General features: G+C 32.7%; 6 protein-coding genes across 8 annotated transcripts in view; 3 read left to right on the top strand and 3 right to left on the bottom strand.

The window, feature by feature from the left end:
- Positions 1-5,128: 5,128 nt before the first annotated feature.
- On the bottom strand, positions 5,129-16,615 carry LOC133181392 (cyclic AMP receptor-like protein A). Of its 2 annotated transcripts, none has more exons than XM_061315906.1 (13): positions 16,538-16,615; positions 15,329-15,381; positions 15,015-15,069; positions 13,451-13,507; positions 13,173-13,233; positions 12,823-12,910; positions 12,584-12,673; positions 10,448-10,483; positions 10,001-10,079; positions 9,758-9,888; positions 9,216-9,292; positions 8,566-8,636; positions 5,129-5,827 (listed from the first exon to the last, which is right to left on the bottom strand). In XM_061315906.1, the coding sequence occupies exons 1-13, from the start codon at positions 16,592-16,594 to the stop codon at positions 5,732-5,734; spliced, it is 951 nt and encodes a 316-aa protein (XP_061171890.1). In that variant the 5' UTR covers positions 16,595-16,615; the 3' UTR covers positions 5,129-5,731. The 2 variants fall into 2 exon arrangements, with proteins under 2 accessions (XP_061171890.1, XP_061171889.1); XM_061315905.1 differs by lacking the exon at positions 5,129-5,827 and adding an exon at positions 7,580-7,744.
- A 703-nt stretch (positions 16,616-17,318) lies between these two features.
- LOC133181389 (uncharacterized) lies at positions 17,319-19,152 on the top strand. The gene is made up of 3 exons (XM_061315904.1): positions 17,319-17,443; positions 17,916-17,992; positions 18,849-19,152. Exons 1-3 carry the CDS (start codon positions 17,325-17,327, stop codon positions 19,133-19,135), a joined length of 483 nt encoding a protein of 160 aa, XP_061171888.1. The 5' UTR covers positions 17,319-17,324; the 3' UTR covers positions 19,136-19,152.
- Positions 19,153-24,405: 5,253 nt separating this feature from the next.
- LOC133181388 (GPN-loop GTPase 1-like) lies at positions 24,406-29,148 on the bottom strand. Its single transcript, XM_061315903.1, has 12 exons — positions 28,978-29,148; positions 28,615-28,708; positions 28,311-28,350; positions 28,107-28,173; positions 27,783-27,820; positions 27,559-27,637; positions 27,167-27,307; positions 26,700-26,846; positions 26,324-26,406; positions 26,105-26,229; positions 25,477-25,563; positions 24,406-24,838 (listed from the first exon to the last, which is right to left on the bottom strand). Exons 1-12 carry the CDS (start codon positions 29,125-29,127, stop codon positions 24,735-24,737), a joined length of 1,155 nt encoding a protein of 384 aa, XP_061171887.1. The 5' UTR covers positions 29,128-29,148; the 3' UTR covers positions 24,406-24,734.
- A 236-nt stretch (positions 29,149-29,384) lies between these two features.
- LOC133181045 (serine/threonine-protein kinase 36-like) lies at positions 29,385-77,169 on the top strand. Of its 2 annotated transcripts, XM_061315573.1 has the most exons (32): positions 29,385-29,481; positions 39,528-39,615; positions 39,738-39,878; positions 40,342-40,599; positions 40,784-40,851; positions 40,936-41,162; positions 41,586-41,746; positions 41,895-42,059; positions 42,723-42,743; positions 43,276-43,431; positions 43,615-43,835; positions 44,028-44,127; positions 44,441-44,538; positions 46,383-46,488; positions 46,816-46,966; positions 47,351-47,481; positions 47,926-48,033; positions 48,433-48,531; positions 48,691-48,785; positions 48,900-48,963; positions 49,103-49,213; positions 50,376-50,450; positions 50,588-50,919; positions 51,112-51,225; positions 52,670-52,829; positions 53,020-53,161; positions 53,451-53,574; positions 56,746-56,806; positions 62,928-63,057; positions 74,522-74,594; positions 75,739-75,835; positions 76,133-77,169. In XM_061315573.1, exons 2-32 carry the CDS (start codon positions 39,532-39,534, stop codon positions 76,328-76,330), a joined length of 4,071 nt encoding a protein of 1,356 aa, XP_061171557.1. In that variant the 5' UTR covers positions 29,385-29,481; positions 39,528-39,531; the 3' UTR covers positions 76,331-77,169. The 2 variants fall into 2 exon arrangements, with proteins under 2 accessions (XP_061171557.1, XP_061171556.1); XM_061315572.1 differs by lacking the exons at positions 42,723-42,743; positions 56,746-56,806; positions 62,928-63,057; ... (1 more) ...; positions 75,739-75,835; positions 76,133-77,169 and having other exon boundaries at positions 53,451-53,603.
- Positions 31,815-34,763, top strand: LOC133181311 (V(D)J recombination-activating protein 1-like). Its single transcript, XM_061315835.1, has one exon. The coding sequence runs from the start codon at positions 31,815-31,817 to the stop codon at positions 34,761-34,763; it is 2,949 nt and encodes a 982-aa protein (XP_061171819.1).
- A 44,228-nt stretch (positions 77,170-121,397) lies between the features above and the next one.
- LOC133181387 (homeobox protein HMX3-B-like) overlaps positions 121,398-121,896 on the bottom strand; it is a 6,227-nt gene continuing 5,728 nt past the window's right edge. Inside the window, exon 2 of the mRNA XM_061315902.1 lies at positions 121,398-121,896. This exon is cut by the window's right edge and continues 142 nt beyond it. Within this exon, the coding sequence (XP_061171886.1) occupies positions 121,398-121,896 (499 nt within the window).

Genomic DNA, 121,896 nt, shown 5'->3' with positions numbered 1-121,896 from the left:
AAATCAAATTAAATTTACATGCACACAAATATGCCAACATTCAAAAGACTTTCATGTATGCGTTTTAACATGAATTCTACCTTTCAAAAATTATAATTTAAAAAAGTTAAATGTATATTATGTGAAATAATGAGAAATGAAAAAAATTCTTACGCAGTATCCAGGATTATTTGGAAACAAAGGGCATTCTGCTGATTCGTTATAAACCATCCTTGTTCAACTTGTTACACATGGAGTAAAGTCGTCTGGTCTGTTGACATTTTGCAAAAGGCGGATGTTCGCTCAATAAAACCATATCTTATATTAAGGACAGTTGACACAAACAAAAAAAAGGATACCTAGATCGGTATATATTTTTGGACCTATTTTGTTTGAAAATGATGCAAATAATTAATTTCTAAAATATTAGGAAATTGTAAAGTTTCTATGATGTGTTCAAAATTCTTCCTTTCTGCAAACATCCTTATTAATCTATAAATATTTTTGTCAATTTAAATCCCATTATTGTGAAACTTTGAATGAAAAATTAAACACTATGCTGTTTAACTTATTTATTTTACTTGTATAAATATGAGTTAAGTTGTTATTTTCAAATTTTTTAAAATAAAAATTTGTTTTTATCATCTGTCCTTCAAAAGAGATAATTTTAAAGTTTGTCTACCTCTTATCGGCATAAAATGCCGTACATTCTCGATCTCTCATTTTCTGGTAGTTGGTTATTTTGTTGTTTTTTTGTTTTTTGTTTTTACATATGTTTCCTCATATCATTATATTTTAGAAAATAAAACTATAAAATAACAGAAATGTTAATTGCTTTTACCTGGACACATAACACTTTTTTTTAACATACTAGAATTTTGTTGACAACATGTCAATGGGATGACACAAGAATTTGAATACTAGTAGCCATACAACCTTTATAAGCATTTTGCTAATACGCATAAAAAAGTTGCTTTTAATTAATCCATTTTACTTGGGTAGCGAAGAAGCCACAAAAGTAATTCTATAATTTACATAAAATACGTATTATTGTATGTATATCAAAGTAGACACAAGTGAGCATAGGCCTCTTATGTTAATATTTCAAATAATAAGTTCATTGCAGGTTTGAAGTTAATGATTATAACGAAGTAAATTCTGATTTAAAAGAGATGATTTCAGAGGCTACTGCATAAAATGTATGAGGAGTTCTTGGAACCAGGTTTCTGTAAAAAAAAAAAAAAAAAAAAAAAAAAAAAAAAAAAAAGTCATTTTTGACCCCCACTTCACCCTATTGCACATCTGCAGGACACCACTAATCATCTTGCAAAAGATGAAATGTCTACTATATTAGAAATTCTAGCTGGGAATCAGGGTTTTGTAAAATAAAAATGTCGTAGTGAAAACGACATTTCCAAAACCTTATTGCAAATCTGCAGAACACCCCCATTCACCTTTCAAAAGATGAAATCGCTATTGCAAAAAATGTAAGAGTAGTTTTGGAAACCAGGTTTTTGTAAAATGAAAACGTCGTTTTTCGATCCCCATTTGGCCCCTAGTGAAAATGAAAATTCCAAAATCTTATTGCATATCTGCAGGACACCCCCAGCCATCTTGCAAAGAATGAAATTGTTTTTGCAAAAATGTAAGAGGAGTTTTGGGAACCAGATTTTTATTAAATGAAAAAGTCGTTTTTCGACCCCCATTTGGCCCCTAAGGTGAAACTGAAAAATCCACATCTACAGGACACCAGCACTTACCTTCCAAAAAAGGATTTGGCTTCTATTTAAAATGTATGAGGGTTTCTTGGAACCAGGTTTCTGGTCTTTTTCGACCCCCCCCCCCCTCCGAGACTTTATTGCACATCTTCAGGAAACCACCAATAACCTTCAAAAAGATTAATAGACTTCCGCGTAAATTGTAATAGGAGTTCTGGGAACCAGGTTTTTGTAGGGAAAAAGTTATTTTATTACCCGTTTTGACCCCAGCGTAAAAACGAAAATTCCGAAACCGAATTTCACATCTACAGGACATCAGCAATCACTTTCCAAAAGATGATTTAGCTATTGTGTAAAATAAAAGAGCAGTTTATGGAACCAGGTATTTTGTAAAAAAAAAAAAAAAAATTATTTTTCACCCCTCCCCCACCCTTTGACCCCCAAAGTGATAATATAAATTCCAAAACCTTATTGCACAACAACAGAACACCCCAAATCATCTTGCAAAAGATTAGATGGTTACTGTTAAAGTGTATGAGAGTTCTGCTTAGATGTGCAATACGGTTTTGGAATTTCTATTTTCATCCTGGTGGGCAAATTGGGGTGGAAAAATGACGTTTTAAAGTTCCAATTTGCGCCTATTTTCGTTTTTTTTTTTAAAGAAAAACATTTTTCTGAAATTCTCTCCTTCAAATAAGAATTTCCTTCATCAAAATCTTTAATTTCAGACCGGTAATGAATTTATTATTTGAAATACTAACATAAGAGGCTCATGGCTATATGCTCACATGTGCATTTTATGCTCACTTTGATACATGTTAACATATTTTACGTAAATTAAACGAAACGCTCTGCTCTTATCACTTCACCATGCGGGCAACGCATGTATAAAAGACAATAAAATGAATACATCTTTCTTTTTTGACAGGCTTGCGCAAAATAACACAATTTTTTTTATAGAGAGACTTCGACATCCATTGTGTACATCAAAATAATTTATAAACTAAGAACAGATTCTTGAATTTTCTCAGAATAGGATTTAAAAATCCGGTGGAAAAACTAGCTTGGGATATTTTTCCACAAAGTAAAAGAAAATGATATTGACCTCTCTTGAAAATCTTTCATTGGGAGAAGACGCCTTAAAACATTACACCATCTTACATGAAAAATGTAAAGATAACGAAACAGTGATCAGGCTAAAAATTAATAGAGAATTAAGAGTGAGGCAAACAGGGCCCCTTGAAAACACCAGATGTGAACAGGTTAAAAAAGATTAGAATGAAAACAATAGCCTTACAGCTTATAAGAAAAACTTTGGTCAGCATTTGACCCTGTGGCAGATTATATTTGCAAACATATGTCATTGTAATTACCAGAGAATTTGCAAAATGTATTATTTTTACGAGTCTGTTGATTCCCCCTGCAACATCAACTTATTTATTTTTAGCATGTTTAGAAATTGACCTTACACACATACATGTAAAAAGCTGCATGAATAGGGGAAAAAGAGGATGAAAGTTGCAAACATCTCGTTTATCAGAAGATTAAGTTGTAAGTTTGCCATCAATGTTTACATGTATATCTCGTAAATTAAAAAAAAAAATTTCAAAATTAAATTAAAAAAAAAGAAGTAAGTTTTTGACAAACAAGTTGATGAAACAAGAATATCAGCAGTCTCATTTAAATCATCACTTCGTAAATCCTATGGTCAATACAATGACCTTGTCGGCAAATACAGTCTATCATTAAGTCCAATGCTGACTGATGTTTTTCATACTAATTGTTAGACCATTATTTACACACTGAATTGTCGACAGATTTTTCCGTTATTTCCCGATCATGACAAGGAACACACGGAGGGTGTGACCGGTCGGCAGGGGATGCTCACTCCTCTATGGCACCTGATCCCACCTCTGAAATTTTAGAGGTCCGTGTTTGCTCTGCTCCTGATTTGTATTGTTTAATGGACATTTGAACTTGAATACTGTTCGTTACCTCCATACATTTCGTAAAACATCCAAATATGAAAGAGTTGAGTCAAACTCTGCGGTGTCTTTTATTTCGAGTTCAGTGGGATATATCGAATCAACTATGAATGAATATTAATTGATAAAAAGTCACCAATATATCTGTCAAATAAAGGCCATAGCAAGAAATTCAGAGATTCCTCTGATCAGCCAATGACTTGATTTTATTTTATTTTACTGAGGTAACTAGACCCTTATGTCAACTACTTGTAGACTTGATATAAGTAATTTATGCCATTCACTCTAATTCATTATAAAGAGCATATTATGAATTGACATCTAAAATAACATAAATATATTTTCATAAAAAAATTCAAAATCTGTAATTTTACAAAGGAAATCAAAAATGCATCATATACATTGCACCGTAATTGTCTTTTTAAATGAAAAATAACATGCAGACATAAATAGCTTATGACCTGATAAAAATAAATACTTATATACAGAACAACATACATTAAATTTTGTATTCCTGCAAAATAAATGATAGAAAATATTGAGACAAGACTCAATTTGGTGGTCATCAAAGCACTACTTGCAGATATAAAGACATTTATTCTATTCATCCGATTCATAAAAAAATTTATTCATGAACAGATGAAGAAATGTGCAAATATTTTTATGAGACATATACCATCATAAATTATAATAATTTAAACATGATTTTGCATGCACATAAACATATCAGTAATTGTACATATGCATATCAGAGAAGTAACTGATTTTTCATTGGTTTTTGCAAAAACATATAGTTCTTTAAAATTGATTTTATATCAAATATATTTGGTCACAAACAGTGTTGTTTAAAATAAAGAAAGACAAAAGTAAGAAAATGATATTATGATGTCTTAATTCTGGTTTTAAATATAAATGGTTGTTCTAACAGCTTGCAATGTGTGTTATTTAGATAATAGCTGTGTGAAAGATGAACACATTCATGGTAAATGTATAAAAATCATAAGTATCACAATGTTGTCTCTTGAAAATTCATTTAAAGTAAGTGAACTATAATTGTACCTCTCAATTAAAAGAGGAATTATATTAGCTATACAATTTATAGAGTTACTTCTAAAAATGCACTCAGTAAATAATGTTGTCAAAAAACATTCACATAAAACCTAAAAGTACAGTCTTAACATTTGTTCTCACTGTGCCTATAGTTTTGAGGTATGGTGGGTTTTGCTCATTATTCAGAAAGATTTTTGAAATAAACAAAATGTATTGAGCCAAAATTTTATTCATCTCTAGGCATGGTTTTGAAATGGATCTTACATAAAACTTTGACCTTTTTAAACATTTAAATTTTCTGTCTCATGTAACCCAAATTTTATAGTTATAATGCTATGGGTTTGCACATACATGTATATTATAAAAGACTAGCAAAAAAATATTATGTTGGGCTCAAAAAATTGATCTATTAAATTAAACATTTTATTTATTGAAATTAGTCAAAAGGATATGGTATAGCTTATAAATGGCTTAAATTCACAAAGCAGCATTTTAAATTTTATTCATTTATTTAATATTTTATTTTATTTACTTATTTATTTATTTCTTTTTTTAAGGAAGGGGGGGGGGGTCAACATTGAAATAAATAAGTGGCAGATTTAGATAAACATGTAAAATAAACAACATACACTTCTAACACAAATATTTGTTCACAGTCTAACAGAGCAACATCAACAAATACTCTATACCAGTATATAATTATTTGTTCATGAATCAGGTTGAGAATTTTCATAGTAAAATTAAATTTTCAATACCAGACTCTGGTAATTAAATAATCATACATTAATGTTTGCCATAACCATTAAACATGTCTATAAATTAAGACTGAAACAGTTACTATAGCATAGTAATGATTTTTTTTCTCTTAAAATTATGCTGCTTATCACTTGTTATCCTTTCTAAGTTCTCAAGCGAATATCTTCCATTTTCAGATTTTTCTTCTACTGGTACACACATAGCAATCTCCAGTAAAAGGAAATAATCAGATTTACAGTTGAATCACTCCACCTGCCTTATTTCTTCACTTGATACACTGGGTGCGGGATCGAATTCCTGTATTTCAGCTTTTTTGGTTACTCTGGCCATAAAAGCCACCTAAAAAGGAAAATATACATGTATTTAATATTGAATTTTTCAGCTCATTACTTGAGTATGCTTAAACTTCAGTATGTTTAATATGTTGAGCCATTTTTACCATCACTCTGACTGAGTCAGGAAAAAAAATGATTATCCATTTGGACCTTATGCTTACTTTTAAAATTTATTTACAGCACCTTCTGTTTGGAAAAAAAAGTGTCTTGATCTTTTTTTGGAAAACAATAGTCTGTAATTTAGTATAAATGTATACTACAGGTATTGATAGAAGTTAAAATTAAATGGTCAAGCTCAGGGGCCATAAAACTTAGATGAGCTCACTTTTGATCTCAGTCCCACTTTTACAAAAGGTATAGTGAAAAAGTGAGACTGAGATCAAAAGTGAGCTTCTGTAAGTTTTATGGCCCCAAAGCCTGGTATTTGTTTAAAGGCTTTCTCAAGAAAACTCTCATTATTCAGCACCTACATTTACAATGAGATAACACACATTACACATCTATGTTGGTAAACCAAAATTTCATAACCAAATGATAATGGGACATCCCTACTACAAATATTTAAAACTTGCTGACTAAACAAACTTCTTTGATGCTTGAAACCTGCTTTTCATTCTTTTGAAATCAATATCAATTTCTGCATGCACAGGAATTGTTTTGACTTCTTATGAAGCAATAGCTATCCATATCATATCAAACTGCATTTCAATATTTTTTTCCTTTTCTCATGAAATTCTACATTTTAAATTTTTCAACTTTGGCTGGGAAGTAAAAATAGTTTTAAAAACATTCATGAAATAGAAATATGCAGTTACTGTGAGCACACCATGTTACTTTTAAAAGATTTGTCACCCTGATGAAATGTAATTAGCCTCAGGTTAGCTGATGACAATTATTTATACAATCCTATCATTGTGTGTATTAGTATCACTTTTTATGACATTTAATTGCAAAATAAAAGTGTAAAACAAAATAAAAGTGAATATAAACAAACAACGATTCACCAAGGTAAAGACACAAAATCTAATAAATATTTCTATATAAAATATAGAGTGCTGTATCAAGGAAATTTTTGCTCTGTGATACATTTGCCCTTGTTGCCAGTAGGTAATTTCAAAAGGAGGGCAGGAGGGGAGAGACAGAGGGAGTAATGTCTCTTTTTACACAATTGTGTCTAGCTGAATTTACTGGAGGAGAAATTCTTTGAAAAGCGTGATAGGGCAAAAATAACATAGAGTTGAAAATAACCCTGTATACAGCAATTATAGTGAAGATTTCAGACTGCATGTTCCTAAAGAATGTTTTATTTATTTAATTTTTTAAAAGTGATAATCAGGGTTCAACACATTGTTACAGTCATACAATATCATAAACATTCAATTTTCAAGGAGAAAAAGAATATTAGTAAGACTAAAGCACTAATCATTCTTTATCTGAGGCAGAAATAGAATATAAGTTGGAATCATGCACACATACCAACAACAAAAAAAACAACAACAACAAAAACATACAACAAGAGGCCTATTGGTCACAATGCTCACTTGAGATGAAAATTTGAAAAATTAAAGATGACAAATGCACAAAATACTATGTGTACAACATACTAACATATACATGTACATACAAGCACTGAACAAATTGTGATCAGAAAAGTTCATGTAAGCCTCTTGCTTAGTTGAGCTAAAAAGCATTAAAAAACATAACCAAACAAAACAAAATGTCAGGATGCTAAGGCACACTATTGGATACCTGATATAACAACAACTCAATGACTCCTGGAATGAGACATGCTTGAAAACTTGTTACGAGTGGAATCCTCCATTAGAGGGGAGGAGGGGCTTTCCTCAGGACAAGTAAAATAAGACGCTACTGGATACTCCCTCACTTTTCCAGGATTTACTCTGTGGCTCAAAAACGCCATCTGTTGTCAAAAAAGAGCAGTTTCAGCAGCAGATGACATTTTTGAAACACTTCTCTAAAAATTCTTCATAGAATAACATGCAGACTCATTGATTTAATTAGATTCACATTTTGTTGATGTTACAGTTAATGTTATGGTTATGTTGAATTCATTCGAGCAGCTTACTATAGTTAATGAAGATTCATTCAAACAGTGTTAGAAACATGTTTAAAATCAGAGTAACTTTATATACAAAGCAGCATATCTTTCCAACAGCTGATAATGATGGCTTAAGCTGAGCTAGAGGGACCACTGACATGTTTTACACTGTAATATGTGGCATGGTAACATTAGCAAGTAGGGTATTACACAAAGCACCATATTCTCTACCATTCAAACAGGAAAATGACAAGTAAATCATCCATTTACAAACAATTGTGTAATGACTTCATGAATTAACAATCTCTATATTTAGCTGTAAAAACTGTCTAGAAACACCATTTTCATTCATTAACATTTTGATTTTTGTTTGAACTACTATAGAAGTAAAACTTAGTTAAAGTAAACATGCTAATAATGAACTAATGCTTACAGTGATTTTTACTCCCTGTAGTTAACATCATATAATCATCTTAATAGATGTGACAAGTTACATTTATAAAGAGTCAAAGTTTGTTGTCCTTGACATTTCATTATAAGCATGGTTTACTGTAGTCAACTTTAAAATAGGGTTATTTTTGTGCAATATATTCCTCCAGTGGTGAATTTCAGGAAGAGTAGGTGCAGTGTAGAAGGTAACTCTGAGGGTTATACCGTTATAAAAACAGTGCTATGAATTTTACCTTGATCTGTGTAGGAGTGAGCTTCCTTAATGTTTCTCTATCCATTCCAAAAACTATGGCATTCATCGCACCTTTAAAACCAAGTATACATATATAAAGCAAGTGTTGTAACAAAAGTAAGAATGAAGGTCTGTGGTCAAGGAAATTTCATGATCCTAACATTTATTTAGTTAAAATGATAATGCAACATGCAGTACCTCTGAAAAATAACCAAAAAACCAAATTCTCACTGAATTTAAAGAATCATAAACATTTTAGTGCTTGACAACTGTAACAATATATTACCTTAAAAATTACATATACTTTTGAAACCCTCTGAGGGTTGGATGAGATCATAGTTCAATAAATTGTACATAACATGCCTAAAGATGCTCTTTGCTTCTTTACTACTCAATACTATGCATCCCTGCCCCCCTCTACTCTCTCATAAACAAAATTCTACAGTATTCTCATCATTTAATACACACCAACTTATACAAATTGGCAAATTTGTATTGAATGGGTATTTTCCCCTATCAATTTTAGTTTTTTAAGTTAATTGCTGTATATTGTTAAGTTCACAAAAGAAGTTAGGATTAACATACACTGCATTTTCTAGTTTCATAAAGTAAAAAAAAAAAAAAGACACATGAAGATAGTGAGATGGTTACCATGCAAGGGAGCTGTGAGTGCGGCCAATATGACTAGAGCAAAAACAGGGTCATCTGGAGAGGCGGCATTCTGTATTCTGCAATATGTTAAATATGCTGGGTAGAAAAATTCAAAAGATGGATCAACACAGAATGTATTTCTTATATAGCTAGTTACCGCAGATTCGGATACAGTAACCGTTGAAAAGAATTATATTCTTGAATCAAAAGATATAAGTTTTAATTTGATGCAATGAATAGAACGTTTCATTAATTAAGTAATTAATTTTTTTGTCACATGTTGAAGTTTTATTTCTAAGATTTTTTTTTGTCTTTTAAATTTGCATGTTTTTAGTATTAAAGTGACTGAAATATTTTTGACTTCACTTGAATTATTTTCAATTTAACATGCTTAAAATGTTATAAAACAACCTTTGTCTCCAAAACAGAATATAAAGAAAATATATTATCAGTAAAAAAGATAATATACAGTCATGCACTTCTCACTGCTTTTAAAGGCTCTCTAGAGCTCTCTAGTAAATTATATGAATAATCATACAGACCTATTAATTAGAGGGAATATGGAGGCAGCTAAATAAATAAATGGATAGGCCCTCAGAGATTTGATGTCATCTTTTAGCATGGTTGTCTGTCTTTCTGTGTCAGGGTCATATGTACCTTTCCAAGTGGACAACTAAATAAAACAATAATCAATGCTTGCTCAGCTGAATTTTATGAAAATTTATGAATGTGTAAATAAAGAAGGGTGTAGATAGTGTATTAAATGTTTTATTTGATTCACTTACTCTTCTGTTCAGTGTGACTATAATGTAAATATAGGTCACAACCAAAACTGTAATAGCTATGAATAACGGTCCATACCATCTGCAAAATAATGCACCAGAATGTATTCTATAAACTCTATTTTTTCCTTAAAATTTTATACATCAGTCCATCTTTAAAATAATGTTTGTTTGCCCTCTCCTGACTCAGGGTAAAAAAATTGAGTCTGTAGGTAGGTGGGAAAATTTTTCCCTAGAAAATTTCAACATTCATATTGACAGGATGAGAAAATTCAGGAATAAAAGGAAAAAAAATTGTTTCCTTGAGGTTAAAATATATATATACCTTTTAAAACCATATCAATAATTAATAAATGGAGTTAAAAAGATTGTGGAATAGAATACAATTAACAGCATGTTTTATTGAATTCCCAAATAACAAAGCATGCATGGAATTTTAGATGTACTCACATTCCAAATCTCCAACCAAGGTCATTTACAATCCAGCTGTAACAAACAAAAAAACCATTGTTTAAAATAACACTAGAGAGTGTGGTGTAGTGGGTGTTTTAAATATGGTTCTCTAGTCTATGGCTACTGATTAAGAGCCATTCTTTGTAATGACTTGAACTTTTATATGGGAGCTGTGGCACGCATAGTCTCAGAATTTCTCCAAACTCTCTATGATAAAAGTCTTTGATACCGTAAACTCAAATCAGGCAAAAATTGGTTGCTTTGTGTCATGGTTACCATAGCAACATGTCCTAAAGTTTGAAAAATGGCATTTTTCAACATCTTCAGAGTCCCACAGTTAACGTTTGCAGCAAAGCAAACAAGTGGCAATGACTGTTTCTGAAAGTTGAAGGCCTGGTGTCTTGAATGCATGATAAACATGTTTGGTAAATCATCTATAACATACGTTACTATGGAAACAAAGTATTCAAAAGTAATAATTTTGTTCATTTAATTTTATAAAGTCATACACTTAAGAATAATAACAGTTATAGGTTGAAATGCAATCAAATAATAGAGAGGAGATCATTGTAACATATACCAACTGGCAAGGACAAAATATGATATTTCTTATAGGTTGACAATGGTTGCCATGGTTTTAATACCATGAAGGGATTTTAAATTTACTCTCTTAGTGTATTAATCTTATCCTATCTTTTTAAAAAGCATATTTCTATATAACTGATGATCAATTTTTAAAGGCCTTGGTGTGACCCTAATTTTCACATTTCAAAAAATTCAATTTCAATTCTTTAAATAGTGCGTTGCTATGGAAATAAGGCGAAAAAACATGCATAAAAATCTGAGAAATACTCTGTTTCCTTGGATACGTACTGTTGTAAGTAGATTCCCAAAACTTTAATGATTGATATATGTGACCAACTAACCTGACTTTCAATTTTGACTATCACCCAATCTCTAACTGGATGCAAAAAGCTGGCACATAGGGTCTAATATTGACAAAAAATTAACAAAATCGGACATTTTCTCTTCTTGATAACCATAGCAACAGTGTTGTATTTTTCAACAACCTTTATCAATATATGATATTCAACTTAAGTTCTACGAGATATGTATTATTCAAGGTGATTCAAATAATATTTTTCTTGATTAAAAGGTTAGTAAATTCCTAAAGCAGCAAAAAAATATCACTTTAAACAACTAATACGTTGTTTCCATGGTTACACTGCAAAGTAACAATTAATCTCAATTTTTCTTATGTTGTCGGTGTTGCAAGTTCCTAAATATGCATATGTGCCAGTCGTGAATTTTATTGTTTTTCCTCATGATAGTAGCATTAACCCAATCATAGCAACAGATTTTGCATGGTGACACTGTGTTACCATGGCAACCATGAAAGTTATTTTTAGAATAATATTGCCAATACCTAATTACATGAGGTAAAATATTTTTCATTGTTTTTCTTACGTTGTTGATTGAGTTTGATCATGTAGCATCTATCATTTGTGACTATAGAGCGTTTTTCAGCATTTTTCAGCATCTAAAATGTTTTCCAAATGTACCCATGGTTACCACTTACTTAGAGATAAATTCTAAATAGTTTCTTTATAGCATAAGTGGCAACAAGGTGTCATGTTTTTGGGAGAATGGTTTGTTTGTTTTTCTTAGTCTTTATTCAGGCTTAATAAAGATTTAAAGTAGCTGAAAATCTCAATTTTTTCAACTTTTCTGGCTGTTACCATGGCAACTAAGACACATAGCAACGAAATTTTATTTGATATATGTTTCTGGTGTCAAGTTGTAATAATGGGCAAAGTTTCATCAAAATCGGTGACCATGCGTGGCAAAGAAGTTTAAGTGGTTACAGAGAATCGCTATTAAATCTCAGTGAAACATGTATGTGTATCAACTGTATGTGGTTTTGATCAAAAAAGATCTGCAAACACTGTGGTAGATGTTTGTATGAACAGTACTACTTGTGTTGCAATATTATACAACATATGGCAATGACTCATGTTATGGAACTATTTCCAAGAAATAAGGCAATGCAAGAATTCAATGAGCCTAAATGACAGATTGGCATTAATTAAAACCTTTTCATTGGTACTAATCCGCAGCTTAACACATACATACCACCAAGCACCAGCTGGTCCATAATGGTTTCCAGCAAAGGGTAGGAACGAAATAATGGCAGGAACGACCCAACCTAGGACATGGAAGAGTCTAAAAGACAAAATTATCATAGTTCTTGAAATTGAGAGGGATTAATCATAATCCAATATACCACTGTTCAATGGCATATGCTTTGTTTTATGAAAAAAAATGTATATATGAATTACAAAACATTGCTCACTTAAATAATAAGTACTCACATTTCAAACTTCTCTATATTTCTTGTTTTCACTACATTCATAAATAAATTGAATGTAATTATACACACCCATACCAACACACACCAGTCTGAAAATAGATTTTAATCCATGCATTGGTAGATATTTGAAATTTTTAACATGACCAACAACCCAAAAGCTGTATGTGTTATAGAATTACTTTTTCCTTTATTGGCTTTAAAATTTGACTTTTTAAAAAAAAATCAAAATTAATAACAATGATTAATATGCAATTTAACAATAAAACATATGCACTATATATTGCTTTTGTTATTCATATCTGAGTATAAAATACAAATATGCCTTAATATGAAATATCAAATTGGACATACCAAAATAACTTAGCCACCAGGCTTGAAAATCACACATCGGTCCATCAGGGCGTATATCTCCCTATAAAAATATTAGTAAAATGTGAAAGACTCTGCAGGGGCTAATCCCCATTCCCTTAGGATCCATCAATGAAAATGTTGAATCCATTTATCCAAAGACTGTGATTATAAATTTTGATTTCACAATTAAGTTTCATGCTTACTTTATTTTATACACTATAACTAAATTTGTACTACATGTACATACATATATACAGTGTATAGTACATTGTACTCACCATTAAATAAGCTATACTGTCAAAGAAAGCTGCTATACTCAAATACAGGATCAGTCTCTACAAAAAAAATTGATTAATACTAGGGATGGCTATCAGAACAATCTTTGTAAGAATTTAAGTCATAGTCGTAAAATTTTCAGACCAAGTAACTGATTAATTGAAAAGATAAGACTTGTTTGTAATTTTATTATGAATTAGTCAAGTAATACTTGTCAAAAATGCACAAATGTTCCAGGAATCACAAGGTACTTTCCTAATAAAATTGAAAGTTATGGGAATTTTGTGCTTATCACATCACCAACACTGCTACATACAAATTGTTCTTAAACTCTGTGAAGAGTAAAGACTGTTTGGTCTTATATTTTTATACATGTACTCTAAGTCTTGGTTGTAAAATCATGGCCGTAGAAACCGGGGGGGGGGGGGGGGGGGGGGGGGGGGTTTATAGCTACTATATGCTCGTGCCCCCTCAATTAAAAGTAGTTGATAGTGCTCCCAACTGAAAATATATGGCTGTGCCCCCCCAAATTGAAATTGCTTCCTACGGGCCTGAAAATTTTGCAATCCCGGTAACTCTATAAAATATCACCAAGCTCTCGATGATAGCGGTGGTAGTTTTTTGTAGAATAAAATGCTAAGTTTTGCAGTGATTTATAAACAAGAACAATTACCCAGTAAAACTGTGCCAAGTAGAAAATTAGTTTTATACTGGGGTACTTAAACTTTAAATTACCAGTAATATTCAGGCCGTATTATAATGACATTAAAGTCATATATGGTATATTTTTGATAAGTTCAGACTAACTAAAATTAAAAAGATCTTTCTATTTGTTTTATTACTTTATATAAAAATAGGACCTTCCTGTAAATAACACAATTTAAATCAATTGCATTTCATAGATATCAAAGATTTAAAACAATAACCGATTTATTTACCAACTCCGCATTTAAATATCAGACACAGTTACTGTTTAAAGTCAATTTAACTATGGAAACATGGGGTTATTCAAGTTCAAAATCGGTGAAAATTTTAATTTGAATGTAAATAACAAATATCATGTTGATCTACACTTCATCTCGTATTTTTATTTTTTAGCTCATATATACATGTAGCTTAAAAATTACAGGGACTTGTTTTGACAACATCAATGTCTTGACAATTATTTAATTGGTTGTTTGCAACAACACAGTTTTAAATACGCTATCAACAAGTTTTTAAAAAGAAAATAATATTAATTTTTAAGTACATATACTGCCAAAAATAATGACTAACCAGTTATGAAAATTGTAACCAGGGATACATTCTTTCCACTTGGTTAGTCATTTAACCAGCTAACCCTTAGCATCCCTAATAAATAGACACTCTATTGAGAAGAATATGATGACAGAAATTAAACAGTCTTTTCTTGTCATTTACACCCTGCTGTATGCAGTGATGTAAAATTTTGAATGATTAACCATATTAATTATGATTAACCATATTAATTATAGTTTATTTAACTTCTACTTTATAATGTGTATATACTTTGTAAAAGTAAATGTACATGTATCTGCAAATAATTACCTGTGAAAATGCAGCATGCTTTTTGAAGAGCCATATCACAACTATCATAAATAAACTAAAAACAAAAAAATATATTATATATTCAGTCATTAGACTCACAAAATAATTCTTTCTCTAAATTTCAAAGCTTCAATGAGTTGAAAATATGGTACAAATTTTATTATTATAATTCAAAACATAATTTACTAAACATTTGAAAGAAATTAAGTTTTATCAATTATACAACTAGTCAAATCTGAATCAATGATTATACATGTATCTCTCTTTAAAACTAAAATTCTTTTTTTTCAAAACAGTAAAATAAAAATTCTTACCATCCTATTAGAGATATGGAAGCAATGCCTCGCCTAACGTGAATCAGAGCATCCTGTTACCAAATAATAATAAAGATATATAGACCTATATTAGAATAATTCTATAATGCTAATTCAAATAAGGTATATCCCCTTATTTTATATTAGTGATAAATTTAATACTTACAACATTTACAGATGTGTGTATATAGTTGCAAAACATTACAATAAATGGACTTTTATTGACAATTAATATAAAACTTTTGTTTTTCAAATCTTCTTAGCAAGGATGGGGGGACACAATAAGCATGATAAGTCATTTTCTTATGGAGACATTATCATGATGAGAGCACTCAAATTTGTTCAAAACATAGGCCCTTGAGCTGGGAAAGGGGGGGGGGGTCAATTTTTACATAAAAATAAATAACTTTTGCAAGATCGGCAATGTTTTTCAACTTGGAAACATATTGTATAGATTTTACATATTGTAAATAAAGATAGTCAAAATCTTGGATTTAAAGTTTAAGGCTGAGATAAGGGGTTTAATTATATTCATTTATATATATTAAATTATTACTCAGTTTACTGAGGTTAGCATTAGAGCCCATAGGTCTCTTGCTTGATAATATAACATTCAATCCTGCACAATCTTGACTTAATTCTTAACCCACAATATATCAGACACTGGCACACTGCAATTTACTTTATTAACACATTAGTTAGTGCATGTCTGCATAATGATATTACATGACTACATACAACATAAACATGTTCAGTGTAATCTAATTTCCTAATCTTCAGCTGATTTAAATGATACAATAATGAGCCACAAGGAAGGATCACCCAGGTCTTCATTTTGGTCATAGTTTTCCTGTTGATTTCATGTGAACTAAACACCTAACTAAAGATAGTTCCTTATTTACATCATGTCTATTCATCAACATGACGCATGGATTAATGCATGAATAATTTTTTCATGGATTAAATCATGTAAACATTTGAAAAGAACTTTCAATAATAAGCTATAAAAAAATATTTCCCACATCAAACATAGCTGATAAATCAAACTAAATTTATAACATGCACTTAAAATATAACAAAACTTTAAAACGACTTGTATGTTTCCAGGGACCTATATACTAATATAGTATATAGGTCCCTGGTGTTTCTAACATTTGTCTGCCAAAAAAAAATGAAAATACAGTATAAATCAAGTGAACAGATTCTTACGCAGTGTCCAGGGTTATCTGGAAATAAAGGACATTCTGCTGACTCGTTGTAAACCATCCTTATCAGCTTATGGGGCCAACTTGTCACACATTAAACTTAAACTAGCGTCTGGTTTGTTGACATTTTGCAATAAGTGGATTTTTTTACTCAAAATCATACCTCTATTACGAAAGAGTTCCAAAAGTTTACGTCGATCCCGAACAATATTGCTCTGTGTAGTAATACTTTTGCAGCTGTGAGTCGCATACACTGATACACATAAAAATTACATAGTTTTAAATAAATACGCTCAAAAATGATAAAAACTTCTTAGAAAACTCCATTTCATATTTCGCAGAGAAATAAAAGTAGAGAACTTTCTGCGTGTTCATGTTCTTTAATATCCCTTGTAAAGTGGTCCGTGCAAGTGGCCACATACAAAATCAATGTATCGTGAAAACACGGTGCATAGTCATATTCTTCTACATATTATACACTTTAAAGTAAAGAATATGGAAAACATTTATTTTCTTCTGACCATATTTATTTTGACAATATGTATAAATACTTCGATAGGTAAGACATATAATGTACGTTAGATAAAATTTTATCTGTATGTACATGTTATATAAAATTTATTTGTATATTTTGTTCAGTGTAAAAAGTAATGTTTGGGAACATACAGGGTGAGGAAGTAATTGTACTGTTCTATTGCTGTGATTGATTCTTGTATATAATTATTATTTTGCGGGTTGCTCAATGTGCGTATTTTAATTTTCACTAACTTTCAGGAGTTGGGGAAGTGTGCATGAAGGAAGGAAAAGAACTTTACTGTGATGCTGGTTACACCTGCTGTAATCAAGGAAACGGAAAATGTTGCGGACCAGACTTTGTTTGTGGCATTGACGGAGCCTGCATTGCTTTGGCGTAAGATTGTCCATCTTCTATACTCCATTCAAAAACATATAGTTTTCAAATGTTTCCTTTCTCACAGGCACGTTGTATTGGAAGGGAGGGGGACTGCCCCCTTTTTTCCAAACATAACCTTTTACTAATCGAATATGTCCATTGAAAGGCATGCCCCCCCCCCCCACACACACACACTTTTTGTTGTAGCATAGTTAAATCATTTAAATTAGTTAATGTTAATTGAATTTGGTTGTGAAAGGAAGTTGTAATATAAACCCCCACCGACAACCCCCCCCCCCCCGAAATTTTGGTTTGTCAAAGTTTTTCTGGTGAGTTGAATTTTTTTTTTGGCTCCCCCTTTCAAAAACGATAATACGTGCTTGGCTTGTTATCTCCTTCAATAACCGTGTATTTACTTAACATCTTTTTGTTAATGATTTATTTGAGCTTTATAGAAATTTGGTCTTAAATTTTGATATTTTTATTTTAGGTACTTGATTTTTCCTCCGATCATTACTGTCTTTGTACTCCTCATCATACTCTGCTTCTGTTGTTACTGTTGCCGCAGTAAGTACAAGAATCAAGATATTTTATTGACCAGTCAAGGGACCCGAAAGGCATTTTCCCAAATTAAAAACATTATTTTAGAACAGAAATAATTTTTTCATAAATAATAATGTACAGTTATTCAAGCTTCATCGAGAGAGGAAACATTATACATGTACCTAAGATTACATGTAAAAGTGACATATATTGCTTACGATTTAGACGACACAAATCGGTTCCATTAAAGTGAACTTGTGCTGAGCTTTTTTTTTCATTTGTCATAACGGGCCTCCATACCAGTAACTATGCAGGCAAAAATCATCTTTTCTTCTGTAAATTCGACAAACGTATTTCAACGTGGGTTCAAAGTTATTTCAAGCACTAATTTGTGCACATGTGTAAGAGATATTAAGAGTCAGTCTTTGTTCAATGCTACCGCAATCACTGGTTGCTATGTTAAAAATGTAACTTCCGCTTTAAAAAGTGTGTTCGTATTATTAAACGCATCGGCAGAAAATTAAATAAAATTCATAACATGCAAGGATTCAAATTATTGTCCATTTTTATACCAATCATAACTTGCGCTTTAATCAGCAAATATGTTATTTGATGAAATCGAGAGTAACTACGGCTGAAAATATAGCGGAATCTCACTATAATAGTGATATACCACTATTATAGCGGAATTTACGTTTCCCCCCAACCTGTTAAATGCAGCTGAAGTGGTTAAAGCTTAAAAATAAAGAAATTTATATTTAAAAAAAATTAAAGGGGGGGGGGATCGTAGAAGCATGTACCTGTGGTGCTATATTCTCATAGTATAACCATCTATGATGTAAACAATTTAATGATCATTTATAACAATTTCTTTTTTCAGAGGATAAAGATAAGAAACAAGCCTTAGACAACGAGTACCCTTTCGCCATGAACGCCTATCCACCTTCCCACAATGTGCCTCCCACCGGGGTACCCCTCAGTATGATCTCGAAACTGAACAAGAAAACCCCCGTTACCCCCAAACCAACAAAACCGGTCAACAAAGCTGAGCAGTTCCTAGGACCCTCTCCAAAGTACCGAGACGATAGCGATCTTCCCAATTCACCAGCACCACCGTACTTACAGCCTCAAGGGAAAAGCAAAGGGCGCCACAAGGACATTTATTGAAATGTGTTGCATAATGAAATTACAAGTAAATGATGACTGATGAAAAAAAATCGTTGTTATTCTTTAATATTCATGAAATTATTGTGCAAAAGAGATTCAGTTGTAGGCGAGAATGACATCCTCCCCCTCCCCCCCCCCCCCCCCAAAGGGAATACGTGCATCTTCGCATCGTAAGCCTAGGACCTTTCCACACTCTGTGGAAATGAACTCAAAAATGCATGATTCAGGGTCAAAATGGGGGGGGGGGGTCAGAATATGCAAATTAAAGTACCTTACATACTAGCTAGCCGTGTCATAGAGTATATACATTCTACTCAATGCGCCCCAAAACCAGAAAGCCCCAAAGTTGAAAAGGCTCAACGATTTATCAAAATTCTTTTTCAAATTTGTTTTCTTACAACACATGTAAAATCCGATTTTATTATTAAGAAGAAAATGCGTAGATCCTTTAAAATCAATATATATATATATATATATATATATATATATATATATATATATATATATATATATATATATATATATATATATATATATATATATATATATATAAGAATACATGCTTAAAAATGGATGCAAAGACTGGTATATATATTTCTGGACTTACTTTGGTTTAGTTCGAATAATCTGTGTCTTAGGACAAGCCCTCACCACAAACCGGGTCCGTAGGACAATATCATTTCAACGATAGAACGTTCTATCTATCTTTGGTTGTAAATATTGCATATAATTAAATCTCTTTAAAAAAAATTGTAGGTTTTCAATGATCGATGTTCATTTTCTTTTTCTTTTCTGTCGTTAATACGATCTGTAGCTCGCTGGTCAGAAAAAATGGGATGGTCGTCTGTAGCTCATTCATCGTCCATACCATTTTTTTCAGACAAGCGAGCTACAGATCTGCAGCTATTCTGTCATTATTCTCACTGATAAATTAATACAAATTTTTATCAATTTATTAATGAAAAACTTTAAATGAAAAATGAATTAATTTTACTTGTGATATTCAGGATTTAAAAAAAAACCTATATTTGTATCATATCTGTTCTTAGTCGATTCAATAATATTTTTCATTTATAACAGTTTTACTGGGGTCTAATCGGAGATTTTTAAAGCGTTGACATAATTCATTGTCTAAACAGGGTAGATATGTATAAACAACTCTCTATCTCTTTTATCTCTATTTTTTTTCACAAGTGACGATCGAACTTCTCTGGAGACAACATGACGAAGCAGACCAATGCACATATACATATATACACTCTATATGACTTAAGATTAAAATGATTATTATATCGTTCATCTCGCTTTAATTTTAGGGAGTTGGGAGATCTAACTCTTATTACACAAAATGTCAAAGAATACAGGTATTGTCATCTTGGGAAAGCAATACGCACTGAGGACTTCGCTGATCATGAGCTCCTCCACCGTCAGTTCTGGATTAACACAGAACCACGTGTTTCACCCACTTCGTTTTATCTTGACATTGAGTTAAAATAGAGCTAAGGAGTCTTCCTTAGCCGATTTTTCCAAAGTACTAATGGCCTATCCCTAGGCCATGGATTCGAACCCGGTCGACACATAGAGTAAGTGAAAATCGCGAGAGTATCTATTATTTTATTAAGAAATATTAGTTAATTATTACTTTTAATAAAATTAATTTCTTTAAAAATTTGAATATAATATTTATATGAAAAACAGAAGTAGAACATTATATAATAATGTATCTTGCATTAAATAAAAACACTTCCTCAAAGTGATTTACTAATTACTTGAAAATTTAATTACTATAACAGTTTTTGCAAGGGAGCTAACCCCCTTTTTTTACGAGTCGTAGGAGCAAGTTATATATTACAATCAATGGATTTAAATGTTTGCTATAACAAGCGTGAAGACTATAATAGTATACACAAATGCAGTTAAAGTATATTAGAGTGTAATTGGCATTTTCAGCTTGTAAAATTTAATATCAAAATACGAAATTTATTTCAACAATTTATTTTTTTTTTTATTTTATTACACAAGTTGCTTTTTAGAATGATTGAATGATTTAAACAATAAGTCCTTGAGTCACAGCACATGTGCTACAGGGTTTATACTTTTTTGTCTACTTCTGAGCCAATCCTAAGTTTTTTCTCTCATTGTTAAAACCAGACTCCTAAAACATCCAAGTCAAAACGCGTTCTAGTTTTAGGACTTTTATCCAGAATTGACGTAATATAACTTTTACATAGGTTGAGGGTCTACTAGCGCCGAAGGTCCGATTCCAAAAGACTATAATTTTCAACAACAAAATATACATAAGATAGAACAAAGTAAAAGGACTAACAAGAAAGAAGAACGAAATCAATTATCAAACAACTGTTGTGACCGATGACACTTTGGCGTCATCGAATTGTACATTAACGACTTAATTTAGATAAAAGATAAAAAAGTGTCAATGAATATCAGCAGAGGTCACCTTAAGGATCTAGCCGTCCATCTCTGACTGTGCCATAGGTGGGGTTATGGCTGTGCGCGGAATTTCTCACATTAAAAGAAACATAGGATTTTTTTTGTAACAAATACATGAAGTCCGAAATTTAATATACACAATATATGTAAGTCCGAAATATACGTGCTGTTTCACACTGAACTGACACAAATGTAAAACTGCGCACAAAAACCGGACCCAATCTTTAAACAGACTCGAATCTGAATTAATTCGGAATGTTTGCATCTTAATCTGACAAATTTTGACCCTGCTTTCTAATTTGAAAAAAATGATTTTAAAAGATTTCTCCCATTTATTTACATGAAGAACTCTTTCCCCTTTTGAAAAGAAATATGTATTTACACAACTTGAAGATTTCCAATTAAGTAGACCTGGTTAATCTGACTGATTACGGCCCTGCCATTTAATATACACTATATGTATAATGTCTAATAATTGCACTGGGTTTTTTTTTTCATCAGATGATTTTGTTTTAAATTTTCCTATAGACCTATCCTATATATAGGGTTCATAATTTGGACAATCTTGAATACAACATGACACGTAAAGTCGTTTATTAGTATAATCATAATACAAAGTAACCGATTCCAAATTACATGGCGTAACCCCCCCCCCCCCCCCCGCCCGAAAATTCCAGTCATTTGCATTTTCAGACAAAAGGCAGTGGAAAGTGTCTACTTTCCTTTTTGAAACAGTCTATTGAAGAATTGTGTCTCTAGTTGACTAATGACATGAATAAATTTATAAAACCACACCAAAATTTAATGCTGCTTTAAATTTCATTTTTTGATATCATAAATGTTCATTTTCTTCTTCAATAATTTATCTACAAAATCAAAAATAATGCCTTGCCTATCTTTTTTTCTGCATAAACTGCATCAAAACATTGCTCGACATCTAGAAATCATTTCATGCGCCTTCCTTGCAAGGTTGAATGCCTGCATATCAATATCTGCCGTTATGCAGAATAATTTTTCCTATACATAGAATGTACAGTACTCCCATTAATAAATAGAGGATATTTGATGTTTTGTAGATGAATATGGAATTTATTTCACGAGTGGGACAGGATTTTTTGATATTTTCACGAGTGCGAAGCACGAGTGAAAATATCAAAAAATCCTGTCTCACGAGTGAAATAAATTCCATATTCATCTACAAAACATTGAATTTTCTGTTTATTACATTTTTTCTTTGATTTTCCCTTTGCCTCTGTCTTTTCTTAACACAGTGTCATAGGCTTGACGTCATAGCTTAGCAGTTGTGTGATTGAAAACATTACATAGCATGGATTTTAGCAACATATTTGGGAAGAAATTTGCAGTTTTAGCTCTATCAAGATGCTTAGTTACTATCCCTATCTTATGACAGGCCAGAAATTAATTTTTACTTACTCTGATATCCTTTCACACTGTGAGAGAATATCATTTTGGTATCCTTTCACACTGTGAGAGAATATCACTTTTATTCAATAAATAAATCACAGTATTTCACTGTTGAAAATGTATATGTACATGTATTTTGCTACCACACTTAAATAGCCAGTCCGAAATATCTGACGTTTTCCATGCGTTTTTCACAATTTGGTATTTTATGTACCAGGAATTTTCCTAGCACGTCAAATATCAAAATCGTGAAAAACGCCAGGAATTTCCTGGCAAATAAAATATCAAAATCGTGAAAAACGCCTAGAAAACGTCAGATATTTCGGACTAAATTTTACCTGGCTGCCAAAAGTGAACTTAATATACAAACATGTACATGTAACAATAATTAAAGGAGCTAGAAAATCATGGCCCAGGAATTGCACGAAGGACCCCTGTATGCCTGGTGAAGTGTTCTACTCATTGACCTATCTAGGCCATTATCCACAATCCATATAGCTCAAACTACTACATTCCTGACCCCTTCAATTGACACACAACCCAAATTCTTTAACCCCTGGCAGGGATTTTACCTGTAAGTCCAGGCCGGGGTGCTAAATGACCCCAAATGTAACAGGAAAGAAGGAAATTTGGCAGGACTAGGAACCCCAGATCCAAGGTTCTAACCACTGAGCTTATAATTCAGACTGATATTCTTGGTCTATATGGCCTAAACCAATAAACGCTGATGCAGTCCTACTACATGTATTGAAAATAAACAAATATGAGAATAAATCTCACAATTGTATTGATTACAATAGTGAAAGAAAAGTTTGTTTTTTTTAATTAACATGAATTCAGCTATAAAGTGAGTTATAGTCAAATTTAGATCTATGTATTTGTGACCTTTTTCACTACCAACAAAAATACTTTGGATGGTAATGGGTATTAGCCCTTTCATGATAACTGTGGTTCTGCTCTTTTGCAGTGCAAATTAATAACTTTCGGCAAGGTTTTTGCTAGCAGATAATTAAACAATTGCTGTTACATCATAACTCACCAAATATCAATTTGCCCTGCACAAGAGCATTACTGCATTATCGTACGTGAAACAGTCTATTGAAGAATTGTGTCTCTAGTTGACTAATAAGACATGAATAAATTTATAAAACCACACCAAAATTTAATGCTGCTTTAAATTTCAAAATTTCATTTTTTAATATCATAAATGTACATATACACACAAAAACTTTCCATCTACAGAAATCATGTAGTTTGCGGTATCTAATTAAAGTGTGTCAGCCTACATTGAGAGAGTGTTGAATAAAAGGGTCTGTGTTAATAAGAAACATCATGAAATCTCTTGCCATGCTTATTTCACCTTTCCAGTTCATGATAATGTGTAATTTATAAACCAAAGTAAATGATTTTTTATTCTGTATCAAAATCTTAAATATGTATATGAATGAGAAATTCATTCCAATATGCTTTTCCCTCACTGTTGATATGGATTACAAAAGCACATAATGATTGTAATTTGGAAAAATAAAAGTATTCCACATTTGTAAGTGACTACATTATGTCTTTTGAAAACAGTCTTCATACATTGCAGCATTAAAGCATTTTTCACTGCTTCCTTCTTAGTGACTTCACAAACATGTTGAACTGGTTTACAATTAGAGCAACAATACAATTAAACAAAGGAAGAGATAACAGTATAACAATGAAGTATCCCTGACAATTTTCACGTCTTGTCCCCTTGACTGGCCTCATACTTTTGTTGTTGTCTGTCTTTCTGTTGTTTGAGGAAGTTTTTAAACGATTCGTATTCTCTTTGCTCCTCCTCATCTGTAATAAAAAATATGTCTTTAATAAAAAAAAAAATAGTTTTGTATGATGGAAATATTGCTATTTCTATTATTGCACTGGTAATATATTTTTTTGTAAACAAACAAATTTCTTTGTACTTATATTATTAGTTTCAAAATAGACTTTGCACTACATTAACATGTTCTGCTTCAGCATATCAATGCAATATGATCTTATGAGTTGTCTGTAAAGATACACCCTCTTCCCTTGGAGAATGTTTACATTTCCAATGCATTTAAAATATTGGTATTTATATACATACTGCATACACATTCTATCACATCCTCAGTCACTATTACAGAAATAAACTATACCCATGAATTTTGTTTGCAGGTTGCAAAACAAACACAATATTTCCATGGCAACCCAAAATACCTAGTCTATCTACCATATATTCCTGAATCACTTTAAAAATCAACTACAGTTTTTTTATTCTGAAGAGCTTTACTTTATTACTTTATTTTTATGTAATCCTGATAATTTGATTTGTAACTTCTGAATTCCTAGTTCATTGCATGGCTAGGACAAACACATATATATAGTACTATTTTACACTGAGCATCAAGTTGCCCTTTGACCTTGCCATCAGCATAAACCTTAACCTGATATCTACTTACCCTCCTCTGGTGCATTCCTGAATTCTTCATCACTATCGCTTTCCTCCTGACCAGGAGTGATGACCATTCCTCTTAGTCTCTTATCCACTAGAGAAAAAGACATTGATGGATTGTTTAATAAATAACATGGAATGCAGTTTTTTGTGTGTGTGTGTGTTCATATTTTTCGAAATTTTGCAATCTTAGAAAATTTCAAAGAACCAGTAACAAGTAATATTCTTTGCAAAAAAAAAGAACTTATAAAATTTATTGTGAACTTAAAATTGTAAATAATAATTATAATCAAACATCTATAAATATCTACCCAGGTATTTACTTTTCTAAAGAAAATGCATGTCTATATTTTCATACATACATAATGGTCCAGTTTGAATCATTTTTTTTTAAAGTATGTATAACTAAAGTACATGTACATGTATTTCATATGAAGCAAAATGTTTTGTTTTATATCTTCTGCATTTCACAAAGAAACTGAACAACTCCGTCTTATAAGGAGCATGTACATATTATATTAAGGTATGAATTCATGTACATGTAATCCATAGAATAACAATAATTTAAAAATACTTCACATACTAACTAAAAACATGAATTCTGATAGAAAATATTTAGAAATCTTCATTCATACCTTCCATGTCACCTTGACCTTCACTGTTCATGTCATTCTGTAACCTTGACATTTGGTCTGTCTGTCTGTCCTTTTCCTTTAGTTCTTTCTCTGCTTTTAGTTTTTCATACTCTGCACGATAGTCTCTGTAATTGGTAAAATGGCTCTCATTATGTGAAGAGAGAATTCAGGAATATGTACAGAGAAGAAAAACTTAATGACAAAGTTCAGACTGCTTACTTTTCATACTCTACTACACCATCTTGAACAAGTTTGAAGAATTCTGGGATACCTTCTCCTGTCATGGCAGACACACCCACATTCTGTACATAGTGAAACAAAAAGAATGCAGTTAAGACTGTTAGGTAGTCTTCAATAAATTTCTGTTAAATATCTACATGTATTTTTTATTCATACTTATTTATCTTTTATTTTGAAAATAATATCAGAAATCTAGGCTTTTCACTATGTAACGGTACTAGTGTGTACAGGTGGTAATGAGCATCTGACAACCCCCCCCCCCCAACAGAAATGGAGAGGAGGGTTCAACATTTTTCTCAAATTTACTTAAGGAAAAACCAGCATTTACTAGTGCTTCCAACAAAGTTTTAGGTACCTTAAGTCCTGCATAGAATTCATCGAGAACAAGACTCATAGACCTGGTTAGGTTTGAAACATAGGAGGTCTCATGTTCTAACGCTTCCTGGAAAATTTCAAAGTCTGTCATCCACTCAACAGCAAACTGGTTACTTACAATGTCAATCTGAAAATACATATGGACACCAAATAAATTCTGTCAAAGTGCAGTAAAAACAAAGAATCTGTGACAATAAATACAAGAAAGCAATGCAACTTCAAACAGTGTAAATACTCATAAATTAGAATCTCTTTAGTATACATACAATGAATTAATAACAAAAACATAATTTTTATAACTGACTTACATGTAAATCATTAATTAGAATCCATTGACAGAAATGTGTAAAACTTTGGATGTTAACATCATTATGCACAAAAAAACTGTACTTTAGGAAATTTTTACAGATTATCTACATGTATTGAAGAATAAGTAAAAACTTTTACCTTGTTCATAGCTACAATGAAAGGTAGCTTGGCTTTGTACATGATACTGCAGGCATATAACATATTAGACATAAAAGTTACTGGGTTGATACTGCGAGATGTGTCCATAACATACACCACAATGGTCGGAAAAGTTGATGCCTGAAATATTTTATGAAAATAAAAATAGCAAAAGTTAGAGGAATTAAATAATCATGCAGTAACCAAAATAAGTTATCTTTGCTTTCAATCTAATTTAAATTAGAAGTTCTAAATCCGCTACTGCTTTGCAAACTGTGAGAAGCAGTAGCAGATTCGTAACATTTAATTTTAATTAGATTTAATTGTTTTGCTTTGATTTCATTGGACAATAAATCAATGTAATAACACAGCAATGAGGTAGATAGACTAACTAATGTCTCTGTGATTATGGTTCCAGAAGCTGACCAGGTGAACACTTCTATTTGTCCTGGTGTGTCCAGAATTACATATCTACAAAATAAGAGCACTTTATTTTTCAAAAGCTTGTTCATCCGATTGTAGATGGTAAAAATACATTTATTAAACATGAAATACATTAAAATATGTAAAATCATTCAGATGTATTTAATCAAATATTAATTTATATTCTATTTACTCTGTCTCTCCTGTTTTCTGTTCTATAAACTGCATGACCTGAAATGAATTAAAAGAATTCGCTATTCTGATGTTTGGCACATGAAATCATCTAAATACCTTTTTTTTCATATTGCTTATACATGTATATTCTGATCAGAAATCAAATAATAAAATTTTGCATGGCAAGACAGAGAGAGAGAGAGAAGAGAGGGAGAGTAAGTATTCAAAAGTATTATGATCGAGAATTATTTATTCAGAAATAATAATAAATAAAATAAAGAATAAACACAAAATTTCCTTTATCTTTGAATTCACCTTAGAAACCTTTAATTAAAAAGAATACCTGATCAAATCTGGTGGCAAATAGATTGAGAGAAGTGACAATTCCACCATTAGGACCCAATGAATATCTTTTTTACTGATTAAGATTCATAATGATTTTATTTTCAAATAAAATACATACAATTTGTAGTACAAAAAGATATACTTCATTACAAATCTAAGTGCACACTTTGTCGTCTATAGTCTTATACTTCTAAAAGGATACTGTTTCATAACCTCTTTGTAATTAACTGTGTCTCTAATATCTGAAATAAGATCAATAAACTATACAATATCAGCCATGGGTAAACCTCATGTACACTTTTTCCAAATATTATCTTTATATCTTTGTGTAAATTTATTAAATTGGTTGAAGAGCTAAATTAGCTCATTTTTATTAGTTAATTTGTACATTAATTTATTTGTAGATATATGCCGATTATAAATAAAATTTACTTGACTTGACAAGAAGCGTATTATAATGAGAATTTGATACTGTCATGAATAATAACTCAGGGTATGACATTTACCAATATTTGCTGGATAAGGTACTTCATGTACAGCTGGATCTAAGTTGATAACATATGGAGGAGTTTTTCTAGCATGAAGATGTGCTGTGATTCTCTGAAGAAATAAAAGTACAATTAAATGCCAAAATGAAAGTCAATAACACAGTTTTTTTAATCAAAGGTTATTGAAGCAATAATCATACTTGAACAATGGGAATTAAGAAAACAAAACACGTCTTTTTCCCTAACATTTTGAAAAAAATCTTTTGAAATCAAAAAGGTACATTGCAGTTACATGTACTTAAAAAAATATTCATGTACTATATAGTACATTTCATGTTTACTTGTTCCATGTTCATGATTCACATATATATGTTACTTTACCTGAACAAAAGTTGTTTTGCCCGAACCCGCCATTCCCAATACTAAAATGCATGTTGGTTTCTTTGCTTGTTCGGGCTTCAGATCAGTGCTAGATGGTGATAAATCTGTTGGTTCAGCACGTGTTGGAAATGCCTCAGCCATTGTTGACATGAATTGAATTTCAAGTACATCAATCCCGATAATTTAAAGTATACAAATCGTTATCTTTTATTAGTTCAGATGTGTTCGTTTTTCAAAATCTTCCTATAAGAAATCTACTATAAAAAAATAACAGATATCGATAATGACACATCAAGATCCAAAATATCTCACATTTGAAATGATCCTCGGGAGCAAGGTTCTGAAAATGCTTTTCTCAGAATTTGAGGCATGCGCACTACTGCTTAATGGCGGCGACTATAAAAATTGGTAACATACGTAAACAAAGCAAAATTTTTACGATGCTGTTGTGTAGCAAAAGTATTTATATCTTTAATTGAAGAGGAATTGCATTTGATAAAATTGGTAAATGATATTTGTATAAAATAATTTTTGATTTGTCACGATTTTTATTTTTTCCATACCCGTTTCACTATCAAACTTCCCGTCTCTTGCTCAGTCAGCCATATTTAAAAACAATGCACTACAACTGTGACGTCACGGGTGCTCCCCACACTCCGCTTCAGATTGATAACCACTAGATATGCTAGATGCGCAAGGGGTACCGAATGGTACTCTATTTTCGTATCATTGCGCATGAACGATAAACAGAAAGTACACACAATAACGAACCCGATGGTATGATTTGAGTTTGGATCGTCCGAAAGAAAAGTTTGAAACGGTAATTTAAAAATGATATTGTTGACTTCCGGTGCTTTTTTTGTAATAACAATATGCTACTCTAAATAAATTTTTAAATATTTTATACTGCTTTATGAAATTTTTCTGTGAAAAGAGATAATTTTACCAAGGTCATATAGGACACGTAGATTCATGAAAATTTTTGTTCATTTGGATACACAACCGATAAACATGGTTACACATTCATTGAAACTCAAAAGTCTTGGTACAAAAATAGTGAAAATGGTTGCTGATAGCAAGTGAATAAGCAAACTGAGTCTTAAAAAGTAGAAATATTAATAGCCCTATTGCAGGATTGAAGAAGGGGAATGTTTTTATATCATATAAAGTGTTCTGATGGCGTTTGTGATAAAAATTCATTAAAAAGTATAGTTCAAACACTGAATAATATACAGTGGAGTGTTGACTCAATGTATTTCAAATACTGAGATAGTATTTCATCTACTTTATTTGCTGACCTGCATTATCTCATTTAAAATCCTTAGGACCACCTCAATATTATTTTATATTATCTATGCATAAATTACATGGGCTTTTCACCAAATATTTTTCTTCTTTATAAAGTCACCTACCAAAAAAATATTATACAGGAACTTGTGCTTTATAATATATATATATATATATATATATATATATATATATATATATATATATATATATATATATATATATATATATATAATACTTTCATATATATAATACTTTCATGTAAATTAGTTGAATCTGATTCAGCGAGAAACATTTGTTAAAAAACACTATTACCCACTGAATGATGAAGCCACGCCCGAAAGCGTTGCAACAGTCAACATTGCTTAATGATGGGTGATATTCCAAAAAAAAGTGACTGTGCAGAATTTATGCGCACAAGGTTCACTGTTATATGTTTTTGTATAAAACATTCAGTATATTGCATGCAGTGCAGTTGAGTATAACATTGAAAATTTTCACCCCTCGAAAACCATTGTCAAACCAGTGGCAGATCCAGGAATCTTGAAAATCTTGGGGTTGAGGTAGGGGTCCACAGCCACACCAAATAAAAATAAAAATTTATTAAATCTTATATTTTGGACACAAAAAGGGGGGGGGGGGGGCTCTAAATCTGCCAGTGCAAACAATGTGCCGTTGACAATAGTTTTCTTGGGGTGAAAATTTTCATTGTTACACTCAACTACATGCAATATTTATATAACACACACACATATATATAAATATATATATAAAGCAGTAAAAGGTGATGCATGCAATTGCATACTTTCTGAAGTTGTATATAATTTGAAGTCATACTGAGCATTATGATTTAGATATGCATTGAGCATATTTCCAAATTATCATATGGATTAATATGTCGATATCTAGCTTACTGCCCATAGTAAATTTTAAAGAAGTATTGAAGTATTTGAATACTGTTAATCTTTCACCACATATCTTGATGACTGGATTTTCAGATCATATAAAATTCTTATGTCAAGGAAAAAAAGGTTTACATCAAGTTATTTGGTAAAAGATACAAGTTTTCTGTACTTCTCTGAGCACATATACATGTCCAAAATGGACACATAAAATGTTGTAAATCAGTTTGTTCATATGCAACAGTTAAAAATTTATAATTGATTAGGAGGCAACCACTTGATTCTGGGGGCTGGCAAAATTTTTCCGGTCAGATTATTTTTCTTCATCACTGGAAAAAAATTTGACAAGCAAAAAAAAAAAAAAAAAAAAAAAAAAAAAAAAGAAGAAAAGTCTAATTATTTATTTTTCTTGCCAACTACAGTTGGATTATTAATTTTCAACATTTTCAAGACTAGTTAATTAATTTCAAAAATCTGTAGGTCTTTCCCCTCAGAATAAAATGATTGTTCCCTTTTAATGGAAAATACAGTGTATCAGAGAGTTGCATATATACATACTAATTTGCTACATTGTGTAATATACAGGAGAAAGATGATTTAAAAAATGATAAAATTTATATAAAATTTTATTTCAATTCTTCTACAGAAATGGAGCATGAATTAAAGTTGAAGTGTATGTGTAGACTCTGTGGTGTGAAAATCCCCATCAATTCTAAGTCTCATCCCAAAGAAAACTTCAAGTCTGCAATTACCTCCCTTTACAACATTGACATTGACAGTGACTCTGAGAACATTCATCCTTCTAAAATTTGCACCGCGTGTAGACTTAGACTGACAAGACACAGCCAAGCTGAAGATGACATTGTAGTTAATTTACCTGTTTTATATGAATTTTTGCCTCATTCAGACAACTGTGACATTTGTTATGTAAAACCTGGCAGACCAAAGAAAATCTTAAAGAGAAAGTTAAGCATCCCATCCCAGTCCAAAAAGAACAGTTTCATCCGACAAGAACATTCCTATCACAGCGCGGACAAAGACAAGTCAAGACCTTCGACAGAGACAACAGACATCACGTCCTCTGACTGCCCTTCATCTTCATCCTCCTTTTGTTCCCATGTAGATAATTCCCCTGTAGATCATCCATCGGGTTCAACATCATGCTCCATTTGTCCCCCTGTAGATAGCTCACTTTTTCCCCCTGTAGATAAATTGTCAATTGTTGATTCATGTACAGTCACTACTTCTGAGTCTGCATCTGAAATGTTTAAAAATGTTGTTATTAGGAGCATTCCTACTGAGCGATTCTGCAATGCAGAAGTTGCACAATCTTTTATGTGTACAATTTGTCGAGGTGTCCCATGTGATCCCTATATTTCAAAATGTAATCACATTTTTTGTAAAGAATGCATTTTTGGTTGGTTTTCTTTGTCGAGCGCATGTCCAGTATGTAGATCATTGCTTGATGAGAGTGAGGTGTCCCCCCTCCATGGTCATCTTCTTCAAATTTATGATACCTTGTTAGTGCATTGTATTCATGAAAACTGTTCAAAGTCACTTTTGATTAGAAATATTGATGAACATGAAAATACCTGTTCAATGAGAGGTACAAAATTTTTGTTTGATGTAACAACAAAACCTAAGGTCTTTAAATTACCCCTTCATTCTGTCTCTGCAAAACACACACGCCATAAACGTCTGAAACCTATTATATCTCAAGTGAATGAATTTTGTAAAATGCAAGATGAGAACAAGTCTGACGTTTTGTTTTTTATGTTGAAAGATCATTTAAAGGATATTAATGATCCCCGTTGGAAACAAATTGAGAATTTGTGGTTAGGAAACGATAGTACTCTTTCTCCAGAACAGTGTTTAGCAATTAGAGTTGACCTTTTGCAAAGTAAGGGACAATATAGATCCCAGTATGATTTTCTTTCTCAAAACAATGTTCATATTTTTCAAGCCCCCAGCAAAATGGAAAGTTGTGAGAATTTGTTTATGCCATCTGCGGCTGTTTTTCAAGTTATTGATAATGAGGGCAATGTATTGTTCGAAAACTCTAAAAATCCTCACACAGAGCCTTTAAATGTAAATGAATGTTTTATGCCAGATTTTGTTGAGATGGCAACTCCAAACTGTATGGGAGTTAGGTTTTCTTATTTTGAAGCACTTTCCATTACCCTGCAAGAACTCGAGTCTGATATTGTAAATGGTTTAGGAAAACATGGGTTGAATATTGAAAATGTCCTTTTTCATACAATTGTTAAAGACGGGTGTGATGGAATGGGTGAAGTCTCTGTATACAAAGAAAAAGATTACAAAATGTTACCGGATAAAGCTTTTAGATTTTCTTTTTGTATAGTCCAAATTCAAGCTGAATATCAAGGCAAAATGTATGATGTTTTTACTGAGCCATTGCCAAACAGTGTTCGAACAAACAGACCACTTTTAGAATCAATTTCTGATGAAAACAATCATGTATCTAATGTTGTCTGCATTTTACCTATTGAAAATGAAAGAGAAATTTTGATGCAAAATCGCATGCATGTGAAAACAAAACAGGGTTGGATGTTTCATAAATTTTCATTTTTTAATTCTATGGTTGACGAAAAAAGAGACAGGGGAGACTCTGGTCTTCAGGGTAGTGGGTCAAAATATTTGTGTACTTTATGTGATGCAGATAAACAATCTGCAAAAGAATTTCTGGGATCTTTTTCAATTAACAGGTCAGTGTCTGAATGTTCAAATATAGCTGAAATTTTACGTGTCAATCCAAATTCTTTGTCAGAAAATGAATTGAAAAAAATTTCAAAAGGTGTAAAATCTGCTCCCCTTACAAAAATTGAACCAATTCAGAAAGGTATAGATGCCACACATGCAGATATTAATTTAGGACAGTTTTTTAAGAAAGTTATTGTTCGTGAAATTGCTGGTGTTACAAAATGGGAACTTACACAAGATGTAAAACCTTTAGTTCAAAATGCAGAGTCTTTGTTTGATCAACATATGAAATGTAATTGTGGAATTAATCCCCAGCTTATGATGCCTGGTAATTATGCCAGAACCCTTTTTGAAACTCCTCATTCTGTTTTGTTGGAACTTGTTTCAGATTCTGTCAGAAAAGAAAATCTGTCTTCTGTTTTGAATGTATTTTTACAACTTAGGAAAGTTTATAGATGTAAAGATCCTCAGAAAGAATGTCCATTAGATGTAAAAAATTATAAAAAAAATGCTGTTAAAATGGGGAGTCTTTTACTGGAACATTTTGATTATGTAGAGTGGCCCAATTATTTACATAAAATTATTGAACATGTTCAGCAACTTATAGAGGACCCAAATGGGCCTGGGTCAATTGGGGCTTTTAGTAGTGAGGGCAATGAGGCAGGCAACAAACTTTTTAGACATTTTAGAAAAAATCTCTCCCGACGTGGAAATACCTATGGCAGTTTGTGTGATGTTTTAAAACTTCATTGGCTTTATAGTAGCAAGGCTCTTTTTAAGCTTGCCGAGGTTGAGCACAAGAAAACTCGCTGTTCTTTATGTTTTACTTGCGGTCATAATAAGAGAACTTGTCCACTTCTTAATGCTAGTTTGTAAATCTTCTTATGAATATTTCACTAGAATATGATCATGCAGTGCATTTTATTTCATTTAATATCTTTGTTCATGATCATAATAGATTTCTTTTGAAATTTTTCAAAGTTATAGTATTACATGTACATGTTACATGTATTTGAACAAAAATATGTAAAATTTTATGTGCCAGTACAGGAGGTATTTACATGCACATAACAAGCTTATATAACTGTATATATGTAAATAGATCAATGTATATAGATCAATCTGACACATTACTCAGAAATTTACCTTCTTATATGCATTTAGTTCAATGTGCCTGTCACAAAGTATACATTCACTATGACCATACAAATATAAATATATGCACATTGAAACACTATTATGATCTTATTTCTTTGTTCAAATAGTATACAATATACACCACGTACAACAGGAAGTGCTAACTCACAGTTAAAACAATTGTTTCATAACTGAGTTGAATACACAAAAAGTATGGATCAGAAATACAAATGTCTAGCATATGGGCAAAATGTTCAGTAACAATGATCATGTGTATCAATTTGAGTTTACCCCAAAATATAAAGTCAGTTATATACTTGCTAGAACATAATTTTATGTTTAAGAAAATGTGAACAAATGGAACTACCAAAAAAATTTGCTTGAGCACCTAGAAAAAAACCCATACATTATATTTAAAAGCCCTCTATACACTGCACACTAGAGAGTTCTGATTTTGTGGTATTTTTATGCAGATAGTGATCTGCCCTTTGATCAAGAATAATATAAATTGAAATGTACAGTTCATTACTTAATTTGTGATCAAATCAAGAATTCATAACACTTTAATAGGCCAAGATGAATAGATAGAACACTTAATTCGCAGGTATTTTGCCCACTTAAGTGAACAATAGTGATTTATGTTCATCAGTACTTCATTGTCTTAGAATATTTCTCCTGGGGGTAAATGCAAGGCACCCTATGTCGAAAATGTGATAGATAAGCTCAATACTTACACCTTTACACACTATAATTTTCTCAATGTCCAAAAAATATTTTCCTCTAGTGTATAGAGCGTCCTTAATTAATATTATTGAATACTCACAAATGAGGTGATTCACATAATATATGATGAAATAATAAATTTAGTACATGACAAAATAATTCACAAAATCAGATCAATTCTGTACAGGAAATTTTCTCTTCTTACCTCTGGGTGCTTTAGAACAAGTGCTACAGATAAATTTTTTTCGACTCATGTCACTATCTAACACTCCGACACAAAATTGATGTAGCCATCTTTTACATGTACCTTCACACTGAATCCAAGATATTGGAGATGTTTCGGTAGACTCAATAATTCTACAATCATTTTCAAAATCACATGGACATGGTACCATTTGCTTACTGGTAAAAACAAAATATTGCAAATGCATACCACCACATATCATCAAACAATCATCAGACAGTTTACAAACTGAATGACCAGCTGACCTAAAAGACTGGTCAAACTGAATATGTTCACATGAAAATGTTTCTATATTTAATACTGAAACAGAATATCTGCCTTGAAGATTATTTTCATCCACCCCTCCAACAACAAATATGTATGGGCCAATCACTCCTGTTGAATGATATGAAAAACCAACAGCAGGGGAATTGGCAAATACTAGAATTTCTGTATGAAAATGCCTATTAGAATCCATCCTCAAAAGAAGTACATTTGATAATGGTATTCTTCGAAGAACACTTTCAGTTTTTGTAACACCACCAATATATACAATAGACTTCATACCTCTGATATACATAACAGTGGCAGTGTGATATGCTCTTGGCTCAGATCCTGATACAGAGAGTTTTGTCCAAATGAGACTTTCAAAATCAAACATATAAAAACTGTCATCATTGGTAACATTTGTAAACAAAGATGAACCAACACATGCATATCTGTGTGGAAAACAAACTCCACCATGTAAAATGACACTAGAATCAAAAAAGTGAGTAAGTGTATGTCCACACCTACCTGAGGGAATTTCACCTCCTAATTTTCTTAAAGAAATGCCACCTGGTGGCTGTACAATTTCAACCACACCTTTCTTGTCATTTAATTTGACAATATATAATTCATTTGACATAGAAAAACATGACAAATTGAGACCACCCCAAACAAATAGACAACTCTGAGGTGAAATATAAAAACCAGCACTTGACTGCAAGTGTGGAAACTGAGCACCTGAAAGCTTAATTTCATATATATAATCAATATTGACATCATTTTCATCAACAACAAAGGATACTTTGTACAATTTGTTAGACATGCTCCAAGTGCTCTCTTGTCCTCGTCTGGAACCACCAAAATATAAATAAGTATAACTATTAATAGGTAACGAAACATGTCCTTCTGGTGGGAAATAATCTATGTCATCAGATGCTGCACTTTTCCTTGTAATTTTTCTCAACGGATTTGCAGAATGGGATTTAAAAGGCAAAGCACGGAATTGTTTGTAAATACTCATCATGCACAGTTAATGTATAAAATATAAAAGATGAACAAAAGCTCTCCAGAACAGAATAAATAAACAGGAAAAAGAACAGATTTAGCTACCTAGGGGCCCATCACCAAGAATATACATGCATAAATACTGTAATAAGAGAATATGTACTTATACATATATTTGAAATTGAATTGTGTTTTATTAATTTACTGAGGATTAATTTAAATAAAAATGTAAATAAAGACTTTATAATGAGAAATGCAACTTACCTACATGTAGGTTGATTTCATATAATTTTATACAGCTGTTTATAATTATAAAGAAGAAATGGCACTGCACTATTTTCTACAAGAAAATATAGTAAAATCCAATGATATGTATCAGTAAAAATTCATCAACATTTAATCTACATCGATGCATTTTTATTTTTTAATATTAATCTGTCATGTTTTTTTTAATTCATTTATTATTCTTATTCATTATTCCATGCATAATATATGACACTGCACTGGATATTGATATGCGCTTCATGTAAATTGTGCGCATAGAAAACCATCGCGGCGGCAATGATCCACATTCAAGTGCCTTTCTTACTAATTATCATACAATCTTCTTTAAAAATATACTTTCATGGACACTTTTTAAAAAAATAATCGACAAAATATAACCTACCTTGTACACAGGAACGTGCAAAAATAAAAAGCGCGTCTATCAAGACGATAAATTGAGGCTTCCTTTGTAAACCGGAAATGTGAGAATTATCGTTCTTGTAACCGGAAATATTGTAACGGTTATTGCCCTTAGACAGGAGTTATCGTTCTTAGCAGGAGACACCTTATATAGCGGAAGTTTGATAGTGCGTTTTTGATACTTGTTGAAACACATTATATGCTAGTATGTTGTCCCTGATTCTATAGGGGGTTACTCTCTGTGTGTAAAAATATTTATTAAAAAATAAGATAATTTAAGAAACAAGACAAAATATTCTAGACCACAAAAATATATTGATGTTATGTCAGTAGAATTATGATTCTTGAAAGATAAATTGTACACCCCTTCCTCATCAGCCTTGGCATTAACTGTGAATACTCTAATCTAGGATGACTTTTCCAAAACAACAAATTTTCAACAACAACAACACCAAAAATAAATAAATAAATAAATAAAAATAAAAAAAATAAAAAAAAATGATGATAATAATTCAAATATTGACTATATGACCATTGAGGCAAGCAATGTTGTATTCATTGAAGTAGATATTTATTAAATAATTTAATACAGTAAAACATGCTAATAGCTAAGTGCCAGGGACAATTCATTTTGATTTATTATAAATGTAATTCTTATATATATCCATGCAGTATTAAAAACTGAGGTACATAACATGTTTTAAGTTAAATCACTGTAAGTGTGAATTCATTATAAATATGTTTGCTCCAACCATGTTTTACTTTGTGGCGATCCGCCAGGGTCAATCACTGGTGGCCAGATAGCTCAGTTCGTAGAGTACATGACTAGTGATTCTGGGGGCTCGGGTTCAAATCCTGGTTTGGTCTGTCACATTTTCTCCCTTCCTGTTACAACTATAAACACAACTAATTATATATTCCATTATAATGTACATTACATTGAGAGGTTAAAGATTGAATGCACATACCACCATTATAATGCACATTACATTTGAAGGTTAAAGATTGAATTCACCCAGTCTACTTTGTGACATAACATCATGTCATTGTCAACCCAAAGTAATAACTGCGGAATTAATTTGAAAGTATTTGCTAAAAGGGCATGTGGGCATAAAAGTTAAATTATATGTCTTTATCTTCAAACAGTTCAAATCTTTTTTGCATATAATAAAGAGAGTCCCATACAACAGATAAAATAAGTTTTAAAATTGAATATTCGGAGGTTTACATACAAAGAAAGTAAAATTATAGGTATGCCATGCTGAAATTGAAATTTCTTACTAACCATATTGTAGTGACTTGATGACTACAGATACATGTATTGAATAGATTGACGATGATGTTACAAAGTCAAAAAAACCTTTGAATACTTGATGTAATTTCTGAAATTGTGGCTCAGTGATTATATTGATTTTTTTCTTCTTTCTTTTATTTTTTTCAAAGTATTTTGTTTATTAATTTTTTTTTATTGTTTTTTTATTGAATTGTTTTTTAAATTATTTGTTTTAAAGTAATGGTTGAACAGGTTAGAATATCATTCATGAAAAAAATTTGGTTGTTTTTCTTTAACATTTATGTGTTAATTTAAAATTTCATTGCAGAATTATGGAGAATTATCATGTATTGGAAATCATTGGTGAAGGGTCCTTTGGAAAGGTGTACAGGGGGCGGAAAAAGTATTCCTCACAGGTAAGTTCGATTAATCAATGCAAATGATTTTATTCCGTGGCAAGCAGACTGGAATGGCATATTGCATATAAAATTTCTTGTAACTTACCGGGTAGTTTTTAGTAGTTAATTTATTTCTACAGGTTGTTGCATTGAAGTTTATTCCAAAAGTTGGAAAACCAGAAAAAGAACTAAGAAATCTCAGAAGGGAAATAGACATTATGAGGAATTTGCACCATGACAACATTATTGAAATGTTGGATAGTTTTGAAACTGGGAAAGAGGTAAATATGAAGAACATAAGGCTCTGTTGAGAAAGAAACTAAAACTGATAAAATCACTTAAAGTGTTTTCTATATGAAATGTTCATCTTTACTAATGACTTATCTTAAAATTTCCCCTTATAAAGGTACATCTAATTTACTTAAACTTCATTTTTGTAAAGGATTTGTTATATCCCTCCTTTTAATATTTTAGTGGTTTGATCTCCCTATGCATATTTATGATATTGTAATTTTATTAAAAGTACAAATTGTTTTTAAAAGCACATTATGAATTCAAATCTGCTGAACTTACATTTTGGCATAATTACTGTGTAAAAATATGTTTATTTTATGCACAATTTTGTTGATTTGACAAAAGAAGTCACTTTGAAATTCAAACACTTAATTTACTTATGAATAACATGTAATTATATAAAGAAACATAACTCTATTTATTAAAATCATATTTTTTGGCCCATATTAGGTTGTTGTGGTGACTGATTACGCAGAGGGTGAATTATTCCAAATTCTGGAGGATGACGGTAGTCTTCCAGAAGAACAGGTCCAGCTGATCGCGTGTCAGCTGGTATCTGCTCTGTACTACTTACACTCTCACAGAATCCTACACAGAGACATGAAACCACAGAACATTCTCCTCGGGAAGTCTGGCATTGTCAAACTCTGTGATTTCGGGTTTGCCAGAGCTATGAGTTTTAACACTCTCGTACTTACCTCCATCAAGGTACACACTTTCAATATTTTAAGTTCATAATTCATAATTCTGAAAATGTAAAAAAGACTTTTTCATGGCAAACATGTAATTACACGTAAATGATATCTTTATTGAAATTTCTTGTAAAGTTTTTTGTTATTGCAATCATCACCATGTTAAACAGCTATTACAATGTAAAATGGTTGTCTTACAGGGTACACCTTTATACATGTCTCCAGAATTAGTTGAAGAAAAACCATATGATCACACTGCAGATTTATGGTAAAAGAAAAAAAAAGTAAATACATTCAGCCCTGTTTTTTCACTTAATAACAGAAAGATTCATACAGTTATTGTGTTGTTTAGGGCCCTTGGCTGTATACTGTATGAGCTTTTCACTGGAACCCCTCCCTTCTACACCAACAGTATTTTCCAACTGGTCAGCCTGATCATCAAGGATCCGGTCAAGTGGCCTAAGAATATGAGTTCTGTGTTCAAAGACTTTCTCCAGGGTCTTCTGACAAAGAATCCACGATCTCGACTGGCCTGGCCTGATCTTCTACATCATCCATTTGTAGTAGATGGTGTCAATGGTAGGAACAAGTGTTCAATGAACCCTGAAAAAAAAAAAACGGTGTAAAAGAATTTGGCATACTGTGTTGAGTAAAGCACACTTACAGCAAAGTGCCAGGAATGAACAATTTTGATTTTTTCATAAATTTAATTGTTTTATCTGATAAGCTCATACATACACATTGTTTTAAAACTACAGGGTATGAAAATTACTTCACTATTAGTCTGAATTCATTATAAGCATGTTCACTGTACCCATGTTTTACTGTACTATTATTCTGTACTATTATTCCATGGCAATGCAGCCAAATAATTTGATTGTGCATACATATTGTATGAAACAGAGCAAATCTTTTTAGGTGTATAAGTATATGAGAATAATACCATGACCTCTTAAGAAAAACAAATCAGGTTTTACTCTCATTCTCGATTATACATTGCAGTGAGAGAAGAGGACACTAACTTACAGAGCCCCTTTACACAACCTTTGACTGCCTCCATGGTGATTCTTAAAGAAAAGCAATCCAAAGAAAAAGCCCATCCTCCAGGTACCTCTAAAATCCTGGCAAAGGCTCGCAAGAAAGCCATGGAAGAGGAGAAAGGGGTTCGTAATCCTTAGTTTATTTTATCAAATTAATGAATAATATCCCTCCGCTGTTTATTTTAAAGCAGATCTTTTTATAATTCTTAATTCTAAGAGTATATTGATAGAGATGAAGTTTCAAGAACATTTTATTTTTTGGGGTTTTCAGAAAGACAAAGAGGATGCACCAAGTGCAGAAAAAGGAACCACAAGCAAAGAAGCTTGGGGTCCCAGCAAAAAGAATGAGGTCAAATTGGACATCAAACAGCAACAGAAAGAGGTGGAGGCTAATCAGCAGGGCGGTGAGCCCTGGGATGATACAGGGCTTAGCAAGGTACCCTCTCTGACACCAGGATCAGTGTTTTATATGTTTATTTTGTCCATTTGTTTTGTACTTTAGTTTGATATTTTTTTTTGTTATTTTGTTAAATAGAGTGATGTATAAGATTTTAAGTTAATGCTGAATGTGTTTAGTATTTAGATTATATATATAGATTATTTTTGCATTATACTTGATTTTTCAACTAACATTAATAGCCACTACTATTATCATACCGATTTTCTGGAATGGATTTTGTTCAAATGGAAATTTTTGCTCCAATTTTTTTTTTTTTTGCTAAAGTCACCCTTGTCATTATTTAAATGTGGGCTAATAAAAGCCAGACAATGGTTAAAAAAAAACTCCACAGGATTATGGCAAATTTGAAACAGGAGGTAACCAATTGTTTATATGTTTGGATGAAAATGACACAAGGCAAAAATTTCCCAGTCAGAAGTAACCATGTCTTTTCTCAGGTATAAAAATTGAAACATTTATAAAATTATATAATACATGTATGTATTATAAGTCATGTATTCTAAACTTGAGTGGTCCAAACCAGTGCTGTAGAGAAAGGGGAGTGTCTCCAGAGAATTGGTCTGTTTTTGTTGTGATTTTTACCAATTTTAACATTGTGTGACCTTTAACCTTGTGTTTTTGTTTTATTCCTAATTTCAGATGACAGAAATGAGAGAGGAGGTGAGTTTTTTTTTTTTTTTAAATCAAGATTTAGTTTTTTCACCAATTTTAAACCCTGGATCCCTTTCATCTTCAGTCATTTTTTAAAACACTATTTTCAAAAGAGATATACAACATGTATATGTATCATCACATCTTTAATTTTCATATTCTTTACATTTGATAAAAATTAATTGGTAATAGCTTTATACCAAATACTAATTTTGAAAAATATTCAATGTATTATGGTACTATTTTCATTCAAGGTTATTTAATCATAATTTTTTTGAAGGATTATCAGATTTTCTAATCTTAATATGAAGTTGCTTTACAAGATCAATAAATTTAAAATTCCACTGTGATATTTCATAATTTAACAAGGGCAATTTAAACTTTGAGTCAAGATAAAATTGTGCCAAGGAGTGAACTAAATACACTGTATTTTTTTAAAAAAATTTTTTGCACATCAATATGAATTTGGCAGATTGTTTTTATACAGATTTCTCTATTTAGATAAGATAGTTTTGATAAAATATCTTTTCTTTCTCCACAGAATGTAAGCCCCACACCTCGACCTGACAGAATAAGTAAGGATTATGAGAAGGAGTACCCTAGCATTGAGATCGAGGGGCGGCGGACAGTTAGGAAGAGTTCTAGTAAAGAGAAGAGAAATAAATCTCATGTTGATAATGTCAAGCTAGAAACAGAAGTAAGAAATTTCAGCTTAAGTACTGAAGTATTTAAATGAGATACTCAATTGTGAACAACTTAAAATTGTTAAATGAAAATGCTAAATGAAAAATGTTCTTGAGTGGTTCAAGTACAATTTAAGGGAGACAACTTGTATTAGATTTGGTTTGAATTACATATTGAGAACAATGAATATTTACAGGAAGTGGACAGTGATGATGAATGGCAGGGACTGATTGAACAGACAGACCAGGAGGGGGATCCAGATGTGGCCCTAAAACTTCTACAGGATGTCAAGTTCCAAAACAAACTTAAAACCAGGATCCAGACCAGCTCTGCTCAGGTGTTGGATGGAATGCTGGAGGGGGCAGCAAGGTTAAAAACTGTTCTCCGGGTCATCACTAACCTTGTCACATTAAAATGGTAAGAAGGACACTTAAATTGTAACCATTATATCATTCATTAATATAGATCACATAGTCTAGAGTATAGGCTATCTTCTAAGAATTGAATTTCTCTATTGTATGAAAACTAAAAATACCCTTTAAAAGGAAATAAAACTTATAGATAATGGATAAAGAAGCATAATTTGTATAATTGTGTTCTTATGTTTAGTGAAATAAAATGGATTCTGGACTTTGTGAAAGCACTCTCTTTACCCAAGCATCCACTAAATATGATAGCTGAGATTCTAGACAAGAATAAAGTGAAGCAGGTATGCATTTCATAAAAACATGATGGTTGAAAAAATTAGCTTGGCTTCATTGAATTTCATTGGAAGATTTTTAAATATTATCAAAATAGTAATATTAATGACTTTTCTATGTGAAAAAGATAAAAATTGTGCAAGTTTTGGGGACGGCTTTAAATAAATGTTTAAGATGTAAACATGTCCACTTGATGTAATTTTTTTTTGTAAAAGAAGAAAATTGGACGTCCATTGATTATTGATGAGAAACTGTAATATTGAAATGAAGGTGTGGAAAATTTTGATGATTATTATCTAGCTATTGTTGGATTGATTTCAGCAACCCTGGTGTCAGCAGATTCTGATTGATCTTGTCATTACTCTCAATGCTTACTTTGCCAGTGAAATCAGCTGGAATGATGACATAGATAAAGATATGTAAGTACATTAAAAAAACTCCTTATATCAAAACATTTATAAGTCCAAGACATGCTATCTCTTGAAAGCATGCAAATGTTGTAAATTTCAAAAGATTTAAAGAAGGAGAAGTGTTTCTCTGATTTTTTTATGCCCCGCCATGAATATGGCCGGGGCATATGGTATTTGTCCCGTCCATCTTCTGTCCTTCCATTTGTCCTTCGTCACACTTTGCGTTTAGCTCTGTTCAAAGCTTAGTTTCAAAGAAACTATCCAAGATATTTTTATCAAACTTCATATGCTGATAGATATTGATGAGAGCTATTCAACTGCATCAACGTTTATTGACCTTGACCTTTCTTTTGACCTTGACCTCACTTTTCTTAAATAAGTGTTTAGCTCAGTTTTAAAGATACCATTCAAGATAGTGTTATCAAACTTCATATGCTGATACATACTGATGAGAGCTATTCAACTGCATCAACATTTTTTGACCTTGACCTTTCTTGACCTCACTTTTCTTAAATTAGTGTCAAACTTCATATGCTGATACATACTAATGAGAGCTATTCAACTGCATCAGTATTTTTTGACCTTGACTTTTCCTTTGACCTTGACCTCACTTTTCTTAGATTAGTGTTTAGCTCAGTTTTAAAGAAACAATTCATGATATTTTTAACAAACTTCATATGCTAATACATACTGAAGTAACCTTTTCAACTGCATCAACAATTTTTGACCATGACTTTCCTTTGACCTTGACCTCACTTTTCTTAAATTAGTGTCAAACTAAATATGCTGATACATACTGATGTAAGCTTTTCAACTGCATCAATATTTTTTGATCTTGACCTTTCCTTTGACCTTAACCTCACTTTTCTCAATTTGTGTTTAACTCAATTTTAAAGAAACCATTCATAATATTTTTATCAAATTTCATATGCTAATACATACTGATGTAACCCAGGGTTTTTTTAAGGGGTCGTAGGGGACCTGTAATAGGCCCCATTCCCAATGGTAAAAAGTGTGTGTTTTTCCCAATTTCATTGAAGAAAATTCCCAAAAGACAATTCGAAACATGACATTAATGTTATTCTAAATATAATAGAAAAAAAATTAAACTTAAATTAAATAAAACTTCAGAACAGCAAACAATTAAGTGAAGCTGATTTTCAGTAAAGATTTATTGAATGTAAATTAGTCAATAAATGCTTTGCAAATCAAAAAATGGCTCCTATTTGAATTTATCTCGAAAAATGTGAATTATGATATTTTTCCCAATTTTAACTTAATGACGCTATTTTTTCCCAAATGGAAAGGCCCAGATCCTTGATTTTAAGACCTAAAAAAAACCCTGTATCCTTTTCAACTGCATCAACATTTTATGACCTTGACCCATCCTTTGACCTTAACTTCATTTATTTTAAATTAGTGTTTAGCTCAGTTTTAGATAAACCATTCAAAATATTTTTATCAAACTTAATATGCTGGTAAGTATTTATGAGAATAATATGCTGATAAGTATTTATGAGAACTATTCAACTGCATCAAAAATGTTTGACCTTGAACTTTTCTGGGATCTTGACCTCACTTTTCTTAAATTTGCATTTTGCTTAATTTTAAAGAAACCATTTAAGATATATTTATGTGAGCTTATGCACTTATACATAATTTGGTGAGAATTTATCATCTATATCCAACTTTTTAGATTTCAATTTCAATTTTAAAGAAACTATTCAAGATATTCTCATCAAATTTCATACACTAATACACATTTTCATGTTGCATTACTAATATACCCTTGGCGGGCCATTCATGTCCTATGGACATATTTCTAGTTCTTGATTTATGTACATTATTTGTAGTGTGAAGGAGTATTATGATGCTATGGTGCAGTTTATGTCCTTGGTGCCACAGCTGTTGTTTCAACCAAAGGATGAAGATCTAAGATTACGAGAACAAGCTGTACTGGTATGTTTATTGCTATCAGTGGATCAGTGCTTCCTGATCTGCAGAAATTCAACAAATTTGTAATGTATTCAGATTTTTTTCAGTATTTCACAAACTCATTTCCTTAAAAACAAAATTTCTTGTGATCACATTTAAAATTAATTAGAATATATGAATTTTAAATAGAAATTACTTTTCCTGTTACATATACTCTGTAATGATGCATGCTTATTATCAGATTATGTTGACTCTACATGTACCCTTCTCTGCATACTTGGTGTACATGTTGTTTGATATCAATTTATGGAATATGAAGGTTATCCACATGTATAATTTTCCATTTTTCAGTGTGCAATGTACACGTGTGAAGCCATGGAGAGAAACAAGCTCCAGCTAGCTAACCAATACTTCACTCACCTGGCCACCAAACAGACAAACACACTGGATTGTATCCTCAACTGTACCATGGGAGATCCTAATGTCCTCAAAACACTCACTGGTACCTGAACTTTTTAATTAGGAAAATGCAATCATTGAACAAGTACTTGAATATGTACATTTACATGAAATTTGATAGTTGGGAAAATATCACCATTATGAGTGCACTACATACTGTCCCCCCCCCCCCCCTTTTCATGCTTGTACATGAACATTCTGGCACTGTTCTTCTAGCTGTTGATCTGCTGCATAAAATTGATTAGTAATATAGATATTGTATTTTCTCATAGTAGTATACTCTTGCCCAACAGTTTAGTATTCTTTCTTTTGACTTGACAGGATTTATTTTGTGTTTCCAGAGCTAACCTAGGGTAATTGAAAGGTTGTAGCAGCACTATTAATTTTACATACATTGTAAATGGATTTTTCTGTACCTGTTTTGTAGATCTAGCTGAGGGTAATGGGGAGGTAGCAGCAGACAGAATGGAGGCTTTGATACAGTTAGCTGTTACTACAATTGCGGCCATGGTCAATCTGCCTCTGTCTGTGGATGAGGCCGCTGATGGCAGGAGAAAGGTATTAACTGTGGAATAGATGTATTGCACTAGAAATATAGAATTAGTTGTACTAAATTATATCCCAGAATATATATGTATGTGAGTAGAATTTTAAAATAAAAAAAAACCTCAAAAGCTTTAATTTTGTTAAAAAGTACAAACATTGTTTTCCAGTTTTTCTTTAAAGTTTATTAAGATTAATGCCTTTAAGAACATGTGAGGTCACATTCTGAATTCAATTTCAAATGGATGAAAATTATCTCAGATTTCTCAAGGCTGTACTATGAAAGGTAGCTCAAGGCTGTACTATGAAAGGTAGCTCAAGCCTGTACTATGAAAGGTAGTGAGACCTCATATAACAAAGTAAAAGCAACTGCCACTCTAGGTGAATGTTGTTGTTCAGTGGCCTCTTCTTTCTTAAATTAGATTGACAGAGTTTAAATGAGTTTACTATATTTTACAGATTGCCCTGTATGTTGGAGACAAACTGGCTCATCATGGCTCGGAACAACTTGCAGATGAGTTCATCATATTACTGAGACATCCAGCTCACTGCTCAAATGTTCTTAAGGTAAACAAATTTTAAATGTGAGGGTTGTTTGAAAAGTTCATGGACAATTTTTTTTACCCGTTGTCCTTTATTTTTCAACAACAAACGACATAGACAAGTAGTAAACATTTTCCTTGTAAGTGAGTCATATTACTTCTTTATTAAATAACATACAGTTGATATTGTTTCCAAAGAAATCAAACTTTTGGGACATGGGTTCAATTCCAATATGTAGATTACATCCATAAAGTTGACAAATGAATATATATCATAAAATTTACAAACCTCATAATCAACGAGACACATGTAGTAACTGATAATGTTTGGGCAAATGCATCATTTTGATCTACTGTGTAAACTCAAGTCTTTATTGTTATACAGAGGGTCATTCACAGGACGCTAACTCTCTCTTTACTCCAGGTTGTATATGCATGCTGCCAGGTGTCCCAGACTTTCAGTGCATATATCTCCAACTCTACTAAACATATGGAGTCCTTGCTCGGCATACTCATGGGAAAGGTAACACAAGTCTGCCATATTACATCAAAACAAAGAATTCCTTCAGCATAACATTCAATCTATTCAAGCAGATATTGATTAAAGTTTTTTCATGTTAATATACTAATCTTTTGTGTGTTATATCATGAACAAAATGTCTTTTTTACATTATTTCTGTAGGTGGAGATACAAGACATGGAGATTAATTCCGTGATAGAGACTGTGATTCATGTGTTCAGTACCATCATAATACAGCTACAGACCTTGTCACCAGCGTGAGTCTTATTTAAACTATCAGTGTAGAGATGTAAGAATATTACTGTAAGAATTGGGACTTTAAAATGATTCTATATTTTCTGTATTTACATGTGAAATACACTGTTTTGTAGACTCTCTGATGCAGCTGGACTAATGATTTCTATTTTTCTGGAGTCTACCATTGCCAGTCACACAGTATGTATCTGTGTTTGAACAATTTGTCTTCATTTAGCTACTTGAGGATAAATAATTACGTCAGGACAGTATGTGGTAGGAACAGTTTTTTAAATTCATTATACAAATTTGTACATCAGTTTTTATCACTTACTGACAGGCAGCGGCAGCCTTGTTGTTCAGTCAGATGATCTATTGTGGAATGACTGTGGAGGTTCAACCAGAGGAGATGTTACAGGCCTGTCTGGCTGTGTTCACTGATCTACAACAGGTGAGAGATCTACAACAGGTCTGTCTGGTTGTGTTCACTGATCTACAACAGGTGAGAGATCATTACAGGTCTGTCTGGTTGTGTCCACTGATCTACAACAGGTGAGAGATCAATACAGACCTGTCTGGCTGTGTTCACTGATCTACAACAGGTGAGAGATCATTACAGGCCTGTCTGGCTGTGTTCACTGATATACAACAGGTGAGAGATCATTACAGGTCTGTCTGGCTGTGTTCACTGATCTACAACAGGTGAGAGATCATTAAAGGCTTGTCTGGCTGTGTTCACTGATGTACAACAGGTGAGAAATCATTACAGGCCTGTCTGGCTGTGTTCACTGATCTACAACAAGTGAGAGATCATTACAGGCTTGTCTGGCTGTGTTCACTGATCTACAACAGGTGAGAGATCATTACAGGTCTGTCTGGCTGTGTTCACTGATCTACAACAGGTGAGAGATCATTACAGGCCTGTCTGGCTGTGTTCACTTTCAACAACAGGTGAGAGATCATTAAAGGCTTGTCTGGCTGTGTTCACTGATCTACAACAGGTGAGAGATCGTTACAGGCCTGTCTGGCTGTGTTCACTGATCTACAACAGGTGAGAGATCATTACTGGTCTGTCTGGCTGTGTTCACTATCTACAACAGGTGAGAGATCATTACAGGCCTGTCTTGCTGTGTTCACTGATCTACAACAGGTGAGAGATCATTACAAAGCAATGATTTGGATCAGTAATTGGTACATGCTGACAAATATGCATTGGTAAGGTAACTTGTAAATTGTACTGTGGACTAGTACAGTGCAAGTGCAATTTCTTGATAAAATACAGTTTTCATAGAACTTTAATTATAATTATTTATGTAATTAACTTTTTGTTGTCACATACTACAAACACCTGTAATTTTGAAAGATTATCAGTATTTATCAACAGTCATAAATATGGAACGTACAAGTAAATTATTGCATGTTTATTTGTGTCATATGTACCATACATTGAACAATATTAAGTATTATTGATGCCATATTCCAGTTCTAAAGAAAACATTAATAAATTTAAAAAAAAAACAAACATTGAATTGATATTTTCTTCAGTTTACATGTCTCCTTCTGTAATATGAATATTCCTACTGTTATTGAAGGGAAACAACTCTTATTTTCAGATCTGTGTAAGATGTCCATTTGATTATGGGGTGTTGGATGGACTCTTGTTGCTTCTTTGTGAAATGTTGGCCCAGGTAATCAGTCATCTTGCTTATTTTGTAAAATTATGAATTTCAATTGATTCTTATATTTAATCTTTAAACATAAGACAAAATGTCATGACAGAGTACAGGATAAGTTGATTTCAAAAATTAGAATATATTCTTTTTAGTCGGAAGGCCCAGTTGCCCAGCTCTACATAGAAACAGGAATCTGGGGAACCCTGTGGCACAGGGTGGCCCAGGCTCTACAGGTCACAAACCCTGACACAGATGCCCCTATACATGATATTGAGATGGAGTGTGAGGAACAACAGGGATTCCATGCCCCTGATTGGACCCTCGTTTCCCCTCAGGGCCTCATGGCTGTTTTACAGTTAGCAGTAACTGTTTTCACCAAGGAAACTAACCAGTGTATTCCTAACTTGGCTGTACCTGACAGTATCATACTTCTGACTATTGTACATCTTATGCATAAAGAATTCCTGAGTTGTATGTACAAGGGGTAAGTTGCAAAATCAAACGTGAAGAAAGTCTAAATATGAAATAATAAGGAAAATAAGAGACTCTGACTATATTGGAGTTCTATAGTACATTTGTATGCTATTATGAGGAAAAATATCTTCACTAATTTTGATAGACTGACAATTTTTGAGATTTTTTTGTATACTTTACCATTATGTTTCCTTGCTTACAGGTTCAGTAGTGACGGTCCCCAGTTAACTGTAGATATGATCCTAGAGGTCACTCAGCTTTGTTGTTTTCCTTTTGCTGTTGACATTGCTGAAGATCTACTACTTGAAGTTCAACAGTAAGAATGGAGACAGGCTAATGTCTCAGCATTTTATCATAATAATTATTAAATTTTGAATTTTGCCGTACATATCAGATCAGCATCAAATTTATTAAGGGATTTGTATTACATGTAAATCATTTCGTAGGAGGTTGTGTTTTTAGGTCACCTGAGTCACTCAGGTGACCTATTGCTATCTGTTTTCGTCTGTCATCGTGCGGGTGTGCATTGTGCGTAAACTTTTCACATTTTCAACTTCTTCTCAAGAACCACTGGGCCAATTTCAACCAAACTTGCCACAAAGTATCCTTGGGTAATGGTGATTCAAGTTTGTTCAAATGAAGGGCCAAGCCTTTTTCCATGGGGAGATAATTAAGAATTAGTGAAAAATTAATGGCATCTTTTAAAAATTTTCTTCTCAAGAACCACTGGGCCAAGAAAGATAAAACTTGTATTGAAAAATCATTGGATAGTGTAGATTCAATTTTGTTCAAATCATGACCCCTGGGGTTAGGGTGGGGCCACAATGGACGATCAAAGTTTTAAATAGGAATACATAGGAAAAATATTTAAAAATCTTCTTCTCCAGAACCACTGGGCCAAGAAAGATGAAACTTGTGTGCAAACATCCTCAGGTAGTTTAGATTCAAATTTGTTCAAATCATGACCCCTGGGATAGGGCGGGGCCATAATGAATGATCAAAATTTACAAGGGAATACATTGGAAAAATCTCCTCCTCCAGAAGTACTGGGCCAAGAAAGATGAAACTTAAGTGGAAACATCTTCAGGTAGTGTAGATTCAAGTTTGTTTAAACATGATCCCCGGGGGTAGGGTGGGGCCACAATGGACAATGAAAATTTTGCATTGGAATACGCAGGAAAAATCTTTAAAAAATTCTTTTCTCAAAAACAGCAAAGCCATGATTGGTTATATTTACAAGGAAGCATCCTCAGATATAGTATAGATTCAAGTTTGTTCAAATGATGACTCTGGGGATAGAGTGGGGCCACAATGGAAGATCAAAGATTTACACATGAATACATATGAAAAATCTTTAACATTCTTCTTCTCAAGAATAGCAAAGTCATGATTTGTCTTATTTATATGGAAGCATCTTTGGGTAATGTTAATTCAGATTTGTTCAAATCTTGACCCCCTGTGGTAGGGAGGGGCACAACAGGTGACCAAAGTTTTAGTTAGGAATATATAGGAAAGATCATTTAAAAATCTTCTCAAAAACAACAAATCCATGATAAGTCATTTTAATATAATTTAATTTTGGTTGTAATGTGTCATTTGATTGGATAAAAAATTAATTTATATATTATAACCTGGGTTTTTGCAGCTTTCAATTTATACTCTATGGATCCTCTATGGATTGTTGTTTTATACTCAGGTGACCGGTAAGGCCCTTGGGCCTTTTGTTAATCACTTTTAATCTCTTAATTTCTCCATTCCAGATGTCTATATGAGACTTCTGTACTGCCTCGTATTTTCTATGCCTGCACTAAGTACCTTCAGCTTGATCAGCTGGAGACTCCCATAGGCCTGCTGGCTAGGCTGGTACTAGGGAACCAGATGTTTGTAGAACAGTTTGCTCACGCTGTGCAAGATTTTAAGGTTTGTTCATAAGCATGACAGTTATTTTATCCATAATCCTGATTTCAGAACCCAAAATTGAAATCCTTGTCTCATAAAGAAATTTCCTATGAATGTTTTTAGGCACATTTCAATTGATATACCTCTACATTTATCCTTTTCATTCCAGAATTTATTTTTTAATCACTGAAACATGAACCATACTTTCCAGGCTATACAATTTCTGTCTAACTGTGTCCAGTTGAGCAGTCCTCTGTCAGTTATATGTGATGTTATTTCCATGTGTGGACATCTTATCCGACTAGAACCAGAAAACCTCACCATAGTTAAAAGTGTGTTCCTGGGAATGAAAGGTAATACTTCAGGTGGACTAAATCTATCAGTACTTGTCTAAGCATTATATTCAATTATCATTTAAATACCATTTTCACACTTGTTTCTTCTAAAGATGACCTTTACAGTTTTTGATCTTCCAAATTAACTTATTTTTTGAAAGAAATAAATGCACCAGAGCTGTAATATATGAAATGGAATGATCTTTCTTAATATACACGTATTTAGAATTCTCCACATTATACACGTATATGGTAAAGTAATTCCTTGAGAGAATTTTTTATAATACTGACATATTACTAATTATAGGAGACTTTGAGCCCTTACACATCATGCTTACCCATCATTCTGCTGCTGTGAGGTCCAGGATCTGTAGCCTGATAGGGAACCTCCTCAAACACAACAACTATTTCTACTCAACCCTCAAACAAAAGTAAGTCTATATCACTATATCTACACATTATGATTACCCATCATTCTGCTGCTGTGAGGTCCAGGATCTGTAGCCTGATAGGGAACCTCCTCAAACACAACAACTATTTCTACTCAACCCTCAAACAAAAGTAAGTCTATATCACTATATCTACACATTATGATGACCCATCTTTTTAATACCTACTAGCCCAGTGGGACAGTGAAAGTTATCGATTGACCAGTAAAATTTTAAGTTGATAGCCCAAGTGACCAGTGAAAAAAAAAATTATTTCTAGCCCTGAATGGCCTCTTAAATATCTGCAAATAATATTTTAATTATAAAATACATTTTTTGTTCTAAAAATATTATGTGATCCGCCTCTCGCTGCATACAAACTGCGTCAAGTTTTACGAAATGACATCACATCAACATGTGCATTGTGATAAGTGATTCTTTTGTTTATTCCTTGCTATGTGGGATTTAACTAACTACAAGACAGTATGTTATTGTAAGTTTTAATGTAGTTTAATTCTCTTGTACAGTTATAAATTGCAAATCATTTCATTTTGTTGCATTTTAAAGAATTGTTAGATTTGTTGATGCCATAGTTAACATTTCCTGTATAAATTAAGCCCCGCCTCCTCTTTGTATCCTTAAATGTGCTGCATTCTAAAGTAAACTTGATTCACTTTATTATACATGTTTAAGGAACAAAAGTTATCCCCCCTCCCTTTGACTCCCTCTCCTAAAAAATGAATGATAATGAAAAAAATACTTGAATGATAATGAAAAAAATACTAACTAGATTATGAATCATTCAATTTAAAATCCTTTTTGTCTATAATTAGAGGACTAGAAAATTTGATCCATTAGGCTCCTTATGTAGCATAAATTGAAGTTTGTTTAGATAATAGTCTCCAGTGTTTGGGAGCACAGTAGGGAAGTTTCCCATTCATCTAATTATGAATTTAATATTGATAGTATGAAATTTGTTGGTAGTTAATATATGACGTATAAAATAAAAACAGATATAAGTATCTTGATAAACATGATAAATTCTACTTCTTATTTTTATTCCCGTATACGCTGATAAAATGCAGGTAGATCCCAGTAAACCCTTGACTGAATGTAGACTATAATTGCTATCAAAACATATTTCAAACTTATTATTCTTATATACCTAATTATTAAACGTGTTTCACTTATCCAACACTGCTTTTCTGCGAAAAATCCATCTTTTCCGTGACTTATCATACTACTATTCCACAATTTAATTTTTTGCTTTTCCCCGACTTATTTTAACATGTACCTTTTCCGTTATTCAGGTATAACCCATCGCCCCTGCTTACCACAACAGTTCCTTTTATATCGATTGTAATTGTGGCTTTACATATTTTAGCTATGCTGCATCAGTAAGACACATTGCGTTCCTTAAAACATTGACCTTTCTATAGGTAAATCCATCATACATTTGTTACCACAATTTGTTTTTGTGTGAACAATTTCAAAAATGTCCAGAACCTGTCTACGACCTGAATAAAAAGTGAAATTCATTCAATTTTTATCCCACTGTGAGTTACATGTAGTACTCACTATGAAATAGAATTCTATTTGGGAAATAAATAGGTACCCTGTGGTAAAAATAAGTAGGGATGCCATGTTTGTTAAATTAAGATCAAGATCTAGTAAATGAAAGATTTCTGAAATTTGATTTTGAGAAAAAAATTTCTGTAATTGTCCTTTATAACTATAGCTTGGTAATTTAAGGTGTATTAATGGGGCATAATTTTAAGGTAAACTCAACGAAAAACATATTTAAAACTGCAATTTTCAATAAAAATGCAGAAAATCAAGTAAAAATATTGGATTTTTTCCCCCCATATACTGTGGAATCATTTTAGTTTGTTGGGGTCAATATTTGTGGGCTAGCAAATTATTATTAGTTCATGGGGATGTTATTTTGTGGGTAACTCGTATATACAGAAGATTCAATGAATAAATACCTGGTATGTTGACAAAATAATTGTTTGTGGGGATGTAAATTTGTGGATAAGGGTGGCCCACAAATTCCACCAACATTGGTTCTCCACGACTATTGATGATTCCACAGTATCAGACAGAGAAAGTGGATTCAGATTGCCTATGTCTTTCAGAAAATGGACTTCTTCTTTAAAATGAGGTTAAATTTAACACAGGAATAAGGGTTACTTTTGGCATGAATTCAAATTGAATTCCATGAAAATGCTTAATTTTCTACTTAATTATATTATAGCTGTAAAGTACAGGAAATGTTATTTTACGTCAATTACAATGTCATAATTAATCTAGCTAGCACAAAAAAGTCTTAACTCATTTACTACTATATATTTTGACCTTAATTCAAGGTTTTTTGGGTTTTAGATGGGTGTTCATAATTTACACAGTTTCATACATTTAGAAATTCTTCATTTACCTACAGTTAATATTAGTTATTAAATACTTGTATTCAAGTACATGTATCTCTAATGTTGATTCAAAGAGCTAGAGCTAGGAATAGCCAAAATTCATGACCCAAGAGCTTGGTTGGACACATGCATACATGTGTATTAGGATCAAGAGTTTGTTTCCATGTTATTATGTAGAAGAAATGTCTTGAAAAATCTCTCACAAATTTTCATTAAAAATATGGACTTGTCTTTTTACTCTCAGAAGTTTGTTCATTATTGTATTAAAATGTACTTCAGTCTAAAGAAAATTTTAAAAACATTAATGTATTTTTTAACCACTCATGTATTTGTTACATAGAAGTGTTATTTACTTGGGTGGACTGACATGTACTCTTGAGCTAACTTGTGACAAAATGATTAACAGCTTACGGTTGTTTTCTTAGTCCGAAATATCGAACGTTTTCTAAGTGTTTTTCATGATTTTGATATTTTACGTGCCAGGAAAACGTCAGAACCAGTGCCATATTATGAAAAGTGGAAATTCCGGTGTAAATACTTTTTTTAGAAACAATTTAAAAAAACTTTTTCAGAAAATATTTTACTGGACAGCCCAATCAAAGCAGAATTTAAGAAATGGTAGACAGTCTTGCTCACACAGACATTAAAAAAGTTTGAGTCATATTGTGACTGAGGTCCATGGGCCTTTGGTTAAGACTTAAGAGTGAAAAATAGATTCATAGTAAACTGTATGATTTTTTTATAGGGAAAAAATATTTAATGCATTGACCAAGTGTTTAAAAGATGAAGATCCCAATGTGAGAAAGGTAAGAAAATTCAAACCCTAAACCCGTCAGAGTCAGTTATTATTAGCTTTACTGGACAAAAAAGTAAAAGAACTTATGACTTATGTGTGGTAAAGGATCTGTTGTCTAACCTTTCAATCTACAGTCAAAAATGTGTTATCCCACACCTGTGCAATCTGTTTCACTTTTATTTTTATTCCTAGTTAAGTAATTTCTATGATCTTTACACTGTATAATCTGACACCCTGTCTATTATAGTTACTTGATTAAAATGTTACATGTATGGACATCAAGATAATTTATTTGGTGTATTAGATTCTAATTGTATTAATGACCATTAATAGTGCTTCTACATTGGTATATAATTAAAAAAATCTCTTAATTCAAAATATTACTTGGTCTAAAATATGTGTCATCTGAGAAAAAAAAATACCTATTGAAGTTGTAGAATACAATTAGAAATGTCACTTTCTATTGAAGTCTTACTATATAGGCAAAAGAAAAAAATATATACCTGGTAATCTTCAATTTCTTGCATAAGGTCAAACTTCACACATTGATCAATTTTATTTTTATATTGAATATTTTTCAAGTAGAAAAAGAAAATTGAGTTATTCCCCTTTTCACAAATAACTAATGAAATCCATGAAGTGTCTATTATGTATACAGTATATTTCTTGTTACAACATTTTATCAATAAACATTTTAATATAAAAGTTTTGAGTAATATTATTTGAAGTATATTAAGTATGAAATGATGAGACAAGGATTTTCCACTGCACCATGTAGAGCGAATTTCGACCCCATTCCCAATTGCAAAAACCCTCCCTTTTCCCCCCAAAAATGAAGTTTTATGGTCAGAGCTGAAAATCAATGGAATAACAAAAGTTAAGGAAAGCCTTGTTCTGTTGATGACTGAGAACATGTTTATTTATCTTTTTTCTGACTGAAAGTTCTGAATAATTGAATAAGAGCTCAAATTTATTCAACATCAATGTTTATTTCTTGAAAATTGTCTTGGTATATAATTTCCCAAATAGTGATAAAATGTTGTTAAATTTCCAATTCCAAGGGTCCAGGCCCCATTCCCAAAATGTAGTGGAAAATCCGTGTGAGACCTAGCTGTCTGCCACATTTAATTTTGAAAGGAGATGTGTGAACAAGGCGTGCAGAATGCCCATAGCTTCGGATATAAAAAAAAATCATACTCAGTTTGTGAATTAAGTATTTATAATCCTCATTATTAAAATTTATGAAATTATGATAAAAAAATCTTTTTTAAGAAAATTTTCTCTGCAAAAATTATTCTGTTATTAAAAAATATGTGGTATTAGTGGGGTTCGAACCCTGGCAATAAAAACCCTGAGTATCGATCATTTTCTTTTGAGACAAACATGCTAACCACTATGCTACACAACTCTTGATGAATATTGGCATTTAAATCATGTTTGTGATATGATCCTTGACTAAATGTACTTCGAGTATTTCTCAGAAAGATGTGAATATTGTGTCATAAAAGTGAACTTTAAAGGTATAGTGAGTCTTTGCTCCATGTTTCTATTAACCAAATATGTAATACATATTTTTATGCAGACTTTGAGGATAAACTTTCAAAAAATTGGAGCGAAGACCCACTAATTTCGAAAAATTGTGTTATAGTATGAGAAAATGATCCTTTTTGCCCTCTTCAGTGTGTGTATGCTATTTCATAGACAAATGATTTCAATTTTTATAAGATTTTTGCAAATTGTGGAGATTTTATATAAAGGATACCGGTACTTTACACAGGTAAAATTGCAATGTATGTTAAACATGTGTTGAACATAAGTTTTACATGTTTTGAAACATACGTTAAACATGAAAAACGAACAACATATACTTAACATACGTTTGAAAACATATTTAAAATGTATGTTTAACATACGTTGCAATTCTACCTGTGTAATATTAGATCAAAAAAAAAAAAAATGTTGTTATAATTAAGGTTTCATTTTTCACCTTCATGTTTGTTGCACTGTAGGCATTTCACTGGCATTGTTTGCCCATCTTCTTTTTGCCTGAGAAACATACTTGTTTGTCCAATATTTGTCTGTTGTATATCCTTTCAATGAATTGTACAGCTTAAAAATTCATTTATTCCTCCATATATTTAAGCTGCCATCTCAAAATATTAGGGTGTCATGATATACCAGTTTGTGATGATAGGCTTTGCTTAAAGTCAGTTACCTGTACAGCAATCTGGAATACAGTTCTTTTTTATACAGTTTAAAAATAAGAATTCACACCATTTTAACTGTTTTACAAAATGTTTTATTTTTTGAGAAATAGAATTTTGAGTAATTTATATTAATTTTCATGCAGATTGTGATTGTATATTGAAATTTACATTTATTTCCAACAAAATTACAATGATAACTTTTGAGAAATTATTTTTTATAACTTTTTTTAATAAAACAATTGAAAATGATATGTACATCAATATGTTCAATACATAAAATGATACACAGAGAGTCAAAATATTGTCTCATGTATAATGATATGGGTTTTTTTTTTATACTCATCTCTACAAAATATTACTAACCATGTGTTCCTAACACATATTTAGCTCACCTCAGTGAAGCTTATGTAATATACTACCAGCTTCCATGTCAGTGTTAGAGTCCCAGGTTAAAGTTTCTGGAGCAGATTTCTTTTCAAGTACTTCTATGCCCTATATTAATCAGAGATTCATGAATGATACTTCTTGTATGTTTCATTATACAATTTAAGGTTTCAGATAATGCAATTTTCAGCTAAAGAATGACTAAGTTTTTTAAGCAGGTTTGTTCTAAAGTAACAATTAGTCCTATATTCACCAAACTTGCATGGATGATACATCTAAAGATGCATGGTACTGGACTTGCTTGGGATGCTGGATCTGGTCTACATTTTCTGGATGAGTGACCAGGCTAAAGTTTTTGGGAGAAAGTTCATTCTAACCTGGCTACAAGCCCTATGCTAACCAACTATGCTTTGAGGATAAATTTATTGATGCACACTACCAGAGTTGCTTTGGATGCAGGATTTGACCTGCATTTTCCAGATGAGTGACCAGGTTAAAGTTTTTAGAGCAGGTCTTTTACCAAGAATCTATAAAGCCTATCTGAACTAGACTTGCATGGATGGTGTATCAAGGGATGCACACTACCAGAGTTGTTTCGGATGCAGGATTTGACCTACTTTTTCTGAATGAGTGACCAGGTTAAAGTTTTTTAGCAGACTCATTCCTGTAATTTCAAGCTCTATTTAGACCAAACTTGCATGGATGATGCATCAAGGGATGAACACTCTCAGCTTTAGATGCTGGAATTGACTTAGCTCTTTCAGACCATAATTGCATGATTGTTGCATCTAGGGATGCACACTGCAAGATTATTAGTCCCCTACTGGTGAAACCGGAGGGAACTATAGGTTTCCTCTGAGTCTGTCCGTCCGTCTGTCTAGCTGTCCGTCCATCCGTCTGTCCTCTGTCAGTCTGTCCCACTTGGTTTTCCGCACTTTTTTTCTAAATGCTTGTAGATATTGAGCTGATTTTTAATATGTGAGTGTATCTCGATGAGTTACAGATCAAGTTTGCATTTTGTTCTGCTTTAATGATTTTTGACGGAATTACAACTTTTTCAATTTCTAAGGGTTTTCCGCAATTTTTTTCTAAACGCTTGCAGCTATTGAACTGATTTTTGGTACGTGACTTTATCTTGATGAGTTATAGATCAAATTTGCATTTCCTTCCACTTCACCATTTTTGGTGGAATTATGGCATTTTGAATTTTTAACCAGAACCAGATTACACTTGCTGATAGGGGACTAGTATTGCTAAGGCAATACTCTCAGAATGCTTGTTAGTTAAGTGTGGCACTTTGCATTTTATTTTATGATAACATACTTTAAGGTGAGCTCAGTAATCTTTGATTACCTATGTTTTTACAATATACTACTTTCACAACAAAGTTATTCTTGAAGTTTGGTGGACTGAGTTGTTCTTCCCAAAATGGCAGTATAAATAGGCAAATTTTTTGATGGTCTCAATTTCAGGCCCAGGAAGGCTATTAACAATGGTTTGGGGAAGGTTTCATTGTTGAATGCAGTCTCTAAAAATCTTCTTTATTTCTGAACATTAAGCAGTTAAACTGTTGGCATGATTGTAATAAGCACTGACATTAAGCAGTTAAACTGTTGGCATGATTGTAATAAGCACTGATTCCTTTACCAAAATTGTGAAATGCATGGCCCCAGGGTCAAGGATTCTAGAGTTAGGAAGGGCTCTATTGATGATATAGTGAAAATGCATAATTTTTTTAAAAAAGCTTCTTCTCTTTCCCTGTATATTTAGCAGACAAATTAAGTGCATGATTATGATGAGCATGGGTGCCTCTTTCAAAATTATGAAATTTAAGGCCCCTAGGTCAGGGGTTCAGGTGTAAGGGTTGGGCTCTATTGCTCGTATAGTGAAAATGCATTAATTTTTTGAAAATCTTCTCTACTCCTGAGTATTTAGCAAACATACAAACATACTAAGTGCATGGTTATGATAAGCAAGGTTATTTCTTTTAAAATTTTGACACTCTTGGCCCTAAGGTCAGAGGTTCTGGTGTTAGAGTTGGGCTCTATTGATTGTATAGTAAAAATGCATTAATTCTTTAAAAATTTTCTCTGTCTAAGGGTATTCAGCAGAAATATTAATTGCATGGTTATGATGAGCAAGGGTGCCTCTCCCAGAATTGTGAAATTCCTTGCCCCTGTGTCAGGGTCTCTAGTGTGAGACTAGGAGTTTATTGATTACCACGGGAAAATGCATCAATTCTTTGAAAATCTTCCCTGCACAGGGTTGTATTATATTCAGGTGACCGTTTAAGGCCGTTGGACCTATTGTTTAATATTTTCACACATGTTTCGCAAAAAATCCTGTCTCATGAGTGAAATAAATACCATATTCAACTACAAAAACATTAAATTTTCTGTATTACATTTTTCATTTGCTTCTGTCTTTTCAAATGCAGTGTCATGGGTTATAAAGTCAGAGTGAGAGGTTTTGAGACATCATAGCTAAACAAATATTGTAATAAAATATGAATTGTAACAACAATTTGGAGAAACTTCAGCAGTTTAATATAGTCTTTTTTTTAGGATGGTTTCTTATAACAGGCTAGGGAGTATTTTTAAAACACTTTCATAAAGGGAAGGAAAAACTCGAGTTTTGCCACACTTAATTTTTTTCATAGCAGACCTCTATGTGACCTCTAAAATTAAGGTGCCAACTGGCTCCTTATCAAAAAAATTTAGTCGCCAATGCAAATTTTTAGTCGCCAGGCAAATTTTTCTTAGGTGCCAATTTAAAAACTGATATTAGTCAATATATAGAGACATGTCGATTGCTAACTTTTTAACTTCTTTTCTGCTCTTTATAAAAAAATATTTGAAAATGTTTATAGTTCAATAATTTGATGATCACCAAGTCAATTTAAAATGGTTGCCAACTTGGCGACTTATACAAAAATTTTAGTAATTTTTAGGCACCATGGCGACTAAATTAGTTACCAATTAGAGCCCTGCAGTGTGTGAACACTTATGATTTTAATATTTTTTCACAGTGTGAATTCTTTCAAAACTCTACTCCCCCTACAGTTTTAGTCCAATTTCAATACTCGTAACTGGATACACAGAGTAGACTACAATGAGTTTCATAATTCTGATCACTGATTTTTGATTTTGATGAATGGTGTTGCTATGGTTACTATAGAAATTTATATGAAATTCTTTCAATAGGGTACTTCTACAGATTTAGTCATATTTGCAATAAAAATTGACAAAAAGAAAAAGCCGAGGCTCATTATTCTGTTTATTGCTGTTGTTATACTTCAAGTGCTAATCTTTCTCCTCCCTTAGGTTATAGTACAGTAGAGCTACAGTCTAGTCAGAGACTTCTGGTTCTAGATCAGATCTGATTTTAAAAAGTATGCTTAGTCAATATGTATGTACTTAGTCTAATTTTTTAAATATAGATAGGAAATTAATTTTTTTCGTTTGCCCTTAAAGAATTGCTCTTTGGGAATGATCATGATTTTTGTGATAGACAAATTTTGACTAGTATGATTATTTCTAGGGAGCCACTTATGCTATTGGAAATGCTGCATTCCACTCTTCAGAACTGTACATGAAATTGAAGCCAGTGGTTCCAACACTGGTGGAGTTGCTGCGGGATCCAATGGCTAAAACTCGGGCAAATGCAGCTAGTAAGTACTGAAAACTAGGTCAATAGAGAACAGTCCGATTTATTGCAACTGCAGGAGATACAGCTATTAAATTTTAAAATATAGCATTGGAAATTATTGTTAAACATAACTGGTTAATAATTATTTAGAAATCCAGAGAAGAGCTCTAACACAAAAGTACAATTTGATGTTAGTCATTTTGTTTTCCAAGTTGAAGTGGGAAAAACCTGAAGATCAAGTTGGTACAAAAATAGATTGATTTTCAAATAATTTTTTTCATGTTAATATAATTCACTTAATTGACAATTACCAGTCATAAACAGTCATAAACATTAATAACATAACTAGGGTGTTCCAAGGAACACATGAGTCGCCTGCTTTGTAGCTTCATTAAAGGTGTAAATAAATCTAATAGTCGTCAGCTTTTTATTTATTATTAGCAAGAGAGTTCATGCATTTGCCTGCAAAAAAAGGCATCCATGGATAGTATAAGACTGCAGTAGAATCTGACAATCAAAGAAAAAATGGTTCCCTAACCCTCAAATGAATAATTAAATTGAAATTATTAGAAATAACTATTAATCATTTTATTAATACGTGTGTCCAACAATCCTCCAAAAGAGATTCAGTCTGTCTTTACTGCAATTGTCAGTCTACATGATCCATTGTGGAATACCAATCCCAATATATTTTCATGGTACACTGTATTTAAATATAAGTTTGTGTGGTAACTGAATATTATACAGTTTCAAAGTACTTTTTCTCGAGCTAAACATGTTTCCAGTAATCCTCCAAAAGAGATTTCAGTCTGTCTTTACTGCAATTGTCAGTCTACAGGATCCATTGTGGAATACCAATCCCGATGTATTTTCATGGTTTACATGTACAAATCATCCTTGGATAAAGGGAATTCAGGTTTATTCTCATAAGGGCCTCTTTCAAGGGGAGATAATTAAGAATTGATGAAAATTTGGTGTCATCTTTTAAAGAACCATCAGGCAAGAAAAGTTGAAACTTAAGTGAAACCTTCATAACATAGTGTAGACTCAAATTTGTTCAAATCATGATCCACGGAGGTAGGGTGGGGCCACCATTGGAGATCAAAGTTTTACATGCAAATATATATGAAAAATCTTTAAAAATCTTCTCCTCTAGAACAACAAAGCTATGATTAGTGATGTTTATATGAAAGCATCCTCAGGTAATGTACATTCAAGTTTGTTCAAATCATGATCCCTGAGGGAAGGGTCTGGCCACAATAGGGGATCAAAGTTTTACATAGAAATATATGAAAAATCTTTTTTTAAAAATCTTCTTTTCAAGAACAACAAAGCCACAATAAGTCATATTGATATGGAATCATCCACAGTAATGTAGATACCAGTTTGTTCAAATCATGACCCCTTGGGATAGGGTGGGGCCACAATGGGAAATCAAAGTTTTACATGCAAATATATATGAAAAATCTTTAAAAATCTCAAAAACAACAAAACCACAAATAGTCATATTGATATGGAAGCATCCTCAGGTAGTATAGATTCCAGTTGTTCAAATGATGACCCCAGGGGATAGGGTGGAGGCACAAAAGGGGATCAAAGTTTTACATTGAAATATAAAGGAAAAGCTTTTAAAATCTTCTTCTCAAGAACAATAAAGCCACAATTAGTCATATTGATAGGGAAGCATTCTCAGGTAGTGTAGTTTCAAGTTTGTTCAAATCATGCCCCCTCCCCCATGAATATGGAAGCATCCTCAGATAGTTTGGATTCAATTCCGTTCAGAACATGGCACCTGGGGATAAGGTATGGCTTAAGAACATGCGATCAAAGCTTTACATATAAATATATAGGAGAAGAAATCTGCTGATGAAGAACAACAGGGCCATATTGATTCAGGTTAGTGTTGTGACCCAGGGGCCTCTTGTTGTAGTAATGAAGACAGTTTCTTTGCCTATTCATAACATAAATAGTACAAAGGAAAACATAGTAATTCAAATAAAACATCAAGATTTGATGCCTTTCTACATGTTCTATGTACCCCTAATATGTCTTTAAATATTAGGTGGTGTGTTTTTTCAAAAGGAAATCGGTCTGAAGACATTAAATCACATTTGAAGTCAGTTATCCATATGTTTATAGTAATATCATTGACATATAATTTTAACATAATTTCAGTTGAAAATTAATATTGGCAGGAAAATTTGATTTAATAGCTTAATATGCTTTCCTAGCATGTCATGATAGGTGTTTAGCTGCAAATTTCATTTTTCCATCAGATCTGAACACAACACTTAAAAATATATATACATTAGGCCATCATTTAAATTTTTATACCCCCCGCAAACGAAGTTTGGGGGGGTATATAGGAATCACCTTGTCCGTCTGTCTGTCTGTGCAAACGTGTCCGGTCCATATCTTTCTTACGGAGGAACATTAGAATCTACTACTACAAACAAAGATTGTTCATGACCTGAGGGTGTGTCATGACCTTGCCCCAAGGTCATTTGGGCAAGTTCAAGGTCACTGAGAGAAAAGGTTCATAACTCATGTCCAGTCCATATCTTTCTTATGGATAAACTTTCTGAGTTCCCATTTTACACAAAGATTGCTTATGACCTGAGGGTGTGTCATGACCTTGACCCAAGGTCATTTGTGCAAGTTCAAGGTCACTGACAGAAAAAGTTCATAATTCATGTCCGGCTGTATCTTTCTTAGGCCAAATAAAAAAATATGTGTGGTTCCGGTCCCTATTTTATACCCCCGACCCTAAACTTTTTTCCGGCAATTTTCATATTTTTTCCGGAATTTTCCCCGCTTTCCGTCATTGGCTCTGGTATTAGTTTTAGTTTCAGCAATGGCAGCCTCCAAGCAAAACATCGTTTCAACACTTAGTGCAAGTGTTCAATTAATAGTGTTAAATCTAAAGCAAGCTAGCATAGCGCGGAAGCATTCCTTTTTTCCAGCACCATGTTTTTTGTTTTGTTTTGTTTTTGCTTGCCAAAATTAAATAAATAGACAGACAGCTGGCCAGGTAATATGCCTTTGGGAGTTAGGGAGAAGATAACATGAGAAAACATCATTTGATTGCATTGATTATGCAAGAAATAGCCCAATGTGTAAGATAGATTAACTTGTAAATTATTAAATAATTTAACAATGTTTAAATCAAGATCGTTTCTTTTAAACCGAAAGTAGAAAAAAAAAACAGTTGATGAGGAAAAGTGAAAAACAAGACAGCTGAATTTACCTGAATAAAGTTAACTTACATAGTACCAATACATATGAGAAATGAGCTTGGAAGTATAAAGTCTTCAATGAGGCAAAAAGTTTTCATTGTAAGAATTTAAAATTTTAACAATATGAAATATATTTCCTCTGACAGCTCTTAGCAGTACTCTATGTCCGTTTTCTAGTTTATCGTTCAATATTTATTATTAAATAAAATAAGAATTACTCTGGATAAAAGTCATTAATTTCTTTTATAAACATGGATTTAAAAACAGGATGTTCACCTCGACTTTTTTTTTTTTTACAAAAAGAAATTAATAAGATTTTTAGTGGGTTTATTATTTTTGATTTAAAAATATTTGTTTCATATTCATAACTAGGGTGTCCCTACCAATGTTGACTTGTATATTATCACGCCACATCTAAATGCCACTTGCAAAGCAGTGATAGGTATTATTTAGAAAAATTTAGAAAATCATTTTGTAAAATTAAAAAAAAAAAAAATCCCTACTTACCTACCCTAATGTTTTTGGAGGTGTAACCAGAACCACACATATTTTTTGTTTGGCCTTATGGAGAATAATGTTGGGATGTTGGGAGTTTCCACTTAACACAAAGATTGCTTATGACCTGAGGGTGTGTCATGATCTTGACCTATAGTCACTGTAGAAAAAATGGATAAATAATACATCCATACTTTCCAACAGAAAAATACTTGAAAAATTGTTATTTATTTTTTCATTGTAATAAAAAAAATGTTATTATAAGTATTGATGTTGTATCAGGCTGCGCCTTAGTTTCATTCATTAAAAAAATATAATGAGCAATTACCAGTTTTCCCTCTAAATGTTTAAACAAATTGTGAACACCTCTTAGATCCATCAAATACTAGTATTAGTGACTTGGCACCTTCTCTGATAAAACCCTGCGGGGGGTATTTGTCCATTTTGGACAGTTCTTGTTTTTGATTGATGTACTACGACCCACATTTTTCAAGGTGGGTAGGTAGGTAGATAGACCTTTTTTTCCAATATTTTCTAACATTTTAACAATTGTTTATAAACCACAGACCTAGAAATTTTCATTATAAACACCTGACAGATAAAAAAATTAAATAAATTATCTTTTTCTGTATAATCTTTAATCTTGAAAAGTATCTTAGAAAATTGATAGACCTTAACTTTGAAAACAATACAGATAATCTATTTGAAAAAGAAAGGAATTTGAAGTACTGAAAAAAATTATTGGGTAGGGGCAATTTTAATGGATCTGTAGGAATACATCAAACAAATCATTTTTTATTGTTGGCCTTAGTTAATCATTTGGTGATTGAAATAAGATCTAAATGATGTTACATCAACTGATTTTCTTGAAAAAATCATAACATCTGTTTTTTAGCTCACCTCAACAAAGTTGGGGGAGCTTATGTTAAATACCCTCTGCGTCGGCATCCCAGCTTAAAGTTTTTGGTGCAGTTTTCTTTTCAAGTACTTCTGTGCCTTATATTAATCAGGGATGCATGGAGGATGCTTCTAGTATGTTTCAAGTCAAGGTCAAGGTTTCAGATGCTGTAATTTCAGCTGAAGAATGACCAGGTTAATGTTTTTGGAGCAGGTTAAAGTTCTTAGAGCAGGTTAAAGTTTTTGGAGCAGGTCTCATTTCCAAGTAACGATAAGCCCTGTATTGACCAAACTTGCATGGATGATACATCTAAGGATGCACACTACCACACTTGCTTCGGATGCTGGATCTGACCTACATTTTCCGGATGAGTGACCAGGTTAAAGTTTTTAGAGCAGGTCTCATTACCAAGTAACTATAAGCCCTATATTGACCAAACTTGCATGGATGATACATCTAAGGATGCACACTACTGGACTTGCTTTGGATGCTGGATCTGACCTACATTTTCCAGATGAGTGACCGGGTTAAAGTTTTTTAGAGCAGGTCTCATTACCAAGTAACTAAAAGCCCTAACAAGTAATATACATGTGTTATGTGAAAGCCCTATATTTCTCTTTCAAAAGTTATGACCAACTTAAAGTAATGTTAAAATTTTTTAAAAGAAGGTCAAACTTTGAGGTCAAGGTCATGGGGTCAAACATAATAGCATATTTGGAAAGGTCTTGTCACAGGTAATTTACATGTGAAATATGAAAGCCCTATCTCTTCTCATTCAAAAGTTATGACCAAGGTTAAAGTTTTTGTGACAGACAGACCGGCTGACAGACGAATGAGATATAATGTCCCCTTGCTTTTGCGGAAGCGGGGGACAATAAAAACAAAAGTACTGGTTGCTAAAGAATCTTCTTCTCAAGAACCCCTGGGCAGATTATCACCAAACTTACACATAAGGATGGAGATATGTTCTAGATTAAAAATTGTTCAAGGCATCACATTTGGGCAAAGGGTGTGGTCTCAAGGTCACTTCAAAGTTGACCTAAAATTATGTTTTGTTAGTTTTGGAATCTGAATATTTCAAATTGTCAGAGACTTGTATCATCAAATTTTATTAGTTGATGCATCTTGGGTCCTCAAAATGTTTCAACCAAAAAGTAGGTCACATTGACCTTCTTTTTTGAATTTCAAGGTTTTATCTAAATATTTAGGATATTAAGAGGCTTAGATAAGAAGCAATAGGGTTGTACATTATTCATTAAAAGAGTGATTAAAGGCCTTTGGGCCTCTTTTTATTCAGTTTGTATAAAAGTGCAGATCTCCACACAGTATGAAATGCTTTTGAAATATCTACAAAGCACACATATAAATTCTTTTCTTTGTATAAAAATGTTTGTTTACAAATTTTTTTTAGTACAAATATATTATCGGTGGTCCTATGACCTTTTCTAAATCCAGATTGATATTGGTTTAATAGGTTTTTTGCATCTAAGCATTTCTGTAAAAGGTCTGTAAAAAGTTTTCCTAAATAATTTGTAACACTGAGACCTCTGTAATTGTTTGTATTAATGGGGTCTTCATTTTTATATAACGATGTAATAATCAAGGGAAAGGTTCCATTCTTTGGACATTTTTCCATTTTTAAGTAAAATATTATTAAACAGTTTTGTAAGAACTGGTAAAAAGGTAGTATTGTTTATTTTGATAAACTCATTTAAAATTAAGTCAGGCCCAGCACTTTTTACCATTTCTCAGCTTCAAAATGCTTTGTTCTATTTCATCTTGAGTAAACAAAAAGTCTAATGGATTTAGTTCCAGTATACCTATATTTTGAGCTCTCTTCATTAGTATATTGAATGTTCAGTAAAGATTTGTAGTGATCAACGAATTCTGAATAATTCCAATTGCTTCTGCATTAGTTTTCTTTTCTTTGGGGCCCATATATTACATATAGATGTATGGTTTAGTAGACGTTCAATACAACCAATTACAAGTACTCTAAATGAAAAAAAATCACAATGGAACTCCACTTAATTTCTAAAGTTGTTTTGCTTTTATTGAATGCTGAAAAGTCCAACAGTCACCTAGGAATTTAATTTCATTTGGCCAGTTGATTTACATCTTCGATCTGTACGTGCATGGGATAATGTCTTGTTTTTTAATAAGAAAATAGTGGGAAGGATGGGATTTGTTGTTCCACAGAAATCCTGACTGAACAATTAACACCAAGTGATTGCAGTACTACCAGGATGCATACATATTTTGCTATATCTGGAAATTACCGTAATTACCAGATTAAATTAAATTACTTAAAATGCTAGAATTTTTCATAGCAAATATAATTTATCTATTAATCTTTAAAAAGAATGAACATGTGTCCTTGCATGTTTTTTTTTGTTTCGATTTATAGACACTTTACCCCTGGAATTTGCAGAGTTATCAAAAGTATATACTGAAGCAAATAAAAAAAGACATTTGGGGATTTTTGGGATACATTAGATATAGGAGTGAAGGTTTTTTTTACTTATTTATTTTGGTTGTCAGGAAATTTCTGGATTGGAATTTTTTTTACTGGGGTGACCTCCACCCCCCCCCTCCCCCCTTTCCCTGGAAAAAATTCCTGGATCTGTGCCTGTAAAATGTCCCAAAACTTTCTGCTATTTAAAATATCTATTTTTTCACAAAAAAGTCCTGTGAAGACAGCTAAAATTCCAGTGCCTATCTTACTCAGGTGCTCAACTTGCATACATACAGCTCAGTCAGGTGAACACAGAGATAATCATCCTTGTCCTGAGCTTGCATTCATATTCCATTTTAGCTCACCTCAACAAGTTGGGGGAGTTTAAGTAATACCATCGGCGTTGGCGTCCCAGGTTAAAGTTTTTGGAGCAGATTTTTTTTCAGGTACTTTTATGCCCTAAATTAAGGCAGTTCAAAGTTAATTCTACGTTTAATGTCACCTCTAAAATTCAAAACCTACGACGGAGGGAGGAAAAAAAATTATAAACAAACGAAAATTTTAAACATTTGTGAATTCAGTACGTTAAAAAACACTATTGAGTAATAAAAGTATTGGATATGACATCCAAGTCTAATTTCCTAAGCAGAGTTTTTCCTTAGTATGTATATAGAGTTGAATCCTTTTGTGAGCAAACAATGTAGACTGAATGTACAGGAGAGTGGCTTTTTGTCCTTTGGATTTATATTGCCATACGTCCATGGTATCCTGTAGGAAAATGCTTCTTCTTATGGGAATAGTTGATCGATATCTACAATTAAAATTATGTTGAAAGTATGTAGTACATTATAAAATTGAAAATATCTCGAAATTGAATTCTGCTGTTTTTCTACTCATAGTACTAGAGCTACCGGTACTAGCATTTAGTTTTGAAAGTGTAAATACTATATTTGGACCATAGGTGTTAGATTATTTTACCTTGAATTCCACACATGACAGGATTCTTCACTTCTTGGAATACCCTAATTACTTTCCTTACTCCCCTTCACTTGAAAGGCTCTATCTTCTGTAAGCTTCTCCCTGCTCAAATGGCAATGACTAGTATGAACTTTCCCTAAAAATGTAGCCATTTGTAGGTACATGAATGCTACATTTATGAAGATATCAATAATCTTAATGTTACTTTAAATTTTTACAGAAATATTTTAAGATGAAACTATCAAATAAAATTTAGATGAAGCATTTCACTGTATATTATAAAATCTTTGTTTTTGACACACTTTGCAATCAGTTAGACATTAAAAAGTTTTGCAATTCTCTCTAAATACAATGAATAGTTCAGCCAACATAATTACTAACTGAGAGTCTGTGATACAAAAACTGATAAAAACTCAACAAACTTGACCTTGTCATTAACTTCAGTCATAAAATCATCTATTTTTTACTTAGTACCGTATTTGGCCGAATATAATATGCATTGGTGTAAAATACGCACCCCCCTTTTTGAGCCTGAAACTGGGGAAAATAACGCAGTTCGGTTGTATTATACGCAACAGAAAATTTTACCAAGCGGTGTTCTGAACTTTTGAAAATCGCGGTAATTTGCTATGAAAATCGGCGCGGAGATAAAGTGCCGAAAATTTACAGAACACGATATTTTATTCAAATGCGTTTTTATTTTTAATCTTGACTTTCCATATCGCGGCAATCTGGAGGAAATTATTTATTTTAACAAAGCACGAGATAATGTTGCATTAAAGTATTAACAGAGTTTATTATTAATTTTTTTTGGCAAACGGTGGTACTGAAATTATACGTCGCCATATTCTAACTATTCTTTGTGGAAATAATTTTATTTCAACAAAGCACGAGATATTGTTGCAAGTTTAACAGTTGTCATATTTATTTTTAGTTTAAGGTAATCATATTGAAAATTATGTAAATTTAACAGGGCAAGCGATATTGCAACATCAAAGTATTCATAGACTACGATTTTCCTCTTTTGAACTTGAAATTAATTAAATAAATAGCTGATGTTATAAAAATAAAATCAAAATTTAACAAGTGTATAAAGTAAAGTTATCAACACACCTCCAAAGCTGTGAAAAATGATGTACAAAGGTGGGATATATGTCTTCATGCATCGAGGTAATCTTCGTGGATATCTTATTTTCTACAGAGCACGAGTAAATGATAACACTTAAGTTTCAACATACTTCATATTTCATTTTTTAACTCTCAACCATTTTAACATGAGGCCGATATAAGATAAAGTAAAATTACATTTAACAAGCGTTTAACTGTTTAATGTGTCGTAATCAACACACGCTTATACATACAAAAGATCATAAACCAACCCCCGATTTTTAACAAAGAAAATAAAGCCATTAATAAGGGCAGTAAATAATCAGTGCTCTATCTGTAAAAACAATGCTTTGGAGTCGGTAAACAATTGAAATGCCTGGAGGGGTGTTGAGGGGTACAGTGACAAGCGCACGTGTTCACAACATTGGCTTCCATTCATTGGGACGTATAGAGGGGTGTTTATGTTGAAATGAATTTTCACTGAGTTATTTAAAACCTAAAATAAAATTTTATTATATTGTATTTCATTAATTAAAAAATGACATTACTTTTTTGACCGAGTGTCTGACTGATTAGGTACATGTGTACTATGTTTACGGAAGCACGTGGCAAAGGAATGTGTGAACATCTATAAATAACATAGTTAATGGCGGCCTACACGGAGACGATGAACATGCAGCTAAAATTAATTTTAACTTGCTTTTAAATTTAATTTAACTATCAAAAGGTTATAAATATAACATTTTTAACAAGTCTACATTCCAACAATAACTTTCGAAGTTTTAAATACGGCGATAAACAGCAGGAAATTGCACAAGTCTCTAGGTATGTGCATATGATAGGCGTGTTTCATATGAAAGAAAAACCTATCAAAATCCCATTGTGGTGTAAAATATGCACCCCTTTCTCACAGAAAATTATTTTGGGAAAAAAGTGCGTATCATATTCAGCCAAATACGGTACATTTATGATCCCATACTGTTTAATTCACTAGTTTTCTTTTAGTAAGACACCAACTTCGGTATCAAAGCACATTTTCTGTCACTAAGGGATGCAGAATTAAGTCGTTAAATGTAGAACCAAACCGGAACAGATATATGAAATTCCGAACTGTTTGTTTTTTTCAAAGACAGATTTCTCCTGAACCTACGTGCGCGGGTTACGTTAAACATAGAATTAATTTTAAACAGCCTAATCAGAGATGCATGGAAGATGCTTCTAGTGTGTTTCATTGTACTAGTCAAGGTTTCAGATGCTGCAATTTCAGTTAAAGAATGACCAGGTTAATGTTTTTGGTGCAGGTTAAAGTTTTTGGAGCCAGTCTCATTTTCAAGTAACTATAAGTCCTATGTTGACCAAACTTGTATGGATGATACATCTAAGGATGTACACTATCAGGCTTGCTTTGGATGCTAAACCTGACCTACATTTTCCGGATGAGTGACCAGGTTAAAGATTTTGGAGCAGAACTCATTTCCAAGTAACATACAAGTCCTTTGTTGATCAAACTTGCACGCATGATACATCTAAGGATGCACACTACTGGACTTGCTTCAGATGCTGGATCTGACCTATCTATATTTTCTGGAAGAGTGACCAGGTTAAAGTTTTTGGAGCAGATCTCATTTCCAGGTAACTATAAGTCCTATGTTGACCAAACTTGCATGGATGATACATCTAAGGATGCACACTACTAGACTTGCTTTGGATGCTGGATCTGACCTACATTTTCTGGATGAGTGAGGAGGTTAAAGTTTTTGGAGCAGGTCCATTCCCAAAAAACTAAAAGGTCTATCTGAACCAAACTTGCGTGGATGCTGCATTAAAGGATGAATATCCTTAAACTTGCTTCAGATGCTAGATTTGACTTACATTTTCTGGATGAGTAACTTGTTTAAAGTTTTTAGATAAGTCCATTCCAAAGTAACTGCAAGCCCTATCAGACCAAAATTGCATAAATGTTGCATCTAGGGTTGCACACTACTAGATCATTAGTTTAGTGTGGGACTTTGCCTTACTTAAAGACAACATTCGTTGAGGTGAGCTCTGTAATCTCTGATTACCTTTGTTTCCTTTTTCACAGAGTATTCAAAACTTTAAAAAAATGTTTTATACTGATGCATTCCATTTCTAGAACTGATGTCCTCTGTACATACTTTAATTCTTAGTTTGATGCATTAGCCCTCATTGCAAACATTTTTTTACTTGTAGATTAGTATGTTTTGGAGTAAATGTGTTAAACTTAATTACATGAATGCATCCTGTTATTTTTAAGAATAAATACTATACATTGTAACCATTGATTCTTGTTACACAGGTGCTTGTGGCAATTTTGGAATTCATTCCAATGTACTGGTGTCTGATTTAAAGAAATCCAAAGTTATTGTCAGGTAAAATAATTTCCAGATTAAAAACATTTTTGTACACTTCATATATATGACTAGTATCTAACTAATATGTAAAGGTCATATAGGGGTCATAATGATTGTTGTAAAGCATGCTCAGTTATAATGATGCACTTATTTCATGGTATTTGCTATATGTTATAACCAGTACCTTAGAGATAGAAGTTTGGGCCAGAGCAATATTACTAGCTAATCGTGTCAACAATCTCTGGCTTTGAACAACAAGCTTTAGATTTAAAACATGCAATGTTTTTCCTATGGAAGTGAAGAGTTAAAAATTACACACTGTTTATTAGTAGGAACATGTCATTAAAAATTATAAACTTTCCCTTCCCTTTCCCTTTACTCTCATCAAACATATATTTAAAGCAATATGAGCTGCAACTTTGATGTCAGAAATTTTTGTTGCAAAATTGTAATTAACAATTTCAATGACAGGAAAGAAGAATGTTTATAAACTTCTGTTGTTCATATTTGCGATGGAAGAACTATTTTTAAGCTTTAGTTGAAGCAGAATTACATTATTGTCGTCCTGTACAATATTAATTCCTTATATAGTACTATATGTTCGATGTACAGAAGTCTTTTTTCTGAAACAATTTAATACTTAATTTAAGTCAAATTTATCAAAAAGGATAAAATTACATAAAACTTCATCAAAATACCACATTTTATTAGCAAAATTAAATTCTCAAAAATACAGCTCATATTGCTTTAAAAGAATTTATTCAGACATCAAGTATGTAATCACATGGGTCTTAATGTTATGCAATACATAAACCCTCCTGTGAAATATCATAAGCCTAAAAGTTAACAGGTAAAAAAAAAAAAGACTCGCAAGGCTGACACTTGTTTGAAAGAACAAGAATCCAGGAAAAACACTAAGATACATGTATGTTGAGATATCAGAATATTTCACACCAAATTTGATAGCCCACATCACAGTCAGACTTGTGTAAGCTGACCCTGAATAAAGCACTCAAGTTAACCAAAACTGATTTTTATTGTGAATTATTCGTTCAATTCATTTATTACAGATTGCTTAAATATGTCGTATATGATCTTTACTAATATGTATTCTTAAAAGTTTGTGTGAAGCTTGGTAAATATTTGAATTATTGGATTATAGGTTATTAGATTTGGCCTGTCATGAACAACAACAGAGTGTTCAAATTAGTGCAATACTGGCTCTGAGAAGTCTGACAAAGTTAGAGGAGCTGAGAAAGGTGAGAATGGCTGTACAAACCAAATATAATAAAGTAATAAAGTGGATTATCAATAGATTGTTTTATAAACAAATAATACCTTATTAAATACTCGAATAATGCAGCTTTTTATGGAATTTGAAGATATGCAAAAATGAATTTATGAAAAAATTTAGTTGAAATTTCAGTTCTAGAGATTCTGAAGTCCCAATCACTATGTATTTTAACCCCAGTATTGTGAATCCTCAGTTTCTTGACCTCCTTGAGTTTGAGATAACAAGGTTTTACTGTATCTTTTTTGTCTGTGTGTATTTGTAGGAGATGATTTCCCACAATGCAATAGACAAACTGAACAACGTCACTGTTGCCAACACCCCACGCCCGTCATCCTCCATCATGTCCCATTCCCACCTGGTACAGGTTAATCGAAGTGTTCATAGCAGTCATGGTCAGGGTAATGCCACCGTACACACACACTGTAGCAAGCTTGTCAAAGTTTTACAAGGCAAAACATAACGTTAAAAACTTGGAGTAGAAGGAAGCTTGCTGATCGAGCTGTGAGACAAAAATTTGTGTGTTTAATCTGCAACATTAATTTATTGTACCACATTTGTGAACCACCCGTCTACAGAATAGAACTGTAGCAAACCAAGATTCAAGTATTACGTGAATGTTTACTTAATTGTGGTATATTACTTATGCATTTCAAAACATTGTAAGTGTGAAAGAATGACGTGCCAGTAATATGTTCTGCTCCAAGGAACAAGTGAAAACCAGTTCTGCATAGCTTGCCTATGTTGTAATTCAAACTACAGGTTGTTAATCTTATACAAGCAAGTTTTGAGTGTTTTAGCAGTTAGTTGGGCTCTAAACATTAAAGTACTGAACATCAAAAACAGTTCTAGATGTTTACATAGTGATAAAATTATGTAATGAATAAAAATTTCTAGTGCTGATGCAACATGTGCCAACAATTATAGACTGATCATATTCAAAAAGATCATATTTTCATAAAGATCAAGAAGCACTTTAAACAGGTCATCATCACAGTCATGGTAACATTTGGCCACCCTCGGCATTAATCTCACCTCCACAATCGGCTCTATTAAACATTGGACTGAGACTGAATACATTCATCACAACATCGTCCTTGTCTTAGAAGCTGTTGAACAAGCTCATATTTCTTTGTGTCTTTATATAGATATATTATATATCAACATTGTTCTAATTTGTCATTCCAGTCTGAGTGAATTTATTTGTGTATAATTTGTTAAGATTATTTTATTGTCAGTGTGTGTATTTAACACATGTAATTGAGTAATTTTATAATAGTATACCGTCCAAATCTCTGTCTGAAATAAATCAATACATATATATAAATTTTACTTCATTGATTTTTTTCGCTAAATATTACTCCTGTCATGACAAGGTGATACAAAATTATGAATTGTTACCAATTTCACTTCAGGCACAATTTACATTTGTTTTAAGAGTACTCATGCTAGAGGTACAAAGCTTTTAGAATATATTTCAGATGACTATTGCATATGGTGTTCTACAACGAAGATTTCCCCTTGCAGAAATTCACCCGAAACATTAAAGCTTTCTCTTGTTTAAGTTGGTTCAAATACATAAATCTGTATTTTTTCAGTACTCACTGAATAGTTTCCCATATATCCCGTGCAAAATATTTAATTTTCATTGATCTTGTTAGAGATAATTGATTATTTTTGTATTGTATTATTATTGCATTTGTTCATAGCTAGATTAACTAAATATCGTAAGATATTGAAATGTTTTGGATGATTCTAAATGTGCTATATTGTAGGTCATGTCGTAAAGGTTTCATGATCCTACAAATACATGTAGGTCTTTCTGAGTACAGAGGAGTAGTTTTCAACAATCTACATGTACCCTGTATATACATGTATATATATGTACAGTGACCTTGAATTTGCTGTTAATGTACATCTACAATGACCCTGTTTTGTGCCTTTTGCTTAGGGGAGATGTAATATATTCACAGCAAAGTTCCTTGCTGTAAGGTTGGCCAGAATCGGATTGTGGTTGTTGAAAGGGAGATTATTTTGAAATTAAAAACGGTGTTCTTTTTCCATTTTTCAAATTTTCTCATAAACTGTATGATTAAAATTCACATCCATAACTTTAGAACAATCAAAAAGCCTTGGGCCAATTTTCTCATACACTGTATGTTTAAAATTTTAGAACAATCAAAAAGCCTTGGACCTAGGAATATTTTGAGATAAAAAATTTGAGTTAAAAATACCCACAATCTACAACGGTTATCATACCACACAAAGGACTTTGTGTATAAGCTCGCTTGAGTCTTGAACATTGATGAACTAAAACTCGTGGATCAGTGTGTGCACGTACATACATGTATATGATTGCTGCATCCCTTAAATTTTTTTATGCAAAGACACAGAAGCAAACACTGAAAAAGCTGAAATTGAACAAAAAATGTTTTGAATTTACAAATGCATAGTAATCTTTTTATGAGCACTTAAAAATGTACCGCATGACAATAAGAAAATAAATTTTAAAAGAAAAATTGATAAATATCTGAAATGCGTGGATTCTGCTGTATTTAAGTCTTTAGTACATCTTTTAATTACACCATCCTTGGATTATATTGATTCTGCTAACATTTAATTACTACAGAAACGTATATCTCCGAAAAGGAATTCCATCCGCTTTCCTAACAATGCCTGAAGATTAATCGTAGATTTACTGCCAAAAGAAGTGAAATTAGAACCAATTACCGAAAAACGATTATTTGTCCAATTTTTAAGAAGCGCGGTTTCTTCCTGTAGCAAACAATTAACACTTCCTGCGAGCAGACGACTAACCAACCCGTTAGGAAAGACCTGGTACAACGACTCGCAGACGACTGATGAGCGCGCGAAACAACGCAGAGAAGACTGCCGCAGAAAAAGGTCTAGAGTCTAAGTTTTCTTCTAAAAAGAGCTATTAATCATAGTCAGGATGTAATTAACGTTCAACATAAAGGAAAATTACAATAAAAACATCTTTATCAGCTCGGGATCGAGTGATGATAACAACCTAACGATATCTGCCGGGTCATGTTCAATTTTCCGCTGTCCAAAGTTTATTACTCGCAATTTAACGTAAATCACAAGCAGTTGTCGCATATTAGACCATTTATTGGAGACAGTGGAGGGGATTTAATGATACATTGAATCTTTAATAATGAAAAACGTAAAATTTGTAACAAGAGATAGACCCCTTTTAGATGTTATTGCAAAACCATTGAAGCAATGGCTTATTTGACAACGGAAGACTTCCGATATCTTTTCACTAATCATTTTTATTACTCAGGTAAACGAAGATAGAAATTAATTACTTTCTAAATGATTTTTATTCGAGGATAAGAAGAATGTTTAGTCTATTATGAACAGCAGTTATTAAATTCAGACCCTGGGGACCACTGTGCGTAGATGTTTTACATTGTACATAGACGATTCTGATTGTCACAAACGCTACACAATTCACTTTCGTGAAACCCGAAAACGCCGACCCCACTTGAAAACACAATAAGGTAAATGTAAGGTTAAAGAGAAATGGTAAGTTCAAAACACTATCAACAAAAACATTCGCCATGTTTGAACAGTTGAAAAATCGAGGATAATTCCTGTATTCCTGTCGATTTCGGCTATGTATAGCACAGCTTTTTGCTCATTCTAAACATTTCGCGGTTTATAAAGGTTAAAACTAACCCAACCTAGTTTATACTGTATAAATTGGGTAGCTATTAAATTCATTCCTTAAATGAAAAGTTTCTCTTAAAACCGTATTGAAAAATATAGATTTACTTACACCAGTTAAGATGGACAGTGCTGTTTAATCAACTATTTTTCACTTCAATCAGTGGGGTTTTTTTGCTTGCTGAGTAAAACGTCATCCCTGAGGTAAATGTAAACGTTCAGTGGATTTATATTTTGAAAAAGAAAATACGTAGATGTAGAAAGCTCAAATGATAAAGAGCAAGGTTTACTTAGGGCCTTTTTGACCCTGCGAATTCTGAAAAAGAAAAACTACTCAGTTTTAGTTGACAATGCAATTAAAAAATCACTTGGACTCTTGGTGACTGCATTTCTATTGAAAATAATTTTTCTCTAGTCCATGTATTATGACGTCATGAATTGCTCAACTTCTGGTCCAAAATGTGCAATTATATAATGAATGATTATAAAATGTGTTTTAGTTTTTGGATCGAGATATGGACTCGTATTTTAATTCTTTGCCAAATGTACTCAAAATCACCCGTTTTCTGCAAAATTCAAAAATATTGCAATTTCACAAATCTTGTTTTAAATACCTGGATCTTAGAGGAAACCTTGTTATAGAAAATGAAAGCACTACTAGTAATTCTCTACTACATATTGGTGATTTAAATGGGACATAGGGTCTTGACAAATTAAATGATATATGGACAGGGCCATTTTATGCATAAATCGAACCTAGCTTTTCTTCCATTATTTAATTTAAATAAATAATAATTGATACCATGGGTAGATAAGAATTAATGTACATATGTTACTACTGGAATCTCTCCTCGAACTGTACAAAACTCTTAAAATCCAGATGCATTCCTAAAACAAGATGTGTTTGTGAAACACTGATATGGCAGCTCATGGCGAAGGTTTCTCAAATGCAAGTAAAACTCCAAGTTCAAGGTCAAGAGGTCTAACTTGTTGGTACCAAACGAAAGGTCTTGTTACAAGGAATACACCTGTGAAATATCAGAGCCCTTAGGTCAACCAAGGTTAATTTTTATCTCACCTAAACGAAGTTGGGGGGAGCTTATGTGATACCCTCGGTGTCGGCTTCCCAGGTTAAAGTTTTTGGAGCAGTATTTTTTAAGTAAATTTATTCACTATATTAATCAGAGATGCATGGGAGATGCTTCTAGTGTGTTTAATTGTACCAGTGAAGCTTTCAGATGCTGCAATTTCAACTAAGGAACGGCCAGGTTAATGTTTTTAGAGCAGGTTAAGGTTTTTTGAGCAGGTCTCATTTCCAATTAACTATAAGCCCTATTTTGACCAAACTTGCATGGATGATACATCTAAGGATGCACACTACCAGGCTTGTGGATGATATACTACGGATGCACACTACCAGGCTTGCCACGGATGCTGGATTAGACCTACATTTTCCGGATGAGTGACCAGGTTAAAGTTCTTGGAGCAGGTTCATTCTAAAGTAACTATAAGCTCTTTGTTGACCAAACTTGCAAGGATGATACATCTAAGGATGCACACTACCAGTCTTGCTTTGGATGCTGGATCTGACCTACATTTTCCGGATGAGTGACCAGGTTAAAGTTTTTGAAGCAGCTTCATTCTTAAGTAACTATACGACCTCTCGTGACCAAACTTTCATAGATGGTACATTTAAGGGTACACACTTCTGGACTTCTTCGGATGATGAATCCAACCTACATTTTCCAGATGAGGGACCGGGTTAAGTTTTTGGATCAAGTTCATTCTTAAGTAACCATTTACTGTACCTTGACCAAACTTGCATGGATGATTCATCAAAGGATGCACACTACTTCACTTGCTTCGGATGCTGGATTTGGCCTTAATTTTCCAGATGAGTGACCAGATTAAAGTTTTTGGTGCTGGTCCATTACCAAGAAACTATAAGGCCTATCTGACCCAAACTTGCATGGATGATGCATCAAGGGATGAACACTCTTAAACTTGCTTCAGATACTGGATTTGAATTACATTTTCTAGATGAGTTACAAGTTTAAAGTTTTTGGATAAGCCCATTCCAAGTAACTGCAAGTCCTATCAGGTGAAACTGCAAGGTCATGGTCTCAAGTCGGAATTGTTGGTACCCAAAGAAAGTTCTTATCAAAACGAATACACCTGTGAAGTATGAAAGCCCTTGCACCAACTGTTCAAAAGTAATGGCCAAGGATAAAGTTTGATAAAATTTTGCAAAAATGGGTCAACCTCTAAGGTTAACAGGTCAAATACGTTGGTACTCAAAGAATATTTGTCACAAAGAATATAGATTTAATGTATGAAAGCCCTAGCATAAAAGTTGTGGACAAGGTTAAAGTTTTGCAGACTGAGATACACATATGAACTAGAGATACATTATAAAGTGCGGGATTACTTTCGGTAGTTAAGTCTTTTGTGGGGTGCATATGTCCAACAGATTTTCTGAACTTTCTTTAGTACTGCAGTCTTATGTTCATATTTTTATTACCGAGTGGAATGAATTTCAGTATAGAGTTCCTCATGTCAATACCTACTATAGACAAGTCCATAACATATCTGAAATCCTTATGGGGTTAAGTCTATATTTAGTTTTTTTTTAACCTCGCACAGTCATATGAAGTATAAAGAAACCCTGTTATTGAGGGTTAACCCTACAATACAAAAAATAACCCCAGAATACAGGAAAATACGCACAATTAACCTCACAGTGTATCTCTGGTAAGAATAAACAGACAGGCAGACGGACGGACAGACAGAGCAAAAAGTATATGCCCCCGAATATTCGAGTACGGGGGCATAAAAATAAGTTTATGTCTAGAATTTTCATAAGCGGGCATATGTTCTAAAGAGATTCTGTAGATCTTTCCTTGCGTTACATAACATAACATTGTACATTTATTGTCTGCGTTTTATGCATTTTGCCTGGGAACACAATAATTGTTTTGTTAAACCTTTCACTTTTTATTTTGACATATCTTGCGCTGGCTTCCATGTGAACTTGCGATATTTGATAAGATATTATATAATTGATCCCGCCTACATTGTGATGTAAAAAATGTTATAGCTGTCCAGTATCTCACTGGCAGGTCCAATACCTCGCTCAGCGGTCCAACATCGATTTTTTATTTGACCGCTCAAGAAAAAAATGAAATTATTAGACTTTTTAAAGTACATGTATAGATTTATATAGGAAACAGTTTTCAAAGGTTTAACAATAATTTTTGTTTAATATCTATATAAATTTATATTGATCCCACCTCTGATGTTTTTGGAGGTCCGTGTTTGCTCTGCTCCCGATTTGTGTCGTTTTAATTGACTTTTAGATTGAATACTGTTCGTTATCTCCATATTTCGTTTAAACCACCGAACATGTATCTCTGCTGGTGGACAGTCTGCCCCCGAGGATACTAGTACTTGTCGGTCGAAACTTATTCATTCATGAAAAGTACACAGCATAACGAAAGAATACTGGCAGACACATCGACCAGTTATAAAAAAGGCGTCACTCTTTTGAGTCTATAAGGGACACAGGCTCTAAGAGTTCAATCGGTGTTCCTCGGATTATCCTTAGGGATATTAAACACATGTCATTTGTGCAATCTTCAGATTCTCAGTTTTAGTATAGAACCAACAGTTCTTACAAAAATTTGAAGGAATGTAAAGTTTCTATTTGAGACATATTTGACGATTCCTTTTCCGATCCCATGTGTTCTATTTCCAAATGTTCTTTCAAAAACTGTAAAAACATGGAATAGCAAGTAGCGTCCATCATTAAAACGTGTAATTGTCATCTCTGCAACATTGGAAGAATCAGGGGTTTCATCTCAACAGATGCTTGAAAGACACTTGTGAACTCTTTAGTAACTTTACGACTCGATTATGGGAATAGTTTACTTTTTGGCATAAACAAAGGTTCAATGGATAGATTACAGAAAATCCAAAATACTGCAGCTCGACTTATTACAAAGAAAAGAAAAAGTGATCACATCACCCCTATTCTCGCTGACTTGCACTGGCTTCCTGTAGAATTCCGCCCTAAATACAAAATCCTTATATATACCATCCTAGCAGTGTATGAATTTGCTCCAGAGTATTAACAGGAACTGATTACTATCCGTAAAATAAACCGGACTCTACGATCCGACGGAAGCTTGCAATTAACACAATCCAAATCAAAAAAGGAAAATCAAAGTTCAATTTACTTAGGGTGCACACCGAAACGTATGGTGAAAGACAGTTTAACTATGCTGTTGCCCATTTATGGATCAGTCTTCCAGTGTATATTCGACAAGCCAAATCCACCCAGTGTTTTAAAAGACAATTGAAAACCAATTTTATAAATAAGCCTTTGATTAACTTTTTAGATTTAGATATCTTGTGATTATCTTCATTTTTACTTAAATTTTAATCAACCATATTTTCTTACTTGTTGTAAAAATGCAATGTTAGGCTATATATATATATATATATATATATATATATATATATATATATATATATATATATATATATATATATATATATATATATATATATATATATATATAAAATATATATTTAAAGTTATCTATGCTATGTTTTATGTCCATTCCATGTATGGCTCCTTAGAGTGATAATTTTATCACATAGGGCGCTATAGAAATTATTTATTATTATCATAAAGCCTGTGATATTTGACTACTAGCTCTTCGTTTTCTAGTAATCTTACTGGACAGAGCTTCTTTGCCAAAACTTAGGAAAATCTGAATTGCAAATCTTCTAATGTTGTCTACGGAATAGAATGTACACTTTGTGGGCTTGTTTATGTTGGTGAAACCTAGGGTTCACTTAATAAAAGAATATCGAGGCATAGATTTCAGATTAACAATGGGGGCCAGCAGCTTCTATACAAGTATTTTAATTCACCTGATCATTCTATTTTGTCAATGAAAGTTAGAATTCTAGAAAAAAATTTACCATCATACTAATAGCCCATCACTGAATAAACTTTTCCGTAGACAACGAGAAGAATACTGGATTAGAAAACTAGGCACGGCCTTTCCATATATGACAATGTCGATAGTGTTGGGAATCTTTCAAGCCCACAGTGTAGCAATGTGAATGTGATGGGACTTTTTAACAGTACAAAGAGACGTAAGCTTAGTCATGGACATCGGTCTTATATTAACCTACTATACACGATGTCTCCTTTGAAACACTACTACCTTGTGTAAATAAACGATTTGCCCTACATCACATCCGCACCAAACTTTGTTCTTTTGAAAGTTTTAAATAGTCTATTTGTAAAAGTCGAGGGAAGTCCATATTTGGATTCTTCGACACCAAAATACGGGCTCGGATCTGTGGTTATGGATATTGCAAATCATAGGCTTTTTAAAGCGCAACGTTTTACGAAAGAAAATACAACTAAAACTACCCGTTTTTCCTTAAACTTCAATATGCCAACAAAGGAATTGACGCGGCTTATATAAGTAATATTCTTAATCAAACATGGTCCAGTTTTTTATTCCACCATATTTCAACTTGAAGACTATACACTTTATTTCCTGTATATATACATCGACTATTACTTCCGAACTTTTTAATGACAAGAAAACTATACAGAGCCTGGTTTTTGAGCATCTGAATCATAATCCTCCTTCGTGTTCATGTTCTTATTCACCCAACAACTATAGTCCTGCTGGACACGTTATTACTGGTGACGTAAATACATGTATATAGTTAAAATGAGGACCTTAAATCACTTATTTTAAAAGAGCCAAAATTTAAGGAATCCCGATCTTTCAACTGGAATCATAATTTCATAAATATTATGAACTCTATGGAAGATTACGCCAGGCGATGGGCCAGACATGAAAAAGAAAACATTGACACTTTGTCAGAATGGATTTAATGTATCAGATGTATGTAAAAATCTCGCATTAAGCGATTGAGGTTCAATATGAAAACCATCTATCCTTCTGTGTTCAATAATTTAGAAGTGAAAAAAGAACTAGATAGACTACACGATCAGTAGTAGCGGTCCCAGCTGACAAAACAGGTTACAACATTGTCTTTGTTTGTAAAGCTCATTATTTTAATCATATTTTAGAAGAACTGGGATTTAATACTACAAGTTGCAATCCAACTTATACCCATAGCTCCCTTTCTAAGGAGGAAGTTCTTCAAAATCATATGTCAGTTTTGAATATATTTTTTTATATTCCCAACAACCAAAATGTATTTGAATAACTATATTTATATTGGATTCCAAAAAAATAAAAATAAAAATCCTTACAAACAAAGATACATAACGGGTTCCAGTAAATGTTCTAACCAAGCCGCTTTCTTCTCACTAAAATATTAACAGCAGTGAAGGAGAAACTTCAGGAGTACTGTGCAACAATATATTCAAAAGTGGTGTAAATCAGATGTAGATACATAAAAATTCCAAGGAACTTTTGAAAAATTTGAAATCACAAAATTTTATCAAAATCAATAACATTAAAACGTATGATTTTCAACTCTGTATACAACCATTCCCCACGAAAAATTAAAGTCCAGGCTTTTTGACATCATTGACAGCTTCTTTTTCCATAAAAATCTAACTCGTAAATTTACTTACCTTGTCATTGGTCACTTGCAAAATTATTTTGTTAAAAACATTGTGAATGTACACACAAGTACTCTGAAGTTGATATTAAAAGATGCTTGAATTTCTGATTGACAATATCTATGTGGGTTTTTGAGACCAGATCTTCAAACAATCTGTTGGAATTCCCTGGGGTACCAATTGCGTCCCGTTGTTAGCTGACCTGTATTTGTATTCATATGAAGCAGAATTTATTCAAAATCTTATACATGAGAAAAAGAAATCTCTTGCTTTGGCCTTCAACTCGACATTTAGATATATCGACGACGTATTATCGATTAACAATACAGTAGTTACTTCCATTCATAGGTCGACTTGATATATCCCAGTGAGCTTGAAATAAAAGATAACACAGAGTCTGACACATTTGTTTCATATTTGGATATTTTACTAGAAAAAAGACGTTAATGGTAATCTAACAACAAATCTTTATGATAAACGTTTTGTTTCATATTTTGGATATTTTACTAGGAAAAGACGTTAATGGTAATCTAACAACAAAGCTTTATGATAAACGTGATGACTTTAACTTTTCAAGCATCAAGTTCCCTTATTTATGCAGCAATATACCCTTATCACCTGCATATGTGGTGTATATCTCCCAGTTGATTCGATATGCAAGAGCATGCTCTAGGTATGAACAATTTCTAAAACGAAGTAAGTTATTGACAAACAAGTTGATGAAACAAGAATATCAACAGTCTTGTTTAAAGTCATCATTTCTTAAGTTCTATGGTCGATACAATGACCCTGTCAGCAAATACAATCTATCATTAAGTCATATGCTGACGGAGGTTTTTCATACTAATTGTTGGACAATTAGTAAAACACTGAATTGTATTTTCCCGTTATTTCCCGATCATGAGAAGGAGCACACGGAAGTCTAACCGGGTCGGTAGGGGATGCTAACTCCTCCATGGCACCTGATCCCACCTCTGATGTTTTTGAAGGTCCGTGTTTGCTCTGCTCCCGATTTGTATTGTTTTAATGGACTTTGAGCTTGAATACTGTTCGTTATCTCCATATTTCATTTAGTTGCATTTAATGATATAAATTTAAGGAATTGTTTGTTCCCATCGAATATCAGTGTAACTACATGGAAACACAAAACAATACATAAGGGGATATTTGATGAAATACAAGTACGTGCTATCAAAGTTAATGTTCATCCTTTCGAAAAGTAATTCGCACATAATTTTTCATATTTCTAATTTTCAATTGTAATTCTGAATAAAAATGTCGGTGGTACTTTGTGAGTAAAGTTTATTTTCTGATTGATTATGGGCCAAGAATTAGTATTTGGGTGGTCAACGTGTAGACTTTTGCGTGAATGATGTGTTATATCTTACATTGTTCTGATTAAAGTTAAAAAGGACAGGGATTTTTGAAGATGACGCAAAAATTGAAGGAAAAAATATCAATCATGCTGGAGTGACTTTATCTCAAAATGGTAGAAGGTCTTGTTAAACCGTTTCTATTTCTGCAAGATTCCTCAATTATTCATAAGCAAGTGTCTGTATTTTGTATACCAACGATTACATGATGTTAATACGCATTTCTTAAACCATCTATGCTGTATAATTTATAGTTAGATATTGTTGAATAATGTAAGTTTGCGTTCATCCGATTACTATCGTTTCACTACAGTATATCTGTAATTTTACCCCTCAATCCTCTTATTTGCTTTTCACTAAGAAAATAACCATAAATATCGTTCTCACATGTAACGAGGCATCACAGTTGACATGAAAGTATTTTCGTGACTTTGACATTAGTACCACTATCAAGTAGTCACATTCTCTTCCTTATGCTTTACATTTTCATTGAAAGACATTGGAAATTATGTAAGTTAATGCATGTAAATTTATCAAGACATCTATATTGATAAACGATGTCCACAAAATACCTCTCTGATTTTTGTAGTAAGACAATGTCTAAGGTTTTAATTAAGGTTGAAAGAGGGGTACCAAAGTTTTACATAACAAGTATAGAGGAACGTGCAGTAATTAATATGATGTAAGTGACTCCGTGTGTAAGTTGATAAGAAAAGAAAACATATTTTCTTGCTATTCAGTTGCGGTATAATTTTGGTTTATGAATGTCTAAGCCAATCTAAACTATCCGTCTCGAAATATATAAAGGAAAGTAAGATATGTAAAATCAGGATTTGCTACAAATTTATTTCATCAAAATTATGCGTGAAGAGAAAAAGCATCACATAAATGGTTGAAGAGTAGAAAGTAAGACGAACATGCGTCACAAAATAAAAAACAAAATGTAAAGTCTAACTTGATTAATAAATATACAATTTTTACCTATAAAGATCCTCATTGAAATTTGTTTTTTGGGAGGGGGGTTATGGTGAAATTTTGTTGAGGAAATAACTTTTTAAAATTCATATAAAACGGCATTATTAATAATGATACATCTTTAAACTTGTTCTATAAAGAACAGCAAAACTAACCAACATATGTTTAATATGCCTATTAAATATAACAGTTACAGTAACTTTGTTCAATTAATATCCAAATACCACTATTCAAATACGGTTTAGTTTTCAGGGGAATAGTTCTAATAACTTTTCTCAATAACTACATACTTAACCAAAGAAGAAATTTCACCTAGGGCCATTTTTGGCCCCGAGAATTTCTAAGAAAGTGAAACTTCTTAGTTTTAGTTGACTATGCATTAAATTATTACGTCATGAATTGCGTCAATTTCCCCATTTCCTGAAAAATTCTTTAAAAACGGCCAATATTTAAAGCTATTTTTTTCAATATTTTGTGTAGAGCGCAACCTCTGATCTAAAATATGCAATAATTTAATGATAAAACTGTTTTTTAAAATTACAAAACATGTTTTATTTTTTTGGATCAAGGAGTGCGCTGATATTTTGATTCTTCGCTGAAAGTACTCAAATAAACCTGTTTTTTTTTTTAATTCAAGAACAATGCAATTTGACGAAGTTTGTTTTTAAAAACATGTACTTTCAGAGGAAACTGTTAAAAAGAAATGAAAGCACTAAGTCTATACTTTATCTTGATGTTTGAAATGGAACATAAAGTGTTATTATAAAAATTGGTATCTCTACAGGGTCATTTTAAGCATGAAGTGAACCTAGCTCTTTATGACTTCCATGTAGAATATATTTATACAAAAAAATGTGGCATTTTAATTGCCTGAAAAATATGCATGGAACATACCGTGAAAATAAGATTCTTATTTTGAATACTTGTTTCAACACACTTCTCTATCAAAAAATTGACATAAAACGCAAGTTCTCCCGAAAAGAAGTTTTCCATTCTAAAACTTAATAAATGTTGTGCTTGCAGCAAAATCATCATTACCAAGATTTAAGCATAAGAAACTTCCATATTGAATGTAGAGCAGAATCTATTACGCTTACAGTGATTTTGAACGGAGCCCCCCCCCCCTCCACTTCAACCCGGATCACATCAGCAAGGGCTTCGCCTATATATGTATAACATCGACTTAAAATAGTAAGTATACTAAAGGTTCTCAAATTTGTCAGACTAAGTATTATGAATCCTCTACATGAAGTATAGATTGCACACGTACATAGTTTGCACACGCCACCTCAGCAAAACGTGTAAATGACATGTATTTCTTAAAGAAAATTGCTTCAAAAACAATATTCTTCATTCAAGTTGAATTAACAGTAAATAATATTCATCTAAACGACTTACATAAGAAATGGCTGAATTATTATTTCTGTGGCACGTGCACCCTTTGCTAAAGATACTTACGTGTTTTTCTTTTTGCTTCATTCCTATCCAAGTTCATGGATTTTGTTTATAAAATTTCTGTACTGTAGTTTTTTTTTAGCTCACCTGAGCCGAAGGCTCAAGTGAGCTTTTCTGATCAAAGAGCGTCCGGCGTCCGTCTGTCGTCCGTCGTCTGTCGTATGTAATTTTTTCACATTTTCAACATCTTCTTTAGAACTACAGGGCCAATTTCAACCAAACTTGGGAACACAGGAAGTGCCACGCCCTCTTTCGAGGGAAGATAATTAAGAATTTGTGAAAATTTGGTGGCATCTTTTAAAAATCTTCTCAAGAATCACTGGGCAAGAAAAGATGATACTTATGTGAAAGCTTCATTACATACTGCAGATGCAAGTTTGTTCATATCATAATCCCTGGGGTTAGGGCAGGGCAGGGCACAAGAGGGGGTCGAAGTTTTCATACGAATATATATTGGAAATGTCTTTAAAAATCTTCTCGTGAGCAGCAAAGCCATGATTAGTCATATTATTATATAAGTATCCCCAGGAAGTGTAGATTCAAGTTTGTTCCATTCAAGACCCCTGGGGGCTGGGAGCAGACATGACAGGGGGCCAAAGTTTTACTTAGGAATATATAGGAAATATCTTAAAAATTTCCTTTTCTAGAACAGCTATGTCATTATTAGTCATATTAATACAGAAGTATCCTCTGGTAGTGTACATTCAAGTTTGTTCAAATCATGACCCCGGGGGGTTGGGCGCAGACACAACAGGGGGCCAAAATTTTACATTGGAATATATAGGAAATATCTTGAAAAATTTCCTTTTCAAGAACAGCTAAGCCATTACTGTAAACTAACTATTATTCGTCAGCTTTTATTCGCGATTATCGGTTTGAAATGAATCCACGACGATTAATTTTGGCGACTGAGGAAACATTCTCTACTAATACAAAGCAATATAAATGGTTCGTGGCGATAAATATTTGCGAGTTAAAGTAGATCGCGAAACTCGCGAATATTTCTCGCACGCGAAGAAAAGTTGGTTTACAGTATTAGTCATATTAATACAGAAGTATCCTCAGGTAGTATAGATCCAAGTTTGTTCAAATTATGACCCCCGAGGGCTAGGGCGGAGCCACAACTGTGGGTCAAAGTTTGACATAGGAATATATAGGTGTAATGGTCAAAAAACTTCGAATAGGGGAATGACATGAAAACCCTTGGAATGGACTAGCCAAAGGGTATATAAGGTAAAGCTTGGAAAAGTCAGGCATTCAGAAGCTAGCTGAAGAAGTTGGCCAATGAATCAGCAAAAAGAGGTTAAGGGTAAGAGCAAAATAAAGCACCAGTGGCAAGTACATGAATCCTAGGGCATTGATGTTGAATTTTGAGTGTAGGTATTTGTTTGTTTGTTTGTTATTTAACGTCCCTCTCGAGAATTTTTCACTCATATGGAGACGCTTCCACTTGCCGGTGGAGGGCTGCAAATTTTTACCTATGCTTAGCATTCAGGGCCATTGAGCAGTGAGGGATCTTTTTCGTGCCAACACCTACTGCAACATGGGACCTCAGTTTATACGGTCTCATCCGAAGGATCGGTCTCCACGTCCCGCAGTGGATTCGAACCCGCGACGTAAGGATCAGCTCCTTACGCTCTAACCACTGCACCACGCAGGCGACTCTGTGTGTAGTAAATCTGAAGAAGATTGAGAAAACCGTTTCTTATCTATAAATAGGAACCTAGGGGAGAAACATGGTGCACATAGTACCTTACCCAGCCCCCCTCTCTAGACAAGAGATTTTTTTAGTTCTATGTGATTTACTCTCAGACAGAATTGTCATAATAATCATTCCAATCATTAACTCATACATAGTAAAAGTAAAACCTTTGCTAATCACCTATATATTCGTCATAAGAACCTTATCATACACGTTAAATATGAAATACCTTTAAGAATCTTCTTCTCAAGAACAGCGAAGCCATTATTAGTCATATCAAATTTTTAAACAGAAGCAACCATTGTAATTGTAGAATCAAATTTGTTCAAATTATGACCCCAGGGGTTTGGGGGCACACGATACAGTAGGGTCAAAGTTTTGCATAAGAACATGTAGGAATCATCTTCAAAAAATCTTCAGCTCAAGAACTCCAAAGCCGTGATTAGTTATATTATCATAGAAGCATCCTCAGGTAGTGTAGATTCAAATTTGTTCAAATTTTGGGTGGCTAGGATGGGGCCACAATGAGCGATCAGAGTGTTACATAGGAATACATAGGGGAAAAATCTTTAAAAAATCCTCTGCTCAAGAACAGCAAATCCATGATTAGTAATATTGATATGGAAGCATCCTGAGGTAGTGTAATATTAATTTTGTCCCCCCCCCCCCCGTAAACTTTTCAATACTGAACGGATTTTCTGCTTTTTCCTAGCCAGTGTGCTCAGTTGAGCTATGTGGCCCATGCGTCTCTTGTTTTTTGAGACTATACACTACAATAAAGTATACAAAATACTGAACACCTTTATATAACGAAACAACAACTATACATAAACAACCATCATATAATCATCAGCATATGTTACAGAACCTCCAAATAAAGAAAGAAGAGGCCCATGGGCCACAACACTCACCTGAATAACTATGGCCTTTCATCAGCAGATTCTTTTCCCTAAAATGAAAATGTAAAATTTTGATCACAAATTGTGACCCCAACCTACACCGGTGGTCACGATTGGAATAAACTTGAATTTACACTACCTGAGGATGCTTTAATATAAATATGACTAATCATGGCTTTGCTGTTCTTGAGAAGAATATTTTTAAAGACTTTACCTTTGTATTCCCATATATCTCTTTAATCGCCTATAATGGCCCCATCTTATCCTCGGGTGTTATGATTTGAACAAACTTGAAACTTGAATCTACGTTTTACCATGAAGCTTTCACGTAAGTTTCATTTTTTTCTGGCCCAGTGGATCTTGGATCTTGAGAAGAAGATTTTTAAATAACACCCGATTTTTACTATTTCTTAATTATCACCCCTTTGGGAGAGGGTGTAGCCATTCATTTAAATAAATTTGAATTTGCTTCAATGGATGCCCATGTTTGGTTGAAAATGGCCCAGTGGTTCTGGAGAAGAAGATGGAAATCTGACAAGTTTTCGACAAAGACATCCACGACGGCAGATAACTGACTAATTTTGACCATAAAAGCTCACTTGAGCCTTTGGCTCAAGTGAACTAAAAAGAACACGGAACTAAACATATATATCCAAGAATACTGAACCAACTGAACAGAAAAATAACCCTAACAGATGATAATAAACACCAATCAGATTTCCAAATATCATCAGCATAGAATATATAGAATATAGGACAAACATCATATGACTCAAGAACCACAGCAAAGAATACAAAAAAACCCATCACATTACCACACATCTACAGCATAGATGACAGAACAACTATCACTTAACCACACATTTACAGCATAGATTACAACACAACCATCACTTAACTGAACAGCCCCAGAATATATATAACACAAAGCAAACATCTCCTTACCAGACAGAAAGAATACGGAACAATCTAAACATTCATAGTATAGATACAGAACTATCTTCACAAAAGGAAATACCGTACTTCATCATATGACCACATCATATCATATCATACCACATCGAACTGGTCCCAGCTGACAATCATATGTCCGTTTTAGATATTTTTAATATTCCCAACAATCAAAATGAATTTGAATTACCTTACCTTTACTGAATTCCTTAACTTCATAAAAAACCTTACAAACAAAGATACATACATGTAGAAGGTTCCAGTAAATGTTCTACTGAGCCTCTTTCTTTACTCCTCACTGAAATATTTACTGTAATGAAGGAGAAACTTTAGGAGTACTGTACAACACTATATTGGAGAAGTGATGTAAATCAGTAAATCAGATGGTGGTACTTAAAAACTCCAAGGAAGTTTTAGAAAATTAAATCACAAAATGTTACTAAAATCAATAACATAAAAACTTACGACTTTTCAACACTTAATACAACCATTCCCCACGATAAATTGAAGTCCAGGCTTTTGACATCATAGATTAACATCACCAAAAATATACATAATCAACATCTGTACATAATACAGAACAATTACATTATCAAACATCCATATATTATACAGAACAACTACTTGTATTACATATCTTAACATCCATATATGATACGTAACAACTACATGTATTACATATCTAAACATCCACATATAATACTGAGAAACTGATTTACATTACCTTTTATCCACAGCATAAACGAGTTATACAAAACCTGATAAGATGCAAAAGTAGAGAATTAACCACAGCATATAATCCCAATTTATTATCACAAATTACCAATCATCCACAGCGTGTAATACAAAAACACTTTAAACACGTGATATACAATTAAAAAAAACAATCATAGCGTAAAATGTTGCTTAATTTATCATATGCAAATAAACTCAGTTTTATTGGAGAAGCAGTTTTATTATAATAGTAATTTTAAGATGTATACCCAAAGCTAAACAACGATTTAAAAATAACAGAAATATCTTCGATTGTTATCAAGAAGAAGTAGACAGTACAGTAATATGCCGCATCTTCTTCACTAAAGAAAAGCAAGACCTTTTCTTGTAAATGTAAATAGCTTTACGGGATTCAGCTTGGTACCAGGACAATTTGGAAAAGCTGTTGGTATTCAGAATGGCCATTAAAGAAAATACTAATGTGATTGAATCCTTCGTTAGAATTCATGACAATTTTTAATTATTTCTGTGAATTTACTGTAACAAGTAAGTCTTATTTTCATTCACTAGTCGAGCTTTAATCTTTGGTGCTCTATTATCAACAACGGGTAGAGCGGGGGGAAAGGTAATAGGTGAAAGCAAAATTTTTGCATCTTAAAGAATTGTTGAATCTTAAAAGGTACTAAACAGCCCTATGACTCATGACTCAGTTCTTTAGATTTTCGTTTGGCTGAATCTCTACCTTGCAGCAATAAGAAAATGCCTTGATGGTTTAGTTTTCATAATAAATTAAAACTGCTAAATTTCCAAAACTTGTAACAGTTTCAATGTTATGAACGAACCAGTAGCATGTAATTATTTTGTTTTAATAACGAAATCGACACCCCGACAATCAATTAAAACCTAAATTGATGTTGACACTAAATCGAGGCTGCAATAGGTCCTTAAGACTGCGTTTACTTCTCGTTTACGTGACTAATATTTTGTGATTGAGGACCGTCAAAGTGACAGTTAATTACTCAGGCGCACTTGATCTTCTCTCCTGTCCGTTAATAAGAAGAAAATTACTGATCAATTTCGACCGCTTCACATTTCCACCTGGCGGAATTAACTTTTCCTGAGCCTGGTCCTTCAGTCTCAATGGGAGAGAAGGGCTTAAGTCGAGGTCGCGTGATCTACCAGTCAAATAGACATCGAAGTCGTATTGTGTTTGAAAATTGCTAGCAAGACTTTCAAAGGAAACCGCAAACGGGATCGCAATTGCACCAAGCGAATACATGTAAAACAGAAAATTGAAAATAGCCACCTGGGGTTTTTACGCGTAAGCCTCGATGTAAAACATCTATCGGTAGAATTAATTGGGGATAGAATTCTTAATGCAGAAAGACTCTAAATGATGATGGATTCTTTTCAAACGTGGATTATTCAAATCCATCTTCTTGACTTGATTTCATTTAATTTGTGCTATATGTCATTCAGTATCGATTTTTTTATAATGCTAAGTAATCGCATTATTTAAATAGCGTACTTGCTGTATTAATTGTGCTCATCTAACAGCTTCAAGTCCGTCAAATTCGTACCACAATTCGGGTATCGATACTTTTTTTAAAGCTATATTTCTTTTAGTATTGCGTAGTCGGACAAAAGATTAAGTCCAAGTAAGATTTGTAAATTATGATTTTATAATCAAAAAAAATGTCCGGAACATTCTCTCTCTCTCTCTCTCTCTCTCTTGATTTTCAAACTTTGACACAAACTTTTCACAAACATCAATGTAAAACAAAATTTTAAAAGAAGACTTTCGTCCATAAACAATATCTTGATAGTTTGAATTTAATGAATCCACAATACTTGCAGTTTTTCTTTCTACAGTACAATAACCTTTACTGAACTCTGTATTTATGTTCTACAGATTGATTCGATTTCACCACCAGTCAAATAAAATACATAGAAATAATAAGTTAATTGTCTGTCAAGAGGAGTGGGATGACGGGATCCCCCTTATTCTTATAAATAACCTTTATTATTCATGTTGGTAATTCCTCTGATTGTATTGCTAATTTTTTTGAATTTACCCGGTTGATGTAAATCCCTTCTAAAACAAACAAACCAAAACAAACAAATAAAAAACTAATCAAACAAATAAAAACAAGTCAAGAAAAGAAAAGAAAATGCCCCCCCCCCCCCAATAAATGCAAATAAATTAAACAAAAGGGAAAAAACACCGAAAAACAACACACGCACATACACAAATGAGTTTGTGAAACACCTATGTCCAGCTTATCGCCATGGTAAAAGTCTTTCAAAAGAAGTTTAAACTCCAGGGTCAAACTCATGGAGTCAAAAATTTTGATATGTTGATACCAGTGAGAAATATAAAAGCCCTAATACAAAACATTCAAGAGTTATAACCAAGGTTAAAGTTTAGGTAAAGTTTTACAAATTAAAGTAGGTAAAACTTCAAGGTCATGAGGTAAACAAGATGTGTTTGTGAAACACAGATGCCCCCGTATGGCAGTTTATGGCAAAGGTTAAAGTTTCTCAAATGCAAGTCGAATTCAAGAGATGAAAAATGTTTTTACCCAAAGAAAGGACTTGTGTCAATGGATATACCTGGTAAATATGAAAGCCTAAGTACCAACCATTCAAAAATTATGATCAAGATTAATGTTTTATAAAAGTAGGTAAAACTCCAAGGTCAAAGGTCAAAATTTAGTGGTACGCAGGGGAAGATCTTATCATAAGAAAAACATGCAAAATATAAAAACCCTAGCACCAACTGTTCAAAAGTTATGGCGAAGGTAAAAGTTTATCAAAAGTATGTCAAACTCCAAGATGAAGGTCAAAATTGTCGGTATCCAAAAGGAGGTCTTGACACAAGGAATATATCTGATAAATTTGAAAGAACTAGTACTAATTGTTCATAAGTTATGACCAAGGCTAAAGTTTTTTAAAAGTGGTTTAAACTCTAAGATCAAGGTCAAAAGGTCAAATATATTTAATCCATGGAAAGGTCTTGTCATGATGAATACACATATGAAATATGAAAGCCCTAGCACCAACTGTTCAAAAGTTATGGCCAAGGTTAAAATTTAGTAAAATATTGAAAAAGTGGGTCAAACTCCAAGGTCAAGGGGTCAAATATGTTGGTACCTAAAGGAAGACCTTGTCAAAAGGAATACATCTGTGAAATATGAAAGCCACAGCTCCAAACAATCAAAAGTTATGTGCAAGGTTAAAGTGTTTGCGGACAAAGAGAGAGACAGACGGACGGACAGCTAGGGCAAAGAGTATATACATGTACCCCCGAATCTTCGATTACGGGGACATAAAAATATTAGTACCCAAAGAAAGGTCTTCAAAGAAATACTCGTAGACATGTGAAATATGAATGCCCTAGCACCAAACGTTCAAGTGTTTTGGTCAAGGTTAAAGTTTCTGCGGATAAACAGAGAAACAGTTGAAAGAGAATAGGATAAAGTCATATTCACTGACGATGCAATGTAATCATAAAAGGTATCCTTGTGTATTTGTAGTGGCATCTTGGTGATCTCCGGGTGTTTATGAACCACTCAGACAATAATTAACATAGATGTCACTATCACTACCACTTACATTTATTTCAACTTCAATATTCTATTTTATTTATTTGTTTTTGTTTTGTATTTTTGATATTTTTTATTTTGTCTTTGGTTTTTGTTAGCCCTCTCCCACCCCCACCACCAAAAATCTGATCAGTACGTGCAATGCTTTAGTTTTCCTTCAGAGAACTGATAACTGATAATTATATTCACACATCAGTTTTATAATTAGCGATAAAATCAGGAAATAAATGTCTAGACCACAAAAGTACAATGACTAAAGTTGATATGAAAATTTTAAAAACAATCTATTATAGATTAATATGATAATTATAAAATAAAAATTGATTAGCAGCTTTCCACAAACTTATGTAAATATTTTCGATTATTACGTCACTCAGCTGATGCATTTCGGAGATGAGGGGGAAAGGGGGGGGGGCTTGAATCCATACGTATGTAATATAAAGCGTGGAAAAACAACGATGTGTCGACGTTGTAACGGCGAACAAGAGGCCCATGGGCCACATCGCTCACCTGAGCATTTTGGCTATAGGAGTTCAGTATTTTATGAGTGGTATCAACATTTCCCTAAGGGGAATGGGTATGATTTGAACACACTTGAATCTACACTTACTGAGAATGCTACCGTATTTCTTTAATTAACAAATCATGGCTTTAGAAGATTTTAACAAGATTTTTTTTATAAGTTTTATTTTCTATTGTGGCCCCGCCCTACTCCCAGGGGTCATTACTTGAACAAACCTAAATTTACACTACTTGAGGATGCTTCCATATAAATATGACCAATCATTGGTCAGTAGTTACTTCCATTCATATGTCAATTCGATATATACCAGACAACATGAAATAAAAGACACCACTGAGTCTGACACTTCTGTTTCATATTCGGATATTTTACAAGAAAAAGAAGTTAATTGATAAATGAGGACTTCAACTTTTCTATCGTCAACTTCCCTTACTTGTGTATCAATATACCCTTATCACCTGCATATGGGGGTTTTGTCTCCCAGTTGATTGATACGCAAGATCATGCTCTACTTACGATCAATTTTTAAGAACGAGGCAAGCTAAGAAAACATTTGTTGTTGTCCTTAACTCAACATTTAGATATATAACGTATTATCAATTAACAATAGTTATTTCCATCATACGTCGATTCGATGTATCCCAGTGAGCATGAAATAAAAGATACAGCAGTCTGACACATCTGTTTCATATTTGGATATTTCACCATTATTTTTCAGCAAATACAGTCTTAAGTCAAATGCTGACTGACGTTTTTCATACTAATTGTTAGGCCATTATTTACGCACTGACTTGTCTACGGAATTTTTCCATTTTACAAGATCATAACAAGGAGCACACGGCAGTTGTGACCGATCGGAAGGAGATGCTTACTCTTCCATGGCACCTGATCACACCTCTGATGTTTTAGAGGTCCGTGTTTCCTCTGCTCCTGATTTGTATTGTTTGAATAGTCTTTTGGGTTTGAATACTAATTGTTCGTTATCTCCATATTTGATATATCAAATACCCTACATCTTCTGGTACTATTATGTTTAAAACATTCTCAACAAAGACTGACTGCACTTAAGGACATGCCAAAAATTGCGACAAAATAAACCTTCAAAACAAGCATTTTTCTTTTAGTTGCAGGAATAGTCATCATCTTATCTACAACTTTACGTAATTACAATAAAAGTATGTATTTACGAAGTACGAAGCTGTTTTCAAAGGCAGGGGTCATCTCCGTACGATAATGAGGACGCCCACTTTTTCACTGAATTTATATATACATAGTCAGCGCATATTTGTCTATTGTTCTCCGTGTAACAGTAGTTGTATATTTGCATTAATAATTGTGTCAAAAGGAGATTATTAGACAAACATCCGCTCATGGTTTAAAAGAGGAAAAACTGCTTCTTCTCTCATTCGCTCTCTCTGTTGTAACCAAGGGGTAAATTCCGTCACGTGACTTGTAAGATAGCATGTTTTGTGCCAACTAGGACACTGTTCTCGTACACGTTGAATTGTCAGACATCGATTCAAAATATTCTTTACTTACAAATACGTGGTCATATTGTTAATTTCGTTTTGAAATCTTTGTAAATAGTGTACTTGTGCCATACAGGATAAAGAAGGGGGTTGGAAAGAGTGATCACGCATTTTTATACATGTCATTGCTACTTGTCTAGTATAATTTTAGAGGCATTCTAACAATGTTAGCTCCACCTCTCATGCATACCTAATGTTTAATCAAGGGCAGGTAAGTGTAAATTCTCTATATTTGGAGAGCAGTAGGGATAAAAAAAAACCCATAGAATTATTTTATTGTATCACGGTCTAAAATCATTTTACATGTAACGATTAAATTTTGTGCCAAATTGATAGAATTCCTTAATGAATATAAAAAAGTGAAATAAGTTTAAGATATAAAAGCAACAGAAGCGACGGGAAAGGACCCAAAACTCAAAGTTAAGTACAGTTATCCTTTTCTGTTTACTCGATCAAGACAAGGAGCACACGGCGGATGTAACCGGTTGACAGTAGATGCTTACTCTTTTATGGCACCTGTTCCCACCTTGATGTTTTTAAAAGTCGACTTTTGCTCTGTTCCAAATCTGTATTGTTTTAATGGACTTTTAAGCTTGATTACTGTTCGTTATCTACAAATTTCATGTATTTCTATTTTCTTAATATACATGTATACATTCACGACTCTTAAGGAGAACGCCTTCAGGGCAGCAAACTGATGATCTATAATGCAGATCTTAACTTTCATAGTCGTCCACTACTAGGTTCAAAACATCACACATGCGTGCAAAACCGTCATCCTTATATAAGCCTTTTTACAGGGTTTATTGAGAATAAATAAAAAACTATTAGTTTTAATAAATCGACCCCCCCCCCTTCCCAGATTTTTTTTCCAATTCAACACGATTTCCAAAAAATGGAATAATATTTTGAAAATTAAAACATATCAATTCAAATCGGTCATTCATGTCTCAACACGGGTAGAGTACCTAACCTAGGAGATAGAGGCATACGTCCGCTCTGTCTGCAGGAACATGTTTAAATTTAGCAGTGGAGTTTTAGAAATGGATGGATTCAAAAATAATGACCACCAAATTGAAATTTTTGAAAAAATTCAACTAGCCATCACATATTTTTTCACTTATATTACCATACTGTACATGCATTTTAGTTAAAATTCCTGAAGTGGCCATAGAATGGACAATGAAATAAAAAAAAAAAAAGATACAGAATTTTTATAAGTAAAATTTTATTTGAAAAAAAGAAAATATTACTACATCTTTAAAAATCTTTCTAAAATATATAATCAAAAGAAATAGTTCTTTATGCTTCAAAATTGTATCAGGGATATAAATGATTAGATCTAAACATTGCTTGAATATGTGAAAGAAATAGGCCTTTGATTGTTTTTTTTCCAATATTTTTTTCAATACTGGTTTGAAAAGTTCTAATATGTAAGAAATATGATACAATAAATTCACCCCAAAATTACTTTTTTCTCCGTTTAAGTCCATTCTTTAAATCTAATTAAGTCAAAAAGAACTTTGATATAAAAACTTTTCTTTCAAAAAATTGAAGTGATCCTATTGTACCTTATTTTATTGCACTCCTGACACCTGATATGAATTTTATTAAACACTATTTTAAAAATAACACACAGTAACTCATTTAAAGTTTGTAAATCAGTTCCTCGTTTCGATATTTTTTATCATTTACGGCAAGTTTTTCACAATTTCAAGATTTCAAAACATGATTATTTGCTTATGTCATACATATTTGAAAATATATGTTTAGTGATGAAAACTATTCTGTGTATTGACAGTAAAATGTCCAAACAATATCTGTGATTTGTTGATAGACATAATGATTTGAACTACAAATAGTGTCAAACATTTTCTGCAATTTATTTTTAGTAAAAATAGTTGAAATTCATTGAAATTATAAAACAGTTTTGTTGCACTCCTGAACAGCAGTAATATTTAAGATTAAAACCAAAGAACACAAAAAATCATAAAGTGTTGGCAACATCAAGTGGTAACGAAATTGTGCAATATTTATAGTCTAATACTTCATGGGTAAAACACAAAAAGTATTTAAACCTGGCTTTATATCTTTAATTATTCCCTATCTATGTCAAAAAACTACCTAAAAATATATTTAGAAGATAAAAGTATATAAGATAAAGATAAGATAAGATAAGCTTTATTTAAAGTCAGTTTGGTAGTTAAAAAGACAACACAAGCTCTAATGAGCTTTTGACTGACATTATTAACATATACATAACAGTAAAATTACATAACAGTAAAACAATGAAACATGCAGCACTATAAACATAGAATTACTTATAACAGTACAGCACACAGTCACATTAAGAAAACATACCAGATAAAAATACATATATAAGATACACAAACAAACAGTACAGCACACAGTCACATTAAGAGAACACATCAGATAACATATATAAGACACACAAATACAGACACACAAACAAAGATTACATAACTTACCTAGTGGAGCAGGCTGTGCACCCACAGTCCTTACCGCTCCAAGAGGCTATCATAGATTTAAACTGTAAAAAGTTAGTTTGAGATTTAAAATTTTCAGGTAAGGAGTTCCATAATACTGGTGCTGCATATCTAAAAGACATTTTACCATAAGAAGAGGTTCTAACTTTGGGTATTTCTAAAATATTTGAATATCTAAAATTATATGTTACTTTCTTAAAACTTACTAGGTCTGACAGACATCTTGGAGAAAGGTCATGTAAAATCCTAAAACATTCCAGAGCCATACTGCGCATTCTTCTAACCTCTAATGATGGTAATTTTGCCTTATGTTGCAAAGATTCATAGCTACTTTCCAAATCTTCATAAATAAAACGTAGAGCTCGTTCCTGAATTTTTTCATTTTTTTTCTGTTGTTTTTCTTTGAGCAGAAGTGCCAAACAAGAGGACAGAAATTAAAATTTAACAAAATAAAACTATAAAATATAGTAATTTTGTTTGCCCGAGTTAATACTGAGCCAATGCGTTTTAGAACATTTAATTGTTGGGCAGCTTTTTTGCAGATATTACTAATATGAACATCAAATTTAAGCATAAAATCAATATCAACTCTCGATAATTTAACAGTTTCATTACACAAGATTTCAGCATCATCAATTCTAAATACTGTTTTTTTATCAAAAGTTTTCTTACCCAAGGCAATAGCCTGAAATTTAGTTGGATTAGCCTGCATACAGTTTTCTTTAAACCATTTCAATAATACAGAAATTTCATCTTGCAAAGTACTTACCAAAGTGTCAAAATCCTTATGCCAGTAGGCTAAAGTATTATCGTCTGCATAGTTATATAAAAACCCATTCTTTATGAAATAAAAAATGTCGTTTATAAAAACATTGAAAAGTAATGGTCCAAGAATAGAACCTTGTGGCACTCCCTTTTTTATACCAACCCAACTACTGACAACTCCCTGAAGTTTCACTAGCTGAAAACGTTCAGACAAGTAGCTCCTCAGAATGGAAACAGAATTTGATGATAAACCATAAGCAGAGAGTTTACTTAATAGTATATTATGTGGCAGACAATTAAAAGCCTTAGAGAGGTCCATTAAAATAGCAGCCACATGTAAATTTTGATCTAGAGCCATTTTCCAGTCTTCTAAGAGTCGCATTAGTGTAGTTTGGTATCCATGACCTTTTCTAAATGCACACAGAGCATTATTAAAAATTCCATCAAAATAGTCAGAGAGTTGTACACTCCAAACTTTCTCAAAAACCTTTGACACAGTAGGTAAAATACTGACAGGTCTATAATTAGTTTTTAACAGAGGGTCTTCTTTTTTGTACAAAGGGATGACCTGAGCTTGTTTTAGTCTATTGGGAAAAGTATCCTTATGTATGGACTGAATTATTAGAATCGAAATTTGTTTACTCAGAACAGATGCTCCAAATTTCAGAAGTTTAGCAGATATTGTATCTACACCAGTAGATTTCTTAACATTAAGTTTATTTAGTAACTTAGTCACTTCATCCTCATCAGTTTTCTTAAAATCAAATTTCTGAGTAAATGCAACATTTTCCCTGATGGCATTCAGACTACAATGATCTTTTTCATTAAAAACTACATTTTTCCCTATTTCACTTGCCACATTAGCATAAAATTCATTAAAAGTGTTGCATGTTTCTTTTGGATCATTCAAAATCTTGTCATTTTCACATAAAAGGATTGTGTTTTCTGCAGGCTTTGATTTTTTGGATAGGAATGGTTTGATAGTTTTCCAAAAATCTGAACTTTTTTGTCCCCCTACACATCTTTCTTGAAAATAATATAAATATATTTTATTGTATATTTTCCTTCAAGGGAAAAATCACTGTAAGCTATTGAGGTCAATGGGAAACATTTTAGTTACTGATTTTTTTTATTAATATTTGATCAGCAATAATTCTATTATCTTTGTTGCACTTCGACCAAGAACATGCGAGTCTTAAAAGTAGAATTGTGAAGCATAAATTACATTAGAACTTGTTCTGTTGTTTCAGTGAAGTTGAAGTGGAATTATTTATATTTTATAACAATCTTTTAGTGTGTTTTTTTTACATTCATAAAAAAATTCAAAGAAAAGATTAGAACACATCTGGATTGATAAAAATGAAAAAAATAAAAAAAAAGATACGGATTTTAAAAATAAAACTGTCAATAATGTAGTACTAAATTATTCAAATAGATCATTATTACTTAAAGAATCTTTATTTGTATAAATAGAAGTCTTTTCACCATATCTTTAAAAAATGTATTGCACTCCTGGCATAGAAATATAGATCTAAAACACGGACAGACCCTGTAATTTATAAATTTATTTGGTAAAAATGTTCTCTGTGTACTCATTTTCATCATATCAATGAGATATTTGCAGGTATTCACTCAAATATAGAACAAGAGGCCCAGGGGCCACATCGCTCACCTGAGCACTGTGGCTAGGAAAAAAGCAAAAATCAGTTTAGTATTGAAAAGCTTTTTCCTATATACTCCTATGTTAAACTTTGATCGTCCATTGTGGCTCCACCCTACCCCTGGCGGTCATGATTTGAACAAACTTGAATCTATACCACCTGAGGATGCTTTCACATAAATATGACCGATCATTGCTTTGCTGTTTTTGAGAAGAAGATTTTAAAGATTTTTTCCTGTGTATTTCTATGTAAAACTTTGATCGTCAATTGTGGCCCTACCCTACCCCCGGGGGTCATGAGGATAAATAATTTTCTTATACATTCCTATGTTAAACTTTTATCATCCATTGTGGCCCCACCCTACACCCAGGGGTCATGATTTGAACAAACTTGAATCTACACTACCTGACAATGATTCCACATGAGTTTCATTAATCCTGGCCCATTGGTTCTTGAGAAGATTTTTCAATGATGCCATTAATTTTTCGCTATTTCGTAATTATCTCCCCTTGGAAGAGGGCGTGGTCCTTCATTTGAACAAACTTGAATCCCCTTCACCCAATGATACTCTGTGCCAAGTTTGGTTGAAATTGGCCCAGTAGTTCTGGAGAAGAAGACGAAAATGTGAAAAGTTTACAACGACGACGACAACGACAACGAGGACAACGACAGACAACGGACAAATTTTGATCAGAAAAGCTCACTTGAGCCTTCGGCTCAGGCGAGCTAAAAAGCGGAAAAATAAAATAATGATAATAAAAAAACACACACACACAACAAAATAAAACAGGATACAATCTAACTGACACCGAGTGTGAAACTTTGAAGATATAAAATGTTATTATCACATTTAAGATAAAGGACTTTCATATTATCATATAGTCATACAAATACAGTATATGTCGAGCAGCTTGTCTTAACACTTCCAAATTACTGTGACCGATACTGAAACATCAAATCTACTGTAATCTACGATCAACCTTTTTTGTATGACAGTCTTCTTAAATGTACATAGAGAGTCCTACTGAATATAAATAACTTGAAACTGAAAAACTGTAGTCGCAAAGCAAATGATGTTTAGATATGCATTCAAGATACAAAGAAACTTTAAAAGTACAATATATGTATGTCATATTTACTATTACTTATGGAATGATTCTTGGATATTGAGTAAACAAACAGATGATACTACGTATCTAATCAGAAGGTATTAGTGTAAGCACTTTACCTTTAATAATACGCCATATGACACATGTCGGTTGTCGTAAATTAACGAAATATCATAATTTATAACTCTGTATTTGCCACTTATAAGTAGGTCAAAAAAGAAACACAATACATATGATTAAACCTTATCTTAAATTTGTAAACACAATGTTAATCATAACCCACAAAAACATATTCGTATGTAAAGTGCCTTATGACCTACATGTAGTCATTAACATTAATATTAAAAATTACTAAAAGCTAAATAAACAAGATGTGTTGCTTTTGCCGCAAGAAATACAGTTCAAAAGTTTTGACCAAAGTTTTATCAAAAGTAGGTCAAGCTCCAAAGTCAAAGTCAAAAGGTCAAAAGTATGAAAAATGAAAGCCCTAGCACCAACCATTTACAATGAAGCGCATTGTAGTGGTAAAATTTTCTGTCTGAATGGAACGTTTTGGGCTTTCTTTTGAACGTTTATTGTCACATAATGACAGGCCCATTTCTTCAGAAAGGTAAAATAACAGGTCAAATGGTTCATTCGAATACCTGTAAAACAGGTATTCTATAAATACAATAGCCAATCAGATAAGCAGTCTATACATAAACACCGAGTAAACACGTGTTCGACTGGTAAATATGATAACTTCAATAAACAGGATAAATTGATAATTATGTACATATTCGTTGCAATACATTAGTTTTACAGAAGCGGGGAGTCTCTAACTTTCTCTCTTCTAACTTCACAAAATCTCCATTTCAGCAAACTAATGTTGCTAGTCGCAGAGATTGAGGTGTCTTAAAAGTATTGCGACGAATATTTCTTTCTCGTTGCTGAAGAAATGAGCGTGTCTCTATGTAACAATTGACGTTCGATAAGAAAGACCCAAACATTCTATTCAAACAAAAAAATTTACCACTTCAATGCGCTTCATTGTAAAAGTTATAACCAAGGTTAAAGCTTCTAAAAAGTAGGTCAAAATCCAAGATCAAGTTTAAAAGGTCAAAAAATATTGAACCAAAGAGAGAAGGTATTGTCACAAGAAAATCGCATGTGAAATATATGAGCCCTAGCACAAACCGCTCAAATGTAACGGACAAGGTTAAAAATTTTCAAAAGTAGGTCAAACTCCAAGGTCAAGGTCAAAAGATCACAAATGTTGGTACCTAAGGGAAGGTCTTGTCGTAAGGAAACACATGCCAAATATGAAAGCCATAGCACTAACCGTTCAAAGTTATGATCAATGTTAACATTTAGTAAAATTTTTCAAAAGTTGGTCAGACTCAAAGGTCATGGTGTCAAATACGTTGCTATCCAAAGAAAGGTTTTGTCACAAAACAAGGAACACACATGTGAAATATGAAAGATATATTAGCCCTAACCAATCAAAGTTATGGGCAAGGTTAAAGTTTTGCTGACAGACAGGCAGACCAAAAACTATATGCCCCCGATTCTTCGATTACAGGGACATATAAATACATCATGATCTAGTTTTAGCCATAATTTCATTCATAGTAAGTTGATGTAGATGAAACACAAACCTATAGAGTATAATTTATATCCACAGGCACTTTGTGACGATTTTTTTTTTGTATTTAAAAATAGGAGGCTAAATTTCATTGAATCTGTTTGAGTAAAGAATTGAGTTATCTGTCATATTTTATTTTTAAAAATCAGCTGAAAATCTAATAAAAAGAATGTTTAAAAAAACAGTACATATTAAAGTAGTCCAAGGACTATTAACTCTACTAAATGATGGTTATTTGACACGAAATTCGAACTTGACCCAAAAATCTCTGATTTAGAACAAATGTTAAGATTAATATCTACGAATGCAGAAAAATAGTACAGAGAAGTATTTTGATAGAAAGACGAACGGAAAGGGGGGACACGAAGCACGTATGTCCTTATCACAATACTGTGTGATTGAGTGGGGGTAATCAAATTGAGAGAACTATAGAGTTATTTTAATTATTACTTATTTTATTTATAATTTTTTTCATCAAACAGGTCATTCTAAATACATTCATTTCTTTAAATTTTATGTGATATTTATCATTCCATTATGAAAAAAAAAACATTTCAAATTTGCAATTGCGCACAGGAAATATTTTCAACGTCATTTTTACTGGCTTTTTCAAAAAATAAATCAAACGTTACAGTAAATTTAATGAGTTCATTTGATTCTGCGACCATTTTTTTCCGTCTGCCCTTGTCCATGTAAACTTTAAAGCTTGAACCATTCAAGTTGACAAAGGGAACCATTAATCTGGCTCAATCCGGGTTAGTTTAAGTTAATTAATTTTGTTCATCTTTGTAGCAATGGACGCTTTCATAAATGGAAGACAAACACGCAAAATTTAAACCTCGAAACACCTGTTAATTCAAGATATCCCATAAATTTCCGAGGTGTATGTCTAGTGTGGTTTTTGCCATTGATGTTCTATGACAGACACATGAGATACGGGTCCCAGAAGATCACGTGACAAAACATACGACTTCCGAATTTGTTCATGTGTTAATGATACAACCAGACATCACCACAATTGAATCCTATTGTTAACTTGAACCCCTTAATAGAAATTTGAAGCTCTTGTATGATGATGTCTCGATCTATAATTGTAAATTAGAGATCACTTAGAGTCACCCTAGCAAATTTACGAGACTTTTTACAAAGGTCATGTCTCGAGCACGACTCTGTACTATCACTGTGGACAGCGTACCCACATTTAAAAAACAAAACAAAATCAAAAAGCAAAACAAAAACCACAAAGATCTCTGTAGGTTTGCTTTGTGCTAATGATAGAGTCGAGGCCTTTTTGAAATATCGAGGAAAGAAACGACTTTTTCTCGTGTGAATGGTCATTACTGGAGGAGCTAATTAGAGGATATTCTATTCATCAGTTTAATACTTTTACAATTATTGAAGCTTAATACTTTCCTATTTTAAACCAGCGATAACATTGTCATGAATTAGAAAGTGAATTATGCGATACGTAAACTCGTTCTCTTTATACGCGTCTTTTTCACTGAACTCCTGCGGGGATAGATATTTCCTTTATAATTCTACATCCATTAAAGACATCCTTTCCCAGCCATAATGTCAGAACAGCATCAAAGTGCTTTTAATCACTTTGAGAGAGAAAGAAATTATGGCTAATAACTTAAGCTTAAGCGAGTCTGGAAGAGGCTGATGCTAGGTTTTAGTAAGGAACATACAATGTATTAATTTTAAGTCGATTCGTCATCGAAAGGTTTTGTTTCAGAATTTAAAAATATTAGTCAAAGGGTTTGAGATGAAATTACCATTCATGATAACACTATTAACTTTAAATTGAAATATATGGACTCACATGTACTAGCTAGTTTATTAATATTACAAAAATATACCTTTCATTAATAACTCAGTGTGGAAGATTGTGTTTGATGAGAAGAGACAGAATTTATTGAAAAAGCCATACAAGCCTTCCCTTGTTGAAATGAATTAAATACCAATAACTGGTAATTATAAAAACTATTTTTGTCCCTCGTTTGACAGAAAAAAGATTGTTATATTACATATCTAATTTCTAAAACTGTATTGATTTCATTAATAAAGCATATAGCGGGGCCACAAGATGATAGAACAATTTTCCTATTTTATTTTTATATTTATTTTATTTCCATTTGAATTTTTTAAAAATCAAATATTTGATATACACAATGCACTTCTTGCTTATAAAACACCAAGACAAGGAAGGTGGCAGTTGGATAACTTAAATACAAGTTTTTAAGACAAATTTATACTTTTAAAGAGACAAAAAAAATCTTCTAAAATGCTTGAAACATCATTCAATGAAGTTTGAAGTGAAATCCTTACCCGTTCTGTAAATTCATGTATCCTAAGTTGAATAAAAATAATACTTATTTTACTTTATTAGTTTTTATTTTTAATTTTTAAATTTAAAATTATTGCATCGCTTTCAGAGTCAACCCCCACCACCACCATCACTCACTTTTGATTTGGAGTTACACTTCTTCTATAAAAGAAGGTTTCCTCTACCTCGACTAAGTCATAATAAAACAAAGTAAAGTACATACAAGAACATTACAAGCATTGAATACATTGTACATATTCTCAGGCTCAGAATGGACAATTTAGCAACGAGAACGCCAAACTTTGAGACGTCATGAGAAGAGGGTAAATGCACGGTCTTTTTATGGGTATTTTTCTGTAATTTAGTGGTATAAATGGAAAAGGCCTTAGAGGCTTAGGTTCTCATTTTCCTTCAAAACCTCAGAAAGATACTTAATAGCCCAAGGCTTGTGTTTCTATGCAATACTATGTAATGATCTCCACGTGTTATTAGCCGTGTCGTGTATTATCTATTGTAAATCTATGTTTATTAAATTTTTATCTTAATCTTCTTTTTTCATTTTTGCACACTTTTTATAACGTAACAGATGGCAATAGCTTTGTTTTATGTAAATTCAGCAAGGTAAAAAATATGCCCCAAATAAGATTAGCGGGATGATGGTAAAAACTGATAATTTATTTCAATAGCTGAAAGCTGCATTTCATCCTATGTTTGTCAAGAATTATTATTAATTAGTTTGTTGTTGTGGTCTACTTAAAAGAACAAAAGCTTTTGATATTCGAAATTTTAAGAATTCCAAAGGAGTAACTTTATAATTTTATTTCCCAGAACGATTTATAAGAATACTTTAGTCACTGGAACAGTCAATTAATCAATAAAAAGAAATAAATAAAGTAATTTATTTTCCTTCCTGTCTACAAACAGTATAAAAATAAATTTTCTTTACAAACGAAAATAGGTACATGTATATGCTTTACAAATGTAGCATTCTAAATAACTGTAGAATAGGTAGTTTAGACAGCTTTCTGTAACTCTTGAATTTAGTATGTGAATCAGAAAAGGCAAAAATACAACGCAGAGAAACACTTATAATAATTTTAATGACTATGAAAACTTAATAAATGACAATGCATCATCAACAAACCTTTTTGAAAACAAATATACATAAACGCAAAATTAACAATCCGTCTACATGCACACCGAACAAACGTAAATTTATGCTTGCAAATCGAGCAATACGTAGAAACAAGAGACCACTTTAAATGATTCTATATGCACAAGAAAATTATTTGCAAATATCAAGATAAGTGGTTTTTCACAATACATGTATATATATATATATATATATATATATATATATATATATATATATATATATATATATATATATATATATATATATATATATATATATATATATATATATATATATATATATATAGCACTAAAAATGACCAACGACACGAACAATGATAATTGTCAAATTTTCGGGACAACCTGTCCCTTCCTCAGGACAAAGAAAAAAGTTAAGAAGTCATAAAAACAAAGGAAATAGAGAAGCAAAAACAACTAGCACTACTACTAAACTACCAAACACTAAATATTTACAAGGTTACATGTTTAATTTGGAGTTTATAAACAGTTGTGAACAAAGAAATCCGGAGCGCTATGAATTGCGTCCGGTCTATCGGGTGTACTCACTTCACCGAGTACACCCGATAGACCGGACGCAATTCATAGCGCTCCGGATTTCTTTGTTCACAACTGTTTATAAACTCCAAATTAAACATGTAACCTTGTAAATATTTAGTGTTTGGTAGTTTAGTAGTAGTGCTAGTTGTTTTTGCTTCTCTATTTCCTTTGTTTTTATGACTTCTTAACTTTTTTCTTTGTCCTGAGGAAGGGACAGGTTGTCCCGAAAATTTGACAATTATCATTGTTCGTGTCGTTGGTCATTTTTAGTGCTTTATATAAATTTCCATCCGTGACCTTGTATCTACTTAGTAGATCCGACACTTCGGATATACAGTATTGTTGGTTTTTAGTGCTTTTTATATATATATATATATATATATATATATATATATATATATATATATATATATATATATATATATAGTGTATGTACATACTCAACTTGAACAATATGTGAACTACTAACCAAATGGCGGAAGTCAACTGAAATTACAAGAAGTTTTTGTCTTCTTTTAAATGATATTCTCGCCTTTTCCAATTCCAAAATTCTTTAAAACATTTTCAAGAACAGCTAAGTCATATTTACATTAAAACATCTTCAGGTACTTAAAATTCAAATTTGTTCAATCAGGCATTGGGTGGGCCTACACTGGACAATCAAAGGCATATATACGGATTATGTGACAAATCTTTTAAAAAATCTTCTCAAGAACAACAAAGCCATGATTAGTAAAACATGCTTTCATTTGGAAGCATTCATTCACAGGTAGTGAAGATTCAAGTTTATTCAAATCATGATTTTAGGAGTAGAGTATGCCATAATATGCGATTGGAGTTTTGCATAGGAATACAGTATATTGGGGGAAATATGATGAAGGGAATTGCCTAGTGGCTCAAGTGAGTGCTGTGCCCCATGGGTCTCTTGTCTTTTGTTTTGTCTTTAAATCTGCTCAAATTGTAACACCCCCCCCCCCCCGGGGTAGGATTGACCACAACAGGGGATCAAAAAAAGTTTTACAATGGAATAGACATGTACTGAATTTTTTTTTTAAATTAACGGTTCTCAAGAACAGTAAGGCCATGATAAGTCATTCATTTGCAAACATCATCAGTAAGTGCCAAGCCTAGAATTTTTGTCTGTTTTTCAAACCATGTTCCCTGTTGAAGGGCACAAAAATATTTTTAAAAACACAGAGCAGGGCCATGATCAGTACATGTTATTCTCCAAGCATCCCCGGGAAGTTCAGATTCAAGTTTGTTCAAATCATGATCACTGGGGAAAGGATAGGGCCACGATTAAGAGATCAAAGTTTTACATAGAAATATTTACATTTGTTGTGTTTTTCTACTAAGCCAACTGTGAAATTGATTTGAAAGCCATTTTTGTGTATACTCGCGCTAAAGTGACGTAACATTTAGGCTACAGAGACGTTAATAGAAATATGACGATATAGGGCAGCGAGAAATTCAAACATTGAGAATATTTTTGGTGCATTTAAACATGTAAAATGTAAATATAAGGAATGTTTTAAGTTTAGTGTGAATTATCACTGTGTAAATAACACAGACTTGCACGTAAGCATATTTTCATGAAGCGCTAGAGCGCTTCATGAAATATGCCTACGTGACAAGTCCTTGTGATTTACACACCAATAACTCACACAAAACTTAAAAAACATTCCTTAATTCTACAGGAAAAAATCTTTTAAAGGTTGTCTCAAGAGCAACAGGGCCATGATGAAACATAAACATTGTGTCACAATAATATACAAAATATGAAAAAAGAATTCAATGACAGGATTTTTTTCAGCTTAAGGTCCTGCAACTCACCAACCCTAAATAGGCCAAAATATGAGCATGAAAAAACTGCTGAAAAAAGGAAGTCTCATAGGATGATCTACAAACGACTGGGAGACAATACATTTAATGTTTTCCAACAGTTTGATGTAATGGGAAGTCTAGCATCTACGTGCTTTATAATCTTGACATACTTCCACCATCTTTTTGATAAAATTTTCGGAGGGGCCCCGGGTGCCATCAAATTTATATTTAAAATTACTAGATGAAATCCCGCGCAAGCGCGGGGAATTGAATTTATACCACAACGGACAGAAAAAAAATCTAATAATATATATATTGTAGTTTTTACTGACAGCCTACAGGCTTATAGTAGGAAGAAATACTTCGCTCAAAATCCCGCATGAAGTAGAAGTACGTCTCCACCCCCCCCCCCTTCCCTTGTAAAACTTAAATAACAATATCATTAATTTACGTTTATTGTGAAACCTGTTATATACTATGTTATGGATACTGTATATACTATGTAATGGATATTGTACTTCAGATGCTCTTATTTCATTTCCGTCAAGAATAAAAACAGTGAATATGCACATTTTACTGAGAAATAGATTTTTTTTGTTTGGTAAAAATTCACAGGTACTCAAGGGTCTTGGTTTATAAATACGTATGTACCTTATTGATATGTAAAAACTGCACCTTTCCTCTTTTTGTTTACATATCAATAAGGTACATACATATTTATAATCCAAGACCCAAGAACCTGTGTAAAAATTAGCTTTTATATAACGCCCTATGAATACACTGGCGGATTTAGAGGGGGCCCATCCCCCGTCCCGTTTTGTGTCCAAAATATACATAAAATTTAATAAATCAATTTTTTGGTGTGTCCGTGGGCACCTACCCCAACCCCAAACTGCCCCCCCCCTTTCAAGATTCCTGGATCCGCCACTGGAATAGGCCGAGTATTTGCTACAAAAGACTGTATTAAAAAAAAAGAAATGTATTGATTAAAGCACAAAATTTTACAGCATAATTGTATTTGAATAATGCCTTATTCATTAATATTCTCTTTTCATGTAGGCAAGTTTATTACGTAGTACAAATTGTACTTCGGGTTCGTTGCCACGATGCTCTCGGTGAGGAATATATACAAATTTTATCGATAAATTTATTAGGAAAACCTACTACATATATGTAATAGTCTTTCGATATATAAATATATTCACAACTTAGAGTGTTATCAATGATTTAGAACTATTTCAATGACCATTCACACAAAAGCTTTTTTTATGTTAAAGCAGGTATAATCGCCTCGTTTTTCTTTTTAACATCGGGCTCGATGCTATATGGTGTTCTAGAAGTTTCCGTCAATATTACGATCGGTGAATGACGAAAATAATTTGCACATTTTCCTTTTTAATCGGTTATCACAACTTATTTCTTTTATATCATTTAAATCAAGTTTTGATTGAATAATTCAGTAATGACGTTTAATGAAATAAAAAAACGATTGCTTGTTGTCAGTTTCATTAAAAATTGCCAGTAACTTAGATCCGCCAACCGGAAACGCCACCGTACTCACGTTTTTGCTATTTCATGGCTGTTTATAGAAAATAAAAGTAGACTTTTGATTTAATGTACGATACTTACAATGCAAGTGAAATCTAAATATAGTTTACGGACATCATCTTGTTTCGTATGTATTCTTAGAGGAGTAAGTAAGAACTCTGGTTCACCCGTTTCGGAGTTTATTTGCAAAATTTATTAATTTATAAGTATAGATACCAGACAGATAGGTCCTTACAGATGCAGATGACAAATCTTTTATTGAACAACTTGCTACAAATTCTTTTATCTGTTGTTCAAAAGGATGCCAAACAGAGGTAAACAACAAAAAATCCTGAAACGATCGAATTCAACAAAACCTGTTTGATAAACAAGTCTTGTATTTTTCCAATTGAACTCTGAACAAATCTTTCAAATTTAGAGATGATGGTTAGGAAGGAACTTGATATTAGACTATATTGATGTTGGCTCCAACATCGGTCACAGTGGCCTAGAGGTAGGGCGTTCGCCTCGTGATTGGAGTCCAGGGTTCGATCTTAGGACGTAAACATAGGCAGTGACTGTTCCTTCGCCAAGCGCTAAGCAATAGAAGTGAAAGTTACGGGTCTTTCGGATGAGTCCTTAAAACCTGATGTCTCATTTCAGGCTAGGAATTGTCATGATGAAAGACTCTCATGTTCAATGGTCCTGAGTGCCGGGTATATGTCTAAATTTGAAGCCTTTCATCAGTATAAGGTGACTCTATATAGAGTAAAAATTCTCAAATGGAACTTAAAATGGAACATAAAATAATCAATCAATCCAAGTCTGCCTGAGATGCAAGTGACCAAAAGCGCTAAAACTGACAAGATACTAGTAATGCATCAGCAACTTCGTTATAAACACCTTAAATGTGACAATGACAAGCCCTGAACTTGATATTGCTTAACATGGAGTGAAGTACCAAGGAGCGAATCAGACACCTGACATATATATATGTACAAGTACTTTAAAGATTTTTTGTTCAAAATTGTTACCTAGGCCTCATTGTCAATTTTAAAAATTATTTTCCTGCTGAATACTTGACTTCCCCAAGCATGAATCGCTAAGACATTTGGAACAATTTCAAAAAATGTGATGTCCATAAGCATTACAGTACTAGCCCATTCAGTGGGCCTCTTGAAAAGCAACTAATGATTCCTAAAGAAAGCACCACAACCCAAATCCGAATTTCCTGCACTGTCAGTAAATAGTTGGAGTCATTCATCATCTACCCAATCTCTGGGAAATAATAGCAGCTATTAAACAAATCTAAAACGGTAATCCATACATTCAAGTTCTCCTTAACTGCACAGAAACCCGGATATAAAAGTGCGTAGTGAATGCCCGAGCCGATAGAAAGGCACGCAAATAGAAATTCAACAAACCTGCGAAAGCCTGGAATTCCCTCAGAGTAGCCTTCATTTTTTGTCATTAACCTGTTGATCAAATCCTTTTTAAAAAACTATTTAGCTTATCAGTTGGGATTCTTATCATCATTTCAAGTGAATCTAACTGAAAACCCAAGACAGGATAGTTGACGGCGCCACACTGTTTTATCAACAGCTAAGGGGACACCTTACTGCTTACAAAGCACTACAAACAATCTCATATGTTCGTTACAGGTATTGATACCTGCTATACCATCAAACAAAGTCAACTAAGTAATGCACCAAAGATTCCTGTTCAGACTGTTGCTTTAATATCCACTCCAAGCATGACAAAAACTCCTCAAAAAGACTACAAGACACTGAACACCCCATAGGCAGGAAAAACATATCATTTATTTTATAAAACCTAAAAGTTCAAAATCTGACGGATGAACAGGTAACAACCAAAATGCAGATTTGAGGTCCATTTTACCCAGCAAGGCTCCCTTACCCAACCAATATAACAAAAGTTACCTAACAGCATCGTGTAATGAGGATTAATTGACTATGCAGGAAGTTTGGTCGGTAGGTCAGTAACTGAATTAACACTTGAATTGGCAGGATAATACGAAATTAAATGATGAATAAACATATATGAGCCATATTTTAGGTGCTAAGCTTATTGGTGAAATCCTTAAGATTGGGAAGACGAATGGAATTGGCCAGCAACCCTCCAAGTATAAATTTCTTTAAAAGCTTTCTCTAGAATTTAAGTTCCTTTTCTCTAGCTGACTTTAAATTAGAACATTTAGTAGCTACCTGGACCATTGTAATTGAGACTGAAATCTTCAGAAAACCCCTTTTGGAAAATATCTGAACTCTTCCTATCATAATAAAAAGAAAAATTATAGGCCGTAAAATTGGGGACCAAAAAAAAAAAACCCTCTGTGCCCTGTAGATTCTGGTACAGTGGGGAATCATGAACTGGGGGGTTGTGGTTTTAAAGAAGTAACATTGCTCCTGTATCTGTAATAATATGATTACCAACATCCCAGTCTAGTGCAAATTCATATTTTCTTTCATGACAGGATGTGCCAAAATAGGTATTTAAAAAAATTATATTGGAAGATAAAGGGTTTTTTTTTTTAATCAAAAAATAAATAAATAAATAAATAAAAATAATAACTATAAGGAATTACTGTTTTCAAAACGTTCTCTAGAACAACAAATCCTAATTAGGCATCTGGATATTCAACATCCCTATTTATTATATAGCAAATGAATAGTCTATGATAAAAAAAAAACTACTAAAAGTCGAGAGAATTTGAGCGTTCAATATACTGGCGTTTTATTGAACGCTGAGTTTGTATTTACGTATATATGGAGTAAGTCCGAACATTCCAAGTACGAGCGTTCAGTTTCGAGCGCCCCGTTGTAAACAAAAAATGTCGTCTGGTCAACCTTGCAAAGACAAATTTATAATAGGTAGGCCCTAGGTGAGATGTGTTTATTTTCACAAAAAAATGAAATTAATATGTTGACGGTGCGACCGTTGGGGCGATCGCATTGTTCACTTAATTTTAAAATCCGCCTCTTCAAACCGCACGAGACATTTGGAACGTCTAGACATGACGTCGTAAGTTAGCTGCATTTCCATAAACGAAGTTTGAAAAGTGCAAAAAAATTTAAAAAGAACGTTTAATCAACTGTCTGTATGTAGTATCCATTAAATTAATGTGAGTTTATTTTTTTGTGAGTTTAGTTGTTGTTACCGCGCGAAGTTAGCAGCGAGAACAAGAAGAGATGCATTGTGGGTCCAGAATTACTGCGGAAAAAAATTCCATTGAATGAATGTGCAGTTGTCCGAATTTTCTCTTCGCCCAGGCGTTGTCGTTAGAGCTCGCAGTGACGAGCGGCGCTTCGCGCCGCTCGCTGCGCTCGCTATTAATTAATAATTTAGTACGTATTAGCCTCAATAAAACCTCAATAAGCAAATCTTAACGCATTGGTAGGGTCATTGGAATGATGTGATATTGCACACTCACAGGACAGACGTTAATTTAAATACCAATACTGAAAAAATCAATTTGAGTTATTTAATTGAAATAATTAATATAAATCAATGGGAGATATTTTAGCTATATAAGCAAGCTCGTGCATTTGTACAGCTAACTTGTGCCAATATTCACCAACATAAGTTCAATAACCCTTTAATACTAAGTTCTTAAATTATTTCATGCCTGAACTTCCTTCAATGTAAACATTAAACTTTTTATTTTGACAATCGTCAGTACTGTCCATATCAAAGAGCTATTTGTAGTTCGTTATGTTAAATTCTGTTCACATGTTGATTTGTTCAATTGTTAAACTCTTTTTGTACTAACAAATCCATGTGGGGGCTTCAGTGAAAATAAAAGTTTCAAAGTTTCGTAAGTGTGGCTTCATATTTGGTTAAGTCATGACCCCTTTGAATTACAGTGTGGTCACAATATGAGGGACAAAATTGTCAGAAGTAGAGGGAAAACATCTGGAGAATGGCAGAGTAAAGGTTAATCAAGTGAGCGTTGTGGCCTTTTAAGCCTTTTATTTGGTTTCTTTTTTTTCATTAAGATTATAATTACAGCCAAGATATTTGAAATTTGTATTTGCAATTAAAAAATGATGTAATAAAGATTGATGAAATAAATCAAAAGTATGTTTTGTTTATGTACTTTTTAAATTTAAAAGTCCGTATAAACTTGCTGAATAAAATATTACGAGCAGGTCAACATAACAACATTGTAATCTACTGGGACCTGTTGTTTGTAATTATTTCTCGTTTTACCGAGAGCTAAAATGTCTAATTCATGTCATTTAAAATCAAATAAATGTTACATGTTCTTTATAGATAGATATGTCAAAAGGCACCTGGAGTACGAACAATAAACCTATAAATATTAGATATCATAAATTAATAAATTAAAAATTTGATTTTTTTTTTAGTTGAAATATTGGTAATTCATACAAGTTTATAATTAAAAGCACTATGCTTGACTAAAACAATGTTATGTAATCTACGTCAGAATGGTTTTTGCAAAGTTGAAACGTATGGGGACTCTAACAATGACAAATTATACATTGCATGACAAATTATACATGCAAACATTTGGGTTCTTCCTTCCTTTAAAAAAATATAATATATAGTGTCTGTTCTTGACCATTCGTAGGGCTTCCAATAGAGATCCTTTGCATAACGAAGTATCGTTAAATTCCACAGCCCTTGTGCTATAGATTTTTCTTGTCTTAACAGTCAATGAAGGCTAAAATTGAACCATTTATTGCATTACTGATGTAATGATGAAGACGTCTTCATGACTCTTTTCTTACCTGAAACAACTTACCTTTGAATTATATTGTAATCGAATGCAATTTTACATAAATGCATGCGATTTACATTTCTTTACGATATATCTTGGTTATATTGCGTATAAGCGGTGTAGATATGGTATTATTATTTTCTAAGATGAAGAATTCATGACAAGTATCTTAGCTACAATTAACTTTTCGCTTTATCTTGCTGCGAGTTATTCATTAACTGGGCGGTGATCATTGAATCGCTGTAACTGGTCACGCTTCCTCTGTATTTATCGTTTTTATTACAGTCTTTTTTTGGAAAGGTTCTGATATATATTTCAATGTACGTTTTATAGTTTTTCTAGGCTCTATCCAGTTCTTTTTTTAAATAAAGTATAACTGGTCATTGTGTTCGTTTTTGCAGTTACAGTTCTGTTTATAAAACGTTTTATGAGATCACGAACCTTCCCATTCTTTCAATTCTTTAAAAGCTAAAATACATGTACGTCAAAACAAAAATGCTCATATTTCAAAAATGATCCAAAAGGAAATCAACTTTTTTTTTACGAGAGAGAGTTCATTGTCTCGTTTTCAAAGTGGATTGGACTTTGACGTCAAGTGCTAAAACACGGGGTTTGTTTCCATTTTTTATTTCAATAAATTCAACAGTAACAACACATAAGACTAGAAAGAGTATTGCACAAATAAGTCATGAAATGAAAGATTTTTGTAAAGTTTGTCAAAACAAATGTTAATTTTTATGTAACAATCGGAAATGGCGCAGGTGTCTTTTTAACTGGAAAATTATTTTTCAGGGGAGCGGAGTGTTACTTGCAGATAACATTTTAATTAAACTTTTTTCATTTAGATCGAGATTGGTTACATTTCTTTTTTTTCATAATTTTTTAACTGTCGTCTCTTACTGATTATATAAGCAGGTTGAATGTACACCCAGGACACACAGTGTTTGAATTCAATTCAGGTAAAACATTCTCTTTACTATTTCAAATTTAAATTAAAGAAAATGGACCAAACTTGATGTTCTCTAGTCTGCTACCTTTTCTGCTAGAGGAAATCAAGATATATAGATTTGTTAACGTGCCGAAACATTTTATAATGGACAGAATTGTACGATATCGTTTGGTGTTGAGGTACCTTGCCAGTATACGTTGGTGAGCATTGTATAATGTATTTTCCCCTCAAACATGTGATATTAAATTTCATACATTGAGTATCAAAAATTAGCATGAGAACAGCATAATAACACGATATAGCAAAAGCAATAAAAAGATGTAAAACAACACGCAAAGAGCCGTCAAAAATAAAACAGAATACAGTGTTAAATTACACCTTTCTAAACACATCAGCAATTCCAATTAATTTCTCATACATTTTAAGTCAAGCTCTATATTTGCCAATGTGCATGTGTTAACGCCAGTTCTAATATTACTGTTTTATTCCAAAAAAAAAAAAAAAAAAAAAAACAGTCAGTGGAATAGCTTTCAGATAGTATTCTTTTTCATACTTCGTTGTGTAAGAAGTCTCGTGCTTCTCCACAAGCTTTTCACAGGCTTCTCCAAGCATTCTGTGCTCTTTAAATTTGAGCAATAAATAATTGTCTCCAAATATTACAGCATTGTATTTTAAGCACTGTTTTGCACCTTATATTAACAATAATGAAGACGTGGTCTTCTCTCAAGCGTAACTGCTCAAACAATTGCTGAGCGAACTTGTGACAAAGAGGAATAACCAGCTGAAGCAAGATAAAGAGAGTCTCTGTAATTCGCATGCGCAAGTGATGAATTGACTTCCTGTGAGTTGCTATGACCCTGTGTATCATGGTAAAGAATAGGAACTCTGACCAGTCGATGACCAGCGGCAATCTGGGACATATTAGCTGCCTCCAGTTCTGCTGCAAGCTGTCTTTTCCACTTGTTTCTTCGATTCTGAAACCAGATTTTAACCTGAGTCTCTGTTAGTTGTAAAGATGCCGCTAGGCCAGCTCGCTCTGAACTAGATAGGTATCGCTTCATATCAAAAGTGCTTTCTAACTGAAAAACTTGACTGCGGGAGAAAACCGTTCGCGTTTTCTTTTTCCTTCGATTTTTCCGGTCCTCATCTTGGCTGTCGCTCAAGCTGGACTCCATTGAGACAGTATTTGTACCTTCATCATCCGATTTTGAATCGGAGACCTCGGCTTCCGGTGAT

The sequence above is a fragment of the Saccostrea echinata genome, unplaced genomic scaffold (assembly GCF_033153115.1).
Source record: "Saccostrea echinata isolate AGI-Se365-2 ecotype Australia unplaced genomic scaffold, CSIRO_AGI_Sech_v1 ptg000008l, whole genome shotgun sequence".
Classification (NCBI taxonomy): Eukaryota; Metazoa; Mollusca; class Bivalvia; order Ostreida; family Ostreidae; genus Saccostrea; species Saccostrea echinata.
Note: the sequence above shows the minus strand (reverse complement) of the source record. Positions and strands in the feature narration are given on the sequence as shown.

Excerpts from the sequence above, each read along its gene's own strand:
- LOC133181388 (XM_061315903.1), bottom strand. The coding sequence starts at position 29,127 with ATGTCAACAATGGCTGAGGCATTTCCAACACGTGCTGAACCAACAGAT. Across the intron at positions 28,174-28,310 it reads TACAAAGAGGTTATGAAACA|ATATTCATTGGGTCCTAATG; the intron begins GTATCCTTTTAG and ends TCAGTAAAAAAG. Across the intron at positions 27,821-28,106 it reads TTGCCACCAGATTTGATCAG|GTCATGCAGTTTATAGAACA; the intron begins GTATTCTTTTTA and ends AATTCATTTCAG.
- LOC133181389 (XM_061315904.1), top strand. The coding sequence starts at position 17,325 with ATGAAGGAAGGAAAAGAACTTTACTGTGATGCTGGTTACACCTGCTGT. Across the intron at positions 17,444-17,915 it reads GGAGCCTGCATTGCTTTGGC|GTACTTGATTTTTCCTCCGA; the intron begins GTAAGATTGTCC and ends TTTTTATTTTAG. Across the intron at positions 17,993-18,848 it reads CTGTTGTTACTGTTGCCGCA|AGGATAAAGATAAGAAACAA; the intron begins GTAAGTACAAGA and ends TTCTTTTTTCAG.
- LOC133181392 (XM_061315905.1), bottom strand. The coding sequence starts at position 16,594 with ATGGTTTACAACGAGTCAGCAGAATGTCCTTTATTTCCAGATAACCCT. Across the intron at positions 12,911-13,172 it reads CTGGTGGCTAAGTTATTTTG|ACTGGTGTGTGTTGGTATGG; the intron begins GTATGTCCAATT and ends ATCTATTTTCAG. Across the intron at positions 10,080-10,447 it reads CTTGGTTGGAGATTTGGAAT|ATGGTATGGACCGTTATTCA; the intron begins GTGAGTACATCT and ends ATTATTTTGCAG.
- LOC133181045 (XM_061315573.1), top strand. The coding sequence starts at position 39,532 with ATGGAGAATTATCATGTATTGGAAATCATTGGTGAAGGGTCCTTTGGA. Across the intron at positions 42,744-43,275 it reads TGACAGAAATGAGAGAGGAG|AATGTAAGCCCCACACCTCG; the intron begins GTGAGTTTTTTT and ends CTTTCTCCACAG. Across the intron at positions 74,595-75,738 it reads AAATCCAAAGTTATTGTCAG|GTTATTAGATTTGGCCTGTC; the intron begins GTAAAATAATTT and ends ATTGGATTATAG.
- LOC133181311 (XM_061315835.1), top strand. The coding sequence starts at position 31,815 with ATGGAGCATGAATTAAAGTTGAAGTGTATGTGTAGACTCTGTGGTGTG.